This window comes from Callorhinchus milii, unplaced genomic scaffold (genome assembly GCF_018977255.1).
Source record: "Callorhinchus milii isolate IMCB2004 unplaced genomic scaffold, IMCB_Cmil_1.0 Scaffold14, whole genome shotgun sequence".
Lineage (NCBI taxonomy): Eukaryota > Metazoa > Chordata > Chondrichthyes > Chimaeriformes > Callorhinchidae > Callorhinchus > Callorhinchus milii.
In genome coordinates this window covers 6,067,595-6,211,773 of record NW_024704755.1, presented here as the reverse complement: position 1 = coordinate 6,211,773, position 144,179 = coordinate 6,067,595, and the positions used below count along the sequence as shown (strand labels likewise).

At 39.4% G+C, this 144,179-nt stretch overlaps 1 protein-coding gene across 7 annotated transcripts; it reads left to right on the top strand.

Annotated features, from left to right (window-relative positions):
* The first annotated feature begins 49,042 nt into the window (after positions 1-49,042).
* On the top strand, positions 49,043-136,046 carry zfpm1 (zinc finger protein, FOG family member 1). 7 transcript variants are annotated; one of them, XM_007889351.2, is made up of 11 exons: positions 49,319-49,370; positions 57,836-57,879; positions 74,486-74,614; positions 82,373-82,468; positions 108,021-108,157; positions 116,761-116,866; positions 121,520-121,765; positions 122,715-122,939; positions 127,394-127,489; positions 130,558-130,701; positions 131,080-136,046. In XM_007889351.2, the coding sequence occupies exons 3-11, from the start codon at positions 74,500-74,502 to the stop codon at positions 133,608-133,610; spliced, it is 3,696 nt and encodes a 1,231-aa protein (XP_007887542.2). In that variant the 5' UTR covers positions 49,319-49,370; positions 57,836-57,879; positions 74,486-74,499; the 3' UTR covers positions 133,611-136,046. The 7 variants fall into 7 exon arrangements, with proteins under 7 accessions (XP_007887543.2, XP_007887541.2, XP_007887544.2 ...); XM_007889352.2 differs by lacking the exons at positions 49,319-49,370; positions 57,836-57,879 and adding an exon at positions 49,043-49,096; XM_007889350.2 differs by lacking the exon at positions 57,836-57,879 and having other exon boundaries at positions 49,134-49,370.
* Positions 136,047-144,179: the final 8,133 nt, after the last annotated feature.

Sequence of the window (144,179 nt, the reverse complement as noted above, 5' to 3'; positions counted from 1 at the left end):
GATAGCTCATGAAATATTAATGACTAGAATCCTGCTGCACCAAATATTACTTCAAAAAATGTCGAAAGGCTTCTGAGATACCTTTCTGATTCAGAAATCTGTCAGAACAATTGCTAAGATTTGACTTGGATTAAATCGAACAGCCCAAACCTTTCACATTAGAGCTCCATACTTGTTAAACCATGGCTCTCAAAGCCCGGTTCTGTAAGAATCTGCAGATAAACATTTTAAGATAAATTGCGAAGTATTTGATTTTAGTTCACAAGATGCCTTAAATAACAATTTATTTCCAAATGTGCACTAAACTGAACTGGTCAAAGCCACGCTTGTACAACCTTCCTCTGAGCTTTCTTGCCCTTCCAAGTACTGCTGTTGAGTCAGGCTGTCTCATCTGTCATCAGCAGTGCTCTGAAGTCCTGCAGACCCGCCTGGCTAGGGAACTGGACTGCTAATACCGCCACAGAGGGTTGACTCGATTCTGACATTCCGTTGCCAAGCAAGTCACCTTGGAGCCAGCTCTACTCTGAGGAGACTGTTTATCTCCCTTCCTCCCCTGGAGGATATACTTGTTTGCATCAAGCAGTGAGATACAAAGGAAACCTACCTCTGATCTGCCCCAAGAACATGAGAGGAACATCCAAATGCTGCAATTTTCCCCTTTATATTAAGTAAGGTTCAGGATTTTACTTTCCGTTGTCCTTTGAAGCCAAGAGCCAAAGACGAAAAATAGAACCAGCAATAAAAAGTGTCTCATTGTTAAGGACATTTTTCATACTCCATATAACTGTTGAAAACTAAAGGGAAATGTGGTATGCTACCTTTAATGGTGTTATAAATGCCAGACTGCTTGTTTTATTGCACTTTTGAGCTGGATTCCTTGAAGGAAGGAGCTTAAATCAACACAATATATCACTTCACTTTGTCCCCAGCATTTATAGTTAGGAACCAATAATAACAGTTAGGAAAATGAAAATAACTGATCAACTCTCTAGGAAAAAATGGCTTTGCTTGGTAATAGGAAATAAGGAAAACACCTCATTTGTAACTCAAAAACACCTTAAGTTTGTAACTCAAAAACTTCTATGATTTCTGCAAAAGTGAGCTTTATCAACATCTAACAGATAGTTGTATTTGATATTGTACCATAAACATCTTAAATCAAAGCGGTTCATTCAGTAAATACCAGTGTCTATAAATAAATCTACTGATTTTCTGGTTTCATTCAACAATGTGTAGTATGAGTACAGTTATGGTACAGTTAGTACTATAATTGCGTACGTCTCCAGCAGGTGGAGCTGCTGTTGAGGGTAAAGGATGTGGAACCAGATCACAAGACCAGAGTAAAATAGGCTGCAGTAAAGCTGAACAATAAACTCAAGAGCAATTTATCCTGCAACAAGCTGGTTTAGTTTTATTCAGAATCCAATTCAAAGCATACAGCAAATGCCTGTCTTTATTTAGATGATAAGATCTCCTCCGAGTTGGGACTACCACAATGGTCACCTCTGACACTATGAACACAAACTCTGAAAACTTAGTGAAAGGAACCCAACACCTTTACCGGGCTACTTGAGTAAAGCAGTACAGCAGCAAGTTCGAAACAGTTCGCTAAAACTAGTGAATGTTTCATAGAATGGAATAAACAGCTTGGTAACATTAGCAACAGCATGTTGTATTTGAGTTGGCTTGTCTGACTGACTCATAGTATGAAAAAAAATGCACTGGGAACATTCAGTGAGGTCTCAATTTTGTTTATATTCACCAGTCTAATTGGGCCTGTGTTTGTGAAGAATTGATGCAATGTGTGTTTAGAGTGAATTAACATCTTGCTATTTATTCTATTTTGATTTTTTCTGTGAAATGTATCAGAGTCAGATGGATGATTCAGTTCTTTGCTGTGTATTGTTTCGACAAATGTTGTCTTTCACTCTTCAACTTGCCAAAAGTGTCTTTTGTGGAGTCCTGTAGCTCAGTGGTTAGAGCACTCGCTTTGCAAGTGAGAGACCTGAGTTCAATTCCAGGCAGAGGGCGAAACCTTGGGCAAGTTTCCTTACTCCACACAGAGCCTAATAATAATCCCTCCAAAACCAAAAACAATAATAAATTGGTCATTTTCAATCTACGACTGTTTGTGGGACATTGCTGTGCGCAATTGGCTGCCGCGTTCGCCCACAAATATACAGTCAATTCACTTTACAGTGTGTTCTGTGAAGCGCTTTTGGACGTCCTCCCGACGTGAAAAGCGCTATATCAAATGCAAGGATTATTATTATTATTATTTAGCCCATTTTTATTTTTATACTGAAAAAAATTACCTTTTTTTAACAAAAAACATAAAATGTTTCTCTATCCAAGAGATTGTAAACTATTTGCAGCCTTGCTTTAGCCAGTTCCACTCTCCATCAACACCCCCTTGGCAGCAGGAAGCTTTAACACAAACAGGCATCCGCTGCAAATGTCTGAACCGCACAGAAGTGGCCCAGAAAGGAAGGGAGGGAGAACAATGACATAAGCAAGACACAAGAGAGGAAAACAAATGTAGAACTGTGAGATTAGTACTGCAAAAACATGAATAATAAAATAAAAATGTACAACACTGATAACAACACTGAGCACTCGCTTTGCAAGCGAGAGACCTGAGTTCAATTCCAGGCAGGGGGCGAAACCTTGGGCAAGTTTCCTCACTCCACACAGAGCCTAATAATAATCCCTCCGAATCAAAAACAATAATAAACTGGTCATTTTCAATCCATGACTGTTTGTGGGACATTGCTGTGCGCAATTGGCTGACGCGTTCGCCCACAAATATACAGTCAATTCACTTTACAGTGTGTTCTGTGAAGCGCTTTGGGACGTCCTCCAGACGTGAAAAGCGCTACATCAAATGCAAGGATTATTATTATAACATTGGACATGTAAGAAAATAACGAGACCAAATGGAATGCTTGCTTAAATTGGAATGTGTGCCATATCTACAATGTCCTGCAGATGGCAACATTTGTACTTCGAATCCCCCCACCCCATCCACCCCTTCATTCTGTATTGTTTTATATTGTGACCATCCTGTGAAGGTGGCATAGTTTGTCCAAGACATCAGCGTTCATTGACTCCCGTCAAAGTGACTGTGTGCTTCATAAATCTCACCCTTTATCTCTCAGTCGGGTTCATCTGTCCTGGGGGGAAATCATCGTTCTTAGCTTCTATGGTTTACCTTGAACCTTTGCTTTGTTAATGTGAAAGCCTCGCAGCACTTATTTTGCTTAAAGGGGCATTGTGCTCCTGTCTAAACATTTAGAAAAGATCCTTATGCACACAGGAAAGATGCTAATGTTGACGTGTATCAATTTTATACAATGGTATATTCACAATTTAACAAAATGTTCCTTGTATCAAATGAAAAAAGTTCAAACACCTTCCCTGTGAAGACAGTCGTCCCTTTTAGGCCAAGCAAAAGGATTTTCTACATTCCTATTAAAATGTGTTTGCTATCTTTTCTATCAGCACAATTCACTGTTGCAATATTTCCTACTTAATTCACTGTGGTTCAGGCAAAGATTTCAATAAAAATAACTAGATTGTGCAATTAGATGAATCCCCAGTTAAACATCCCCCAGGAATCAGGTGCTGTACTGATCTCCAAATCCTTTCAAGCGAAAGGGAAATCGGTATTACATTGATGAGCAATATTGGCTTTAAAAGATTAACTGCAATCAAATTGACAAAGTTTTGTCATGCACTAGGACACCATTCAAACGTTCTTCTTTATGGTTAGTTTGAAGGGTGCTCTGCATCAGATTGCACAATATATACCTATTCAACTACGTAAGGAATATAACATAGGAAATGGAAATAAATCATAACTTTGGTCTTTTTTGTAAACAATTGGATAATTAAGTTGACTAATTATGTTGGGTAATTAAGGATCATGCAAATAGATGGTAGATCATGTGTGCAATTTAAAAATAAAGGTAAATTATTTTGGTGTTGGTGGAAATGATAAGTACATCATTTGAGATTGTTTGTAACTGAGAAATTGGACATTACTGTTCAGGAGATAAAAGATTAATAGCTTTAGATTAAGCTCAAGAGTCTTATCAACATCCATGAGCACAATCAGACCGTTAAAGTTAGGATGTGCTAGACTAACAGAACCTTAACCATGCTTAATTTCCTATATCTATATACCAAAATGATTCCTTTCTTTTCTTCTCTTTCAGATTTATGTGGCAGTAATGATGGAAGAACTGCAGACTCTCTCTAAAAGACATACATCTTCTTTTGTGATGAGCTTGAAAGTGATTCCTTCTTACTTGGCTCACAGAATCTCATTATAGCTCAGCAAGAATGACTGACCATGACTGTAAAAGAAGCCAGAGTAATTTAGTGCCAAGGTACTAAGGCAAGAGCAAACTCCTGTTTTTGGTTTGGTATCATGACGGGAGATACACAGCATGTTTATGCGATTAAAGATTCTGACACTGATCCCAAACAGCAACAAAAGGAGGGCGTTTTTGAACACTTCAGTGAGAAAGACCCTGGAGAGATAAACAACAATAACGACAGCGTGTCGGAGAGCTGTGAGACTGTGTTGGATAACAGTTCCTTGACTGATTCGCATCTTCATAGCAAAAACAAGGAAACCTATAACCAGCGAGAGGCTGTCATTAGGCCACAACAGGCTGGAAGGATTGACTTTAAGTCTCTTCAGAACAGACCAAAGTATTCCTGTGACAGACCATGGACTTCATCCAGCAATTCCACCAGTGGTAAGAGTAGCCCCCAGTCACCTACTGGGAAAAACCGAGGGAAAGACAAAAACAAAAGGTATGGGAAAGGGCCTCATCACCTGTACAAACTCAGTATTGTCAATTCACGATCCAACCCCACTATCGGAATAGCATACCCGCAACAGAAGGTCACGCCGACCAAGAAACTAGAAGGAACCAGAGAACCCGTGACAGGAAGTTATCGCTTTAATGTGCCGAGCATACCTGAAAGAGAGGCCGAGCTCCAGCAGGAGGATCTCAGCTATAACAGACACTTTCAGGAGGTCTCCACAAACTTTACCTCAACAAGTTATACCTCACATGCCACAGTGGCCGCATGCCAGCACCTGACATTGAAAGCACCGCCCCAGGCGAACGTTAATGTTTCCAGAGATGACTCCAACTCCAATGGCCAATTACAATATCCAGAATTCCACGGCAATGGCAATAGCTCTGCCATCTCGCCTTTTCCCATGGATTGGCATTCTCCGGAAAAGACGTTTGCTGGTACCAGCTACGGAATACCCTCTCACAAACACAGCACTTTTCACGGAGCAGCGGAAAGCAGTAAGCCCAGTGCGCAAGGTTTCAGGCCAATTCCTTTCCAGTATCCACTCCCACAGCTGCACGAGGCAGCTCCCGATCCATTCAACGGTGATCACAGCAATCCATGCCACTTCCGACAAGACTATGTAGATGTGGCACTGGCTAGCAGCCAGGTAGCACACAGTAATTTTGTCTTCCAGCTTTCAGGAGATGGACAGGAAGAAACTGCAAGCAATGACCGATACAGTGCTTCAGCAGACGGGAGGAGCTATCCACAACCTTCTCAGCAAACCCAGTTTGTGCGTCCCTCATCTCAAGGTACTCAACATCAGCCAGCTTTATCTTGTTATAAAGGAAGAACGGATCATCCAAATGATACAAACGGTGCTATATCTTCGTCCGGTGCAATATCGTCGCCTGGTGCTATACCTTCCCCTGGTGCTATTGAGCAGAATCGTAACACTTTCCAAGAAAACCAAACTGTTTATTCAGCAGACACGTTCAATTTGCACAGCAATAGCGCTGGATTTGTATCTGTGAATAAAAGGTGCTCGACCTTAAAAGACAACCAAGGTACTCAAAGAGTTCTACCTCAGGGAAAAGCCCTGAGAAGGAACCTAACACACAGCTCTTTACCACAAATGCACTATCAGGACAAAATCTACAGTGGTTCCAATAGCAGTCTTCCTGATGACTTAGTGCCTTTTGTTAAAAACATTTCAAACAACACCCATAGTCCTTCCAGGGTACCACAGCTATGGGAAGGAGGCAACAAGATGTTTTCTTCAAAGGATCAAAATTCTGCACCTTATTCGCCGTCGGTGGGAAACCAATTTTCATATCAGTGTCAGTCTGTTAATAATTTATCGCATGCTGACCACAGACAGCATGTGCAACGAAATGGTGCTTCCAGGTTTCCATGGCAGCAAATCCACCTAACTTCTGCCATGCCGAATCAAAACAGGATAGAATTATCTCGACAGCTCAGTAGTCAGCAGCTTGCCTTTCCACTTGGTGCTTCGGAATGGCAAGAATGTAAGAAATCACAGAAGTCCATACCTCTTTGTAATCCCAAACCTTTTCACAACAAAAACCACGTACCAAACGAAGGATTTCAGAACTCAAGGAACGATGGGACCAGACAAAACTGCAACACGGCCACTGCCTTTCCGTTTCAGAACGCGGAAGATAACACCAGTCCTCCGTTGTGTGAACCGAGGAGTGAGAACTCGTTTTGTGGCATAAATGAGCCGGTTGTGTCAGCACCTTCGAGAGGTGGTGGTCACACATTATCATTGCCAAAGATGGGTTTAATGTCAGCTTCTCCATACCAATCTCCACCACCTTCACCAGCTCCCAATCTGGGATCTAGCAGCACCTGCTCTTCTCTTTCCCCAGTGTCGACTGTGCACAGCACTAATAGCCCTCTTAACTCCAATTCAGAAGACAACCAAGTCCCCATTGTGGTAACGTCACCAAATTTCTACCATCTGCACAGCCTTGCCAAGGAAGGGAAAAGCTTCAGTGCATCAGATCAGATGGGAGCTGGTCTTTTGCAGCATCACCATGACGGTGGCAGGACATTCACATTTTCTTCAGGTGAAGCTATCAGGGAAACCAAAGAGAGCCATTTATTATATGTCCAAGAACACCCATACCCACAGCAGGCTGCCGATAGCAATGGCTACATACACAGTTTTAGTAGTGAGCCACCGGCTTTCTCAGAAGAACAGTTATTTGCAAATTCTCTCAGCAGTGCAAATCTTGATCAACTCGATGTTCTTCTTACCTGCAAACAGTGCGACCAAAATTTCAGTAATGTGGCTTCGTTTCTCGATCACCGTCAGTATTGTGGGCTGCATTCAGGATGTCACACAGAATCGCACGAGACGTCTAGGATGGTGGAAAATAGAAGGTTTCAAGTAGAATCAACAAAAGCCACTCAGTCCACCGGATCCAAAAGTGGGTCTGATCTACATCAGTCTTTGCTTTGTTTGAGTAAACCTTGCGATTTGTTATTAGACAGTGAAACTGCAGGCGATCCAAAAGATGACCCGTTTAAAATTAATATTTTTAGTGGAACAGGATCCAGTTCTATCTCACTCACTGCTTCTGATCTAGAGATTGATGATGCAAAGCTCGACAGTTTAATCAATGAGACTCTCAACGGTCTGGACTATCAGTCTGACAATGCTGAAATTGACAGCAGCTTTATAGAAGCTTTTGCAGACGATGAACTCTCCACAACAAAGAATGCTGGAAACGGGCCAGCTTATAAAACCAAAGACTGTACACCTTTAGAAAACAAGACCAAGCTTACAGAGACGGAAGCAAAGCAGGCCACACAAAGAAAGATTCTACATGGCAAGGGAAACGATAATAAAAACGTACACAGAAAGGGGAGAAATAAACACTCCACCAAGAAACACTCAGCAAAACACTCAGCGGCCACTGTTTTGCCTGGAACTAATTCTGAAAAGGTGGATAAATTCAGTGTTAAAGGAGTTTCTTATGAGAATTCGTTTGATATCTTAAAATACAGTGAACCCGGTGCAAAAATTGGGAAGTTAAGAGGGGGAAGAAAGCTCAGTAGTGTTGTAAAAATCAAACTAAGCGAGGTTTTATCTCAATCAGTCCACAGCACAAAAAAGAACTCTGCAAGAGGGAAGCACAAAGGCTTCTCTGAGGTTCAGGCTACTGTTTGTCCAGGGCTTCTCAGTCCAGCTGCTGTCAATGGCAGTTCCACATTGCGTAGACCTGTCATAAAAGATATCAAGAAGCGAAAATCAGGCAGTGGGACTTGGAGCAAGGAACTGATTCATAAGATTGTACAGCAGAAAAACAAACTGCACAAGCTACATGTGAAAGCCAACAAGAATTTGCAATTCTCTCTCGTCACTGAGAGGCTGTTGCCAACCTCGCAGAACAATAAGTTGGGGGAATATGACTATATTTCAGATTCAGACCAGGAAACAGAACCTCCCAGTAGCAAGTGTCTAGCCCCGTGTTTAAGTCGTCTGTCCAAATACCGCTTCACAAAGGACCACAAGAGCAAGCCTGGGAGAGTTAAGGAAGACGAATCCTGGAAATGCATCAAAATCAGAAAAACTCCGGAGCAAAATGTAGAATTACAGAGTCAAGATGTAACCAAGGGGCACTATGGCAGCAGGTTCAGAAGGAGAAGTAGTCATTCTTCCACCAGCAGTGATCACAGCAATACTACCAGCAGCTCAAGTGAAAACATCAGCAGTCCCAACAGCACTGAACGAACAGATTCCGATAACGAGAGAGGAAAACATATGACTAGAAGTAAATATTCTGCTGTTCTGCCTGTCGCTGATCATGCCTTTCATTCAACATTAAATATCGCCAGTTCAGGTGTTCCCATAGGAATTGCAAAAGAGAATTCCATTAACCATTCAAAAGGTGCCAAAAAATATGCATTACTTTCAGGAAGAAGGCACCATAGAGCCAATCATAACTCGATGCACACGGGTTATCTCGATGAGCCACAGACAGCACCGACAACGGAGGTAGAAGACAAATGTACGGCTGACTCGAACCCAAGTCAAATCCAACGTGTTCATAAAGAAAATACAGCGTTGGAGGCCAGAATATTTTCTGAAAAGAATGTACTAATAACAAGTGTTGTCACAACAAGACCAGTGGACTCAATTAATACTAAATTAATATTTGATCGAAGGCCTGAGATTAGATTCTCTTCTTGTGACAACAGCTCCGTCGAATACCCTACCATCAACATAAACCAGTGCAGCTCAACGCAGCTCAATGATCTGACTACAGATGTGACGGATGATTTAACAGCCGTCAGCAAAAAGCTGAAAGACAGTCTGGTTGGGACCACAGTTTTCTATGAGCCAAATGTTGGATGTTTTCAGGATAATTCATCTGTGTTTAATATTCATGGTCATGATGACTCTACTGAGAACAGCACAACTAAAAATTACTGTGGGCACAGAGAGTTGGAAAATCAACACCAGTCAGATATCTTCCCAGATTCGTTTTCCAGTGTTTCTTCACATCTGGAAGGTATTTTCTTCTGCCAAAATGAAAGTAACGTTAACTCTTTGGAAAAGAATCACATCAAACAAAGCATCGGTGTGTATTCAAACGAAAAAGGCCCAAGTAAAATCAAGTCACCAGTTTCTTTTAATACTGCAGGGTTATTTGGAGAACTCCCAATATCAAGCTTTAACAGCCAGCTCTACACAGACACTCCTGTCAATAAAGAAAACTACTTCCCTTTTAATTGTGGTTCCGAGCCAGAAGATAACAGAACGGCATATCATTTGCAGTATTCGTCATTCTTAGAACACAAAGACTGGAACTTGTTACAAGATGTGAGCACAATTTTACCGGACGAGCTTTCGAATTTTGAAGACCTTTCCATGGAACCAGCAGAGAATAAGAAATATTCCCACATCAGAGTCACATCTCCAAATGAGACCTCACCACTTTTGCCTGACAAGATTGGCGAGCATGCTGGTTCCTTCCCAACTCCTTTGTCAGAAGACGACCTGGAAATCAAAAGACTGGTGTCAGAGTTGGAGAATCAGCTTCAGACATCCAGGATGGATAACGATGCCATTGTTGCCCAAGAAAGCAGCAAGCAATACATGAATGCAGACATGAGACATCAAACTAGTCCACTCACACCTCTGCATCTGGATGAGGCCAGCGGCAATACAACAGATATGTATATTCCAAATCACTTTATCAGCGACGGAACTGATATGCATCCAAAAGAATCTTGCATGGATGAAGTCTCCATTTCCCCTAAAGCTGCAGATCAGAGTCCAGCTGGGAAGATGGAAGATGATGAAGACATTTGGGGATGTTCTTTCCAGCTCGTGTCACTGGCTGATGAGCCAGGTTTCCATACACCAACCAAAGATTGTGAAAGTCCACTCTCTCCTGAGGGAACGTGCTCTGAAGACAATACAAAGATAAAAGCAAATGAGCATCAGCAAAGCAGCCAAGAATTAAGCAGTTTGTCTCCTGGGAGTTATTACTCAGATAAGCCAGATGAAAAATTGGAAAATGAGCAATACACAGAAAATCTGATTGCAAGTCTTGCAATAATGTCAGATACTGCACTGGGCAAAAACATGTTACAAAATGACACTGAAAGAAAAGAAACAAGTCAAATAAACCATCATGAAAATTCCTCTACTTCTAGTGGAGAATCAGACAAGCCATTTACCCAGTCCTCTGAGTACGGGCCTTTTGAATGTGATGTGTCAAAGAAACAGTCAAACAATAGTACAGATTTGTTCACACTTGAGAAGAGTGTGCCACCCCCTGGCCTGAAGGCTGATGAAGCTATCTGTGATGGAGAAAATAACCTTAGTTTTGTTAATCCTGCTGCTGAACAAGACTCATTTGTGAACAATACGCAGCAAAATATAACCAGTCATCAGTCAAATGAGAAAACCGAAGCATCTTCCATTCTGTCAGAATCTGAGGAACCATCACCGATAGTTACTGGTCAGAATATTTCCTCCAAATGTTCCCCAGTGACAAAATATAAAGAAAGGAGCAGCGATAATACCAGTCTATCGTTTGCTGCAGGAAGCTCGACTGAAGAACTTGACAGTGAAAAGCACATGATACACATTTCACAAGATCCAATTGTAAATCCCTTGCAGCAACTTCAGCTCTTTGTTGCTCGAACTGCACGAAACAACGAAGAGCTAATGATGATGCCTTGCTACCCAGTACAGTTTCCTATAACAAACCAGTCCTCAAATGATAACAGCAACTCTGAGCAAAGTGAAGACATCCACAGCAGCATTCACACCACAGAAAGTGCCACGCCTGTCAAAGACAAAAATGTAGGCAAAAGTGATTACCATATCTTGGATACTCTTGGAGATACACTGAGCGGAGAAGGTTTGGTGAGAGCGCTGTGTGTATCTGAAACCATTGCTGAGCCAGTCAAAGAAAATGGTAATAACAAAACACTCATTGAGCCAATTGCTCCTCAGCCTTTGACACCTCAACATTTAAAAGAAGATTCAAATTCAGAATCTAAACATGCTGTTGTTGGCACAGCTGATAGTATAGAAGAGTGTGGCTTAGTGTCACTGGATCTGATGAATGAAAACGCATCAACAGTGCAGGGGGAACAATTTGGCAAAAGTACAGACAATGCCCTCAAGGCTGATCACAGCTCTGTGTCACTCACCTTTATAGGAGAAGAAAACGCAGAGGGAGTAACGAGAGCTGTTGTGGATAATGAAATTGCAGATAAATCAGTTGAAAAAGAAAAACAATCTTTAGATGTTTTGGAGTTGAATCTTCAGCCCGATGAGCCACATTGCCCTCTGCTCCAGACATACACAGCTCCCAAACAATCTGAGGAGAAAGTAGCAAAAGAACATTTGGACAAAGACAAAATTTGCGAGTGTGAACCTACATTAGGAATTGTCAACACAGGGGNAAAAACAGAATACCAGCTTTGTCCAAATGAATCACGAGAATCCATTGATGGGAATACAACAAGCACCGACAATAGTGATCATTTACCTGTGATGCAAAAGTTGACAGAACCTTCTGAAAAAGACACAGTTTGTTCTGTGGCGAATAGCAATTCAGAACAACCGCCCCTCAAATTGCCAGAGGTTTTTGCTGACATTTCACCTGTAGAGAATGATGCTTGTGAGCCACAAAACCGCTCAAAAAGTTCCAGTGGAAATGTGCTGAACATTCAGGGGTGTAACAAATTGTCTTTTATGCATTTGCAATACACTTCTCCAAACATGAAGAAAACATCTCTCTGTTGTATAACTGGACCTCAGGATAAAGTAATGGAAGGCGACATTGAAAGCAAACTGCCAACAAAGCAAGCTATGAATAATGATTGTGATTTAGATCTGGTACCAATTGCAGAAAGTGTTTCTTTTGATACAGATTTATCCCAAAAAGTTATAGAATCAACTACAAATGTGACAGCCAATGATAACAATTCTACCGCTAGCAATGGTTCATTTCTTAGCAAAGATAACATGGATGACAAAAAAATATGTGACCCAATTACATCAGTACCTGTCAGTCCACCTGCTTACAAGCAAACAAATTCTAATGACCATAATTTGCCTGAAGGGTCAGCTACAACATCACACCTATTCTGCGGTGTTCCTTTAGAAAACGATGATCTTTGCACATCATCAAAAGGTTCAAGTGTTTCGGTAGAACATGATGAGCAGTGCAACTGTGCCTGCATTGAGATTTTATGTCCACATAACAAAAAAATTATTCTTCCTTCATTGTCTGACCAATTGGTCAAAATGCCATCACCTTCCCGAAATGATTCTGACTTAAACATACAGCACGCATGCCCTGCTAATTCCAACTCAATGGAACCTTTAATAGATCAATATTCAGATTGTGTGCCTGGTAAGGAATCATCTGCTGGCAAAGGTAGATCAGTTGCTGATTCAAGTGCCCCAATAGGGGAGAGAAAACCCTTTAAACCTGAAGAAACCTTACATTACCATTTACCAGTTGAAACATTTCCTAGTGGAATTAAGGAGATGGAAGGTAATTTATTCACTGATAAAGATAACTTGTTCATCAATTCGGAGTCTTTAACTGAAGATGATAAACTTTGTGGTATGGACCAACAGAAGAGCGAAGCAGTTTTTGGCATCACAGATGATGCTAAACAATTAAAACTGTGTCCAGATGGCCTTAGCGATAACCAGTTTATGGAGATTTCAGAAACGTTTAGAGATGAAACTGTTAAAGAAAGTGGTGTCTGTGAAGATCCAGGCTTATTTCTTAGCGAAGAAAGAACACAGACAGTAATGAATGTACTGGGAAAGGTTGAGGATGATTGTGAGGGTGCGAGCAGAGGAGATGTATTGCATAGTTTGGAGTTCTCTAGAACACTGAACACTTTAAGTTCCAGCATAGCAGTAGATAATGTGGCAAATAATTCATTTACAGAAAACACTTCAAAGACCAACGCACAAAAGTTAATTGAATTCTCTGCTTCTTCAATGCAGCATAATTCACAGCCAGTCATAATGTGCGAAGTATGTTCAGCATCATTCAGATCCAAACAAGGTTTAATGAGACACAAAGCCATCAAGCATCGTCTGAAAAATGCGTCAAATCAAAGTAAACTAACCAGAATTAAAGCAAATTCTACACAAACCAAGAAAGAAAATATAATTTGGAAAGAGGAATCAAAAATATTCAAAAGCAGTACATCAGAAAATACCTGCACAATTGACCAAGAGACATGTTCTTTGGTTAATTCAGTACAAGAGGAAAATAATCATTTTGACCAGCAGAATTTCTTAAAAGGAGATAAACATGTCAAAGAAAATAATTCTGTGTTCACTTCAAATGAAGCAGTTGTATACCATGAACCAAATGAGGAATGTGTTAACAATGCTGAAGCTAACACAGAGGAAACAAACTATAGTAGCAGAGCGGATTTAGCTGAACCTTGTATAGTACAGTCTGGCCTGGATTCTACTGCATTGATTTACAAAGAAACTTTGGATGCCAAAAAATCTAATGAGGGGAAAGTTGCAAAGTCTAAAAAACACAGACAGTTTAAACATGAGAATCCAAAGCAGAATTCTAATTCTGTGAATACAAACAACGAGAGGCAAAGAAAGAGGCAAACCCAAGCCAACACTAATGCCATCGAAGGAAACCAGAAGGTTGAAAAAATTGAATTGGCGACAAGTTTGGATGCAATTGGCAGACCTGATGATCTTGTCAAATTATCTCCCCAATCAGAGCAGCAGATGGATGTTAGTTGTGGACCAAAGGAAAGTGAGGCATGTCCACTGTTACAGCTTCAGGTAATGACAGAATCATATAGCAGCACTCCAGGTGAAGGGCAGAGAGAAAATACAATAATAGCAACAAACACAACAGTCAAAGCACACACTACATCAGAAGAATGGGTCTCACAGGAAGGGATTTCAAATAGTGGAAACCTTTCTCTGCAGGGAAAAAATTGCAGTCTAATTCGAGCTTTACTAGATGACAGTCAATGTGAGAAAGAAAGGAATAATGATTCCGCAACCCAGATGGGGGTCGGAGACGTGTGCTCCTTCAGTGCAAACATTCAGGATGAAAGTCATATAAAGATAGAAGAAGAAACAAGTGAAAAAGAAGAAGTTAATTTATTACAAAAAGATACCGATTGCCAACATTCAGATAAGACAAGCTCTTCAGTGTTTAACAGCTCAGTGCCCGGCCAGGTTAATGGATCTCCACTGAAACCCATAGATGCAGACCCTCCAGCTTTAACAACTGATTGTAATGATGAAACATGCTTTGGCAACACTCAGGATATGACAGCATCAAAACACTGGAGAGAACATTATTCTAATGATCTTGAGCTCCCAGTTTTAGAAGCCATGCATTCCAATTCCGAATCTCGAGATCTTTCAAATCTGGAGAGCGCAATGTCGCAAATATTTCCTGAAGAAAATGCAGTTGTCAGGAAAAAATGTCCAAGAGTCTATGGAAAAAGAAGCAAAAAACATAAGGTGGATACAGAGCTGAATACAATGGGAAGCCTTTGTGCAGACAGTGTGATGTCAGACAATGAGCATATTCCCACTTCCTTCACAAAACGACCAGAGCAATGTGAATATGCAACCATTTCAATTGATGATACCATCATGCTGCATATAAGTCACAACAGCAAAACGATAGCCAGTAAAAAGAGTTCTGCCTGTGATGAACCTAAAGTATTTGAAGAAAGTGCACATGAACATAGAAGCGAAGATGCTTTTGAAGGCCCAGAACTATCTGAAAAAGACAGTGGAAATGCCATGGAACTGTTGTATCATCAAAATTGCAAAATGGAAACAATGTCTGAAGAAGCTGTAAACTCTACAGTGTGGAACAGTCCTCAAGAAGCAATGTCAAGCACCTCAACTCATGGTAGCATAACCTCGTTTGAGGCGCCTTCAGAAAAAGTAACCGATGTAGAAAATAGGGTACCAATAATTCAGAATGAACTGGAACTACCAAAAACATTAGCCGCCCAATTATTAGAGCCTTATGATAGTCTGGCCTCTGATCAGGGTAATTCAGCAGATTTGGGGATAAATGGGATCCAAGTATTAAACCATGACTATGAACTTTCAGACAGGCATCTAATTCCTGGCTCCTCTGTGAATAAATCTTCTGGCTTCAGCATATCAAACACTACCAGCGAGGAGGCCAATAACAGTATTAAAGTCTCAAAAGTTCGGTCAGAGGATGGGAAAATGGTAAAGAGTCGTACAGAGATGAGCATCAAATCCAAAGATAAGCAGTACAAATGCAAGGTTTGCTTTCAGTGGTTTCTCACCATTGGAGAACTCGACTTTCACAAGCTCTCGCACAATCCTTCCCCTCCACCTACTTGCTACATGTGTGTTCAGAGAAAGTTTAGCTCCAGGGAGCAGCTGAGGGATCACTTGAAAGAGAAGCATGCTAAAAACAAAGCGGGTATCTGGACTTGTGGCATGTGCCTGAAAGAAATCTCAGACGTGTGGATGTACAATGAGCATTTGCGTGAACATGCCACTCAGTTTGCTCGAAAAGGACAAGCTCAGAAATCAGTGATCGGAATGCCTGGCTGCTTTAGTGAGGACAGTGCTATGAAGACCTTCTTTAACAGAATCCTGAATAAAAAACCGGCAAAGTCCACGAAAGCTATAGAATCGGGAACAAAGTCTGTGACTAAAGAGAATAAGGTGCTAAAAGAACATCAAGAGCCAACTTTGAAAATTAAAGAGCAAAGTGAGGCCAGTGTTAAAAATAAGGTGACTTTTACAAGTGCACTTAAACTGTCCACTTCCTGGAATCCAGAGCCTGTGAAGAAGGCTGAATCGATACAGAAGAATTTCTCCATCCATCCTGACTGCAAGGACCCTTCCAGGGATTGCCACCATTGTGGGAAACAATTTCCCAAGCCATTTAAACTTCAACGTCACCTGGTCGTTCACAGTTTGCATAAGATTTATCTCTGCTATAAGTGTCCCATTTTCTATTTGGAAATGCAGGAGCTGAAAGCCCACCTTAAAGCAGAGCACAGAGTGTTGGAAGAACCTGAAATCAAACACACAACACTGTACACGTGCGAGCTCTGTGCTGACGTTATGCACGTTATCAAAAAGTCTTTCATCTGTAGCACTTGTAATTATACGTTTTCTAAGAAGGAACAGTACGACAGGCACATGGAAAAGCACCTGGCAGGTGGAAGTAAGGCACAAAAATTCAGAGGAGTGATGAGACCACATGTGCCTTTGCAAGATGGAAAATTTGATCCACAATCGAGCTTGGCTCAAAGTTGCTCAAGTATTTCGTCGCCACCTCGTAAAAAGCAAAAGATCAGTCACAATCGTGTGATTGAACCTAGTTCGGAGAACAATATTCCAACTGTTTCTTCTATTAATTTTGCGCATACACATCTTTATGACAATTCCTTACCTGGACCTTCGGATTTTTTACCAGAGATAGTGAATACCACAACAGTAAAGCTCCATGATTTGGCAGCCAAACGTACAGATAGAGTGGGTGATTTTTCGGAGCTCCTCGCAGAAATGGAACAATCCCAATTAAATATTGTTCCTCCTCGTCCTTGTGTCTCCCCAGCTGTCTGCCATTCATTATCCAGTGACCTGCATTTGGTTGATTTAGATGGTCTACCCTTGGCAAACGTGGATGGTCAACTGTATAATATGGCATCGTCAGGAAGTTCAGCTCACACGTGCGCAGTGAAACCGAATGGCAGCGTTGCTCAGGGTCAGCATCCAGCAAAGGACAAGCTATTACAAACAGAGTCCAGTAGGAGCATTAAACAAACACATGACCTCCAGAAAACATCGTTCAGCAGCCAGGTCAAAATTGAAATAGCAGCTATTGAGAATACCAGTTCAAAGCCAAATGCTCATGAATGTAAGCCGACAGACAAACACGGCATAGATTCAGAGACAAAAAGCAATCACAAAAAGCGAAAGGAACACAAAACCTGGTCATCCAGTGCCAAATCCAATGGCAACTACAGAATCAGTATAGTTGAGGGGAACAAAAAGAGAAAGCCGGTCAGGAATGACTGCATTGGAACCATGAGGAAAGCTGACATTCCCCACAGTATTCAAAGTATTTCTACTGCCAGAGAAGAGCCAGCGGGAGGCCATTTGACCTCCAGACCAAAACCTTGGACAAACAATCCTCAACCTAAAAAAAATGGAATTGATTTATGTCCACCCAAGCGACTGGAAATTAGGTCTTCCAATGGAGAACATAGGCGTAAGAAAGAGTTAATCTCAAAACCGTTGCTTCATTCTAAGGGAGGATCTCAGTCTGTGAACAGTTCAATTAAAAAACATAGATTGATACAAGGTGTAAAACTTGTTGAATCACGTAATTACCGGACAGCAGAATCACAGAGTAATCTTCTCAGCCAACTATTTGGACAAAAAATAACCAGCTTCAAGATTCCTTTAAGAAAAGATATCTCTGAGTGAATTTATGCATCATAACGTATATGGATATTCAAAACTGAATCTGCTTCCAGTAAAATTGTGGAAAATCATCAAAGCATTAGATTTCTGCAGGATTATTTCTGCATATAGCTGAAATAGTCTTGCACAGCTGCCTCTGTGAAATACTTAACTTTTTTTTATGTCTTGTAATCTCGTGCTATAATTCACCTGTTTTATCATGCAAATATTATGACTTTGATGTTGCTGATGAGAAAATGTTATTCACTTTGGGCAGACCAAGTTATGATGGGTAATAGCCTTAAACTCCAGAGTAACATAGAAGTACTGATGCAATGTGCTACATCAAAACAGCAGTCATTCAGACTGTGCTATTTTATCTGCCGAAATATACAGAGATGAGCAACATTCCATTTGCATTTCTTTGTTTCTGTGGGCTTCATTGTGTGGCTGTCATAAAGCAACAGTGTCTTGTTTCTCGTTTTTCTGTATAGACTTTGACACTCAATTCAAGTCTAGTACATTTTTAAAAAAAATCTATTGGGGCATATTTCCACCTGTTAAAATAATCCTGTCGGTGTGTTTATTTCTCAAATCCTTATGTCAGTCTCCAGGCCAGAAAAGATGTCAGGCAAAATTTCACAGCATTGTAACATTTCTAATCCCCTTCAACGCACACGTTCTTTTGAAATCATGACTTTGTTGAAGCTAAAGTAAGAAGTAGAAGAAACTGTTTATAAAATTGCCGAGTGCCATCGCTGGCAATCTCTTTCATGCACAGATCATGATCAGACTAGTCACAGATCGCTCATTTGCACTCTTCCACTTGCTGACTTCTACAGCTGTCTGCCCATTCATTCTTTGCCCGTTCAACTCTTGCCAGACTCAGCCCCACTATTTTCAGCTTTGATCTTCCACACAATACTCTCTCAGCTGGCACAAATACCATCAAATTCTGAGGATATTTATCGTGCCGGCAATCACAATCTTTTTGCTGTATCATCTTCTTTAAGTGCACACAAGCTCCTCCATATCACTTTGGTATTGGTTTGTCTATCTTATCAGTTTATACCCAACATCGTCACGAAACATGTCATAAAAACACCTCGCCTCTGTAGTTGAGCCTTTCTCAGAATCTAGCTTTCAATTGAGTTAACTAGATACGATCCCATGTACTCTTTGTCACAATGCTATATGTCTCTCCACCTCTATTGTAGTTTCCATAACCCATTAAAACACTTAATCAGTGTAGTGTGCATCTCTTCTTGCCTTCGTTGTCAGGATTACAATGCCCCATGTATGTAAATGGCACCAATTTCACGTCCATTGATGATGTATACTTTATTCACTCTGCACTCAACCCTCTTTGGATACCCTGATTCCAGGACAATATTCTTGGTCTTCGGGAAATTAACTCTAAATGTTCCATTCTTTTTCATTATCGCCCAGCTTCAAACTCACCAGGAAGTAAAGATCCATCGAGAAAGCAACATTATAATTCACGATCTGATTGAACTAGGTGTTAAAGCCTTCACATGGAAATATTCTGACATGATTCTTTCAATAATGTAACCTCATACATCTCCTGTGAGCAATTTTTCAATTGCTTTAGAAACCATTTTCCCACACTGCTTTCGTAAATCTGTCCACTCCTAAAACATTCATAAACTTGCTTTACTTCAATCCACAATTTTTGTGTGCAAATGTGTGCAAAATCAAAATTTTTGATGTTCAGTGTGAATGAGCTTGTGGTAGCTACAGATATATTACACTACCATCGATGAACCAAAAGTTAAATAGGTAACTGCTAAATTTGTTGCACATATAGAAATGTAAACTTCTTCCCCACAGTATAGTATGTACATGTGAAAAAAAAGTTGCTAAGCCTATTGAAATTGCTTATAAAACTACTGGGGTGCGTTAAGTATTTACGATTGTGTTAGATACAAATGAATGAAGCTATTCCAGTTCAGTTCATTATCATCCCAATTTCCAAATTATGTTACAGAACTACACCTACCGATCAAAGCCACACAGATACTGCTCTGGCGAATATGCCCCAAACTGCCTTTGTTTCTCCTTAATAAGGGTATATTTTACAGCAACTCTGAACAGTACAATAACTGGTGCTATTTTTCTAATGTGAATGTTGTCTTCCTTAGAGCAAAGGAACAACCGGAAAGTATCTTTACCTGTTGAAAACACAAAGCTGTTGTTATGTTGAATTGAAATCCTGTAGATTGATTTTCTTTTGTGTAAAAAATGTATGCTTATTTCATTTGGAATACAAACTCAGGTGCAAGAAAAGACATTTGATGTTATTGATGAATTCCCTATTTGAGGAGATATCATCTATGCACTGAAGTTATGATGCAGACATTTGGAGTGTGTTATGGCTGTCTGTCCTGCAAATTTTAGATCAAAGGTGCTTTATTCTGTTTGATGTGTATCTTTTTATCATATTGTAAAATATTTAGGTAATTTACTTTTGGGTGCAATGCATATTTCAGAAATTTATTTTAGTATTTTTTTAAAAGAGCATATTTGCAGTCTTAAATTGTAAGTATGTTATAAAAGTGCCTTTTAGACCTATTATAAATGTTGGTTATTACAACCCAAAGAAGCATCAATATTGTATACATGTATTGACTGAGTTTTTACAAACTTTATATGAAATTTTAAGCCGTTCACATTACCCTTAAAGTAATTCACTGTGTATATATTGCAATAGTAGTTTGCTAACTTTGCAGTTAACAGCAAGCAGAAATGCTTAAAAACAACTTATATATTGGACTTTTTGACCAATTTGCCTATTGCAGCTTTGTGTAAATCCGCAGATGATATTTGCACGTGCACTTAAATAAATATTTTCAAGCATGTTTAATTATAGAGCAAACTTGTGTGAATTCATGTAGATTGGTATTGTATACAATGAATTGGAAAATGTGAAATGATTAACGTTTGCGGGTTTGGGTTACAGTGCAGTCGTGGCAAAATACTCTGTTTGGCATACATGTGCACATCATTAAATGTTGATCAACTGCACTTTGGAAGATCAGGAATAGCCTTTTCAGTAATGTCATTTGAAAGAACTATTAGTAGATCTCAGTATGGACTGAAGATAGACTGGCCGATAACATTTGTACCAATCCATTCTCAAACCCAAAGCGTTTATTGTGAATGTTACAAAATTATATATTATATATTAAAAACTGCTTCTCTTTCTGACCTTCTCACCCCTCAATTCTTGTTTTTTTCCCTTGGCATCATGTCTTCTTTTACGCTAGGACTCCCTGATGCAAACAGGGAGCACACATTGACAGTGATACATTAGGCGCAGGTTGGCAAGAACCAAGACCTGGGGACCCCAGAGTGTGTGTTGGGGTACTGTTTGAGTCTAACCAGCTAGAACCGCATTGCTTGCCATAAATTGGCAAGCTTTCCCACTGCTTATCCAGCTAGGACCACCCTAGCCATTAGGGCATTGGCTTGCAGGGTTAACAGGAGCTAAATGGGATGACTCCCTGCCCCTAGTGGGTGGTCTGCCCTTCCAGATCCTGCCAATGAACTGATGCCATCAGCACAGCCAAGGAGGATAAATACAACATAACACTGGTAGAAAAACACTACTGAATACTCACAGAGGCAGCCACCCCACTGCCGGGGTCAAAGGATTATTTTAAGGTAAGTGGGGGTTTATTAATTGCTCAAAACAAAAATTTGAATTAAGTTTACAGGCTCGTTAGGCGACCAGTGATGTGCAAATACAATTGCGACACTTCAATGCTGAAACTACAACTCATCACAGCTCTCTTACCACTCTCGATCTTGGCTGCATTGCTAGAAGAAGGTAGATAATCTGGAATTTCCATGTGTAGGTGGGCTGTGTGGAATTCCCAGTTTTGTTTGGATACTCTTAAGCATGTGATGAATTTCCGCATGTGTCAGACACCTGGCTGACCAAAAAAAATGATGATGGTCCTTGCATTTGATACAGTGCCTTTCACATCGGGAGGACGTCTCAAAGCGAGTTACTGGATTCACTGTAAAATGTATTCTCGTGGGCAAATGTAGTGAGTTGAGGCCAAGAGGTTCCCCACAGCGAGGGAGGGAGGGAACGACAGCACCTAAAACCATCAGCACACTGCTTGAATTCTTCAAACAGGTTCTCCAGCTGATGTGGATGGCTAGCATGTTGCAATGAAAAGAAAATGGTTTGCCCTCACATTTTTTTTAGAAAAGCACAGTACTGCTCCTTTCTTCTCACCATGTTGGTATATCGTCTGGATTCAGTAAGCAGCACAGGCATATTCAAATGTTTTTCTTTCCTGTCAAAAGCAGGGGTATAATCCTTAGATATGCAATTCTCAAGCTTTTATTTCCTTGCCAAGTGTCTGTTGTGGAAGACTTTCCTCAATGCTTTTAGTTAAATTGTAGAAATAACAAAGAAAACAATTTCTAAAGGCCAAGAGGAAGTTCTGTATTACTTTCTGCCATCTCTTCCCCTATGAGTTTGTGGAGGTTTTTTTCCGCTTTTACTGATGTGCCACTCTGAAATGTGGAGGTGTAAGCAGCCACACAACAGGCTTGTCTCTTTGCCAAAGCCCCTTAACATAAATTCCTGGATTAAGCACTGGTGCCAAATACCAACAAGTTTGGTACGTAGCATTTGTGGGAATGCCAGGATGTCTCTTTGATGTTCTTTTCAACAAAACATTTCCAAATTATGCTTGCAAAACACATACTTGGCTAATACTCAAAGAAGTTGCTACATTTCATTAATCTTAATGCAGTTAATAGGCATGAATCTTTGTAACACTCACATTGTGCCCAATAAATATTAAAAAATAAAAACCTTAACTTTAAAATTGGTCATGTAGTTTATTTTCAGTCTTTATAACTCATACATCTGTCCTCACTGATTCATTGCAAGTTATTTGCCCTCTGTAACAGCTTCCTCTCTCCCTGCCTGCAAAATCCTTTTTAAGAAACAAAACTCCTTGACCGGGCCTTTGGTCAACAGAACAGCCTAATTCTCTCTTCCCATTCAAAAAATGGGGCTTGCTATCATGTCTGTTAAGTGCTTCGAGTCGTTCATTCTGTGTGCGTGCATGTTGTTTCTATGTTTATCATTTCTAATATTGAGACAAGCGCTTTGAGACGCTGCCCGGCTTGAAGGGCGCAATATAAATTCAAGTTGTTGTTGGTGTTGTTATTGCAACCATACCCCATTCAGCCATACAAACCTTTGCCCAAGGATCATTGCTTAGTGATTGTGTTGGTGGGTTATCTCGGAACTCGTCAATCTCAACAGCAAAATCCACAGATATTGCCAAACCCTGATCAGAGCTCCACCACATACTGTATGAATATCCTTGGGTGTTGATTTTGTAGATGTACTTCTGCTATGTCTACGGTTAATGGTGATGTCTCATTTTAGTGTGAGGCATTATGACTTGCAATATGCACAAAAACAGGATATTTTCTTGCCATTTGCAATAAAAATGATTTGCAATCTGATAGCAACTGGAAATTATATTTCCCTTACGTATGACATGATTTAAATTGTTTCAGATTATCAGATGATCCCTCTCGGAAACTAGAATACCTATTTATACATTTGAGTTTTTATTTCAAAAAATGATCAGTATTTCCTGATTATCAGTGAGGTTTTTCCATTTGGTGCAAACCTTTAAATGTATGATTACTCAGATTCTCACCAACGGCTGATGTGCAGCATTTCCTTCAGGCAATTTCTGAAGCTTGCTAAATTCTTTGCCTCTCTCCAAAGTAAAGTTGTTAAAACTTTCTAATAAATATATTCTACGTGAAATTCAAATCTTTTGCAATTTACACTATAATAGTGTGGCTGTAATCTGCACAATCAATCTATTTTTCCCAATTAGAAATTCTACAGCAGGTACATCAATGAAGACACTTCCAATCATACTATTGTGTATCTTCATTATTAATCCTTCTCATACGATGTTATGAATATTAAACAAACGAAAATAGCAACCCACTCTAATTTGTGCGTGAAAATGTTTTGTCATTCAGAACATTGATATACAAAAAAAATCAAGATTAAACAGCATTGGCTCGCAATAATTTGCAAAATAGCCTTAGGAGTTGCTTAGGGGGAGCAGTTTTTTTTTGTTGCAGCATTTACTTTAGGTCTTGGACACAGACCAAGACAAATTAACCTGTTTTATCTGAATTGTGTTCTTAATATTAAAATCAACTCATCTAGTAATTGAATTTCACCAATTTCTAAAATGATTCAGGCAGCTTCTCAATAACTCAATATAAATGAGTTTTGCCATATTGTGCAAATAAATGTTCCCTCTTGACCAGGCTGCCACGATATATATTGTGCGTCAGGTATTTTAATAAGACTAGAAGCGTTATCGTATTGCCTATGTGAAGTTTTCAACAGCATAAACCTGTCATAATTTACCATAATGATATGTGGAGCTTAAATTAGGCCTTTTTTAGGATTCTCGTAGCTGGCAATGTATGTAGATTGATTTGTCGACATCAAATAAACCATTGTTGTCAAAATCTCTTTTTGGTGACTAATCTCTGCAGCTGTAGCTTATTCAATTTCTTACCTTTGGATTTGCTTACGGTTATTTTAAAACCACATATTGAACCGTTAGTAGATACGAAACTAATGGGAACGTTTCTTGATAGAAAACATCTGCTTTGGCACAAGTTCATCTCCCACACGCTCCAGTGTTTATTCAATAGGAACAAGTGGACAAAGGAAATGTTTTGTTAGCAACAGTGATTTTCGATTATAAAACATTTTGCTGCAGTGGTGGAGTACAGGATATTGTGATTTAGGGTTTTCGGTATTCGAGAACCAAGGAACGACGAGATTTCTTCTGACAACTTGGCTAAAGTTCAACACCTATGATTTTAATAACATTGTACACCTGTAAGTTACATCTGTCCTTGGTGTAGTTGATAATAGTGTTAGGTTCCACTTAAAATGACTATGCAAAGCACTGTCCAGTGAGGCCTAGCATCAATCAGGTGAAAAGTAAAGTTGACTTTATAGAGCTCTTAGGTTTCAATCTGTGAAGCACTTTGAGACGTGATAAGGCACTATATCAAATACGAGGATTATTATTGTCTAAGAAGCAAAGTAATAATAATGAGTGCAAAATGAGGCCTAAGCCCGACAGTGTAAACATGTTTGGCATCAATTAGTTCAACTGTCTTCAAAAAGGACATTTGAAAGCTCTCAGAGATTTTAATGCTACATTCAGACCAATGTTCCAGATTGTCAGGTCAATGCTCTGATCCTCTGGGCAAGAACAGTTTTCTTGATCTTTTCCAAGTTTATGAAATGTTACCCAGACACGTGGCTGCCAGACTGTTTTGTGATGATGAGATCAAAGGAATCATTAACACAAAAAATGGTCAATAAGGAAATTTTAAATCAATCAGTTCAAGGATTTGTAGCGCATTCTGACATTTTCTACCATTAAAATCATGGAACTATGCACAAGGCAATAAACATTGCACTGCTTGGTCAAGTGTATCATTTGTTTCGTTGGCAGCTTTCCTGCTGTTTGAATAATGGCAAGAATTACAGTGCTCGCTGGAGTCTCTGATAAAGGTTCTGTTCTAAAACCTTTCGATACGTTGTGTGCTGCTGCATGTTTTCCTGTTTTGCACCAGATAGCTTTTGTATATTGTCCTGAAGTCCTGTAGCTCAGAGGTTAGAGCACTTGCCTCTCAAATGAGAGACCTGGGTTTGATTCCCAGCAGAGGAAATGTTGGGCAGGTTTCCTAACTCCACATGCTTCTGTTTACCTAGCATTTTGCCCACAAATATACAGTCAATTCACTTTACATCTATTCTGTGAAGCGCTTTGAGACGTTGAGAAGACGTGAAAAGCGCTATATCAAATGCAAGGATTATTGTTATTATTTAGTAGGAACCTGGTTGTTAGTCAATTGGTGGATCTCTTTTCCAGGGGTATTAATTCCTTAAAAAAATAAAAATAATAAATTGGTCACTTCAATCCACAATTGTTTGTGGGACACTGCTGTGTGCAATTGGCTGCCACGCTTTACCCACAAAATATGGTCAATTCACTTTACAGTATATTCTGTGCAGTGCTTTGGGACATCTCGAAGACACGATAAGGCACTTTTACAAATGCTTTTTTTAAAAAAATAGTTTAAACATTAGCTGCTTCAAGGCTGAATAAATGTCCTCCCGACGTGAAAGGAGACTATACCAAATCTAAGCATTATTTATGACTATTATTATTTATTTTGCTCCATCAGCACAAATACAAGTTGGTCATTCCAACATTTCTTCCATTGATTATATTTATTTGTCTCTGAGGCTGGGAAACTTTTGAATTTCTTTACTGAGCTGAGCCAAGAGAGTTGAATGATGAAAACCATGTCAAAAGGTCAAATTTAATTAGGTTCTGCCTCATACAATGCATGATCCACACATATTGGACTGCAGCCCGGATTGTTGTGAGCCTTAGCATTTTAGTTGGGACTTGGTTAGATTTCCAACACAGTATAACACATTTATAGGCTGCAAATCATACTATGAGAAGATTGGCCGTAGTGGGATGGCTGGCAGACAGCCCAGACCAAAAAGCTTGGGTTCTGTTGGAATGTTGTATCTGCAATTCATTATAACTTTGAATGTTGGGTCAAATTTATTGTATCCTTATATATTCCCAAATATTTCTACTACTAATTTAGTAGTACATATATTTTGTCCGTACTAATTTATCCCAAACCTGTAACACTTTCCTCTTTCTGAGAAGCTTTATCGATAATTTATGGTGGGGGGTCAATTATGTGCCTTTCATTCTGTTACAAATGATAACTAAGCCAACAGTCCTCAACATTGCCTTCCAGATTTTGCTGTCCGTGTCATCTTCCAAATCTTCCGGTTGGGGGGAGTTGGGTGGGGTGGAAGAGAAGGCATGGATAATATAATTGGAGCAGATAGCTGTCTTGAATACTGGCACCTTAAGGTTACTAAGATCTTGAATACTGAATTGTTTATAACAATATATTTACAACACCAACTTGCACTTATATTGCGCCATTCACGTGGGGTAATGTCTCAGAGCCCATATTAATACCTCTTACCAAACGTGTGGATGTTACTATTAATTGATAACTCAATACCTGGTCTGCTCTCACTCATATGGTGAATACACTGTCAATTCAAGCTGTAAAATGAGTTTTCAAAATAAAAGCTTATTTTGTAAAGCAATTAATGATCAAAAATGTAAGTTACTGCAAATTACATATAATTAGCAATAGCGTAAAGGACCACAACTAATAATTTTGCATGTTATGATGTTTAGACCTCGGAGAATGGAACTTCTGGCTTACATTACACTGTAGGAATCCAGCATTAATTGTTCACGCATTGATATGGGTAACGCTGTTTAATTTTTCAGAAACTGATAACATTAGGCAAGGCTCCTAGGGGGCATTCTTGGTGTGCGCTGAAACTGCAGGCACCGTTTGTAAATAACAATAAGTGTTTAATTTGATTAATTGATAGCATCATTTGGCCCGCAAACCCCTTTTGTTTTTTTTTCGAGCCTTATATTATTCGCATGTTTTTGCCATCAGCAGTGAACTGCAGAGAGAAGATAAAGCACAACATTCTATGACAATGAATACATATGGTAAATTGTGGCTTGAATCTATGTGTTCGGCTCCACCTCACTTTTAATATGCTATGGTTATGCTGCTTTGTTGTTGAGCAATCTATTGCTGTTTTCGTTAATATGCAAGTATCTCTTCTGCATCTCTGGTGTACCAGTATATTCATGAATATTGATTGGACCAATGCTCTCATAAACAGTATTTTCTTGCTCGACATGTAGCCTCTCTGGCTATCAGATTCTCTGATCACAACTTGCCTATCAACAGCATGGAAATTATTCAACAAGAAATACCTGAACTATCCTTTGTCTGAAATAACACACACAGAATCTTTTTTTTTAATTCAGTTCCTTTTGGCCATCTTCAGAAATTAGCAGTTTATCTCTCAGTGTCTCTAGGTTCCTGCAATCATCTTGGATTTACAACATCTGTGTTTCAGAGGGGAAAAAAGTTATTTTGAATGCGTATTTTGTTATCGGAGTTTATGTGCAATACAGTATTTATTCCACGTATGACAACATTCTGAGTGGGGTCACATGCTCATGTGCCAGGTTTAATCTTACGCTTCAAACTCATAGGCAGCTGTGTGTTCTCTCCCTTTCTCAAGGTTGCTCCCAGGACACAGCTTGCTTTGATAATTAAAATTGTTGCTGCTATTTTAGCACCGCAGTCATCATGAGCACTATGTGCATTTCTGCTTCTGAATACATTTGCAGAACTGCTGCTCTTATTTATTTGTAAGAACCCTACGCATCATCTCTACTTTAAATAGTGTTTCGATGGTTTCTTCTTCCACCCCTTTAACTCGCTCAGTCCATTTCCCCTTCCCCAGTAAGCAAACTCATTTGCAAAAAGCCAGATAACTTGTGCGAGAGATTTATAAACCTCTTGCATCTACAACAATAATAAAATAATAATTGCAACATTCAGGGAAAAGCAGTTAACAGTAATTGTCACTTGTAGTGACTACATTTAGAGAAAAATGAGGCTTTTAGTTTGCATTCCCCAAGGTCCCACAAGCAGCCAAAATTTGGTTAACTCTCCTGGAAGATTGTTGGCCAGGACACTGATAGAAATGCCAATTACTTTTAATCAGTGGGATCAGAAAAAAAGTCATTGACTAACTGCAGATGGGATAATCTCCTGCAGTATTTTAATGTTGATAAATTAAGTAATGGACATTGGAGAAAAAATGCAAATAAAATTCATTGGCAAATGAATGAGGATTGTTGACTGCATTGATAATAGACTTCTTGTAACTTAAAGTGGATTCTTTTATAATTAATTTAGCAGAGCCATATTGTGCAGTTGTAGACACATTGCCCACAAAAGGACATTAATGCCCTATACATGTTCAAGACATGAACAATAAGGATAACACCAGGTACATAATGCAAGCATTAAAGAAAGAATAAGATCTCCCGAACCAAACTCTTTTTTTTTGGTCAGCCAGCTTCTTCTAAAGCTTATACTCCTGCAGTAAGAATGCCCACTTGAGAAGAGGTTGTGGAAGAATCACCTAACATCTAGCATTCAGGAGACCTTACTGGCAAGTATTGCACACAATAATAATAACATTAATAATAATCCTTGCATTTGATATAGCCCCTTATGTCATTGGGACATCTCAGAGCACTTCACAAGATATACTGTAAAATGGATTAGCTGTGTGTTGTGTGGGCAAAACACCCTAAAAAACTGTGTCTTTTACAATACTGATTTCATGTCCTTGCAACGTGATGTGGAAAACTGCGGTTACCTCTCTGGTACCAGGAACTTTCCTTCCAATTGCCATTCTGCTGCTCATCCACTTGTCATCCTGTTAAATTGCAACATCCTCCTTGCTCTTGTGCAAGGAATAAAAAAAGGCCACTCCAAAAAAAAACTAAAATACTGTTAAGGTGAGACAGTAGAAAGAGGTAAAGCAATAAGCTGTTGTGAAGAGACGAAAATGAACTGATAGCAACCGAGATAGATCTATAGGAAAAAAGACTAACACAAAGAGACTCTAAGATAAAGATCAAAAGGCTCAGGGAGAGGTTGAAAAGTTGATGAATTGATGAACAGATCCAAGGATAGCTCTGCACCATTTCCCCACAGAATGCCTCACCACACACCATCAGGTCAGCTTTGCTCTCTCAGGGCAAGGCCATAGCTTTATCCTTCCTGAACTTTAGTGATATCAACAGTTACAGTGAAACCACTAAATTATGGCAAATACGTCCAAGGACCAAAGGGCACTGCAAAACAGCCAGAGAATCGCAAAAGACAATCACCGTCCAAATGGAATGAATCATCCAGTGATACAGGCTGAAAGTAAATACAAAATGTTCAACATGAAGTGTCCAGTATTCAAATACTGCAACTGTTTTCAAAATGTGTGGCTTTTAATAATAAATAAGAATAATCCTTGCACTGGATATAGAGCATTATCACGTTGTCAAAACTAGTCAAAATGCAGTCTTTTATGTGAACTGTAGTGACCGTGTTTGTTTGATCATCACTTCATTTGAGTTTGTTTAAACTCCATTTAACCATTATACATGGGTGTGAATACGTTTTGTTCTGTAGGCACTGAGTTTTGTCTTTTGTAACAAACCCCATTGAAGGTACAATGGGCACATTGTTGATTTGGGTAGAAATCTGCTCTTTCTAACTGACTTTCTCACAAAGAGAATCTGAAGTGAACAAGTTGATGTGATCGTATAATTAACATGGGGGTTTCTGAGGGTGGCAGCATCTTTTGGTATCTTTAATGCAAGCCCACCTTGGTGCAAATAGCAGTAAACAATTTAATAAGATGCTCTTTTTATTACTTAATACGCTGTAGATATATAAAACTCAGGAAGAAAGTCCTCGTGTTCAGAAAATATATATATATATATATGCTCGTTTGAATTGTATTTTCATTTGGCAAATGTCAAAAGTGTTTTGTGCTATTTTGGATTCGGGCAGATTTCTGTCTCTAGCTTGAGTTCTGACAGTACATTAGGACTGAGCGGCAACTGAACTCAGAAACTGCAGCGCCCAGGATTAGGCACTGCTCTTAGGTACCTGCTTTCCATTGCTTGGAATGTATTTAATTATGTATTTAATAAATTAGCTGATGAAAGCTGAACTCCCCCCACCACTCTGTTTATCATACGGGGGGGTGGGGTGGTGGGGGGGACTGTGAGGTGAACGCATGTCAAAAGATCACATGCTAATTCCGCTCAATCTGATAGTCATCTGTTTGGAATGCTGAACATTGTGAAGTCTGCCAGGTCTCTCCGTTGGCCTTGGGTTCACCTCAGACCTTGATCTGAGACCTGACTGACTTGCCGTTCTGGTCACTAAACAAATATTCCCACACACATAGAAACATGAAATCTGGGGCTTGAACAAAAACATGCATTGCAAGAGAAGTTTATTCCTGAAGAGTTCTGGCTGATGCTCGTGTCTATGATTGCCAACTGCAAAATATAATTGCACTGCCTGATGGCAGATTAGAAAAGATGTGTTCCTTCTTGTCATTGCCAGATCCCTGCAGGGGTCTCATTGTCATATAATATATACATATATATATAAACAGCTAATCCTCAGAATCGTTCCTTTGTGATTTTCTAAAGGCATTTTCTTAACAAATTCAAAGTAACCACGTTAAGACAAAGAAGAAACCCAACAGATTCAACATTATCAAACAGTTTTTAGGATTACTGTTAAGTAATTGTGAACACTTTAATAAAAAGTAGAATGAAACTTGCAGAAACTTACAAACTATCCCTGATCTCAAAAGTGCGGCAAAGGTATCAATAAGGCAACAGTGTTCTCAGCAAGCGAAAGCTCAAAGTTTGAAAGGAGGCTGAAAAAAATCCCAATGTGCTATTTGAGAATATCACTCTAGTGCACCAGAGAGTACTCTTAAGGTGAGTAATGGTAAACTCTAATATTAAATACAAGGCCCAGGAATAGCCTACCTGATATTAACTGTGGATAGCATTTAGCACACGTCTACAGTATTTCTTGGTGATGCACAAAAATTTAAGAAAATAACCTACTGACTCCAAGCGTAGAATTGATCTTTATAGAACTAATCAATGGGACAGTCAGTTAATATGCTTTGTACATAAGAGATTCAGTTTCCAGTTTCAATGTGTTAATTAAGCTATACAATGCCTCAATGTTTAAATAGTAATTGGTCATTAATTTCATCGCAGTTTGTGGGACATTTCTGTGCGCAATTGCTGCCATGTTTGCCTACAAATACACAGTCACTCCATTTCACATTAAATCCTGTGAAGCGCTTTGAGACGTCCTTCCAACGTGAAAGGCGCAATATCAAAAACAAAGATTATATAAATGTTTAGATGTATTGCGATTTCTTCTTTGCTTGACCAGAGCAATCCTACACTTACTTGGGACAAAATTCCAGCTCCTTTCCTGATGGTGGGAAGGTTGTTTGCTAATATCTCAGACTCTGGGATTTAACCTGAGGGCAGAAGTTTCCTGCAACTAGAAAAAAAGAACAGCACTGGGCTCATCTGTGCTGGAATAGAATGTCAACACTCACTGATCACTTGGGCAAAGTACTGGAGGCATCCTCTGGAACATTATCCCAGTAGAAGGAAAAGAGAAGTCAAATACCTTCATCCAAGTGAATCTTACCATGTTTTTGTGGCGTGTCATAGACAGCTTGGGAAGGAACCTGTAACTATTATGCACAGTTGACCAAAATCATTCATTTCGCTGATGCCAAGTTATAGCCAACATTTTGCAGAGGAGATCAGGCGCGAGTATCTGATATTGTATTGTGTGCAGTATTTATCTTTGACCACAATGTGGTGCTGTTTGCAATCTACACCATTCCTTATTTGTTTGGCGGAATTAGTTAGGTGTTTGCCCTTGACAGGGAATTGAAAATTAAATAGCAGTTCAATCATAGTTGTATCCTTGTAATAGTTAATGCAGATTGATAAAAAGATTGATAACACACTGCAGGAATGGGATATAATCTTTTGGAGGACAAAAAAGGCTTAATTTTTTTTAAAATTCCCAATCTGCTATTTCACCGCAGATTGAAAATCTCATATTGTACAAATTTTTTGTCCTTCAAAAAAACTTACAAAATTGTTGACTGGGTGTTTTGGGCAAACGAAAAAAAGAGACTTAGAATAAAGACTGGAGAGGAGGGAAATGAGAAAGCATGGAACGATGAAAACGCACTTTGACCTGCTCCTTCCAAACTCAATGCCAACCCTACAATAACAAATTATCTTTAGATAGCGCCTTTCGCATCCCAAGATGCTGGTTACCTACCCTATTACCTATGTGTTTGGGGAGAAAACTTGACACTCTCTTATCAACAAATCTTCCTCCATAAATCTACCAAAGACAACATTTTCTCAAGGCACTGAGACTAATTGTCATGTCCCTAGTACTACTCTGGGTGAGACCAACTAACTCAGCACAACCTGGGAATGTACCTGGGGACCTTCCAGGTCTGCAGTGCTCAGTGGTTCTTGGTGTAAACTTGCTGGATTATCGGGGGAGTTTTAATCTTAGTTTTAAAGACTGGAATGCAATGTCATAAACATGTAGCATCAGATGATGTGCTCCCTGCATAAACACATTGAGGTATCTTAACAAAATCCTATTCCTTTGAGTAAATAGATTGAAGTTTATTTGTTTATAGCATATCTGTTGGACTAAAGTGCAAATTAATTGACAATTTTTAAAAATATTTTCTGTTTTATTTATTACAATTGGTTTTTGTTTTCTTCTGCAATTTGACCCATTGTCTGAAGGGCAGAGGCTGCGTTAAGTTATCTCATGGGAGCGCTATCTCGAAGTCACACAAGAGAAAGCAGTCACGCTTCACTCATTTTATAGCCTATTAATTAGAGAATTAATTTAATTACTTGAAATTTAAATGAAACAAATGACAATATCTGTCTCTTTATTAACTGGTTAAAGTTGAACCTCTTCTGAGGAATGATGGTATTACTTGCTTTCAAAACTCCTGAAATTTAGATATTTACCCTTTGATCCCCTCCTGGACAGAGTATCTCAGTACCATTTGAGTGCGAATTTGTGAGCATCATCATTGTTAGTAATAGTTGGATGCTGTCATTAGACAAATGGGTGAAGAGTCTTTTTCTCCCTATTTGTTGTCATGTGTAATAGTTATAATAATCCTTATATTTGATATAACACCGTACAAGTCAGGAGGATGTCTCAAAGGGGCTTCACAGGATCCACTGTAAAGCACAGGGACTGTGCATTTTGTAGGTTATTCTGCAGCTTGCATTGGATAAGATTGGTTTTGAGCTCTGAATGAAACTCTCAGTGCCACAGAAAATATTCCAATACAATCGTAGGACTCGGAGAATGATCGTTTCACTCTGCATAATATATGTGCCACTCTGTACATTGCAAATCTCCTAATCTTACAGCAGTTTTGGAGCTGTAGTCCTATACGCAGCTCACTGAACATTCCTTCAAGAACCTTCATATAAGTAACGGTGCCTCTGAGTAATGCAATTGATGGGATTATGCAGAACACCAATCTTGCTGCCATTATAGATCAACTCGTCGCTCTCAGAAGAACGAAAAAATGAAATAATTATTACAAAGCATTTTGTCGAAAATATTTACTGCTGCGAATGTGAGAGATGTGTGAGGTTTCACTCTTGATATATTTCAGACAATTTTAAGACCTGAAACTGTCGTAACTCATATTGTTCTGTCTCTGTTCTGTCCCATGCAGGAAGAAGAGTAGCGACATCAGATTGACATGGAAATGCCTTCAAATGTTTCACATTGGTGCAGGGCTATGTTCAATATGGAAGCTTAATTATTTGATTGCTGCAGGTTCTTAGCATGGTGTCACCTGTCACCTCTGAGACCTGGGTTTGAATCCTGCTCTGGTTGATGGAGTGACAATCTCTCTTTTTATCAGCCACAGGTAAAATTAAATTAAGCCATTGGCCAAGATTACATTAGATCAGGCATTTTCTATCCAGTTTTTAAGGAGTGCAGAACAGACCAGCACCATAAGCCTACTCACTATTTGGCACCAATTGCCCAATTGATGACTTTACTCAGGTCAGCACAGCTGGCGTGTTAACAGGAAGATTTTACATTAGTGCAAACAGTGATGCATTTCTGATGTTGGGATTCAGACATATTTTTCGGACAAAGTAGAGGAAGTTATACTCTGTTGCTCTGCATAGTATGCTTGACCTAGAGGGTATCACATTGATAATATAGGAAAGACTCCATTTCCCAGCAGTGCATATGGCCAAGAATCCAGGAGTGGTCCAGAAACCAACTGTTCCTCAAATAACTGCAGGTTCCTGCTGCTGTTACACTTCAACCTACTGCAGATTTGCCAGGGTGTATGAGAAGCTGAGGGACCAGTGTTCACTTTAGTGATTATATATTATAGAGTTAATAATACAAATTGTATTCTTCATATTGGAATCAGCTCTCTCCAAAAAACTAAATTGAAAGTCAAGCAGCAGCTGAAAGATAAAAGGGAGGGGGAAGTTGAGAAAAGGAAAATAAACAACTGAAATATGGATATGTTTTAAAGTAATACTAATTGCAGAAACCTGCATTCATTGGCAACTGCATCAAATGAGCTGCCAGGCAATGGGAGCTACTCTGTGTAGAAATCTGAAACTGATTGGTAGATTTATTGAGCGTGTTGGATTTCTGGACCAGTTTGAGGAGACGACACTCCACTGGTTGTTTTTATAATAATAACAAAAGATAGAAAAATGGGTTCATATTCCCTTAAGAGAGTAAGATTCAGTACACGAGGAAAAAGTAATATCTGAATAAAATACAAAAACCCAAAGAGAAATGTTTCATGTGGATAATGATAAAAATAATCCTTGCATTTGATATAGCGTCTTATCATGTTGGTGAGAAATCTAAAGCGAATATACAGAATATACTGTAAAGTGCAGTGACTGTATATTTTGTGGGAGAAACGCGGCAGCCAATTGCGCACAGCTGTGTCCCACAAACTGTCATGGATGGTGAATGGTAAGAGAGAGAGAGAGAGAGAGAGAACATTGGAAAAGAGAGAGGAAGGCTGTGGGGTGGGAGAGAGCTGCATTTTGCTGCTTTTGTTGAGCGTTCTGCAATTTGCCTACTGGAACAGAAGTTGAATTTGTGGTAATGGGATGCAAAATCTTCCTTTTGCCCAAGAAGCTTCAGTTTTTCAACCTTCTTTCTCTTTCTCCCTCACCTCGAGCTCAGTAGAAACTCTGTGGATTTCACGGTGACATGCCTTAATTTCTCTCTTGGCTTGTTGCACAGATTTCGATGCATATTTGGGCACATTGGCACCAGCCCAAAGTTCCTATTTTAATGTCAGTTGTGGAGGCGGCTCAAACTGTGTTAAAGCTCCATGAAATTATATGCAAATTGGACTCCAACACTCTACATAGCTTCCACAGTCATCTTCTTCACAATGGTTTAGGGAGCAGTTTCACAGTGATGTGCATATCCGTCCAGGAGCCATCCCACCCTGGAACTGCTGAGATCCTGTTCTAACGAGGACATTGACCTCAAAATCTCCAAAACACAATATAAATATGGAAGCTCATGTGTTTTGTCTCAAGGACAAAACCTAAACATTAAATAAAAAGTGGTACAGCACCGTAGACAGCTAACTCGTATTTCAGTTTGCAGTGAACATTTCTGGTCATGGTGGAACTCTCTGTAATCCGCTGTTGCACACATTTCTAATGACATTAGTCTCCCGCAGACGGTGTTGATAGTTGTCCACCAACAATCTCACAAATATTGTTAATTGACTAAAACTGCATGTGCAATGGATACAAATGAAATTCTAAATGGCCAGAGTTCCTTTTGCACCATCAGAACATGAGTATTTTGCCCTGAAAACTATCTTTATTCATAACATAAGCAATCAAACATTCACACAATGACACAACTCCAATTTTCTGATATTTAGTACTGTATAGGCACGCTGTCTAACACTTCCATAACTAACAAATCTTCTAATCTCCATTTTAGCTCCTGATCCTGATCTCATGCCCTCTTGTCTTAGATTCACCAACCAACAGGAAAAATATTTTATTATTACCTTCTCTAAAACCTTTCAGAACTTTGAAAACTTTCATTACATCCCCTCTTGACCCTGTGGGACATTGCTGCATGGAAATTGGCTGCTATGTTTGCCCACAAAATATCCACAGTCAAAACACTTTGTGGTATATGAAGCACTCTGAGATATCTTGATGATGTGATAACGTGTTATATCACATGCACGGATTATTATAACAAACATCATTTGCAAGGGGTACTCTTGGGTTACATTTCAAAATGAGTCAGTTCAACGATATATGGAAAGGTGCATTTCAGAGCATGCAACATAAGACAACCATGTTACAGTTCTCAACATCACAAATGCACACTGAGCATTCTTGAATCACTGAGATGAATGTAAATTGAAGGCAGAATTTGGGGGAAGAGTATACATATTTATTTGAGACCGTTATGCTGATTTCAGGAATGACCCTCACACTCCTGCATGTCAGCTCAGAGTTACTGCAGAACATAACCGGTCAAACTTTGGGACAGTTACAGATAAGAGGTGGAGTTGAGGTTAGTGACCTATTGATAATTCAAGTTCCTGCACAGACCTCTAATGATGTCCTACTCTTGGCAGTTTACTTTCCTTGGTAAATGATTAAGGCCCAACCCTCTGTGATATTGTGTGCAGTTCTGGGCACCCCATTATAGAAGGGACATCATCAGTTCACACAAATGATATAGTAACCAGCGATGAGTTCACCAGAACTGAAATGCTTAAGAGGCGATTTAACAAAAGTATTCAAACTTATGGACATTCATGCTGATTGGATCCAACCCTAACATTGAGCTTAATTGGTGTTTTTACAGTACTGGCGTTTAAATGTTACAAACCCTTATTTGTGTAAACATAACAATAATAGAATCATAGAAATGTACAAAGTACAAAGTGTTTATTTAATCCCACTGCTCTGCCCATCCTTCGTATACCTGACTACTTCCTCTTGAAACCCACAATGGACACTGACTCTTATCACTTTATTTGGCAAGGTATTCCATGTACCAACAACTCTTCATGTGAAAAAAAGTTGACTAAGTTCTCTTTTTGCTCTCCTTGTGACTATCTTATAACTATGGCCCCTGAACACTTGCTTTAATATTGCAGGTTATTTGAAGCATTCTCTGGATCTTATATAAATCTTGTGTTTAAATCTTTACATACACCATCTATCTGTTTTATTTCAGGTTACATTAATCAGTTTTTTTTTCACATATCATTGCTTCAGTATGCTTTGACAGTCTCTTTCTTCTAACCCAGTGCATAGAGCCTATGGGCTTTGAATTGATGAAACAATCAGTAAACTCTTGGGTAAGACATATTATGTCTGTACTGAAGCAGTTTTCCTAGAATCTCAACTATTTCTAGTAACAGAGGATAAAGTTGAGCTCTGCAAGATGGATTTTGGATAAATTGGCATCAGGTGCTGAGTGAAATCAACTTTTGTTTTTAGAGTAAAATAAACCACTTTTTTTTCAAGTAAATCACTTTCTGAAAATGTTTTGACAAGAGGAAGTATTGTTTGCCCTGTCTTATGATGAGTGCACATCCTGTCAGCTGAATGATGAGTCACCAACATTATTGTCTGAGATCCTTTGCCCTTTTAACAATAAGACAATGCGTGGAGGTGAGTGATTATCACTGATGTTGGGAAACCTTTTTTTATATGAAGGAAACTTTGCATCATTTAACACTTCCGCCCACCACTTCCATTCTCAGACATTCTCAGACAGCCTCTGGATAGCGTCTTCACAGGCAAACATTACTGTACATTGTGTTTCTCTCTATTACTGTTAAAAATGCATGCCAATTAATAATGGTTCATTCCACGAAAACAATATAATTCTACAGCAACCTAAAATTAAAAACAGTACATACAGCATTTAAATTATCATTTGACTGTTGATTAGCTGACTACATAAAAGTGTGTTGCTATCTTAAGGGTTAACAAAGACTTTTTTTGCAATTAAGGAATCAGTTTTCCTTTGATAATACAACGTGGCTACAAATGGGACTTTAACGATGTTGGATTCTGAGGACAGCCTCAGATATAATGATGTCCGTCTCTTTTTCTTAACACTAACTCGTTTGTTCCTGAATGTGCTATTGTCTGTGTTTTGTTCTATAAGCATTGTAACAGGTGGTGCTTTGGTTGTATTGTGGTGAGTTCTATTGGTAAAGAGCTGGTAGAAATTCCCCTGAGTTGCTACTTGGGTCGGGTTGCAACAAATCAAATATGTTTTTTGTTGCCATCCCACACTTCCTGCAATCCTCCTCCACCCCCCATGCAATGTGAACAATTTGGTTGGTTGGGTTCCACTCTGTGAGGATCAGATTTCAGTTGTGACAAGAGGAGAGGATCAACTAGAGAAAAATTGGCAAGTGGGAGGCAATAGGGATGTAGGAAAACAGGAACAGGAAGAGGCCATTCAACCCACTGAACCTGAGCTACCAGTTTATTAGATCTTCACAGATTTTTAATTACAATGCCAAGTAATTTTAGCTTAGGCTCTGATTGCTCTCATCCTCACTGACACTCTGTGATCAGGGGATAAAAGGGGCTTTTAGATTACGACTAAAAGGTTTTACAGGCAAATATGGTGGATAACAAACCCTGAGAAATAGGGCAGCAACTTCTGGATGAATCAATGGTGCAGCGTGTCTGGATGTAATTAATGCTTTAATCTTGACTGGAAAAATATGTGACCATTCACAACATTTTGGGTGTGTGTCTGATCTCAGATAGGCTCCTGTGAGCTCTGCCAGAAAATTGGTTAATCAACCAAACTCATTTCAATGCACTTCCCACTGCAGATACAATGTAATATGACAGAGGCTTCCGGAAAGGTGTTTTGTCTGGCTTCTTGAGTAAAGAATGATGCACAGCACAGAGATGCATGACATGTGTAGATGTTACCAACAGGACATTTGTGCTGATTTAAAAATGTAGTTTGACTTTACAGCCCCAATAATAATAATAATAATCCTTGCATTTGATATAGCGCCTTATCATAGCTCCGAGATGTCTCAAAGTGCTTCACAGGATATACTGTAAAGTAAATTGACTGTGTTGTGGGCGAATTACGGCAGCCAATTGCACACAGTGACGTCCCACAAGCAGTCGTGGATTGAGTGACCAAATTATTATTATTTTACCACTACCACTGAATACAAATGACAGCTGGTTCTATTCTGTGCTCTCACTTACAGAGAACTACAGAGACTTTAAAATCAATAGTACTACATGCCAAAATTTGTAAGCTTATAAAAGGAAGAGATACATTTTTTAAAAAACTTTGTGCAGGTTTGGATTCCATTCGTGCTGAGTACTGCATTTGAAGTTCTGAAATTACTTCACTTTGCCAATTTCACTTTGTCAATTAATTGTCAGTAATAAACTTACATGTACCTATAGCCTGGAGGCAAGAAGATTGGGTTTTCCTATTACGAGTGCATGAAAATTATAGGCATTACAGGAGTTGGAGATGTTTAGGCACATTTTGGAACTTTTGTAGTTTTCTGTTTATATAGATAGTGGATTCTATTCATTTGTATTTTATTCCTACTGTTTCCTAAATATACATCCTAATTATATTCTGTTAACGTTTTTTTTAAAAAATCTCCTGGAAGAGGTGATTAATTTCAGTGCAGAGAAATGCACTGATAATTCATTACAGATAGCATTTAACATCTGTGCGAAAGCTGATATTCCTTACTATTTTATCAAATTTGACCTTCGAAGTAGTAAATGATTCAGTGAATTACCTAAGTTGCATCAGGCAATAAGCAAACAGTAACATTACAGCTGCAGTCACCCTGTAATGACTGCCAGAAACTCATTACTAATCACAGATCATTTTCACGTACAGTCCAGCCAACATGACAGATGGTAGAAGGAGTGTACAAGTGCGTTAATAGGAGATAATCTTCCTTTTTTTTTCCCTTGTAAATGTTTTAACCTATTTCACATTAGCAATCTGTACGCACATAATACCATAATTAACAACACTGAGAATATACATTTGTGAAAATGCTGTGGCTTCGAATTTAGAATAAAACTTACTGGATTGCAAATGCCTCAGTGAGGCAGAACAGGACATGGGCGAGAGGTTGGAGAGAAAGGCTGAAAATAGAAGATTCAAAAACTGAATTAAATCATACAAGATGGGAATAAGAAAACATGGGATTACATATATTCTTATAATTAGAGGAATTTAGGCCCACAATACATCATTTGTCCAGTCAGAAACATAAGCAGAGCAGGACAGAATAAGTTATCCTGGAAGGAAAACATAGCTTCTCACCATCAAATCAGAGTTCTCTACATATATTTTGTGTGTGGTTCATAGAATTATACAGCACAGAAGGAGGCCATTCAGCCCATCGTGTTTTTGTTGGCCAAACAGGAAATTGTTGGCTCTGCAGTAATTTTTTTGTATAAGTACTTTGTGAACAGTTTACTGGATAAACAGAGCAGCCTACTGTATAAAGCTTGAGGTGCTGGTGATAAGGTGATGATATATTTCCAACCAATGGAACTGGATCTTTATAGGGCTTGATAAAGTAACGGGAGCTGTCTAAACAAGGGTGGCATTTGTGAAACGCTCATCACTCCAGTTTTGCTTGGCACATTTCCAATGTCATTGTTTATCTAACCAGCATTAGAATCATCATTGATGCTGCCTTGAAGGTTAGCAGTTAAATCTTACAAGCATATTGATAAGTTCAAAAAGTGCTTTGAAATTTAAACGGGATGAAACATTGCGAAAAATGGCACCTAATTTACCTGCACCCTGGGTGGCATTGAACACTGAAATTGATAGTGTCAGCTCAACAGCACAATGTACATTTAAAGTTAAAATGTCAGAACATTTCAAAAACGTAATGTGCCACATAAATAACTCTAGGAGAGGTTACAAAATTGGGCTTGATAGTTTACTCCTTTCTTCCTTTATTTTGTTTTTGTTTGCTGTTTTGCAGCTTTTCAGGGTTCAAACAATCTGGAGCCACTCTTAGAAGACGGATAATAATCCTTGCATTTGATATAAAGCCGTATCACATCGTCGAGAGGCCTCAAAGCGCTTCCCAGGATATTCTGTAAAGTGGACTGACTGAGCATTTTATGGGCAAAATGCGGCAGCCAGTTACAAACAGCAGTATCCCACAAACAGCCATGGAGTGAGTGACCAATTTGATTAGGGATTTTTTGGCGAGGACACAGGGAGAAATTCCCTTCTTTTTTCGAACAGAGCCGTGGGAACTTTAACATCCATCTGAACAGGCAGACAAGACCTCAGTTTAACGTCTCAGCATAACTGCCTGGAAATATCATATGCAACCATCAGATGAGAGAACAATTTGAACTTGTGATGCAGTGCAGTGCACAGTTGCTGGTATATTGCTCCATCATGTCACCTACATTACTCACATAAGAAAACAAATCTATATCTTAATGACATTTCTTTATTGGAACAAGCAATAAAATACAGATTTATAATGCCACATGGCCATTACTCTTAATTCTTCATCGAGCACTCCACTTGTTCCATTGGCACAAAGTAAGTGTGAAACCAATCATAGCAAAAGTAAATGTGGCACTAAGCAATTTAAAATTCCATCTTATTTTTATGGCATTATTACATATTAAAATCCCTGCCACACAACTTTTGGGTTCTGAAAAAGATGTGGCTCCTGCAAGAACCATGCAAACATTATAAGAAGCAGCTGAATGGAAAGTTGGAGCCAATGTTTTATTGAATTGCACTGGTGATAGTAATTCCACAATTCGTGACAGTAACAAATTACACCTGTAATGAAGTTTTACAGTGCGAAGCATTAAAGACATCTGTCAGTGATTAACTTTTTGATTGCCAATTAAATATTTTACAATGCATGCAGAAAACTATCTAAAAAAAATCATTGGGTTAAAATTATGACAATGGCTTCAATGACTTTTCATATTTTCTATGGTTATCAGGTAAATATTTTTCTTCATAGTTGTTTTAATTACGTGTAATATTTCTCTCAGGAAGCACTGAGGTAACTTTCACAGCTCCCTTGTAATCCATTTACAATGATCAAACCTTTGAACAAGAGGAATTTGTGTTACTAGTCAATGCTGCTAACGAGTAGTATCAAATGATGGCATCTTCCAAAATGACTCCTGCTAATCTTGCGTACATACTTATTACAATAATATTGCAGCTGTAGACTTGGAGTAATATTTGCAGACTCCTGAGAACAAGTTGCCTCTTTGTTGTTTATGACCTGGGGAAATCAAGGGAACTGGGAAGGAAAATTGAAGGTGCTTATACTTTTGCCAAAAATCTGAAAATCCGATATATGCTGAATATAGTGGGTGCAGTTTCCCATAAGTAAGTAAGTTCTGACATTCAGTCTGAGTACCTGACCAGTCAATCCAGCCATCTTAACAACTAACCCTCATCTGAGTGACTGGCACTTAATCAATGCAGAGATACTGCCAAATCAATCAAACACTGACACTATGGCTGTATTCATCATGCTCAATAGGGATTGGGCCCTATTTCAATTATGTCTGGTAGTAGGTCTATCATTGCTGAAATGCCCATGCCCCCAAATAATCTTCAAAGGATAATTTGCTTCTGAAGAAGTGGTGGATTACCAGGAAGGGAAGGCATATTAGAGTAAATTGATACAGTAAGTAGATAGATAGATAGCTACAATAGGAACGACAAAGAAATAACCATTGGTACTACGTCAGTTTCAATTGGCAGAGATGAAGCCACAATGGAAAGCATGGATTATATCCCTGTGCAGGTATGCTCCTCTTCCCTAGAGTTCAAAGGATACAGTAAAGGCTAATCTAACCTGCACTCCAGCCTGCTATAAATTCATGGAGTTGTCACTTCTGGACTAAGGGAGCTCACTCAGAAAGTTGGCTCTCTTTTGCATTGCTGGGCAAGTTACATTGATGCATGGCACCAAGTCCCATAAGTTATTAAAGACTAGGCCCATCACTCTTCTCCATTGGACTTGTTTATCCTGTATGGAAGTTGGCACTTTACTAGCCTCTATGAAACCTGTGAGCACCCACAGCAATTTTGGCGTCTTCTTTTGTTGAACCTGTCCCTGATACTTCTCTGAAGGGAAAAAGAATCGCTGGACAACATGAATTATATTGTGCCATTCATGCACCACTGTTTATTAACAACTTTGCTTGTTATTTATTTACTGTAATCCTGAAAGAAGGGATGGGACAATATCTAAAGTTTATTGAGCGTTAGAGAGGGCAAGAGCCTCAGTCACACTGCATCTCAGAATAATATATGTGATGTTGATTATTATTAATAATAATAATGGTAATCCTTGCATTTCATATAGGGCCTTTCACTTCAGTATGGCATTTCGAAGCACTTCACAGGATTTTGCTGTGAAATGCAGTAACTGTATATTTCTGTTGGTGAGCTACATTGGTTTACCATGCTTTTGATAAAAAATAATAGAATAGAAAAGTCTCCTGTGCTTCATAGCTCAGAGATTTCTAATGGCTGTGCTGTCATTTTCTGCAAAGGCCAAGTTGTGTCTGCTCTGTGACCAGGAAGGAAATGGAATGTGTAACTGTCCTTTTCTATGGAAAGCTATTTCCTCCCTGGGGGCCAGAGTAATGTGAAGGTCCACTGTGATCACATGATAAATTGTGTGGTGCACGGTGGTACCTAGTAGCAGTGAATCAAATGCTGACTTCCTGGCTTTGATGGATAAAGTTGGCCAATTGACTTTGGAGTTCTACATAACAACACGTTGCCCTAACTGCACCTCCCACTGATTGCTTCATGCAGAGATTAAAGGGTGATTCTCCTCTGGTTTGGTAAATATTCCAAGGGAGTTGTGACCTTGTCTCTTCTGAGTCAATGACAGCACAGAATAAGATACACTCACCCACCAAAGTGCCCAAAGGGGAGAAACGTTTCTCAGTCCATGACTGACATTCCTCACCTTGATGAGAACAAAAGTTTCCTTAAGGAAATCTTGGAACTGCGTAGTAAAAGCTGGCACTCCAGTGCAGTGCTGGGGGGTGTTTCACTGTTGGAGGTGCGTCCTTTGGATGGGATGTTAAACCAAGTCCTGTGTGCCTCTTCAAGTCGATGTTAAAGATCCAATGGCCCTATTCAAAAAGAGAAGGGAGTTTGTCCTGGTATCCTGGTCAACAAATCCCCCAAATTAAATTGGTCCCTCCCACCATGGCTCTTTTGTGGGACATTGCTGTGCACAAATTGGCTACCACAATCACCCACAAAATACAAAGTCTTTGCAATGTATCCTGTGGAGCTCTGTTAAATGTCTCAGCGACATTATAAGGGGCTATATCAAATGCAAGGATTATTATCATTATCTTTTCCCCGACAGTACAGTCAACATCAAGAACTCCTACATTTAGCCAGGAATCACAAACACAAAGGAGAGTGAAATGTGGCATTTGATATTATCAGCAGTGTTAATGAGGTCAGAAGCAGTCAATAGTACAGAGGCCAAGTAGAGCGAGCAGTGCAGTGTGAAGGTGTGAGCCAGTCATTAGATACACAGAACAGGTGGAGACAGTGGCAGCTGAGCTTTCTCCTATCTACCAGGTTTGAAAATTGCACATACAGCATTATAAACAGATGGTATTCACCTGGCATGTACAAGAGCGTTGGATTCAATAGGAAATTCAATGTCCCTTTCAATAATAAATAGGGCATTCAGTAAGAAGAAAGGAAAATACAGCTTGTGTCCATGCACCTGTAAGGGATTGAAATAAAAGGTCAATCTTATCCAAAAGAATATTTTAAAATGGTAAGTTGCTGTAATATGGGAAAGCCTGACCATGCGTATTGCTATTGCTTCCAGCCCAGTAGATTTGATTGATCTTCAGGGTGGTAAGAAACTGAGGTTGTAGAGTGGTAACCTGTTTTTATTTTGCCGCAAACTGTTTTTGTATTCGTTCAGCTGTGCCATGGCTCCGTTAAAACCAGTTCACAAAAAAAAGGAAAGATGGTTAGATTCTACTGAAGGCTGGAGAGACAAGGTGGCGGCAAGCAAACCCCTATTTGCTCCAGCACTGTAACACTTACCTTGATCAACGTGAAAAATAAAAACAAATCTAACTGCCAAACTTCTCAATGCCACTAAAAGGAGGGGAAAAAATGGGACTGGAAGCAATTCCCCAAAACATTAAACCTACTTCAAAAAGTGAGCCAAGGATAAACCGGCCAAAATAAAATGGGTCTCTAAGACCACCAATGTGGGCCTTATAGCCTGTGAGATCAGCTGGCAGTAGATGAAGGAGCCACCAGTGCCTCCACTTCCATGAGGTGTAACATTCAGTTTGCATGAAGAGGGCAGCTCCCAAAATATCTGAAGGTATTGAAAGTACATGGGTAAAGTGAATGGCGGAATGCACAAGCCAGTGCTAACGGATACAAGTGTACAGTGTGTGCACTGGCTGACATGTTGTTTTTAAAAAGTCCACAGATATGAAGCTGTCTGATTTTACTCATTCAAAGCTGTCTATCTGACTCCATGCCTGAACTATATTACACAACTGTTTGTGAGACACTGCTATTTGCAATTGCCTGCCACGTTTCGCCCACAAAATACACAGTCACTACATGTTATAGTGTATTCTGTGAAGCGCTTTGAGACATCTCGAAGGCGTGATGAAGCGCTATATCAAATCCAAAGATTATTATTATTATTATGCTCACTTTTTGCAGAGGGTAACATAATAGCCAATCATTTTTGCGATGGAATCCGAGTTAAGTAGGCGCTCAAACATTATCAGATGCACATTGTAAATATAATGAACTATAAAATATGCAACCCGTGATATTTATTTCAAACATTGCAAAATTCTTTCGAAATGTGGCGCGCAACGTCAAAAACAAATTTATGACGGAGAATTTACTGACGTCAATGATAAAGTCAATTTAAATTTTGAAAAATGCTTGTCTCAGAGTTTTCAATTAACATGCATATATGCTAGCTTCACCTCAAAGCATTATTGTTTGGTCAGGGAAGAACGAGTTGAATCAGTGATACAATCTGCTCAGCAAATTGACCCCGGATGGGTTACATGCTGGTGTGCATATGGTTCAGGGTGTCATACAGCCATTACCTCTTTATACTCTACTAGATTTTTGTGTGTGTTTTTTTTTGGTGGGGGCGGTGGGTGGTAATAGAATTGCTTCTATTACCTCACTACTACCTTTTGAGAGCACTGATATGGAAACCTCTAACCTTTATGATTTAAGGTCTGGTTCAACAGGACACAGTGTTAAGAATGTTTTTGTTTGTGTCTTTGACCTTGTCGAGGGTGCTCAGACTGCTTCCTCTCACTCCTCCCCCCACTCCCTTTGGCTCTTCAAACACTGCAGTGTTCTAGCCCTCAGGTGCTGCTGCCTATATTAGTGTGTCTTCCTTCTCCTCTTCAGGCATGACAATGAGTGCTTTGTGTAATTTTCCTGTTGCGGGTATTCCAGATGTCCTACGATCATCTATATGGAATACGAGTCTGAACTGTGCAAATGCTTCCTGCGTTGTGGATATAAACACATAGGAACAATTTATACATTTTTGGGGAGAATTGTTAAGAAATATAATATTAATAATTACACATACATGAGTGAATAACTTTACTTAGAGCAATATTTTAAATCCAACAATTAGCACTTATATAACTCCTTAATCTTAGAGGTTTGCAGAGATGGTGTGGAAACCTGAGAGATGGAGATGGGGGTGAAATGGAATGACACAGGGATGGAGCAATGGCATGGAGAGATTGAACGTCAGAAGGAAATCTTAAAAGTCTATCTTCTGGGGGCCAGGAAGATAACAGAGCGCGTAACTCCCTCCCAAATATCTGTTGTTATCTTGTAATACATTGGACAGTGCCATCTGCCACGTGTGAAAGTGAAAAAGAATTTGTCAAAAGGGAGATTTAGGTCATAACTTTATGCTGCTATACTCCCAATGGTCAAGTATCTTAAGCATCTGAAGTAAGGTGACCTGCTCTCAGCCTCCTGTGTGTCTAATGCTGACTGAGAAAAGCCTGGAGCAGTGTAAGTGAAACCTGCATCCCACCAGCATTGGTGCTTCAACACACTGCACCCAACATGGTGTCTTTCACTGTCGGCTCATTCATTCCTTGTTTATGGATGCTGGACTTCAAGCAACTGTTTGTACAATGATTTCTTGGATCATGTTCCAAGTCATTTGCCAAGCCTTACGCTTGACAATCTACGTAGTATCGTGGGCAATTCTATAGCTGTCAACTTCGGGCCAGTATTAGGAGTGAGATTTCCGATCAGAAAGAGTAAGATGTGTTGCAAACCCATTTGGAATCCTGTAGCTCAGTGGTTAGAGCACTCGCTTTGCAAGTGAGAGACCTGAGTTCAATTCCAGACAGAGGGCGAAACCTTGGGCAAGTTTCCTTACTCCACACAGAGCCTAATAATAATCCTCCAAAACCAAAAACAATAATAAATTGGTCATTTTCAATCTACGACTGTTTGTGGGACATTGCTGTGCGCAATTGGCTGCCGCGTTCGCCCACAAATATACAGTCAATTCACTTTACAGTGTGTTCTGTGAAGCGCTTTGGGACGTCCTCCCGACGTGAAAAGCGCTACATCAAATGCAAGGATTATTATTATTATTATTATTATTATTTGAACATAGAGTGAGATGCAACTTAAGAGAGAGCTGTCAAGAGGGGAGGAAATGGGCTGGAGATTTACGACAACAGGCGGTGGGGGCAGATTACAGACCCGTTCAGGCCGTGGAAGCATGCCCACGCTTGAGAGCGGCGCACAGCTGCGAGGAGGCGCAGTTGCGAACCAGGACAAAAGTCAGCGCCGAGAGAGGTGCCGGGAGAGCACGAGTTGACAAGAAGGAGGGAGAGAGAAAAAAAAACACAAGCTCCATCCTTGATGAGTGAGAGCTGACAGCTCTGCACTTGACTTGCAAGGATTATTATTATTATTATTATTATTATTATTATTGACTCTTTCCTTGCGCCGCGCGCACACACACACACACAATCTCCCTCTCTCCTCCGATACAGTCAAACTCGCACACGTCTGACCGCCCCTCTCCCCTCCCCCTCCCCGCCCGCCCGCCCGCCCGCCGCGGTCCGTATGAACGGTACGATGGCCGAACCGATCTGTGCCCGGGGGTGGGGGGTGGGTGGGGTGGGGCGGGCGGAGTGGGCGGGGACGCCGCCCGGGAGCGCACATCCTCCGCCCCGTTTGACCGTCGCTCGGCACTTCGCGTAAGTCGGATTCCAAGTCACGTGCGCTCGTCGGCTGATCCGACTTGAGGCGCAGTGTGCAGTGTGCAGTGCAGTGCAGAGCGCGTGCGGCGGCGGCGGTGGAGTCCTGACGTCTCTTTGTTTACAGGGTGGGGGGGGGGAGGGGCTGCGCGCTGACGCAGCGCGGCGGGTCGGCATGGCGACGGGCTGACGGGGTGACGTCAGACGCAGGATTGGATACAGTGTGTCGGTGAGTGCTGGTTGGATACAGTGCGCGCCGCTTTGTGAATGGAAACGCTTCCCCGCCGGCGCCCTGCGCTCCGCTCCGAGTACGTGTGTCGCCGCCGCTCTCGCCGCCGCCGCTCCCTCTCCTCCTCCTCCTCCTCCTCCTCGCGGGCTGAGTCTCCTCCCTGTTGACGGTACCATGCTGCGGGTGCACGCGGCTCCTGTCCACCCGTAACCCGCGGCAACCCCGGCAGCCACAATGTCCAGGAGAAAGCAGAGTAACCCCCGGCAGATCAAACGTGAGTTAGTCCGCTGCGCCTTTTGCTCCTCTTTGCTCAGCTCAGCACAACTCAGCACAGCCCTGCACAGCACAGCCCAGCACTGCACAGCACAGCTCAGCCCTGCACAGCACAGCACAGCTCAGCCCTGCACAGCACAGCACAGCTCAGCCCAGCACTGCACAGCCCTGCACAGCTCAGCCCTGCACAGCTCAGCACAGCTCAGCGCAGCACTGCACAGCACAGCTCAGCACAGCTCAGCACAGCTCAGCGCAGCGCCCTGAGCTCAGTTCACAAACTCCTATGCCCTGTGTCTGTCCCTAACTACTTCTCGTCTGAGCTCCAGGAATGGTTTGGGTCTGGGGGGGGGGAACGGGTGGTGTTGGTGTTGGTGGTGGGTGGGTGGGGGGGGGGGGGGTGTGCAGGTGTCTTGTCTGCATTGGTGATCCGAGGGAAGAGGGGCACAGGATGCCTTCTGCAAGCGAGCCAGTGCCTGTCTGTCTGTCTGTCTGCTCAGTGTTCAGCTCAAAATACCCCGGGATCATTGTACTACTTCTGTAGGTTTCTTGTATCGCAGTAACCATCGTCTTGTGGTGGTACTGTGAGGTTGAATCTATATATATATATATATATATATACCCCTAGTGTGAGTGTGAGTGTGTGTGTGTGTGTGCATAAATATGTGTACAGCACAACAAAAGATTTGTTTTATTAAAAACACTTTCTGATGACTTTTTTTTCGGTAGAGGAAATCTAGAACAAAAGTGGAGCTTGTTTGACTGTAGACTGGGTGATGAGAAAACATGATAAGCCGGAGGCTTGATCTAGGTCCTGATATAGATTGCCAAACGCGATAACAGTTCTTATCAGTTCGAACCAGACTGGAGAGGTACCGAGTCAGGACGGTTATACAAATACAAAGAAAGAAATGGCAAAACACAAGAGAAAAAAAAACCCCGAGAGGCTGCTGATGTAATTGATTCCATCGTTAGCTATTAATGTGGTTGAGTCCTTCACATGTAACTCAGAGAGTTCATTAGATGAGGAGCGAGGAAGGCTCACGCAGATAACTTTTCTGTGCCTTTATTCATTAAGCCACCTGGAAGCAGGTAAAAGCTTCATTTTCTTTGTAAGATCAATATCTCGGGTTGGGTATAGTTTTTTTTAAGCTCACAAATAACCTGTACACCAGCCCTCTCGTTAAGTCTCTTAAATTGCATTGATGTAGTGATAATCATATTTGGATGTCGGATGTTTTTGCAGTTCAGTTAGGAAGCTTGTTTTATTCATGTGAAAGAATACATTGGACGAAGCTTGAATGCACTGGAACATATTGCACTCTTGCTAAAAACTTTGTTGCAGTTGACCAAATACAGTTGACAGTTCTTTAAAAATCGAAGGCCTTTCGGGTGAGGGTGAGCAATTTCATATTGTGTGAATCTGTTCACTATTTTAATTTTACGTGTTGTAAAGGAGGGTAGGTATTTTGCTCAGTTTTTTAAACAAACAAAGTCTCATGGTGGCTCTACATAAATGTGTCTTTCTTTCCATTAATCACATGGAATACTACAGCAGTAACAAATCCTTAGCACCTTAAGCATCCTCAGCGGTAACAAATCCTTAGCATGAGGGCATTGTGCTTATACCAGTTAGTTTCCAAAACTGTTACATCAGTTTTTTTTATTCAAGATACTGAATCGTGATCCAGTAATTGTGGGTGGAATACTGTGAATCAGTAGATTTCAAAGAAAAATAAAGCCTTATTATGAATGAGACCTAATAGCTGTTTGTCAGTTTCCATTCCTAAATGGTTGTTTTCTGTTTAAAATAATAATATTGCTTTACTTAGAAAAGTTGTGTATTTCAGCAAATTTGATACTTGACAAGTTAAAGTTTATCAAAGTTTCAGAAATGTTGAAAATTTGACCCAACCATATTATTAAACAACATCCTGTGACAATTCAACAGACTGACAGCTGTTTTATGAATGTGTACCATGAAGCTGTTTTGAAACACATTCCATATATGGATAAAGTTGATCGTAAAGTAGATTTCATTTTAAACGCCCTCACACTTTTTTTTGTAGCAAATATGAAGAAACAATGAAAATAAGAGAAAGAAACAAAGCGGAACCTTCCTCCCACTAAATGGTGCTAGCACATGCAGAAAATATTGTTACAGATAACCAACTGGTAAAGATGTCTCATAACTTGTCTTGTGTCTCACTGATGGTTCAATCAGATCATCGTATTAAACGTGAGCTAGTGCCATGAGGATCCAATGACACTACACCTAGAAGTTGTAGAAACCAGCAGGACACATTCCTCTACACCCCCCACCCCCCACTCCGTATTTTCAAAACAAATTTTAATCTGTTTTAGACATTCATGATTTTGCTACTTATAATACCCACATGAAATCTATGGGATCAACCCTTCAAAATCGGTCGCTTTCCCCAGGGAAAAAAATTTGATCCCCAACAGGGCAACATTTTAGGGGTTTATCTTGTACGGCTTTACTGTGCATCATTATGTGTAACCAATGTTCATTTTCGTGCAGTGTGAAAATAAACTAAAGGTTAACTGTCACAGATTTAGTTATGCAGGCGTTCTGCCACTTTACCCCCTTCTATACCTACACATTGTATTTCGAACACTGGAGCTTTTTATCATGGAGACAATCGGAAAAACTTTAAGAAAGTAATTAGAAAATGATAACCCACAATTTCACTCTCGATGGGGAAGTATATTGCATTCAGTTCTCAATCATGAAGGCTGAATTCAGATTTTCCCTCATGGTTAAACTTCAGTGTATCTTTAATACCGCTCCACACTTTGTATCGACTGGATTTTTGTGTCCCAATTTGTTCTTGTACAAGTTTTCAAGGCACAATTTTGTAATATTTTACTATTCTAAACTTGTATCTAGGCAGTCGTTTTCATTTAGCTGTCTCTGTGGAATTGTTTTTAAAAATTGTTGCTGTTTTTAATCAGTTCAAAATGGGGTTTTAATAACAAATCATTATTTTTATGTGGCAAACAGCCATTATTTTGAGAATGTCTTGTATCAACTGCTTTGTGAAAGCAAGGGATGTAATGTACCTGGGATCGTGTGTTCTCTGTTAATGTTTACAATGTCGCTCTACATTTTAACATGTTTTTTTCTCTCTGTTTTGCTTCACGTTTATGTAATCAGTTTTATTCCTATTTTTGCCTTCTGTGTACATTTTAATGTTCCTTGTTTGTTTTCTTAATCTCTTCGGTTCTTTTGCTACTTTTTAAATTCATTATTTTTTTTTGCTTTCTTGAGTGCCTATTTTAATTCTGATTTCTCTCGTTCTCTTTCTGCTTCGTCGCTTTTGCTCGGTTTCATTGTCCTGCCTCTGTGGTTTTTGCCATTTTCATTTTGTCATCGCTTTTATTAACCTTCTTTTCTAGCCTCTCATTAGCCGCATTCCTTCCAACGTGTGTCCTTTTTCTTTAATATACCCTCTGTCTCCGCGTCCCTCTTCAGTTCCATTCATGATTGTCGAACATCATGACTTTTCACTTTCTCCTCTCCATCTCAACATCTTTTATTCCACCCCCTTCCCTTTCCTCTCTTTCGTTTTCTGAGCTGGATAACACTCTCCTGGTGTAGGCCTCTTGGGCAGGTTTGCCATATGATAATGCAGAAAGTTGAACTGGCCCATTACTATGAAGAGATGGTTGCATTGATAAACTTTGATAATGGTGCAGATAGCGAGTACTAAGCGACCAATGGCCGAGCCCTGTCTCCCATTAGCATTCCGCTCCAGTAATCTGTACAGCTCTGACAATCACTTCTCCATTTCCACTCCTCCACGAGATAAGAATGGAAATACTGACTTCATGGGAGCTGATTAGGGTGTCTGGATTTCTTGATAATACCTTGATCAATTATGTTTCTTTTTCTAAGGTGGGGGGGGGCGGGGGGGTTGCGGGGGTGGGGAGGGTGGTGTAGGTTTAAAACTTCAGATTTAAAACGTCATTTTTTTTTCCACCCTTCCTTGTGGTGTTTTATTAAAGGACCTTCCAGTGTAAAAAAGGAACTGTGATAAAGAGCAGAGATAAGGGTTGGACTGTTTTGTGTAGGAGTGCATATCAATGTTATCTATCTTTTTTTTCACTTTACTGAGCAGCCTGTTTTAGTCTTATCACACACAGTCCCACCAAAGTGCCAGAAAAAAAAACCTGCTTGGTGATGACATTTTTTCCCCCAATTGTTTTTACATAAAATTAATTTGTTTAAATTAAGTCTGCAGAAATGAGGTGTATTTCCTTGCAGTAAGATACGGTATGATTGACTGCCTGCTTGCCTGCAGGGGAGTGAACATACCATCTTCTAACACTTTAGATTTTTTTAAAAACAAAAATGTTGAGGTTAGCAATGCTGAATGGGTTGGCTCCAGTAAATAAAGGTGTGTCAGACTTCAGAATCACCTTGGTCCAGGCACCTAGGTGTCAGCCCAGACTTTCTGCCCAGGTAGATTAATGACCTTATCGTATTGCTTCACGGTCTGCCTTGTACAAAGAGCACAAATTCTGACTGTGTCTGGCCCTGGACACTGCTGTGTGAAGGTGGTTGTCTGGCTTCTTTGAATAGTGTTTGTATTTTGGGTTTCGACTGGTTCCTTGTTACTTTCACAAGCTCTGCTGCTCAATTCAGTGATTGATATGAAGCAGTCTCCTGCTCGCCTGCTGACAGAATTAGAATTTTATCCCTTCCTGATGGCTACCATGTGTCTGTCTGCTCTGAAGTTTGCATGAGGTCATCCCTGGTTCAATAAAGGGTCCATTCTCCTTTTGTGATTTTAGGGGTTCTCTCCCCTTACCCTGATCCTTTGGATTCAAAAATCAGAGGATCATGCAAGGTGAAACTCATCAGATCATCTTTGTTCGGTTCTGTTCACCAGATTGGACGGATAGGCCAAGATATAAGTTTTAGCACTTGTGCTAAAGAAACACTATAATTTGCAATCAAATAATCCATGGGTCTGAGGAAAGAGCAAGGTATTTCCCAGTCTCACTTGAAAGGGTGATTTTAATAACAACTGTATTGCATTTCATTTTTAGTTGTTTACCAAGACTTCAATGAAAACATGGCACTTTTATTTTGGGTGGAAAGTGTATGTATGATGTAAATGGAGAGCACAACCAGAGAGAGCTACCAGTTGTTATTTCATACATTGAGTGGAACTGATGATTAAAGATACAAGTGTGCGATGTGTGGCACAAGTCAATGAGGCGTATAGTCAATGTTTTAGTATATCGGTGGCCATGAGTCTTTTATGCAGTAAAAGCATTCAGACAGCTCGGCTTTGTCATTTTGCTCTCCTTCAGTCCTACTTTTCAAAATGTAACAGTTTGCGATTAGTGTTGAATCGTGTGCAACAGGACCCAACACGATTTAGTAATGATTCCCTTACATCATGTTGCTGTGCAGTATTGCCTCGTTCTTTTAAGAGATTGTCCGCTCCAAGTCAACTAACGGGGCAGAGAGTGGTGTATAGAACCATGTTTAGGTTCAAGGGCAAACCTGCAAAGTGCCAGTTTCAGTGAGATTTTGGACAGGGTTGTTGCGGTAACCAATGGAAGAGGGTTTGCCACGTATATTATTGGCGTGGGAATTATGGCTTGTAATGAGAGAATACTTTCATCATCTGCGGAATGGATTTGTTTGATCCTAGGTCCCAGAGGTGAAAACACAGAGTTCTAACATGTTGTACTCCATATTCCCCTCTGGACCGAAATACATTTAAGTTATTTGTGTTCATATTGTGATTAAATTGGTAATGTATTCGATTGGGTTTTACAGCAATTGCCGCATATATGTTCAATATTGTGACTGCTTGAAAAACCGCAGTTTGATTTCACAGGGCAGCTAGAATGAGGAATTATTTATTCATGCAGGAAACCAATAAATATCCAGAAAAGCTCACTTTGTTTTGTTGATGAACAGCATAATGGATTTCTGCATCTGTTGCCTGTCTTCTCAAACTGATTCACTGGCTGCTCTTTGTAATGTAGACTAAGCTGCTCAATGAGAGTTGCGATATCTCTGGCAGACAAAGTAATATTTGAGAAAAATATTACTCGACTGTTGCAACTGGTGTACTTTACATTTTGTAAACAGGTGAATTAAAAATATTTCAAACAAAATATTCCCAAAAAATTTGGTGCTTGTATGCACGTTGAAGGTTTATATTTGCCTAAATTAACTTGGCCTAAAATAAGGCACTAATCTTCTAAATATTACCCTCTTTTTAAATTGGTGGAAACGATCTAAAATTTTCGTATGTGGTTACAGGAAGAAACTGATCAGAGTGAAAATATAAATAAAAATCCTTGCATTTGATATAGTGCCTTTCTTATCGGGAGGACATTTCAAAGCGCTTCTCAGATTTAGTGTAAAAGCGTGATATACATGATGGGCAATTTACACACAGCAATATCCCATCAACAGCCATAAAGTGACCAAACATCCAAACAACTGAACAGGCACTGAACATCGTGGTTTCTTTTGTAGCTATTTTATGAGTTGATATTTTCTGTCAATAATCTATTTCAGTAAATCTGTCTTCTCGAACCTGCTTTACGGCAGTCTTTCAATGCTTCTCTCCAGCTAATGTTTTGATTGAGGAGTATTCTTCCCTGGTCCACCTCTCCCCTAACCTGGCCTAATTCACGTTCAAGTCTTTTACTTAATACCTGTCTTGTTTCCTTGTTACAGTTTTCATATTTTTTTCCTTCCATGTGATAGAACGAATGTTTTTATCTGTTATTTTATTAATTCTCTCTCTCTCAGCCTGTCTCAGTTCCCCTGCTTAACTTAGTTACTCTGCCTTTCAGTTTGCCCTTAAATATTTTGTTGTTCTTGTTCCTTTTTATTCCTTTTTTTCTTTCTTTCTCTTCACCCAACTGATGGGAACTATTGTAAGTGTTGTGGGAGCCACATATTCTCAAGTGAAACAATCTATTGTAATCTATCACACTTTTATCTGTACTATCTGAGAACTGAAAATGGCCTGGCCTTGCAATGGCGCCATGCTTGTAAGCTGATAAAGTTACAGAGTTCACTGGTGATGAATGTTAAGTAACTACACCCCCATTAGATAGGATATGGACTTGGCAGAAGGACTAGGCATTTGAAACTAAGCTACGCTACATCACAGTCACTGGCTTTTCTCAGGCTTCCTCTCAACAATGGCTCTCAAACACTCTATTACCTCAGACAGTCTTCAGAGCAAGCCTTTATTCCAATCAAAATGTGTTAATTAATCACCCCTATCTAATTGAGAATCTCTCTCGATTTGCTATTTAATCATCTTAAAAAAATAAACTAAATGGCTGGGTTGCTATAGATACATGATGGAAAGGTCAAACCGAGTTTACCTTATCATGATACAGACAGTTACTAATTAGAGATAGGTACTGAATTGGCCAAGTCTAACAGCACTTCTACCCACTATCAATGAGGCACACCAGTGAGATATTAAAATTATCTGCAGCTTCTGAAGATACAAGTAAACTGAACACATCTACTGTTAGCTGCTGGATGAGTCATTTAGTGTTTGTGTTAATACTGTATATCTTTAATGAGGGTTCAGGAAAAGATGCGGGAAACATGTTACTTTTAACAATTCTGATTGCTCCGTAATGCACATCTAATTATTGATGGGCCTCGTCAAATCGTACAGTATTGGCAAAATAGTAGTCTTAAAATGTCACTTTACAGTAAGTATAGTGGTGAATGTGTTTTTTTTAACAAATCTTATCTACATGGCACCACTTTCACACCTCCTAGCAGCCTTGCAAACTACTATTTGTAGAAAATGGAAAGGCAGTTAACTAACCAATAAACTGCACTGCTAAGAGAAACTACAAGCGCAAACCATTTTTGACGATGATTCATTAGAAGGTTTCTATTTTGGATACCAGGCACAGTGTGCTGCGTAACACTCAGAATTTCATGTTTTATCATTACCTCTTTAACAAAACTGAGGGAGTGAATCTGGAAACGTCTCGTCTTTCTTCTGTGTTGATTCAGTGACCGAGAGGCATCTCCCATCGCTGTCGTGCAAGTGAATCTAAACATTCTAAAGGGCAACCATTGAATTTTACCTGTAAACGTCTTAAGAAAGAGAGTTTGAGTTACATAGAGTGATACCGCACGGAAATAGGCCACTGTACACAACTAGTCCGTGCTGGCAGAGAGCACTTTTTGTTTTAGGAAGAAGGTCTATTCTTAGTCAAATAATGCAGTCTTCGTTCATTTCCACCATTTTTAAGGCTGGAGGTTTTCAACGTAGCTGTGAATCAAGCCTCCTCCAGTAGGTATGTGACCATTTTCTAGTTTTAATTTAAGTCACCCAGACTACTTTTTTTTGAAAAAAACACAGATTAGTACCCTTAGCGTTGCATGGCAACCTACAGATGAGTTGATTAAATTGTTCTCTCTCTTTTTAGATTCGCCACAATCCTTCCCCAGCCCCAGCCGAGAAAGCAGACAGGTAATATATACTCAGACCTCTTGACTTGACTGCCAGGAGGTACGTGCGAGTAGCCTGGAATAATACCTCCTCTTTTTCCCCCGTCCCCCACCCTCTTCCTCCTCCGCACCCTCATTTGGAGCAAGCTGAGTGGCTGAAAGTATATATCTAATGCTTTAGTTACAGTACAGGGGATTGCAGAATTGCTTCTGATAGATGCAACTCAGCAGCATCCTGACAGAGCCAGAGATGTGAATTTTCCTGCGATTTACCACGTGGGATGGAATTCACACCATCGGGCTTGAACTCGCTCGTGTGAGGTCTTTTCCAAAACCTGTAAGATGTAACTCTTCTGCCACCTTCCCTTCTGTGCCTGCCTGTAAACCAGGGCTAAGCTCTCAGCCTACCCACAGCCAGAATATCATGACGGGCCACCCAGTGTCAGGAGTCATTTAGCTCTCTGTCTTAGCTTATTTACTGGCCAAGGCCGCTCAACTCGTTTAAACATACAGTTTGATGATGGGAAGACTGGAAGGCGAATAACCTGGAAGGATAAGATCAGAAGGGCTTTCTTCATCCAAACTGATCTTATGATAATACTTTGTTTCAAGATTTACTCTTATCAGCACAGTAACCTATATACCCTGTCTGCTTATCCCATTGTGGGGAGAATGGGGCGCAGGAATTAAAGCAGTTCTGCATGAATATTGGTGAGATGGATTGAAAAATCGATGATTTGAGAAAGCGAGTGGGAGATAAAAAAGGAGATATTTGCGAATATAATCTTCGTTCAGTTCAAGTGTTGCTGATGGATTAATAAGAAAGAAAATTTCGTGGTTTTTTTTGCTCATCAGTTTTTAAAGACAAAAAGTCCAACTTCAAACCGTTTTGGCTGCAGAGTCACGGTTTTCGCTATGGGTGTGCACAACAACAAAGTTACATTTGTATAGCGCCTTTCACGTTGGGAGGAAGTCCCTAGGCATTCAGTGTTTCGGATCCGAGCCGGGGGGCGGGATTGGGGCAGAGTGGAGGGCAGTGGGGTGGGGGGGCGGGGGAGAAGGGTGATCGCAAGCACGGTCGAAGATGAGAGTCTTGAGATAAGTCTTAAAGGAGGCAAGGGAGGGGGCGAGGCAGAGGGCCTGCGGGATGGAGTTTCCATATTGAGTTTATTCTTCTTAAAGTAAATTTAGTAACAGTAGTAGAGCAATGTGGACCGGAATTATTCTACCTGCCTTTGCATCTTATCGCAGTTGTTAGAAAATAATGCCTCAGCTAAGGTGTTAAGACTAAATTTATCGTTGTCAGCACACAATCAGCTCTTTCATTAGAAAAGAACGTGTGTGCATTGGGCGCCTTATCGCTTCGAAACATCTGAACTAAGTGCTTCACAGAGAATTATTTTGGCAAGAGTAGTAACTGTTTTGCAGGCAAATGCAGTAGCCATTTGCGCCAGTAAGTGCCATGGCAACCATGAAGTGAACAACCAGTTAATCTTGAGCATTATAAGCCAGGAGAAATTTTCTTCTCTTTTTAGACAGAATCATGGGATCTTTAACATTCAGCTCAACTGCCAGACTAGACCTTGCTTTCAATGTCTCATCTGTAAGACAGCACCTCTGTCAGTGCAGTGCTCCCTCAATACTATTTTGGAGTGTTATCTTACACGATGAGCTCAAGGCCTGACTTGAGCTCACAACCTTTCAACTCGAAGGCAAGAAATGCTGGCAGCTAAGCCGAACTGACTTCACTTGCCATCTACAGGACAACAACAGAGAATCTGCTGCAATACTGGGTTATTGGAATAGAGTTGAGACCAACTGTGTTTAATGGATAAACCCTTAACAACAATTGCATTTATATAGGGCCCTTCAAGCGGGGTAGCGTCCTGGAGCACTTGACAGTGGTGGAGTCTGACCCCAAGCCGGAGGTAGGGGGGAGGTGACCATAAGCACGATCAAAATACAAGCTTTGTTAAAGTATCTTGTAGATGACTAAGTAAGGCATACCGCATCCCCTGATGGCTCAGTTGGTAAACGGATTCATTGTCTCCTGTGGTACTGAACCATAAAAGCTTGGATTCCTGTGTGGAATTATCTGTTCTTCACCAGGGTGGTGTTTGAAGGGCCAAGATTTGGCCCCCTGGGCTAGGGAGGGAGAAAAATTAGCCTGTGTTTCTGTTACTTATCACGATAGTGATCCTTTATGAAAAGTCTGTATGGAAAAATGAAGACATCAAACGTTCTTGTGATGCCCTCACTGTTGCATAGCCAATCTGCTGTGGGCAGCCACATGGACAACACTCGTACAACCAGAGTCAGGGCAATTGTACCACAGAATGAGATGCAGTTTCAGGGGAAAAAAATGATCAAAAAATTGTTTTAAGGCTGAAAGGATTTGCCACTGCTGTTTCATTATTCCATTGTTGTTTGTGTGTGTGTGTGTGTATGCATATATGTTATTTATACGGAAAATAAAGACTGAACTCTGAACCGAATAGCACTGTGGACAAAGTTGCAGCTGTGTTGATGGCGCAGGCCTGAGAATGGTGCAGTTAATGTATGTGGATTTGATATGGTAATCTGATTATACAGGAGCAGGGTTGTAGCGTGAGATCCCAAATTGGAGTGTCACATGTGCAAGGAAATGAGTTTGGCACTTTGATGGTACAACTTTGGGGAGGAGACCGAGTGGGTCAGTAAATCTGTTTTGAAGCGGACTTCTGTATGGTCAACTGTCCCCTTCCTTCTACTTAAGCAGGAGAAGGTGAATGAAGCACTTATATGGTCCATGTACATAAAATTTATCACTGCTTCATTTCTTCAAAAATATAAAGGGTTTTTTTTCAAAAAAAGTGAAGCTCTTTGATAATCTGTTTTACAATTGACTGAAGATGTTTTCAAGTTGTGGGTTGGTTGAAGCACATTGAAGGATCCCTGTTGGTAAGTAGTTTGCTAGTTTGGGTAGCTGTTGTCTTGGCTCTTCTGTACAGCAGTTTGTGTGGCAGTTGTTTGCGTGTCTGATTTTTCATGCGAGTTTGGTACATCACATCTCCATGCCTGGCGTTTGCTGAGCATTGGGAGTTGGCCACAAATTTTGTAAAGTAGTTTGGATGATCCAGGACTTACTCGGCCAAATGCCTCCATTCCTGATTTCAAATATCAACAGGGGCATGTGGGTAATTTTTTGCCTGTCCGTGATGTAATGTTAAATAGCTCACAGACCAAGTTGAAACTCCAGTGCAGTCGTGGCGAGTGTTGTATTGTCAAGTAGTGTGGTCCTTCAGATGAGATGTCAAGCACTGGTTGAGGTAGACATTAAAGATTCCGTGATGCTGTGCCCCAAACACAATTTTCCAGATTAATTGGTCCCATTCTTTACATGCCTGTTTGTGGGACACTGCCAACAGAAAAAGCTGCGAGCTGCTGCGTTTGCTCACAAGTACACAGTCATTACACTTGACAGCATTTTTTTTGTGAAGCCATTCGAGACCTTCTGAGATCTTCTGTTCTCGATGTTATATCAAATGCGAGGATTATTATTCAATATGCACAAGTCTTCAGATGTTGTCACTAGACTATGAATGACTTAGTCTTATGCGGCATTTAACAATAAATGTGTCTGGAGTTATCAGAAAGGAACGGAAACCTTCAAGGTAAACTTTATGTTGCAGTGATTGGATTTTTGAGCTCTCCTATATGAAGGATTTGTAGGCGGATTTTTGTCTCTACTAACTGAACCATCCACAGAGGGGAAATTTCCATTTTGCCAATTAAGACTCCTAATTGGACTTGGAAATTTACCAGATGTTTCTACACCCTCCATGTTCAAGAGATGGATTCAAAGTAAGGTATTCAAGAGTCTTGCTTCTTTTTAAAAAGTAAAGTATAAATAAGGTTGCATTCCCCTTTAACACACTAGCAGTTTTATCTTCAAAGTTGCTTTTCCTCTATTGAATTGCATTGAGCTGATCCAAACATTGATATAGCTTTGGTCTTCAGTGGAAGTGTCTGAGCTATATCTTTGTATATCTGTCGTCTGACTTTTGAATTTCAATATCATACTTAATTCTTATGAACCTTTTTGAGCGTGCAATAATTGCACAACAAATTGCTCGTTGTGTAAATAGCAAAGCACTTTTAAATCCTGATGCCGTTGTCAAAATCTGAGGTGCAATAACATTAATACATGACTTGTGTTTTAAATAATCACTTCTCCGTAACTAAATACTGCTCTGCCATTTTAAATGGTGAATCTTACTAAAACTTTACTTTTTGCAACAAAAAAAAGTTGATTTCTTTGTTGAAGCTGTTGATTATTGATCTATCTGCAACAGCCCAGCCACCCTTTTGTAAATGGGTCTGATATTCTGCCATTAGAGATTGTGGTTTCAGAAGCTTTCCAAGTAATAAAATGCATCTGTAGTGTGTTATTTTTTTCTGTTCACTTTTGAAGATGGATTCAGGGTCACAGACTAGATAACAGTCTGAAGGACAAAGAGATTATCTGTTTTATATCAAGTTCAGTGAATTGCGGGGGACCTGTTTTGTGGCAAGTTCATTCCATCATGATCACTCCCCCTGTTCTTTCATGGTCAAGTTCAGGAAGGGAGCTGCTGAACGGCTGGGAGCTCTCAGAAGGGTTAGTGGGACTGATAGGCCACTTGCCTCGTTTCAAGATTTCTGGATTGTGGGAAAGTTCGAACATGCTGCTATTTTCTATCTGTTATCGGGACCCTTATCGTAGAGCTCTTGTCTGCATGCTTGGCTAGATAGTCTATGGTCTGAGTTCTGGCAGTGTTTTTCCCCCAACCCCCCCTCTCCACCCTTAGCATAAGTGATTAACCAGAATAGCTAAGAGTTGAATATTAAAAGGCAAAAGCTAGAAGACTTTATGGAAATTTGGTCTTAACATTTTGATTAAAAGCGAATGCTGGAAATTAGAGGTGAGAAACCACTCTTGCTGGTGAAATGCCGTGGCTTTGATGTGCATTTATAATGAAAATTTCTAATCATAGGTGCATATGCTGAATGGGGAGAAGAAAGTCACCCTCGGGTGGTTTACAAACACTAAACTAATGCTGGAGTTATGGTTGTGCAGTTCATGTTGAATATCTTATATTGGAGAAAGTCAATTGATGTTTGTCATACAATATTGTGGCTTATCTACATTCTTCGTGGGATTGAAAATATAGAGCACAGCCACCATCTAATGAAATAATAATGATCCTTTGATATAGCACCTTATTACATCTTTGAGACATCTCAAAGCGCATCACAGGATATACTGTAAAATGAATTGACTGTGGGAGAGAAGCCTTGATGGACTGAATGAGCTACTTCTGTTCCAGTCCGCAGGTTGCTCTTGTTTTTTTATACATTTTTTTCTCTCGTTCTTAATCAGTGCAAGTTCTGTTTGCACCTCGCAACCGTGATTTATTTTGTTATATTGCAATTCCGGTAGCTGTTGGTCAACCTAGAGAATTTCACCTTTCCAGCTCTGATACACGTACATATTTTGATTTGACCTATCACTTCAGTTAATTGTTCCAGCTATATATTCTATATTATCCCTTTGAACAGTTTTGAGTAGGTCCCTGACACGGTACACTGTGCCATCACCGATTAAATTAGCTTTAGTAATATTACTCATGAGTAGGGAGGCATTTGTTCGACAGGAAAGAATTTGTTGTACAGTACTTGCTCCATTTTGTCATGTGCAATTCATTCATTTAACTAACCAGTCCAGAGTTCATTGACAAGCCAAATCTAAAACTGGTTCAGACATTACCGAAGAGTGTAGAGATATGTGTAACATCTTGGCCAAAGTCAGTCCCATTCAGAACTCTTTTAGTCAGATTGGGATTAGGGTAAACGTTGAATTATTGGAAGAACGACAGGATTTTACGTTAAGGTGAACTTCTCTTTCTTTCTTTTCATTTAATATCATTCCCTCCTCTCCTGAAGGTGCTGTCTTTTGCTGGCGTGTAATCCACAGGTGCTAGCCACTCCACAATATCTCACTTGTTCTTCATGTGTGAGCCCAGGTGTGATTGCCAGATGGGTATATGACCATGAAGAGAACCAAAGCCCTGTCCTCATTCAATATCCTTAGGTGCATTTTCCAGCAGGAGGTCACTGGATAGAGAACAGGAGCAAGAAACCTCATTAATCTGAGTTAGGAAGGGTAAATACTGAATTACTAGCAGAATACAAAGTAATTCAGCATTCATTGACATCAAATTGGCAGTTTGGCTAAAAGGCGTTAAGGATGGGTGATGTTTAAGCGTGTGAAGGACGCTATATAAATGCAAATTGTTTATGCAATTGCATAAAAAAGGAAGCATTTAAAGCAGGGCTAGAAGGTTGGTCTTGTGAGCCTGGGGTTTTATTGCATTGTTAAAGCAGAGCAGATTGAACTTGACTGTGCAGTTGGCCTGCAATAGGGTTGCTTGATGCTGACAGTGAGTGGGAAGAGCATTATTTTGTGATTAACAATATTAGTCTGAGAAACTGTCTTCAACTTCTTAAACTGCTTACTCTAGTAAAAAGAGAGTATGTGTAATGAGGGCTTAATTGATGCACGAGTTAAGAATAAGTTATCTTGCAAATTGATTAAAAGTTGCTAGCAATATAGGATGAATGTATGTTCAAACAACATTTTTTGGGTGGAGGGAGGGAGAGTTATTGAAATTCTGAGTTGGTGAAGTTTTTAGCCCAGAGTATTTACTTCAAAGAAGTAAATACTCTGGAGCAGTTATCTGAATAGCCCAACTATGCTTATCTCTGCCGTTGTCTTTCTTTGACCCATACACATGAATCTTCTTAATTAGCCTATTGTCATGTATAGTGCCCTATTTGAAATGACTCTTTGCAGACTTGTCCATTTATTAGAAGACTAGTAATATGAAGGATAACTGGTGTAGACCATTCCAGGAAAAATAATGCAATATCCAGCTTCATAAATTCATGCCCACCACTTTGAGCTGCATGTAATAATAATAACATTAATAATCCTTGCATTTGATATAGAGCTTTTCACATCTTCTCGACGTCTCAAAGCACTTCACAGAATAGACTGTATAGTGAATTGACCATATATTTGTATAAGGTTAGTATATTTGTGTACTAATCTTGAACCAGTCGTTTATTGGGGTGGAGGGTTTGCTGGTTGCTTGATCAATGCCTTGACTTTGAATTGAGAGATCAAATCCAAAGGAAATATGCTTCGGGCTTTTGCGAAAAAATGGTGCAAATCTTCTGAAGCAGAGCGCAAGCTTGAGGATGCCTTTGATTGTTCTGAAACCATCCAGCAGGAGGGTGAGACTCTCCATGCATGCAAACCTGGCGTTGTTTGGTACGGTGGGTCATTCTGAGATCAGGAACTGTGTGTGGGAGCACAAGTGCCTATAGCTGTGGCCCGCACACTGGTGGTTCGTTCTGCTATGAAAACAAGATAAGTCAAATGTTTTGTGAAGTTTACCACTGATTTCTCGTGTCTATCTCATCTTTGGCATCTCCTAATACCACAGTTCCCCTTTCAGTATCATTGGTGCAGATTTGGTAAACATTGAGTGTTTAGAAAACTTTAGTGAATGGTTTGGGGATTGACCTGGAGAGCCAATTACCACTCAAAAACCATGTGATGGTAACTAACCCTTGCTTTGCTAGTACTGGTCTATAAATTGATCGTAAAATGATCATCTCTAATGAGCTGCAAGACTAAATTAGATTTTTATTTCAAAAAATGAGCCAAGCAAAATTAGAACTTTTTCTGAATTTGCTGAAATGAGAGTTTTTGGATGAATATTTCTTAACTTTTTAATGTTTTGAGTCTCGGAGGAAGAGTAATTTATGCACTGACCTACTTCCCAAGAAGAGTCGAAATATCCTTTTTCTTTATTAAAAAAAACATTTTTAGTTTTGAATTCCACTTGGAATTGTTCAGATTTGCTCATCTTAAAATTCTTAAAATATAATTTTTTTTCTCTAAGAACCCAAAACGACTCGCTTTAACTTAAAATATCCCTTTGATAACACCACCCAAGTTTATCATTGAGTTGTCCGTTTTGCAAAAAAAACTCCATCTTGTGCTGTAAAGAAATCTGCCGACTTCTCAGCTGAGTGATGCAATTTTTGTTTAAAAGCATGAAACGAGTTGATGAAATTCCACTATCAGCCCCGAACCAATATGCAAAATATCTTGATGGAAATCAAATAGCTATTATGTTTTCATTTCCATTCCTGCGTATTTGCTTAATGAAGAATAGAAAGATCAGACTGACTGGCCGTGCCTGCATGGCGTGATAACCAGCCGAGGCTCGCAGCAATCCAGAGAAATAACGCCGCTAGTCAAATCAGTCTTAAGTGCCGGCTTAATTTTATCTGGGAAGCACGGAGCTGTGAAGCTGTGCAAGGAGAGATGAGCCCATTGCTGTTTCATTTACATGGGATGGCTCTTTATCAGCAGCCAATTGTTTCAGAGTATTATCTGGCACTCTTTTAATTGCAGTCGAGCTGAAATTAGAAGAATTAGAAAAATTACCTTCTCTTGCTTGGAGCCTCTTTATTCATGGATATTGTTGTGTGCTATGTACAGATTACCAGCTGTTTTGTTCTTTGGCTGTAAATATATATGCCTAGAGTCAGTGTTGGGCTAAAGACTCAGCATATTGAACAAAACATTGGGAAGTTCGTTGCTGAAATAAAATTTCTCTGAATCTTTTGAAGGTCGAGTTTCAAATTCCTGGAAAAGTGTATCCCTAGCACACATTTAAACTATTAAACTGGATGAATTTATTTTAGAACAAATTTGACACCAGTGATAATTGAAGGCTAACTGTTGTTCCATCAAAAGAATATTGTCCTCCATCTAAGGGTCTTGAGGTTATTTCTGAACCAATTGGCCAATAAGTTGCATCAGTTCTTGTCAAGGCCACCAGGTGTAGTACTTTGCGATGGCAGAAAAGCTGCATTTTGGGCACCAGAGCAGGAACAGGATTCATCCCTCGTAGACGGGCCTTTTCAGTTGGCTGATGAGTGACTGTGTAGCATTCCAGCCATCTCAAAAGAAAACACGGTGTATATTTTGTTTTGACTGTCTCCCAATCGATTTATTAAATGATTTTTGGCTTCATTAGAGCGCTACTCTTTGCCATTACACCATTTTGGCAGAAACTTTGCATAAATTTCAAGCAATGGTATTAGGATGAGTGATTTTGAAAGGAAGTCTGGATTATTGTTTTAATGCTTTTGTTTCATTTGACCAGAAACAAGAGTTAATTTTGTGTCTCGATCAGTGTCTCGATTTGTGTGCGTGTGTGTAGTAAGAAAAGAAATGGGAGGGAAAAAAGGGCATAATTGCTCAACACTTTCCATTGTAGGATTTGTCCTTGAAAATGCACCTGCAGACTGAAGGCGTAACTTTCTGTTATGTGTACGTAACTCCATGTAAATTTGACTTAACTTTCTGTTCTGTGTTTTCAGGGTTAGTGTCACCTTGTGATCTGCATTGTAACCTAACTGTGATGCCAATGTACCATTCCGATTTACTCTCATTTCTATAGAAGTTAATTTATCGGAGAATCAGTGGGATTATTGGTCGTCAATGGACAACATTATCGTAGTATAATATTTAACCACCTGCTTTTTTTATCTTTTAGAAACAGAACAGCTGTAATATCTGATGTAAATGGTTGAAGTCTGAAGTTGTACAGTTCCGAGTTCAGGAACAGTCAGATAGCTTTCAATGGTGACCAGGGTGTGGTAATATCCAACGCAATCGAATTTTAACAAGCTGTCATAAATTGTCTGATGAAAGAGTATGAGCTGTTATAACCTTGGAGCCAAGGAATGGCATGCATTCTTGCCTATACATGAGGATAGCACAATTACTCCAAAACATTTATTAAAATGCAAAAGAATAGTGAACGAGAGAGAAAGACTGGTTTCATTATAAAGAAGGTGCTAGAAATACAAAAGCTGAGAGTGGAACAGCTTGCCTTTTGTATGTTTCACAAGTAACAGCGAAATCTGTGCAGTGACATTGCCTGAGATCAAATCATATGACATTTAATATTGGGTTGAATGCAGATAAGTACCAAAGGGTTGACCTTGCACTGTTGCCCTGAAAACGCATTGTGCCATTTTGTAGCTTGGATGTTTTGCTCATTATTGGACTGTTCAATGTGTATTTTCAATGCATGCAAAGCTGAAACTTTGAAACCACGATCTTGAGACTTGAGGGGACTGGGTAAAAGTGGCCTTTATATAAGGATGGCCTCTGAATAAGGAAGGGTTTGTTGGTGCTCGAACCAGGCTGTTCTAAGGTGTTTAACCTGGTTGCTGAATGGAAGTGGTTGCTTGAACAGGTTTGACTATAAGTGATACTAGCTTAATTGGTCCATAGTCATTTACCTCATATTCATTGGATTAGCCATCATTTTCTCGTTTCGCAAAGCATACAGTCAAGTCAATTCACTTTATAGTATATTTTGTGAAGCACTTTGAGACATCTCGATAATGTGATAAGGTACTATATCAAATGCAAGTGATATTATTATCATCAATAAGAATGCTAATTACTACTGTTTATCCCTTTCCTGTATTTTGACGGGAATTACATTGTGGTCATCTGCAATGAGCACTATTCTTGTTCTGTACTTATTTGACTTGTATGTGGGGGAAAAAAAAACTAATTGTGCTATTTTAGAGAAGATGATTTGTGATGAATTGTCTTTTTTACACAACAGGTTGTTGACTTATTTGATTCATTCTAAATGCGCTTAAGTTACTTGCCAACACAATAAATTTCTAATTCAGCAAATGTAAGTTAGTGATGAGCTGGCAGATGAGTTTGCATGTATTTTGATTGATTGCACAACTTGTCATTTCCAAAATGTGGTTTTATATTTTTTTTGTTGCTGATAACTGTTCTATCTAACTGCCTTCTAAATGCACACCCTATTCACAGAACTTGTATGAATAAACTTCCCCCACACAAATCTTGCTTTATCTGTTTGACGTTTTAGATCTTTCCGCTATAAACTATGTAACAATTGTTGGAGCTACACTTCTTGTCATCTAGTTTGCAGTGCTCGCTGAGAAATTGTTAACGGGATATCAGAGGCTTTAAAAAAATACATTGGTATGTACTTGATTAAAACATTTAACAGTATTGAGTGAGGAGTTACTTTTTTTTCCACCAAGGATAACAACAGAACACAGGCAAAACCATTGTTGATGACCATTCAGTTATGATTTAAGGTCATTCCTGTTGTTTCATATGTGTCTGAATTTTGCCTCTGTGTATCAGGCGTTCAATTGCATCTGGAGCTAGGGGAGCTTAACGAGGCTGTTATTTGAGCAATCTAATGGTAAGTCATCTGATTAAATTAAACCATATAAGACTGGCTACTGATGTGAATTAAGTTTTGATACACAATCAGGTATTAATGGACAGTGCCAGTGGAACTCTGGACATTAGACGGTATCTGCTTCAAGCTGGGACCATTAATTTAACCCACTCAATGAAAAGCATTGCATTTATTGACTTGCTCATAAGAAGCACGCCCCAATGTCTGTTCCACGGTGCCCCTTCTTGGCTGTTCAGTGATTGATCCGGCAAAACTAAATTGGAATACCAGGATTCGGCATGTTTCATATTATTGGAAAGCATTTATTGTATGCTTTTGGTAAATTCGTATGAAAAAAATATTATGCATGAGCCTAGGTCTCATCATTCCTGGGGTTTTTAAAGTGCCAAATCATTTTCAGGTCCAAGCATAACATTTCCATTAGCAAGTTTCTCAGTGCCTTCTTATCAAGTGAACGTTTCCAGTTTTAAGGGTGTGGGCACATGGATTCAGAGAGCGGCAATTGGCCCAGTTTCAGGCAGGTATTTACTGAATTAAAATCAGAAAGGAGAGAAGAGAATCCCACCGCAAACAGTAAGGAAAAGATTAATCTACTTGTGACAGACCCTAAAATGTCAGTATTAACGTGAGTGGGGTCAGTTAGGGTTTTGCTATTTTCTGCTGCCCATGTCTGGTTTTATCTGACTGCCTTTTAAATACACACCCTATTCACAGAAGTTTTATGAACAAATTTCCCCCACGCAAATCTATGGTTATGTTTTATTTGACTTATCGATTGAAATTAGAAAGAAGAGGGGGGGGGGGAATCCCGTTGCAAACAGTAATGAAGAGATCTTTTGGCAACCCAATGTGATAGATCCTAAAATCTCAGTATTAACATGAGTGGAGTCATGTAGAGATTGACTATTTTCTACTCACCATGTCTGGCCTTTTGCAACTCTTAACAAAACCTATACCAAGCCAGATTGGTAAAATCAGTTCCTATTTTATAACTGTTTTTGTTACCTGTGTTAATGCCAAAGCCACTACATCCATACCTATGTGTTATGGAGATGACATTCTGAATCCTTCAACTTATTTAAAAAACTAAGCTGCCTTTAGAGTCAGCCTTCTCAAACTTCATCAAAGGATACATTAATTAGACCTGTACTGCCTCCAGCAATCAGCAACATTAGTTCCCACAAACCCCACAAGTTCAGTGAATACAGAGAATCTGCAGCAGTCACTTTTTTCTCAATATAATTTATGATTAGAAATTGCACACGAGAGCCAGGATGTCTCCTGTAAGTGGGGGTGAACAGTCATTCAATCAAGGCTTGTGACAGTTCAGTTATGACTTAAGGTCTTTTCCCTGTTGTTTGATGTCTGCTTTCGTCTCTGTGAGTCAGGCAGTTATCTTGTCAGCCTGCTTTTGACATAAATCTTATTGTCTCCTTAATGTAATATGCATGCATGAAGAAACAAACAACAACAAAAACTGTATTGCTTGAATTGTAGCTGTGAAGCCAGTTTGCCGTAACTCTGGAGGCATTCATAGTAGGTGCACACCAGAGTTGAAATGTAATGAGTAAATATAACTTCAAATGTACCTAAGCATGAAATCTTGAAGACACAAGTCATTTCCAACATGATGAATTGAATAGTCCACAATTTTGTTATGCTGGATGTGTGATGCCACCAAAAAATGGGATTTCTGTGCTAGGGAGCCAAGTCGAGGCAATAAATTCCCCTTGAAGTACAATTACATATTCCACGAGGCATTGTGGAATCCATCCAGCAATCCAGTTAGCGCTGAATTTCAATAAATCTAAAGAACAAATGGATTCCGACAGCAGAGGCAATAATCCAGATTCTTGCTTACGTTTCAAAAAAAACAGCATGGTATCTTTAATGGATAATAATCTTTCTCTTCCCACCCACTTCAAACTCTTTTCCCCCCCACGCCATCCACCACACACAAAAAAAGAGTCTTGGTATGTTAATGTCTAACTAAACTAAAGCTTGCAATTTGACCATGAGAGAAAACAATTGTTGATTAATTGTATTGGATATTTTAAGTACGTATTGTTTTCTATTTTGGTGCCATTATTACGATTTTTATTTGATCTTGAACTTGAAAGCTGAAGACTGCCATTTTTATGAAAATAATAATGAACATAATGGTAATTTCCAAAGTAATATGCTCCGGTAAAGAAATTTAATTTTTATTCAATTTGTTTATTTGAAATATTGCAATCGCATGATTTTAATTTCATTGAAGTTGCTTTTTATTTCTGTGCTGCATACATTACACCATGTCAGTCAAAATAGTTATCTCGGATAGAGAGATTTTTCTTTCTTTCATTTCAGTGAGTAAACTAAGCGGTTAGGAGGAAATGTCTTTAAAATACAATATAACTTTAATGGACTTTTCAGCAAAATTTAGGGTTAAATTGTTTTCAAATGAATTTACGTGCAGTATATATATCTGGATAAGAATCTAGGGGAAGTTCTTATTCTAAAGAAACTTGGTATTGCAAAAGGCCAACAATGTAATTTCTTGTGCGTAATCTCAATTTGGTTTCTGTGAGCAGTTGATTGGTGTGAGGGTTAGGTAATAACTTCTTTGGTGCTGTTTCTCATGGCATTGAGTCTAGTTCGCTGTTCCTAAATTCCCTGTTACATGGAGTCACTTTGGATTAATGTTAGCAGTTGTCAAACTGATGTTGTGGGTTTTACAAATCTGGTTCTGTTGTACTTTATTTTATATTATTTGACTTCTCTTCCCATGTTCATGTGGTGGAAGAAGAAGGTCTTGAGATGGGCCTTGAAGTAAGGAAGCGAGAGGGCAAGGGGAAGGCACTGTTGAATGGTTGATGAGTCACAAATGCATTATTAAATCCTATGCGATGAGGTAGGGAATACGACCCTGGCAGGCGGGATAGGCTGGCAGTAAGTGGATAGGGTCAGCCTTATATAAGGTATATGCCATTAGGGTTACGTTTCACTTGTTAGACCAGGCCCAATTTATCCTCCATGATAAATAATAATCCTTGCATTTGATATAGCACTTTATCACGTCGTTGAGAAGTCTCAAAAGCGCTTCACAGAATTTACACTGTGTATTTTGTGGGAGGCAGTCAATTGCACACCACAGTGTTGTGGATTGAGGCCAGCAAACTCATCACAGACCATTATTTGAACCAATATGCTACCTTGCCTGTCTGTAAGCTGCAGGTCTATCCATTGCACTGTATCATCAGATCTCCAATATCTTTATTTTTCGAGTGGGCGATGAACTGAGTATATCATTTTTTCTGGTATACTAAGAGACATTTTGATTTCATGCAATGGTAGTAATACTGTCAAAGGTTGCATGGAGGAGAGGGGATGTTACCTAGATTTCGTAGATGCATATCAGTTTTATCAGCTGTTGTCATCTACGTTGGAATAACGGCATTATATACTGTAGATGGAACTGGAGAAAGATGATTGTTCAAGATGTGTAAAAAGGATACTGTCATAGTATCTCAAAGGTCTAATCAAACTCTGTGTAGAAGTGAATGTGAGAGATTGCCCTTTAGTATGAAAGTAGCTGAGGGTGAATTTGAGATAGAATCGGTTGATAATTTTCAAGCAACAAAGTCCAAGGAATCTGTCTCGTTGGCAGTTGGTGAACTGCCTTTCTTGCTGCTAAGCTTTCCTTTGTAGGTGGTAACAGGAAGGGGTTTGAATTGACACCTTCATGGAAATTGTTTGCGCTGGTTAGAATCGTTTTTCTGAAACTTAAAAATTGCTGAGTGCGATTTAATTCCACATAAATCTAAAATCTGGTGCTGATTCCATTATGTGATGCATATAGGTTATATAGATGGGATGAAACCATCAAGGGGAATCTGGCCATATTCCCATTGTTGAATGAATATAAAGCCTTGACCAAATAAGGCTCCATATTTATCATTTTCATTTTCAAACAGGGCCAAGAGTCTTCCCCTCCTTACAGGCTTGTTACACACTAAGTGTTGCTGGTTCCAGTCTTCAGCTGACACTGCACAGGGTTAAATGAAAGCCAATGGATAAGATAATCCAAGTGTTGAAGGGAGAAAGTTTTGTGGTTGAAAGGGCCTTTTTTCTTTTTTTCTCTCCTGTTGGTACAACAACTGCAATTCCTAATAAGTATCTCCCAATGGTACCACGTCTCTCTAAGGATAACTGATTTGTTTTCTTCTCCCAACTCTCCTAAAGGTTCCTGCTTTAAACACTAGTCGTTTTGTGAAGAAATACCTGGTCCCATTTGGCACTGACACCCTCCACCTTTAAGAACAGGAACTTGGCTGGAAGGGTGGAATATTGAACATGTAGTTCCTCAATCCAAAAGAAGTGCAGTGCCACTGCTATTGTGTAACTCTCTCCTTTGCTCCTAAAGGGTTTGCTTTGCCCTCCGTAAAGCTATCTTGTAGTTGGCTTCTGCTTAAACTTGGATTCAATGATGATCCAGGGAGAATCTGATACAGAATGAAACAATTAATGTTGCACCAGTTCTGGGCAAGATATACAAGCCGTGTATAAATGTTTTATTGTGTTTGAGCTGAATGTGGTAATCTTGAATCACCTTGATTTTCAGGATGACAAAATGCCAGTTAAACCAGTTACTTTATCAGAAAATGACATAGGACAGACAAATTAAACATTACGTTTCCCAGCACCCTCTGAGCAGTTCCACAATCGTTTTTCACTTCTGCTTCTACACTTTACTGAGGTGATGTACGGTTTAAAGGCATCAATCATGCAGATTTGCTAATGAAATATTTTCAGGTATAAATTTGCTGTGGGCAAGTTGGCTGCCATGTTTGCCTACAAAGTACGCAGTCACTACATGTTGGAGTGAAGTCCTGTCAAGTGCTTTGAGATGCCCTCCTGACATGAAAGACTTCAGATCAAATATAAGGATTATTGTGAATGATCAAATTCAGGTGATCAATTTTGTGAAGTTGAGACTCAAAGGGCAGGCCTACAAGTTTGTAACTCTACCTCCTCTATTGAGATTTTGAGTTTAAACACAAAAACTCAGTTCTATCCATTTTAACTCTTTATTATGAAAGTGTTTCTCTGGCAGAATTATGGATAGGGTTGTAAGTAGGTTTGTTTTGTTTTTTCCACGGATGAAATCTGGTCTCCAGATTTCATTGATAAAACAGGTTGGAAGGAAGCGCTATATTTGATCATTTAGAAGAGCAAAGTTTGGTGATTTATTGATGTGTTGTCCTTTGCTTAAAGGTTCCATTGACGAAATGGAGGAAGGCGAGGAGAATGTAACTGATAGCAGCATGTCCGAAAAAGAAGCAGGTGTTTCAAACCATGATGAATCAACAGATTGTAATACTTCCAACTCACTTCACAGTGAAGGTAATTTGACACTCATCTTTGTCATTGCACTTGATTTTAACATAACATAACATGTAGGAGCAGGAGTAGGCCATTCGGCCCTTCGAGCTTGCCCCGCCATTCAATCATGGCTGATCTTCTAATCTAACTCCAGCTAATACCATAACCCTGCCTTATCCCCATATCCCTTAATCCCTTTTGCAATAAGAAATCTATCTATCTCAGTCTTGAATATGTTCAAGGACTGAGCGTCAACAGCCCTTTGGGGTAGCGAGTTCTATACATTCACCACCCTTTGAGTGAAGAAGTTCTTTCTCAACTCAGTGCGAAAGGGCTGGCCTCTGATTTTAAGGTTGTGACCCCTGGTTTTAGTTTCTCCAACCAGGGGAAACAATCTACCACTATCTACTCTATCATGCCCTTTGATGATCTTATAGGTTTCTATAAGATCCCCTCTAATTCTTCTATATTCTAGAGATAATAGGCCCAAATTGGTCAGCCTATCCTCGTAACTCATCCCCTTCATCCCTGGTACTAACCTAGTAAATCTACGCTGCACCCCCCCAAGGCAAGTACATCCTTCCTTAAATAAGGAGACCAAAACTGCACACAGTATTCCAGGTGTGGTCTCACCAGAGCCCTATACAGTTGCAGCAAGACTTCCCTACTCTTATACTCTAATCCTTTCATAATGAATGCTAACATACCGTTCGCCTTCCTAATTGCTTGCTGCACCTGCAGACTAACTTTCTGTGATTGGTGTACAAGGACACCCAAGTCCCTCTGGACGCTAATACATTCCAACATTGTCCAACAAGTATAAGTTTGTATCAGTAAAAAAAATAGAATTCCAAGCCCCGCAAATTGTGTTGCATCCACTTATTCCACTTGTCTTGGTAGAAGAACCTGTAGAAGAGTAAGTCACATTTCTTAAACATTGTATTATAAGTTATCTGCCTTAATACAAAGTCATTCTGTTGCGAAGACAACATCCTGAAGCGTCCCTCACACTTGTTAAGTTATGATGCATAGTGTAAATATATTACTCAACAGATACTCATTTAGAAATAATGGAAGCATCTAACAAAATTCCTCCAAATCATTTTCCGAAATAGGTAAGCAGGCGGCATCCCTCTGGGAGAGAGTGCACACTCAATTTCAGGCACGCAGAAATGTCCACACTTTGGTGTCTTGTATTTGTGGAACGAGTCTGGTTCAATTCCTTTCACTATTCAAAAAGAGAAGGGAGTTTTTCCTGGTATCCTGGAAGGGAAATCCCCAAAAGCAAATTGGTCATTCACTCACTCCATGGCTATTTTGTGGGACACTGCTGTGCGCAAACTGGTTGCCAAGTTTCACCCATGAAATACCCAGTCACTACACTTTACAGTATATCCTATGAAGCGCTTTGAGATAACGACGTGATAAGGGTTCATATCAAATGCGAGGAATACTATTATTACTATTGAATGGAAACCTGTTTGGATACTGGTGTTGGGTTTCCACATCTATCAGACATACAGATAACCCAAACAAAATCTTTTTGGACCATACGCATCATGGTGCACACACTGTGTGACTCTAGTCCTGAAGATATTACACCCTGATCTTAAATCTACACCTCTTATTTTAAAAAATCAAGTTAAGCACAACAGGTGAAAGGCACTATACAAATATAATCTTGTTGTTGCAAGTGATGAGAATTGTGATGTGCATTGATGGGTAGAGTCGAATGATTTGGATTCATGATGATGGAGGAGTGACATTGTCATGGGGTTGGAAAAATTATTTAACGCAACTCCAATGTCTATAAACTTGATAAATAAGGAAAATGAGGAATTTGCAACTGTAAATCATTCAGTTTCGCGGCTGGCAATGAATCTAGTCTCTGCAGGGTTGAAAAAATTGTTTTTTTAAATTTTTTTGGTTCACTTGTAAAGGATAACTTATTGTGTTTGCACTTCATAGACTACAGCACAACTCTTTTTCAGCCAATCCATTTTCAAGTTGATGGCCCATGTCCTGATTTAGTAATTTATGAATTTGATAGCCGCACTCAATAACACTTTTTTGTTGCCTTATCGTTGGAGCACTTGATGTATTGAACATAAGCGCTTGCTGATCAGTAAAACCGTCAGATGTGTCATATTTAAAGTCATGTTGCAATCATTTCAAACTGAATTTGGTGCCTGTAGTATTTTCTTTTGTACATGAGCAAGCTATCATGAAAAAATCAATTGACACATGGAAGTGTGAAGAGCAAGGATTCGATCAGCTGCTTTTATGTAATGTTGTAGTTTTTTTTATTTCTAAAACAGTTTTAAATCATTAAACACTTTGAGTGATTTTTAACTCTTCAAATATTCTTATTAAAATTTGTATCATCTGCAAAATGCACATGACTAGATTTTAAAAATTCTTCTGTGACGGGGCTCGATAGGTTTCCTCTGGCAGGTGGGTCGGTGACCAGAGGACATAGATTTAAGATAATTGGCAAAAGAACCAGAGGAGAGATGAGGAGAAATTTATTTACCCAGAGAGTTGTTACGATCTGGAATGCACTGCCCGGAAGCAAATTGGATAGCAGCATTCAAAAGGGAATTGGATAGGAACTTGAAAAGGAAAAAAATTACTCTATGGAATAAGAGTGGGGAAATAATAATAATAATAATCCTTGCATTTGATATAGCGCTTTTCACGTCGGGAGGACGTCCCAAAGCGCTTCACAGAACATACTGCAAAGTGAATTGACTGTATATTTGTGGGCGAACGCGGCAGCCAATTGCGCACAGCAATGTCCCACAAACAGTCGTAGATTGAAAATGACCAATTTTTAATTATTTTTTTTTTTTTTTTTTTTGGAGGGATTATTATTAGGCTCTGTGTGGAGTAAGGAAACTTGCCCAAGGTTTCGCCCTGACCTGCCTGGAATTGAACTCAGGTCTCTCACTTGCAAAGCGAGTGCTCTAACCACTGAGCTACAGGACTCCACAGATGTGACTGTAGCTCTTTCAAAGAGCTGGCATAGGCATGATGTGCCAAATGGCCTCCTTCTGTGCTGTAAGATTCTATGACGGGTCTTGACACACATGGTACTGTTTATGGCAGTAGATATTGTTCAATAATGATAAGCATTTTGACATTGGACCATTTAGCTCAGTGCTTGTTTGTGTGAATTCTGCCAAATTGTTTTTCATTTTTGAAATGCTTTGGAAAAATGTCAGGTGTTAATCTCATGGCAAGAGTAGATATAGCCATAAGTAATGGAACTTTTTTATAGATTTTTTTTGAGGGGGGTGTTCAAGGTTAATTGATGTGATTCCTATCAGCTCATCAATAGTACTTAATCTTCCCTCCCCTTCCCTCTCTGTTAACTCCCATCCTCTCCCCAAGATATTGATATCGGTCTTATCAAAATTCCTTTCACAATAAACTGAAAATCTTTAGACTAACATCTGCAAACTGAAAAACTATGAATCACTTGATCATCTAAATGATAAGCAACTGTCTGGTATGAAAAAAAGTTATTGGTTCACTTCCTTATGACGTCGTTTCCTGAATTGATGTGTGAAAAACGACTTTGCACAGTGTTCAAAGTACAGCCAGTAGTGGGGCAGAAATCTCTGATTTGTCCATTTCATCTGTTTTTGAGCGATGCAAAGAATAGGTGCTGTTTCTTTTTAAAAAAATCATGTAAAATTGCAAGGACGGTTATTAAATCTTGGGTTTTCTGATGATGGGTGAAAAGCAAACATAACTTTGGACTCCTGAAATTCAGTTACTGATGTTTAGGAGTCAGGTCTTGCGGTCTGTATATTTAATGTATCGAGTCTTGGTTACTGCTGAAGTTGTCTTGAATTGTTTCCTCTTTTTCAAATCAGCCCCTAAAATTAGGTTTGCAAATGATGCAGGAAATAAACCCAATGTACATGTTGGACTTGAACTCACCATGCAGTTGATTGTTTTTTGGCATCGTATGAATTCATTTCAAACTAAAATTTTTTATTGTACATTCCTGTGAATCCTTCATCATTTGTTTTGAGATAAATCACAAAATGGCACTTATCCGCCTTGTAATAATTTTCTGATTCACATTGTACGTAAATTCTTTCCATGTATTGATCTTTTGAATTTTTTACGCTCTTTCCTTCTGGCTTCCACAGGTGTGCAAGCTGTTGCTCTCTCATTGAGAATGTTATCTTTGAAACAAATCTCTTCTGCAACAAACTGATTCCAGTTGTGAAGCTTTAGTCATGTCATTGACTGAGTGGAACAAATGTATTGGTGTTTCTTTGCTGGACTTCTTTTTCTGTTAACATTTTAAAACTATTCTATGTACTGTAATAGGTTAAAAATTTATTCTGCAATTCAATACATGCATTATATTGTGGTATAGCGGTAAGCAGTTTTAGTGACCACTTTCGTATTGATGAAGACAAGAGGTTGGGAAAAAGAATAGATTCAGCACCACAATTGTGTTGTTGCCAGATTAGATTGGACTAAAGTGAATGTTCGTTGTTCCCAATAATGAAAGAAGTCACGAGTGTGGAAATTCTGCTATCGATTTTAAAGTATCTGGCATCTTTTTCAGCAGATAGTACAGCGTAATAGTAGTTCCTTCTCTGTAGAGATTCTCTCACATTGTAACATGAAAATCTGTATTCCTGCATATGGTAGTAAAGCGACTCCTAAAGAGTTTCTGTCAGATATTGGAGAGTAGCGGGTACAAAATGAAATGGACATCAAAGCATCATTAGTGGAATTTTCTTCGTATTTTCCTGACCCACAAATGCTCCATTTTCCTTTCCAATTATCCACCAAAGTTTAGCAAAAAAAAATTGGAAATGCTCCAGAAAAGGCAGCTTGCTTTCACCAGACTTTGCCCTCTGTATAAAAGGGAAGTGCACATTTATCAGATGTGAGCTCAGATAGGGTTGGGGTTAGGGAGTTCGGAAGCTGATAACACGCTACACCTGGTACAGGTTTGTTTCACAAAGCAGATAAGTAGATAACAATATTAGGGTGGGAGAGCTTCAATTTGTAATACTTCAATGTTTCCTAAAATTAGAAAGGCACATACGTCATTCATTTCTATTATTGCTGTTATAACCTATTGATAAAGGTTAAAAGCATTTCAATTTGTGTGATACTAATCATTTTGTTATCCTTCCATATTGATAATCCAAAAGTTAATGACGCAACAGAATGTGTATTTATGACCCGTATTGATTTGAAAATGTTAGTTATCACAGCGTTAATGTAAAGACAAATATGCCCTTTGGGCGATAATCTATAGAACTGTCATATGCAGGTAACCAGGTAATCTTATCAAAGATATCTGACGGTCATAAATGGAGAAAATTATCCTTTATCAAGTTGCTATGAATATATACACATTGTGACTGTTGTTAAGGCACACTACTAGTCAACATACTCAACATATTAAACACATAATTATAATACAGTATCTCAATTAGATGGCTTGTTACTTCTCTATTACATATAATTCCATCCCAGAAATCTGCCTGAATACTTTTTAAAAGCCATGTTTGTAAAGGACTCTAATTGAGGTAATCTTGAATTCCTGATTTTTTGGTGAGCTTTGTAATCAAGGTGAGGTGATGTTGGTGCTGGGTACTGGAATTGCTGTTAGTGGGATCTGTTATCTGCAGAGGAACTCCTGTTAGTTTTCCTTGATGCCTTTCCAATCCGAGATCAGAAAGCCACCATGTGTAGGTACAACTATTGGCACTTGTAACACAAGGCTTCAGTTCATTGCTTTGATAGACCATCTTTTCATTTCCGCCAATCTTTTTATTCCTACGGAAAATGCCAAATATTTAACATGAACTACTTAATATCTAAACAACTTGGCTTCACACTATTTTTGCAAAGTGCCTTTTTGTTTCTCCAAAGAGTGTTTATGCTTATCAGAGATTGTTGTTGGGTGGGTTGCCTGTTGGCCCATGATGACCGAACAAATATATTTTCCGTAATTTTATTTCTTTATTGTGTTAATCACTGATGTAATTGATTATCGTACTATTGAATTAGCCATGGAGAGATTGTGCACTCCTCGACAAGCAGGCAGAAACTTATCCACTGGATATGGAGGCACTAATCACCACATGGGGTTTCCAAAGACATTGGGTGTCTTTCTCAACTAAGTAAAGAATATATTTAACAGCATAATTGTTTCTGAGAGAGAGAGAGAGAGGAAGTGCAATGTTTCAAGACTTATTACTTTGCAAATTGATGCACAACACTTATCAAAGTCTATTCCTGTGCATTTTGTGATTGAAGCATCTGAGTTTAACAAGGTTTTTGAGGAGCCACTGGAGTCAAAGGCTGATGTGTGTATTTCTTTAAGAGTTAATTTGATAAATATATATACTTTTTTCTGTGTTAATCAAAATGATGGATGTTCCTGTTGAGAAATGAAAAACGTACTGCTTTGGGTGCCCTATGTCCACATTGAACATTAAGGTCAGGATAACTTGACCCAATTGAAGAGCAGAAATTCAGTCGAAGCTGTCCAGCAATGTTCTTTAACCCCAACCTCACAAGAGCACCTGCTGCTGCTGCATCAGCGCAACATTTGTGATTCCCGCAATCCATCATTTTTATGGCCTTTGAGCGAGATTGCTAATTTAGTGCCAATTATGTGCGGTTTTGTATTATGGATTCATGCCCATTCACCCATTAACAATAGGACCATGTTGCAATACATTGGGGCATCCAGTTTCAATATGTTTAATAATGTGCAGAACATTCTAAATACATATCGGCGTTTACCCTGTTTCAGCAATGAAGATGAACATGTTACTGATATCATGAGGTAGTTAATTAGTGTGTTAACAGCATTATCCACTTCATTGAGAGAGAGAGTGCCCTATTGAAGTAAATGTATTCATGCTAAAGTTTAGATTGTTTTATAATTGATAACTTAGGAATACCATTTATTATCCTGTAAACTTAGACAGAGGCCGCAGCAGTCACTCATATGAGCTTTTAAACAGACATTATTTGAGACTAGTACAAATGACCCAGTATCAAGACCCAGTGGCTTACAGTTATTGTTCCAATACAACAATTAGTTAATAACTTGCACATGTTCATGCATTCCACATCACATTTTGCTACAGAAATGAGTTCTGCTTCAAATTGCAGTGCTGTTGATGCAAGATCATCTTTAATCAGACAAATGAGAAACTAACCTATTTTGATCTAAAATCGGTGCTGTACAGATATTCCTCGTGCCATTAATATGCCACATATATTCGCTTACGTGCATTTGTGTCCAACAGCTGAGTCGTGATCTAGGGAACTGATGATTAAAATATCATTTTAGATGTTTTTTTATTCTTCATTCCAATGGCTTTCCTTGCCCTGTAGGTGCGAGTAGGGATCTTCCCCCTCTCCCCACCCCCCCTATAGGCACAGAGTGCGTTATAATGCTCTATTCTGGTTTCTGTTATGGCTGCTATTTCCCATTGATGAAGTGCTGACTGCTCTTTCTATCAGCAGAAAGTAGACCATTAGCCAAAAGCCTTTATATCACAAAAGGATTTGGTGTTTTTTGCCTGAAAAACTCTGAAAGTGACATGAATTCTAAACATTATTTAGAAATATTCTAGAGTACATATATATTATATATAACCAGTATTGTACTGCATTTAAACATATAAAATCTGATGCATGGTATTTATGATGTTGACCATTTATAACAAAATTGTTTCAAACCTGTTTTGAGTAACCAGCAATCTATTAATATTTTAGAGGCAACGGTACACGGATCGCCAGATCCTCCTGAAGGACCTGAAGTAAAGCAGTCAAAAGAGAACGAAGAGGAGCCAGCCCTGTGGATGATGCCAGGTAAAACCGTGGGATTGTGAGAACTTCAGCTTCAGTGAGAATGAGTCTTCTCACTAAGTATTTGAACGTTACAGAAAGTTTTTACTGCAAATAAAACTGAAACTACATCTGAAACTGGGTCAATAATGGACCTACATTGGGTTTTAAAACTCAGCTGTTCATAATAAAGGATTGGATTAGCCACATAGTCCTTGCTTTTTTAAAAAAAAATACAGGTGGCCTTTATGCCCTGTTCTATTTATGGTCAGATTATAACCAAAAAGGAATTAACCTCATCACTTGAGGCTTTGAACTGAAGAACTATAGTACCAAGTTTGCATTTGACAGTGGTTAATACATTTTTTTTTCAATTATACAAAAACTGTTTGGCAAAAAGCTTCCTCGTTGAGAGGGTTAATGTGCTAGATGGGTAGATGTAGTCAAAGATAATGAGTGGCACCAACACCGATGTGCTAAGCTCTCTGTGGCAGATACAGTATATAAGATCTGTCATACTGGTCTGAACATTGAAAACATGTTATTAAAAAGCCATTGGTTGAAGTACTATACTGAGAGCTCAAAGATTGGAAGTATTTTCAAGCAAGGGTTTGATTGGGAAAGACAGAATGGAGGTATAGCCATCAGTTTCGTCCATCATATCTAGTCATAACCTGTCATAACCGACCGTCCTTCGGATGAGACATTAAACCGAGGTCCTGACTGCCTGTTCAGGTTGATGTTAAAGATTCCATGACACGATTTGAAAAGAGAAGGGAGTTTCTCCCAGTGTCCTGGCCAAATTGGTCACTCACTCCATGGTCGTTGTGGGAGATTGTTGTGAGAAAACTGGCTGCCATGTTTCACCCACAATATACCCAGTCACTACCAGTATTTCCTGTGAAGTGCTTTGACATGTCTCAATGACGAGATAAAGCACTATATCAAACGCAAAGATTATTATTCTTTATTATAATTATTATAAGTTGTAATACAATCCAAGTGTGCTGTATCTTTATGCATTGACCAGGAAATGTCTTCACTTAAAAAAAAGTAAATTACAGTGTATTGAAAGCCTGGTCGTTGAAGCTGCACAGTGTTACATCTTATGTCGAGAGACCTTGGGTTTGAAATCCAAACCATGGCTGACATTTGAACTCAAATGATAGTCTCTGTAATGCTTTGAAGTGCTTTGTGGTGCTTCTGCATTCCATTATTTGGGTTTTATAAGGATCTGTGTGGATACTGCGATAAGAATGTCTCCTCTTTACTGGCCGAGTGATTTGGGAACTTGACGGTGGCTTTCGAGAGATGCACTTCTGACCATCCCAGTTACTTTGCTGGAAGGAATATACGTCTGTAAACAGCATAATCTTAGCTCCTAGAGGTCACTCTGCTCTGTTTCACTCACTGTAGCATGGGTTGTTAATGTGTACTCTGGACTATTCTACTCCATTTGCTAAGCCTGGTGAATTTGCTGCTATGTTGACTTAGAAATAGAGTACTTGCAAAACAAGTTAATTTAAAATATAACTTCATAATTTTAGAATTGCATTACAGTTATCTACAACCATACAGTGTGACATTGGTATATGGATCTGGATAACAGGTTATCAAAGGGTGTACTTTCTATATCGTTGTTGGAAGTCTTAAAAGAAATTATATTCACCTACAAATTTACATTCACTACATTTTACAGAAAATCTGAAGTGCTTTGAGACTTTGCAATACAAGGCACTATATCAAATGCAAGATTATTATTAATTATTAACAATAAAAGTTGTTAAGATTCTTTCTACCCCTCCACCCACACTACACCTCTGGTCAGAGCAGAAATTTTAAGATAGCCACAAGAACCCACCCTGCTAGTTCTCACTGATGTTTCAAGACAATCCAAAGCTGGTAATGTGTCTCTGACTGCTATTGCTACTCAGTGACAGGCTGTCACCAGATGTGATTCTGTACATTGTAAACGTGCCCATAGAGTGCAACTGAGAACTTGCAAAACCCACAAGGCTAGTTAACATTAAAGGGATGCTTGGGATAAGATCCTACTGTAAATTTATCCTTGAGTGGAAAAATACAGGCCTGTGCTCCATTTTAAAAGCAAATCATTTAAAAAGCTTGTATTTTTCAAACAAATATTTAAGGATAAGGTTTCAGTCGGGCCTTATCCTCGAATATTCCTTTAATGTCAATTGAACCTGTGATTTCCATTTGAGTCTCTTGTGTCCAAGTGCTATATACCCTTATTATATTCCTTCCCTTCCCTTCCCAACCCCCCACCCCAACAGGTATTTGAATTGATTATCTCGATGACTTTCTATTGTAAATGAAAAAACTTTGCCATTCTATCATGTAAAGCATTTGTTCATCACGAGTTACGTTCAAGGCATAGAGAAGGTATCTTGTTTTCTGAAAGCGTGATTAGTTACACAACAATTTTTCTCTCCCTCCCCCCAAAAGGAGCAGATGCTTATTAGCAAATATGATTCCAGCCTTCAGTTTATTTACTGAGGCTTATATCTTTTGAAGATTATGTTGTTGATAATCATTTCATTTTATCATGTTAATATAGCTGGGAAATAACACATGCCGAAGTTGGCAAGGAGTGTTTTAAATAATGTTTTGCACCAAGTAACTAAATTACTTTCTAGATCGCGTCCATCATAATCAGGCATAGGATGGTTTTTAATTCCTTTATTCTCTTCTTTGAATTAATTTGGATCAAAATAGTTGAAAAGTTGTTTAGTATGCTATTGTTTATACCAGATGAAAATAACTGTAGCGTTTTACAAAAATAATCCACACACATTTAAATAAAATTTGGTGCCTGAGATTATTGGTGAAACACGGTGTGTTACAGAGCAAGGGACTGATCATTTGTCTGATCGTTTTTTTTTATCGTTGCCCGAAGCATGTGAAAATGATGGCTGAATTGGCATTTAAAGTGTTGTCAAGCAATAGACAGTGTGTAACTCTCCACACCGTCTTTAACAAGTTAGTAACATTAATTATTGTAAAGTGGTAGAGTAAAATACTTGTTGAGCCAATTATTCTACAGTGGATCCAGTGACCTCTGGCTCCCAGCAATCACTGTACGGTTGATGCAACGGGATATTTCAGTCATAGGCTCAGAATCAATTCTGCTGTGGTTAATAAACTTGGAGGAAGCACTGAAGCAAGGCTTCATCACTGATTGCAACAGCTATCATCCTGGGGAAGACTAACTGGTTGGAAAGGGGGTGGGGCACATATTAACAGGATCAGATTATACCCTCAGGGAGAGTCAACAAGCCCTGTTCTGAACACAAACTTGACAGTTATTCATAAGCTTTGTCACACAGTCTGATGTGCGTGATTAGAATTGCTCCTCTTTCTGATTCTGTCAGCCCTGCCCAGAGACTTTTCCCGCGATTGATATACACACGTTTGGGGCAGTCCTGAATTGTCCATTATATCTGTACTCAAAATACGGTTAGCGGTTATAGTGGATCCATCATGTCAACAGGCCTTTCAGCCACAGTAGATTGCATCATATTCCCCACAGCTGGGCCAAGAGTGGTGGAATTCGCCAAGGGAATTTCTCCCGGTTTCCTGGCCAACAATCCCCGGAGAGAAAATTGTTCATTCCCATTGCGACTGTTTGTGGGACATTCATATGGTTGATGCATATTATTGTCATGTTGTTGTAAAGCATTAAAAAAATTCATAAAATTGCAATGTCATTTATTTTTGTGAAATTGGTTATGTTACATAATATTTAATTTTAGAATGAGCTGCTGACAATATGGGTGCAATTTCTCTTACTGTGACTTGCACAATACTTACTGTATGTAGTTGGAATGGAAAAAATTCTATTATTCCATTTTGGCCCCACAATTAGTGACTGAGGAGTATTTCACACTTTGAGGATTGCTCGGCCTTTGCTTAATTGCATTGTTGCCTTAAATGTGTTCAGGTTTTTAAAAATGCATATTTCTGAATATGTTTTAAATGCAATGTCTACCCTTTTTGATATAAATTGTATCAAATTGCTGCTGTTGTATCTATACCACTCCGAAATCCAAAGAATTGGAGGTTTTGTTTCTCTTATAAGTGTTGTGAATAAAACGGGTTTATTAATTAATTAACGGGCCACCTTCATTTTCGGCAATCATTTTACACTCTCGATTGAAACTACAACAAAATTCAAACTATTTCTCAACAGCCAGAATGCAATAAGAAGCACGACCGTAAAGCAATGTGCCAATGAAAGAATTCGAGTGTTTATTATTAAGATACTGTGTTGCAGAATCATATCACTATCTCGCAGCCTGCCATCGCAGCGGCAATTGTTGTGAATATTAATTGTTCTGTGGTCTGGAGCTGATGGGAGGATGATGATACATTGGATGATAGTGGGTATTTCAAACCTCTCCGCTGTGATAGACTGGCTATCAGCCATATTCCAGCCATTTCACTTATCAGCTAAAGGGATTTGGGAAGGAGTTGGTGTTTTTTGAGGTAACTGTCTCAGTGCCTGGAGTTGTGACTTGTGTTACCAGGAGATGGGAACGATAGGGACTGGACATTTCACTGACTAAATGTGCTGCCACCTGAAGTTCTTCAGGTCTGAACACTCATTATAATTTCAAATGATTTCAGAGCTCAGGTTTGCTTTCTGCATCTCTTTACAAATTAATTTGATCAGAAAATAATTTAAAAACTACTACTTTTGCATGATAATACGCCTATCACATTGAAATATCTTAAGCATTTTTGTACAGTGAGTTGCTTTGAACTGCAGCGATTGTTGTGAGGCAATCGCAACACCAACAATATTTCGCAAACAGCAAAAAAAAAAAAGCTAAATGAAAAAGTAATGTGTTTTTCAGTGAATTTGCACGAGGGGAATGTTCTTCTTCTTCTCTGTAAAGAACCTCCCTATCTGGCCCATTGTGTTTAGTCTCTAATAGCCACTACATGGGATACCGTTTTTTTAACAGCTTTCAAGTCTTTGCCCAAATTGATTTTGAATATTTAATTTCCGAACCGAGGTCTTGGCTTTTATCAACACCCCACTGTAAGTACCTCAAGACCACGATTAACAGGTGTGAAGTGGCAGGCATGGTTGTGATCCATTCCTGCTAAATAGTTCCTGGTTTCTCTGCTGTTTACGTACCCATCGGTTATATTTCACTTGCATTACATGACCAGACACCGAAGAATTTCATTGTGCCTGCTCTGTTGCTGCTCCTTGTTACAATTGAGCAGTTATTTCCCAGTGGAACACATACTGCGATGTGCTTGTCTTTTCATCTGTAACATTACTGAATCCTTTGAGCCTTTTGCAATAAGGATTTCAACTCCAAAACACTTCATCAAACCTTTCCAATTTCCATGGTACCAGTGTCTGTTCTTGACACCTCACTTGCAGCCATAAAACTTTGTAAAAAAAAAAAAAACTCCCAAGACATTATTCTGCATGAAAGGTACTGTACAAATTCAAGTGGGTGTTATTTCTAAATGCCTTCACATGCAGTGGCATTTTTGTGTGTGTGGCCTAGAACACACAAAATGTGCATTTTAATTTACACTTGATGCTGGCTTTGAGGCCTAGAAGTCTCTTACATTGCAGAGCATATGGTAGTAAACAACTCGGTTATTATAATGCCTAAAAGTGGTTAATCCTACTTCCTTTTAATTTTTTTCCTTTTTAGTTGCTGCATCCAAAATCTAGCTTTCTTTGCTTTGTTCTATGATTTTTTTTTAGTAATATGCTAGAGACAATCCAAAACCAAAGTGACCTTTAATCTTCGACTTGTGAAAGTCGGTATTTCCTTTGGTGAAGTCATTTAAAGTTAACGTATGATTGAGACTGGGTGAATAATGAAGCCTCTGTATACATCCATGAAAATGTGAGCTTAGTTATGCAAACTGAATTTAAGTATTCCTTTTAATCTTCAAAATAACCTTGTATGCCAGAGGGTTCAATATTTTTCAGAACTTTCTGATATGCAAAGAGCTGATAAGTATAATCAGCACCGTGAGAGAACTGAAGGGCCTTCAGGACTGTCTAAAACTATGGACAGTTGAGGCTGATCCCTTGGTCTGTGCAGGGATGCTGTTTCAGAACTAAGCAATTCTTATCTGGGAAGAAGTCGAGATACTTGTAGTATGTGATTATCTTGTAAGTAAATGTTTCTCTTTTTCGTTGATACGCACAAAAAAATTACATACACACATTGCTGAAATTGCTCTGCCACCAGAATAGAACAATTTATTTACAAACACATCCATTGTGCTGAAGTTTACTTTTTTGTGGTGGGTTTTTTGTGTGGAGGAGTTTATTGATTTTTTTTCTTCTCCTCCTCTGTTGTAGCAGACGTACAGCAGATCGATTTAATACATGTCCCAGACATCTTGCATGCACGAATGAGCAACAAATGTAATCGGGAAGCATAATCTGAGAAGCAATTCAAACCTAATTCGACCAAATGAGCGGGGTTAGACCTTCACCTCGAGGTTAAATGAAGAGTTAATGAGAATGAACAGAATCTCGTTCAAGAAGGGAGGGCTACACTTATCTCCTACTTATTCTTTCTCTGGACACACATTTTGTCCTTTCGAGGGCTGGTGGCCCTAGGATATCCCCTTCTTAAATGTGTGATATTTCAAATGTTTATTCCTCTCCCCAGTTTATTAGTACTAGTCCTTCCAGCTAGAAGACAATTGAGAAACTCAGATCAGGAAACGATTGGGGTTAACAGGGGAGAGGGTGAACCAGACTGAGTATGTGTCCTCCAAAATAACAGCTAGAGACCTACAAATCTTTTATTTTCAATATTTCATAGGAAAACATGCAACAATAAAGGCTGTTCAGCTAATTAAACACAACTTCCAAAGACAACACAAAGCTGCAGGAAGCTCCAATTATTTACAGTTGCAAGCTGTGCCGTTTTAGTTGGTTGAGCCCCAGCAGCAGCACTTCTGAGCACATTCTGGGGGAAACCCAGGTTTCTGCACCTAATACTCACCAGAATGAAGTGAGCAGGACACGATCCTTCAAGGAGAGAATTTACGTTCCATTCCAGACAAAGGGAAATCTCTGTGCAGAGATAACATGCATCTGAGGAAGTCTGCCTGGATCCTCTTAAAAATACTCTTTAAGCATGGTAGTGGGTCTCCACGTGTATCAGATAATTATCTGACCAAAAAATGTGTTTCATTTGCGCTGATCTCATCCCACGTGCTGTTTGGGCATTTGAAAACCAGTGTGTGATTTATTTGACAACACAGAGAGAGAATATAACTACAGGGACAAGTATCCTGGCTTTGATTGTGAACTCTCAATCTGTTCTTATCTGACATTGGGAAGAGGGTCTCTGTTTTCAGTATTTGTGCATCCAGCATCCAGTATTTGTACTTGGAAATCATGGTTTAGGATTTTGTTAATGTTTACCTTACTCACTTTAAAACATGTTTTTAAAAGCAGTTCCCCCCCCCACCATTTTCTCGGTGAAAAAAGCATTATTTAAAAAAAAGGGGAATATTTAATTGATAGAATGTAAATCCTTCATTCCCTTATGTTGTCTTGACCACTTGTTTCAATGACTCCATCATTGGAATCTGTTGAGCTCCATTCCCCTAAAACTGCGGAAATGTGGAAAAAAAGTGAATTTTGTTTTTTTAAAAAAACACAAGTGCCAAAACAAAGCAGTCCCGATTTTTAACTGTACAAAATAATCAAATTTACGTAATTTAAAAAGTCTTTGATCTGCACGGTTACCCTGACTGTTAGCAGTTGTTGGATACTCCTCTGTTTTTTTTATGATTCACTAAAAACAGGTTGTGACATTACGGAGATGTGGATGATATGAATGTTGACTAATGTTTGAATTGTTCTATTTTGAAAAAAAATCCCCAGGATGGGTGACTCACTAATGAGTAAGGTAGCGGTTGAACAAGTTCCTTTATCAAAACTGAGAAAGAGATTGCTCCTGAGAGGGACTCGATCCGCTGTACAGCAAGTGTTCTGTGAAAGAAAGTGAATGAATAAATAGAAATAAGTTTTGGCCTGCTTTTAGAAAAAAATAATGATTTTGTTGAAAAACATTTTAGGTATATTCATACCCCTGTCAGTTTCCTATCTGTCGTAAATTTTTTGTTTAGCCCTAAACTCCAGGACAGGCCTTTCTTTGGTATACAGTCCGCAAACTAATGATCTTACCTGTCATCGTTTTATCTGTTGCTCCCATTGATTTCTCTTTAGTGGACTCCTTGGCATTGCATTCCAAAGCTTAACGATTATTGTGGTCATTTACAGATTGTTCATTTATTTCCCCCACAATGGCAGGTATGGGAATTTGTATTGTTTAATGGAATGCATTACAGATTCCATTTCATTTTCCTTAACAGATCAGTTAACTGTTTACTTTCTTCTGCTCGTTTCACAAGAATATGAATTTTTTTAAGGATATTCACGCAGTCCTGACTGAAGCAATCTATTGCTACATTCCTATTAAGCTGTTAAGCATCTATTAAATATCAGCATAATTTTTCTCTCTTTCTTCTTCCTCCCTCCCTTTCCTGTCTTAAAAATTAAAGACAAAGAGTTAAAATTTTGGTTTAGAACTTCTATTTTTGCGCCTCATTTATTCCATTAAGTTTCAGTAATTTATGCAGTACATGTTTTAACAGTAATGATTTCACACAGAAATGATTAAGTCAATCGTGTCATACACTCGAAAGATAACAGACACCAAAAGGAGATGGATTAAGAATGGTTGGGTTCAGGATAGAGGTATATTTGCAGATCGAGTCCAGCCTAATGGATAGCAGAAGCAAATGGGATGGACATCAAAGGTACAAGGGCACACTGAAGATACACTTAAAGCAATGCAACATGATCATTGACTCTTGACCACCTGCAGACAGCAATGGGGTGTTGAAGTGAGTGAAGGGGTCAAGGGCTTTGAGGAACAACGCTGTGTCAATGTGGAAGTGAGACAGAAGGATCGGCAGCGCCGCAGGGATCAACGGGAGAGTTTCCCAGAAACATGGTTAAGTGAGGCTTGTGGTTGACACATGTCAGTCACGGATTTGCCTGTACAGTCATCCACTCGTGCATCTATGATAAACTTATGCTCCCTTTCATTATTGGCAATGTCATTCTTGAGTACAAGGGACACACGGCTACTATATTTGAGATGGTGGCAGAGAATGGGGAGGAGCATTGGGCTAGCAGATTGTACAGTGTAGCAGAAGCCTTTGTTCTCTTCTTTTTCGCTCTCTTCCTACTCTCCCACCCCTCACCCCAACTTACTGAGTTAATTTCAGCATTGTTACTACAGAGGATTATTGTTCATGGGCGTACAGACCACCTGATAAACGTCATACTTTATTGTGGCGGCTAAGAGACTGCATTGCAGCCTTTTTTACTGCCTTGTGTTGATTGCAACACTGTGCAGCTTAGTGTGTCGTGTAACTGCTTATCTGTATGTGTGTGTGTCTATGTACAATATCTGCTGATGAGCACAGCCTTTTGGAATTAAACTAACCTAGGTGAGTTCAAGCCTTAACTTAGTCACTTGCAGTCGAATGTTTAACCATTTAGTTTGGCATCACTGCAATCCTGCAAACCCAACTCCCTGAGCGATGTGAGTTTTGTTTAATCTCTGCAGCAGAGTTTTGTCTTATTCGCAGTTAGACACGAGTTATGTAGACACAAGTGAAGTTTGAGTTCAAATTGTGTCTAATGCCTGAGATTTGCCAGATCTTATTTTCCTTGAACCTTATGACCATTTTGAAAATGAATCCTCTTTTAAAAATGGGTGTGCTGGAAACCGTCAATGGATTCAACTTACACCTAGAATCACTGATTTTAAAGCTCAATCTGTCTTAATATCAATTCAGGGTAGCACAGAATTTAACATTTACTTCATCCAGGAAGATTTTTTTCATATATACTTTGATAATTTGGTAATGAAATCTTCACATCTTAATGTTGGTGTAATGACTGAAAGATGCTTTACATCGATATTAAACATGATTATCTCAGTATTTTGAGGTGTTGCCAAGCATTGTTCTTCTGAATCCAATTGATCTTGCCAAGGTTAAATGTAGGAGTGGCTTCCAGAGGAAGGAGGATAGTTGTGTGTTTATTAAAGATTTGATCAGAGTATTAACACATTTTTTGTTAAGGTGCATTTTAGAACCAATATACAGAACTCAAGCTGCCAAAGATGAGAGATCAGCCCAGCTCTGATGTTGGAACTGAGAAAGCAGCAAGGATGGTCAGTCTGGTAATGAGAATCATTTTTCAATGCCCTTAAAGTTTAGGTCATTAAGAATATGGAGCCCAGTAACTCAAGTGGAACAATCAATGACTTTCAGCCAGAGGACTGAAGTTCCGATTTGATTCTTGATGTAATGAAATACCTCAATGTGTCAGTTTGCTAGTGGCTGGCAGGTTTCTAGGTAAAGAGCATTACACTAGGCTTGTGCTGCATCTAGAAGGAAAAGTTGGAAGGGCAAATTCAAACCAATGAAGCCTTCTCTGGATTTTGCGAATAATGAAAAGTGCAGATACTCCTACCATGTTAGCTAGGAGAGGAAATGTTTAAGGGTAAGAATCTTGGGGGGGAGGGAGGAGGAAGGTTTCAAAAAGATATGGTTTGCTCAAGTTTTGATATGAAGAAGGCAAAATCATGGAACAGCCACCTCTACTAACAAAGGAGACTTGAGATATCTACAACTTATGTTTGAAATGCTAAAGGAACGTAAAAAGGTATTTTTATTCTCCCAATGAACTCTGGATTCACTCTCAAACATAATCTGAATATTGGGAAAGGTGCTGTTTGCGACCACTCTGCACTCGGGAATTATATTAAAAGATGAAAACTCTTTTGTTTCTTCATTTATCTTTTTCACTCCCTTTCCCCCCCCCACCCCCCACCACCCTGAGATCTGTTTTCCAAAAAAAGCCCAAGGTCTGGTATCACAGAGAACACTACAGTCTGTGGCGGTACGAATTGTTCTGATGCAGCAAGAGGGATAAATTATTTAGATTATTCAGATGCTTTCATTTGTACACTGCCAAATGCATGCTATGTGTGGGACGAGAATCAATGAAGTAGTTTCTTTTCATTTCACGGTTTTCATCGAGTGTGTGTGGGTGGGGGGCAGTAATATAAAAAAAATCCATCTGGAGGAATTAAAAGCTTTTCTTTTGTAGTTTTATCTTTGAGTTTTCACTATCATGGAACTATAATTAAGAGCTATATAAATAAGTCGATCGGCCGTAATTTCTAAATGTTACCACCCCACCGTTTCAAAGTGAGTGGTTGAAAACGTGCAGATTTTTTTTTAAAACACAGACCTAGACAATGTAATTTCTGTGTGATCATTGATATGCTACAAAAGACTCTTTAAATTGTTAATTTAAAACGTTTTCATTTACATTGCTTTTGGATTTGATTCAGAAGAGAAGTAGACATCTTAACCTGTGCATTGTACGGTTGGAGTGCGTTACGATAAAGCATAATTTATAGCTGTAGGCACAATTGTCTGCTCTTAGCCAATTTGGGAATTTTTTTCTCACTTTGTAGGGTGGGGGGGGGGGGCGGGGGCTGGGGGGATTGTTAGCCCACGTGTCTTCTCTCTTACAAATCGCACCTGTAGGCTTTGACAAGGAACAGTACGAAGTGTTGGAAACGTTCAACTATAAATGTACTGCGTTTTATTACCCCCACCCCTTTCTCACTTTGAAAACAGTGACTTGTGCTAGGGTAGAGTTCCAAAAGACATTGAAACTGAACCATTGCGGACCAAGAAGGTTATAGGTTTGACCTCAGCCACAGCAGGAGATGGGGAACTCAATTAGATTCAGCTAAATTCAGAGGAGGAAAGGATGGAAAGAAATCAGCTAAAATCCTAAACACAAATTCAGGCTGATCAGTAGTTTGCTGGTCAGTTTAGGTGCTATTGTGTTTTTTTTAAAAAAAGATTGAAATTAACTTTTTTTTTCATTGATGCCCATCAGCATCTGATGTTATTTCTGGTAAATCCGATCACATCTGCCATTGTTTGCTTTTAATATTATGCAGCTCGAAACTGAAGAAGAAAGGGGACTTTATTCATAGGTTCTCATCTGATCCCTTGGCATAAAACACGTGACTAGAGTGGTATGGAGTGAGTATTAATGACAGAGACATTTAAAAAGACAGCGATTTGTCAGAAGACACTGCAGCTACTAAAAGATCCTATCTTTAACGGAGTCTTGTTTTCTTTCCTTGCTTAAATCTGGAATAATACAGTTTAGCACTTTTTCCCGCTACTAACATTACGAAGAGGGAACAGAAAGAGAGAGAAAGAAAAGATGTAGGAATGCTACTGAATATGCTATATGCAGTAGAAATAATTGGGTTGTTTTAAAATATTTTTTTTTCAGGATCCACCCTCCCCAATCCCAACCCCCAGCTCGGGTCCAAAACACTGATTGTCCAGCACCTTATGACATCCTCCCGACATGAAAGACGCTATGCAAATGTAATGTTGTTGTTGTATTATATATTCACGGAATGCATGGTTCAAATGCAGCATAAAAACTATATTTAAACTACACATTCAAATGACTGCAGTGGTTTTAACTACCTAAAACTTTCCCACATTAACTAGGTTCAGTAACTAGGTATTATCCTGTCATCTTTTTCCTGCTTTTTTAAAAGAGATCAAATTGAAGTAACTGTCTAGATTTAGTCATTGGACGAGCAGAAGAGCTTTACTGCTGCTTTTTCAATGAAAGCTGTTTCAACAAAAAAAATAAGTTTGATCAAAGGACAGAGCTGATATGCAGGGTGCCATTTTATCTTTCTTACAAATTGTGCAGCCCTTGCTAGCTCAAGATGCCCAGCTATGATAGGGAATTTCATTATGACTGGACTGTAGATAGACATAGTATCTTTGGTCTTTAATTATCTCCACCTCACTGGTTATCCAATCAAGAAACACCCAACAGAACTACACCGTGGACAGACGGAGCTTGTTCAAAATGTTTATTACAATGTACCAGCGAATGTTGCTGCACAAAAACTAAATGAATTTTCGTTTACCAGGTGAAAAAAAAGGAAATTGAATTAATCTAGAAAGGATTAGTACCTACCGTTTTTAGAAAAAAAAAGTTTATAGAATTTGTCAGTGAGTGTAATTCCAATTGGACACCTGTTCATACTATTTGTTATCCAAATGTTAGTCAAACGAGTATTGAGACGTGCAGGGAAGCAGGATTCTCGACGGAGTGCTGATCCCTGACCCGCATCACTTTACGCTGTCAATGTGCCAGATGAAGGGCAAATGGCATTTCATATTGTGAAATATAAGGTAATACTTATCCAGGCATTAATTTTAGTTGTATGGTGAAGGGATATGGATCAGGTACAGGAGAAAATTCTGATGTGCGCGTTGAGTAAACCCCGAAAGCGTGCAGGTTTGTATGGTACAGTCCAGTACAGTATGAAGGCAAGTAGATTGTTTGGGCCTACAGTACAAGACAAAGAAGATTCTTCAATCTCTCGAGAAGAATTGGTAAGACCAAAGTCTGTTCTCTTTTGTTTGTCATCATGTAGTCATAAAAATATTCAGATGTTTGTGATAGGGAGGAAAGAGATGAATAAGGATCAGTGCTTTTATAACTGAGACTAAGATAATTCTATTCATTGAAGGGGTGGGGAAAGAATATGAAGAAAGGGAAACCAAAATAACTCCGAAAGTGAATGTAATTATTTCAGATGACTAAAAGAGGAAGTTGCTAAGGCAAGATTTCTTTGAAGCATTTGAGAAAACCAATGCCCATTTGCAGGTGCAGTGAGCAGGGAATAGATGGAGATTTGCTACCAGGGCAGGACAGAGATGAAAGTGGTGTCACCAGATCCTGAGCAGGAACCTAATGTGTCAAGTGAATGGCTTCCTTTCTTTGCTGCTTTAACTCGTTATGTGGCTGCACTATCCAAAACCGAGGACCTGGTTTTAAAATTAAAGTGGGGAATATATAAAAGTTCATTAGAAAGTTAAGAACTGGTTACCAAAAAATGTAGTGTTTTTTGGAGACAATAATACTAATCCTTGCATTTGATATAGCTGTGAATATTGAATTAGTTATAGCAAAGTGCATGGTAACTTCCCATTTACATTTGTTGTACGCTTCATGTGAAATGCATATTATTTCGATTGTCGTGAATCTGTTTTCCCTTTCCCAGAAATTACTTTGAACCCTGTCTTCCTGTTTTCCATCACTGTTAGTCCTGGTCGTAGATTGGAGGAAAGAGGGGGGAGTCTATTGTATCCATAGCCACGTTGCATTCAGTGACGTCACTAACATTTCCTTCCAGCAAAGGATATTGCAGTGGGCTTAGTCATGATATCTTTGACATGCTAATCGTGGATCCCAGTTCCTCTCACACTTCCTTCTGACATCCCTCAGCAGTTAGAATATTTCCTCTGGAAATCCAATTGTTGGACAAAACTTGAAGACCTGGGCTTCCTAAGGGGTTAGCTGAACAGTTTAGTGATGTGCATTTTTGATCACATTTTGCTTTTGTTTAATTGCGCAGGGACAAATGGCGCACGTATAACTAGTTGCCGACAGAGATAACTTATCAAGACCACTTTGTAAGTAGGCCAGTGTAATCGTGACTTATGTATAACTATATACAACAAGGGCACTGTAACTGTGACATGTATAACTAGGGACAATGAATCCTTGCCTCAGATTTGATCTTGTGTTTGCTTGGAGCACCCAAAGATTTGGGAAAATACAAACATCTGATGTTTGCAGTATTTGTAATACATTAGGAGTCTTCTGTTTTGTGCCTGTTTATATTTTATAAGCCAAATTTCTGCAGCATTGTAGAATTGTATTTTTTTATGCATTTCTTCAAGATATGAAATATGACCTGCAACTTGCAGTTCAACTCATCATTCCTCAGATCAATGAGACAATCCACAATGGGACTGTAATGTAAATGATAAATTCAAACAATCTCCTGAATCACGGGAATGGTGTTTTAAGTAGTTTGAGTTTCAATATTCACTGATAGATATTTTATTTGCTTGCGTATTGATATCTCTCTATATATATTATATATTGTATTACATTGTATTATAGTCTTGGAACCTTAATAACGGCATCTAAATGTAACATAAAATCATAATTAGGCTGGGGCTATTGTGTTGCAATTATTACCTTTGGAATAATCTGATTGTGTGATTCACAAGAGGGTAAAATTAAATCATTTTCAAGCACATTATAGGGCGACTGAGGATATCTAACCAGGTTACACAGATGTGCTTCCGAGAATAGAATTGTTTGTTGGTTGCAGAGGAGTCCAGTTAGATGAACATCATGGAAGTGTCTCTGTCTAAATGTGCAATCTGATGGATCAGTGGAAAAGGACTTTTAGGATATGTATACAGGATATCCCTCGTACTCTTGAAAGCTTGTTTACTTTAGATACCACCCACCTCCCCAAGCTTGATTGACATGTGCGATTTGTGCCTGTACCAAAAATCTGGAGTTTCGCAATCAGTTTGTGAGATTGTTTGTTTGAAAAAAAATCCCCATAGCTTGATCTCAATGTAAAGTATTTGAGAGTAAAGGTAAACTGATTCATTTATTTTCTATATTTACAGATGTTCCTATTGTTTCCCCCCCCCCCCCCCCCCGTAAGCATTATAGATCAGAAACTTTGCCCCATCATTAGCCACAGGACAAGAAAGGCAACACTGAAGGGCAAAGTTGGCACAGCCGTGCTTCCTTTGTAGTGTCTCAGTCAAGAACCGATCAGCCTCCCAGAGCTGCGGTTTAGTCCCAGGCAGTGTTGTCAGTCTGATCTGTGACTTTGCTTTGGATAAATGTGTTCCACCCCCTGCAACACGCTCTGTGCGTTGCTCAATTTTAGTTTGGAAGAACATGCAGAAAAGAAACTGATTTAATGCCGCCATGTGGGGCAAATGCTTTTTGTTCTCCAAACACAAGATGTGTCGATCTGATAGAAGTTTAGATGTCTGAATGTAGCTTCCTCTCTAATGTAGAACATTATTTGAGAAAGAATTTGTGTTGAATGAAGGGTATTTAAAGTAGTGAACACCTAAATCTGTATGCTTCAGTGGTCAGTCTTTGAATTTATTTTAAGCACCATTTTTTAAAATTCAATTAGACTAATTTATATTTCTTCCACAATATTTTGCACATGTGAGAACATTGGTTCACACCGAGCTATTGGGTTATGCCACTGAAGGGGTTACATTTCTGAGATGTTCTTGATCTGAAAATTAATCATGTCTACAGATCAGAAACAGGCAGGTGGGGGGTTGGTGGGAATAAAGATACTGTTGTTTAGAATTGCTGCTCCCATTTTCTGGGCTATAAATTGTATTTTCCCTACATTGTTAAGGGACAGGAGACCGGATTGTGTAATAGACAAGGACTAAGGTACAAAGAAACTATTTTGTGCTTGATAGAAATCAAAACACATGCACCCCTGTATCGCACACGTTTACTGGGGAGCTACTGGCTTCAGAAATGTTTAACTACTTCAATCCTGAATTAATAAAAGTTTTTTTTACATTTTTGGACACATGCCACAACTGTTAATTAAACTATTTTATGACTACCAATAGTCAGAAAATATGTTTTCAGACAGAAATGACTTGAGGGTTATTAGTACGCTCTAGAATAAGCATACCAACCTGTCTTTACAGTGGGAAGTGCTAAAGGTTGTATACATTCTTGTGCGGCAGATCAGCTTCACCATTTGCTTGCTAATTCTCTTCTTTACCGCCTCTCCCCCCGCCCCCCACCCCCATTCCCCAAATATATACTCTTTAGAAATATAAAGGTGAAACTGCTGAAGAGCAACATTTTGGATGGATTAAGTTGACGTTAAAGTGCTAATTGTCAATACATTATTAATAAAGGGAAATTTTCTTCTATAACTTTAAAATGGAACATTACATCATTTGAATGCATTTTGTTTTCAATTTTCTGTGCATATATAATTTTGATGGGTTGCCACAATTTGTTTCGTCTGAAACTAAATGTGCAGTTGTTCTATGATGCAATATTAATTTGAGGACATATACATTATAACGGAATAATAATAATCCTTGCATATGATATAGCACCATATCACATCATCAAGGCATCTCAAAACACTTCACAAGATATACTGAAAAATGGATTGACTGTATTTTTTGGGCTATGGTCATTGTGTGTTGCATGTTTAATGCTGCTTTATCCAGATTTTATGGGGGGACGGGACTTGCGAGCACATAATTTTAAAATAAAAGCCATATCAGTCAAATTAATGTCAAATGATTTTGGAGAAAAAATTCAATGAAATGGAAATAATGCTTCAAAACTATTGTTTTATTTTTTTTAAATGTAGCATCTAAACGGGTTATTTATAAATGTTGTCTGTTCATCTCCATCTGTTTTATTATTTTCCTTCCCTTTCCTTTATTCCCTTTGACTTTCTATCTCTTCCTTCCTTGACGTGCATCATTTATCTTCCATTTCCTGTTTTTCTGTGATCTCAGGCATAGACAGTCCATTCCTCTTCAGTATATTGTAACTATTACAAGGCTACCTCGTGTAGGAAAGTTCTTCTGGTGTACTGCAAGGCAAATGCTGACCCAGGTGTCAACATGGTTCAGTTAGTAGAATTCTTGCCTCTTCGGCAGAAAGTTGTGGGTTCAAGTCCTAGGTCAGCACTTTGAACTCCGTTTTGACTGACGTTCCAATGCCATGCTGAAGGTATACTCCATTGATTGAGGTGCTGTCGTTTGGTGTCATGTTAAACCAAGGTACCGTCTGCCTGTTCAGGTGGATGTCAAATTCCCCAACTAAACTGGTCACTCACATCCTTTGTGGGATATTCTTGTGGGCCAATTTGCTACTGCATTCACCTACAAATATGTATCAATGCACCACACAGTAAAATCCTGTGAAGCACTTTGAGATGTCTTGACAACGTGATAAGGTGTTATACCAAAGCAAGTATTATTATTAATTCCCTTTATTGTCTTAAACGATGAATATACTCCCTTTTTTTCTGTAATAACTGCAATTACCAGTTACCTGGATTGACTATTAACTGGTTAATATTAAAACCAATGCATTTAGGGAAATTCAAATGTAAGTTAGCAGCAACTCAATTCTTTACAATAGTATTAATAATCCTTGCATTTGATATAGGACCTTATCACGTCTTCAAGGCGTCTCAAAGCCTTTAACAGAATATATTGTAAAGTTAATTGACTGTATATTTTTGGGTGAAATGCGGCGGCATTTATCCCACAAACAGTCGTGGAACAAATTTTTTTTTTTTTTGAAGGGATCATTACCCCTAGAAAAGTGATCCGTCAATCGACTAACAACCGGGAACCTACTTACTGCTAGATAAACGGAGGCTTGTGGAGGAAAACTTAAGGAAACTTGCCTAAGGTTTTACCCTGCCAGGAATCAAACCTACATCTCTCGCTTGTGAGGCGAGTACTTTAACCACTGAGCTATAGGACTCCACTGCCTGACATTATCACCAAGAAAATAAAAGGCAGATTTTAATGCTGATCGTATTACTGTTATCTGGTGACTTAAGGGAAGTAGAAGGGACAAAGGAAAAGCTCCAATTACAAAGAAGTCAAGAAGCCAAGTGGAGCACAATGATCTTGTTCAGGTGGTGTGGTTTAAACGTCACGGATGTTTTCGTTCCTGGGAGTCTCATCGGGATTATTGGCAGAGACATTTGACGGCATGTTTTCCTTTTTAGAACTTGAGCGACACTGTTAGAAGAGACCATTCATTGATTGAAGTTACTATTGTGAGAGCAATGTTGATGATGGTGGGGGGTAATCGAGGATTGGCTGTCTGACTTAGACTCGGGGGCAGGTCCTACATTTTGTTTTACTTGCCTTGAAGATTTGTGTTTCCACAGAGGTGTGTGTGCATGTGCTTCAATTTCCTAAAGGACTTTGACTGTGAAGGAAAAGGGTATTTTGTTTGAAAATCTGGAGGATTTGATCATATTTGAACACTTTCCTGAATTTGTGAAAGAAAAGTTCGCTTAATTTAAGAGCAATCTTAAGCGTCCTATCTGCTTCACACTTCTGTCCCGAGACGTGCCTTTTATGTGCCTCACTGCATGTTTTCATTTTAATATTCAAACACGCTCCCTTTGTGTCGAGTCATTCTAGATAAGTTCTCAAAAGTTCTTAAAGCCGTGTAATCACGAGGACTAGACGACATAAACCAGAGCATTTTAACTTATCTTAGAACTGTGGGTTCATGGCCGTGTGGCTTTGAGTTCTCTTTCTCCCCCTGACTTTGAAAAGATTAGTTTCTTTCAAGAGGCATGTTCTTGGCTTTCAGCAGCCATGTTTGAAGGGGTTACTACAGGTTTGGCACTTCTGCAGTCTTGGACCATAACCGCTGGATCTCTTATCATATGCAGTGGAGCCAGGTTATGTCACGGTGGTTGAGGTGCCATAAAATCCTAAGCAGTGCTATAATGGGACCTAATGATGGTCAGCCCGCCAATATTCCCTGCACACTTCAAAATGTCACCTAGCTTTTTGCGTGCTTTTTTTAAAAAAAGAATGACTGACTTTCAGGTCGTCAGGTTGCCACCAATGTCAGCAGACGACCTGGAAGTTGAGCCATTTTTTTAGTGGGAGAAAAGCCGTCCGTCTGTCTGTGTGTTCTCTGGATTTTTTGGTAAGAACATGTCGTCATGCAAACCACAATAGTGGTATAAGCGAACCAACGTCATGCTGGGGTTCTCCTGTATAGCCACACAAAGAGAAATTGGCGAATACACTATCTCTCTCTCTCACCCTTTCTCTCATTGGAAGAAATTGCTGCAGAGGCTGGTAGGGAATTGCTCAATAAGCAGTAGAGGGAGCTGTGAACTGTGAACCTGCTCTGACCTGGATGAGCATGATGCGAATGCTTGCCGACAATAAGTGGGCAAGCAAAAAACATCATAACTGCAAACAAACACATGGATTACGTAGACCAAGTGTGGAGGGAGGAAGGGGAGGCTCAAACACTTGGCACAGTTTTAAAAAAAATTTAAAATATCAGTTAAAGTTGCTGAACATTTGCCCTTCAGTTTATAACATCTGTATATCAACTTGCACTTTATTACACAGAGTGCTTTTTTGAGTGGTTGCCCCATCGACCTTTTAGCAATGTTATTGCATATGTGTTTTTTTTCTTTCTCTGCCCCCCCCCCCCCCCCCGCATCCCTACCACTTCTGAACTCAGTGCCTTTTGCTGGGCTCATACTCTTGCTGAGCCAAGAAATCTCTGGGACTTAGTCCACGCTTCCATTTTCCTGCTTGAGCCCACGTGACGGGTGTTTACAGTTTTGCTCAAGCGCAAGCAACGGCACAGTTGAGCCAGGTTCCGTTCTCGTCTGAAATCCATACATGCTGGGTAGGGTCACTGAATAGTAGACAAAAGACAAAGTACTGCAGATGCTGGAAATCTGGTATAACCACAGAAGTCGCTGGGAACACGCAGCAGGTCAGGCAGCATCCATGGAGATGAAAATTAGTTAACGTTTCAGGTCTATGACCTTTTGTCAGAACCTATGAACTTTCGTCAGTCCTGACAAAAGGTCATAGACCTGAAATGTTCACTCATTTTCCTCCCTCCATGGATGCTGCCTGACCTGCTGTGTGTTCCCAGTGACTTCTGTGTTTATCACTGAATAGTAGGTTAGTTGGTCAGGAGTTTAAAGCCCAGATTTCTCCCCCCGCCCATTTTCCCCCTCTCTCAAAGATACAGAGGCCAATTGTGGCATCTACTGTAGAGCTGGCTTCTATCATTGTTAATGGATAATTACTGTTTGTGATTTTTATCTACTCATGCTATGATCACTCCTTAAGTAAAAAGGTGGGAGGGGTGTGGGTGGAGGGGGGTGGGGGGAGAGGGAATAACAAGCCCATTATTCACTATAACTGGAAGTGACAGCATTAAAGATACACATCCTACATTGTGCTGAAATACTAAACCTCACTTTGACTTATTTCCCTTGTAAAGAAAAAGCATGACCCATTTTGCAAGGTTGATGTGCCCCATTTAATCTTGTCCCTTGATCTTTTTAAATGTGGTACTTTAAAAATGATTCAGAAATAAACTTATCAGAAATATTTCTGTTGTACAGAACCGAACATGCGTAAGAACAAAAGAAATCTATTTCTTAGATAAATGGTGCTGACAGTCACTGCTATTTTCTGCAACTATCAAAAGCAAACAGCCTAGATACCTAACAGTATTTGGTTAATGATCCCAGTGATAGGAATTATTCTGATAATTTTAGGGTCAGATGATGGAACGGGGTCCAATTGGATAGAGAGACTCGGGGCTGATGGGGAGATAAGATAACCAAATTGCATTAATGCAGGTAGTGAAGCAAACAAAACAGCGAATGGTATAGACACTGAGATAGGCAGCAAAATGGACTTTGTTACAGCTGATAATGAAAGATCATTTCAGCTATTAGTGGAGTGTCCAATTTTCTTGCAGATAATGGATCATTGCGTTTCACATCTAGAAACCCACAAAGACGGGGAACTAACGTGAAAGGTATAAAATTCCTCTTCCCATGTGTCTTTCTGCAACAAGAACCAGGAAAAACATGACTACTGTTTTCTCTCCTTAACCCTTAAAGTACTCGTCGGTGAATGCTAAGCTGAAGACAATTCCTTCGAAAAGTAAAGGCTAATTTTTATTTGTTTCCGCGCCTGCCAGAGTGAACTTTGCTCACTAGACCTCACTTGGTTTACTCATTGTAGCCACGTTAGTGATTCACCTTTACCTTTGTAATGGTGAGTCTTTTTCCCCCACACCCCCATCTTCATTCTTTAAAATCTCTCATTCAGGCTAGAACACCTTCTGCCAATCACCCAACTAATCCTGACATCACTAACTGTTGCTGGCTGGCCAGAGTGTCTGATTGCCGCCATTGGAAAAGAAAGTTACTGGGACCCATTTTTCCAGATGGCCACCTTCTGGGCTGATATATTAATCTAGTGCTGAGTGTGTAAATTTGATACAGTCCAGGAAAATTGTTGAGCAGGTAATTTCTCTTCTGATGGATGAGAGGATGTGCTTTGATACAGGAACAACTGACCATAGACTCCAGCCATAGGCCAGGACTCGGATTACACCACTTAATATACGGATTAGACTTTCCATGGTAAGTATTTAACACTAGAAACAAAACTGAGGCATTTTCCCAATTTCGTATTGAGAGGTTGACAGTCGCATATTTGGATTGCTTTTTATTTCACAGTTGAGAGACACTTATTCATGACCTGAGGATTAATTTCATGCCTCAGTAATTTTACGTTTTATCGTATTTTTACTAAATTTCATAAGGGGCTTTGTTTCATTAATTGTTCCTCCTGTTCTAAGGAGCATGCTTGGAATTCTACATGGTTTGTATTGTTTTACGCATACACTGATTTGGCAAGGCTAACTCCAAATAGTTCTCTTGGGTAGCGTCCTACAATAGTCTTATCCTTATGTATTTTGAAGTGCTTCGAAAGCCTGTATTTTAAAAACAACTTATTCCTGAGGTTCCCTTTCCAATAGGGCTGCCATCCTTTCAGCATTTCCTTGGCAACCTGTGGTCACATGGCATTTTATTAGCCAGATTCTGCCCTCAACCTCCCCACTGTTCATTCAACTGCTCCAAGCCTCAGAAATGTTTGAAAGATAGTGACCTTGATTGGAAGGCCAGTCACAGCACTCCAGAGTTTTTTGATGATGATGATGATAAAATCTTTGCATTTGGGATCACACTGTTCACGACAAGAGAACATGTCCAAGCAGAATGGAGCTTCACAGAGTGGGGGTAGAGCACGGCTGAAGCTTGCCCACCGTTGGGGAAGGGGGTCGACCGAGGAATGTAAAGCAGGCTGGTGTACAACATCAACTTGCACTTACATAGCATCCTCCACTCAGGGTAGCGTTTAACAGGAGCGAGCCTGACTGTGAGCCGGGGGGGGGGAGGGAGAAGATGGCCGTAAGCACTGTCGAAGAGGAAAGTATTCAGGTGGGACTTTAAAGAGGGGATAGAGGGGCCGAGGCGGAGGGATTGACGGAGAGTGTTCCAGAGTGACTGAAAGCCCAACCTCCGATGGTGGGGTGGAGGGTGCGAGTGATGAATAGGAGGCCAGTGCCAGTCGAGTGGAGGCGCCAGGTGGTGGATTGGGGAGTGAGGAGGTCGGAGAGGTAGAAAGGTGTCAGGGAGTGAGTGTACACTGAGCAGTGAGAGTGGTTGGGTCTGTAGGATTCAGGGGATTGAAGAGGTCAGGTGGGGCAAGGCCGTGGAGCAATTTGAACACAACTTCCTATTTCTAATCCCTTTTACTGCTAGTGATGCATTGAGCTGAAAGAAACATGAAGAGGGCATTTGTCATGAAGTTTGGATCCTAACGTCTGTGATCAACCTCTTAGTTTCCTTTAGGAAACAGCAAGATATATTTCGTGTTATCTACCATTGGTTAGTGGCATGTAACTCGGGACCACCAAAAATATCTCAACATGTGGAAAGATTTGTAATACATAAATTTGGTTATTTGGAGAGAGTGGAGCTGTTCCTCATGTTTGGAAGATTGGAAAGTATAAAAACTGGTGGTTAGAGATTATCTAAAATCACAAATAAACAGGTAGTAAATATGGGCAATGATGTTGACAGAACAAACCTTTTTCTGTGGGATTGTTTTTTGAAATTATTTTGATATTGGCATTCGGGACCTTTTAAAATAAGAAAAGGTGGGGGTGGGGAGGTGTTGTGGTGAGAAATGAAAACCGAATGATTCAACAACAACATAAAATATCTTTTATACAGAGTTTTTCACGTCAGGAATTGTTTCCAAGACGCTGGCTGGGACAGTCGAGGGTTTACACCTGATTTAAAGCAGTATCTTTGCCTATATTGGAACTGAGATGTGGGGAATTGATAAAACCTTTTGTTTCTCGAGCACTTTTATTTAAAAAAATCCCTTTAAGAATCCAGGTTAATACAAACTGGCAGTGATATTTAAGATGTACTGATGTCACTTCTGTATTCATTCCAATAAAAATATTGTAAGCTCTCAATGCAGAGAGGTTAATTTGTCATTCTCTGGTATCCTGTTTACATTTTTTTGGAACAAAAGCCCATCAAGGGCCGTAAAACCATTTGTCAACTCAGCTTAGCAAGTAGTAAGGATAAAGTGTCATAGCAGTAGCTGTGGAAGAGTTTACTAGTTTCTCTGTTGGCTGGGAAGGTTCATTTATCTTTCACAGAGCGTTTTGCTCTGGTGGGGTTTGATATATAGAAGATAGATGAGTGTTTTGACATGGAGCATGTCGAACAAACATTCTTATCTCTGCACCATGGTATCCTGACCTGGAATGAGTGATGAACTGAGGACAAGACTGGGTGCAGCACAAGGGAGGTGATGGTGCTGCTATTGGCAGATGGAGGGTACGTTATTTTGTGCAGCGAGTCAGGGATGGCTAACCAAACAGTATTTAACCTCTGTCTTGTCCTTTCTGTAACAAAGTGCAAGTCAGCAATATCTTACAAATCCTTTCTTGTGCACAGCTGCACAGATCAGTGCTGGTGCAGTCTTCCAGTATTTGAGCATTGAAAAGGCAAGGCAAGCTGATAATTGAGCTACTAAACTTTTTTTTTAAAAAAATCAAAATGAAGACAGCAACAAGAATTCAGAATAACAGCTGGAAAATATACAGCTGCATTCTGAAATGTTTATTTTTATCGGATGTTTTTGTTATTAGGATTGAATAAACTGAGACCCAAACGCATCATTCAAACCATTGTGGATTTGTTGCCTGTGCTTAAGGGGACAAATGACCCATTCTAGAAAGCGCATTGCCTAAAAATGAATAATGTGCATTCCTTTATCCAGTTCCCTGGGTTGTCTGCTGAAAGATGCATGTTGACCCGTTTCAAGATGTTGCTCTTGTTTTAAACTCCCCCTGTGGGCTAATCGGCAAAAGCAGCACTAAATCATATAGATTGGAAGGTAGCAGCTTTGAATCCCAGTCAGTGAGGAGTTAGCTGATCTCAGCCAGGTAACAGGTAGGCACTGTAACTGTCATATCAACATCCCAGGTCAGGGAGGCAGAAAGCAGCCAAGGTGCCTGATCCTGATCACTATCCAGTACTACTATGTAAACATGAGTAAAAGCCAGTTGGGGAAAGGATTGGGCTCAGCAGTCAGTTAACCTGCTCTCATTCCACGCTTGCTGTCTACATGAAAAGCATAACCCACAATTGGATCAGACTTGTCTTTGTAATTTAAAGGCGGTGGTTAAATTGCACCTGTACACTGAGGTGAACGAAGATTGAAAGATATCATCGATTTTCCCGGTAGTTAAACTGTTATTGATGAAAATTACATCATCGCTTCGTATTTTTTTCATTAGCTGTGTCGTGTTGTGTCTCACATCATTGGCATCTCAGCAAATTCTGTGTCTTTTAAATGTTTTGTTTCTATTTTCCGTCATTTACAGAGTCACTGGAGCTAAACCACTTGGAAAGTCAAATGCAAGTGAGAGCATGTCAGACGTTATCAGAAGGCTTCTCCTGGGGCCCATATGAAGGATCAATTAATAGCAGTAACAAAAGTACTACAGAACTTGAAAAGCCGGTAAGGAAACTATTCTGTACATCAGAATGGTTTGTTAAATGCTTTTTTTAAAAATAAGTATTGATTAATTTATGTGCGTGACCGGAGAAATTGATTCCGAAGCTGTGGGGTAAATATATACAAGTTTCTGCATTTCATTAGCATTTTCCATGTTTTCAGAGTGACTCATTCGGTGAGAGGGTGATGTGTATGTTTTTTTTCCCAGCAACTGACCATTGAACATGCGTTATGGTCAATAAACTTTAAACAAAACAACTTGATATCATTCCAGTCCTTGTTGACTGCCTTGCTCCCATAAGGGAAGTATTTGAGGGGTTATCTCATCTATTTTATTTTATGTTTTGTTTTAGTGATAATTAAATGACTTTCAGCGGTCTCAGCCCAATCCCTCCTCACTGTGACTGAACAGGCACAAAATTGGCCCAAATTTGGCATATATTTTAACAGTTACATTCACAGAGGTTAGAAACAACAATCCTCGCATTCAATACAGCACCTTATCATGTCTTTGAGATGTCTCAAAGTCTTTCACAGGATTTGTTGTCGAGTGTAGTGACCATATAAAGTCAAACCTGTCTTCACCAACCACTCAGGGGACTGGGCCAAAGTAACCTTTATATAAGAGTGGCCTCTGAGTAAGGGTTAATCGGTGTGCGAACTGTATTGTCCGGACCATTCCAGGGTGGCTGTTAACAGGTGGTTGCTGTATGGAGGTGGTTACTTGAACAAGTTTGACTGTATTTGGCAGGTGTATAATTGGGATTCATGAATTTCCAAAATAAATGTGTTCAGATTGTTTGATGGCATCCAGAAATTCTGATCCACCCACTTGTGCTGCTACTAAATATTTACTGACCCCCGCAAGACTTGTATAAAATGCATTAGCTCATTCACTGCCCCGATGAGTTGCAGTCGCAGGAAGCTGGCTTTCTTTCTCCAACCTTAAGCCCAATTTTAACAAGTGCAGCTTCCTCAACCTTCAATGTAAGTGAAGCAGCTTAAGGAAAGGCAGTTGTGTGAATGGAGAGGTAGAACTGATGTTGATTGCAATGTATTGCTCTGTTTAAGGAAATTATAAAATTGCAATCTGTTACCAAAAGCAATGGGAGTTGTGGTTAATATGCAGCCTGCAAAGCTGCTGAACGACTCCATTAAATGGCCTTTTGCCTCAATCACGAAAAAGTGTGTGTTTCTGAGTATGGGATCAGTGTGTTGCTGGCATCGCAGTGCACATGTTCAGCAAAGGTGAACAAACCAGGTATTGAGAATTATTTTAAGTGTAAGATAGAAAGATGAACAGTATTTTTAGGAAAATGGTCAAAAACTGCCTCTCGACTGTCCTTCAATACTGTGACTTAAATTAACACAGTATGCTTCAAGATATGGGTTGATTTCATAAAATGTGTTTTGGTAGATAAGACACTGTCTAAGTTTCAAAGAGCCACTTCAGAAAGAACAAGTTGACTGGAATCGAGATGTCTTGATATAATGGCTATTTGTTTCAATGCAGAATAGTTTACCATCCAGTGGTATTTCTAGTAATCTAATGGTCCAGTGCTTTTGAGAGAAAAAAAGAAAAGAATGATCATAGTAATTTTTTCTCCCTTGCCTCCTAAATTCTCTCCTAGTCTCCAACTTGGAGGGTGTCCTTTTTTTCCCCACCACTATTTTGTAAAAAAAAATAAAGCTAGGATCCCAATTGATCGCTGCAAAGGAATTGTATGACCGGGTTGTGTTTGGAGACTACAGTTAATCTCTTTTCCATCTCCCTTTCCACATGGGCAATTTCCAAAATGGCATCCTTCCAACATGGCAGTCAAAGGCTTTGGCTAGAAGCAACTGCCAGCTGTAAAGTGTTCTGAGCATCCACGAGGCTCGTGTGGCTATATTCCCTGTTAGAATAACGCGCTTTGGTATCACACTTACATAAACCAACCGATTCATACGGAGCTGGTTGCATTTACCTGCTCTGATGTAGAATTAACTCGTGACATAAATGTATTGTGTACCACACTTGTTCCACAGTTTACTCTTGAGTATCTTTAATTTACAAAATGCCCGTTATTGAACGGAATTCATATTTTACATTCCAGATGATATAAATGACAAACTTGCTTTATTCCGTGCAATCTAATTTAACTTTCACCTGTTAATTGCCTTTTAAACTGTTGGAAAAATTGGCCCCCCAAAAATGAAACTGAATGAATTGAACAATTAGCAGTTGGCTTCTATGGCAAGTATGACAAACCAAGTGTAATTTTTTTGTCTCGTATGCTGTGGCAGCAGTTTCATGTAAATGTCTCATCAAGCAAACTTTGATGATAAGTGTAAATTGTTGAGCTAGTAATTAACACAACTGTACGGTTGTCTGGTCTGTGTAAGAACAAAACACAATTGTACAACAAAAAAATTCTATATTTCTGAGTTCATTAAATGTCCTGTTCATCATCTCCTTGAATTAAATACAGATTAACCCTTATCTCTCTAGTCTGGATTTATCTCTCTCAGGCGCCATGCTTCTGGGAGGCTGTTGGTACACCAAGTCCAAAATGATTGATTTCTGGCTGATATACACTCATTTCCAAGATTTTAACTTCTATCTACATTTTTGTTGAGTTCCGGCATTGTGCTTATCGGCCTCTCTTTTTTTTCCCCGCTCTCTCTGAGGAGCAGCAGCACTTTTTAGTCTAGTGAGGACGTAACCATTTCTCAGTTAATAGCTCATTCATCAGCTGATTAACAAAAGATACGGAAATAGCTTTCCTCTTACTATAATGGTTATTGTTTTACAAAAACCCTTCCAGTCCAGTGATTGTACTTCAAGGCATTTATTATCTAACTTTTGACATTCAGATTCTACAGCCTTAGCGTCTGGAACTGCCTCCCTCTATCACTCTGTCTCGTTCTCTCCCCCTTTCTATTTGTCTAGTTCTGCCTCAAGATCTATCCCTTTGACCGTACCTATGGTACGTCCCCTCCCATCTCTCTCCCCCTCTCTTGCACGGTGTCTGACACCAACACTGAAAGTGAAAGCACTCCAAGATATTATTCCAATTGAAGAGCAATTGAAGAGCATTGTATAAATCCAAGTTTAAAAATAGCAATTGACTGCCACGTTTTGTCCACAAAATAAGCAGTCACTCCACTTTACAGTATATTCTGTGAAGCGCTTTGAGACATCTCAACGACATGATAAAGCACTTGTTCAAATGCAAGTATTATTATTACTGTTACATGTAGATTCTCCGTAAATGTTGAATGCCCCCATACCTCACCATGGCAGCAAATACCCAGGTTCCCTAACATTGGGAGAACACATGTGGGCTGCTGCTCCTATCTCCCTCAGAGCTGGAACCTATCTTGTTAGGTGCTTGGTGTTTTTGACAAATTCTCTCTGTCGGTGGCTTGAGAGCTCTGCGATCTTTGCACCTTGACCAAGAAAGTGGGAAGGAAGATTGACATTAAAATTGTACAGTCCTTGTTCATTCATAATATTCATGTGACTGCAGAAATCTAAATTGCGCATACGCCATTCTTTGATAACTGTAAACGGGACATTTGATTCAACTGCAAAAAAATTTGAACTGGCCTACCTCAGATGAGTAGTACTGAGCCTTAATAGATCCTGGTTTTCTGTACAAATCCTTATCAGCTACTTGAAAGTTTCCACACCATCAATGCAAAATCATACGGTCAAGGGCAAGAGTCAACAGGTCTGAGTCATCAAGGAAAAAACCTCAACAACAAAGGAAGAGGCTTTGATGCATTGGTTTGTTGGATTTTAAGAGGACTTGAAAGCCTCTTGAATATATTTTAAAAAAAACCTTTCAGGTTATCATCAAATGACTAAATGTGTCCGCTCAAATGAAAATTGAGAATGATGGTTAAATAGATTTTCCTTCAAGTAAGTTAGTAAATAATAATAATAATAATCTTTGCAAATCCTGGATTGGTGTAGTTTCCTGAAGCAGGTTATGAAAGGCTTTTATGTTGCAATCCCCACAGCATCTCGTGAAAATGATTGATGTCATTTTCTATTTTTATTTTCCAAACCATTTTAAAAAAAAATTTAAATTGTTTTGAGGCGTTTCAGGTCAATTAAGGCAAAAAATGCATTTTGATGGATTCATGAAACTATCTTTGCTGCCTGCTGTGACATTTAAGTCTTTTATATATTTTTAAAGTTAAACCTGCTTTCTTGACGTCATTAATTTGGTGCAAAATATTCAAAGGATTAATAGGGAGGCAGCGTAATTATAATTGGGACATTTGTGATGTGAGTTTTAATGGTGCTGATACTTAGAAGACATGAACCTTAAAGGAGCTCTGCTTGAAACCCCATTTGTACAAACTCAGCATTAAAGTAATATTACGAAACCAATGGACGAGCCTGCTTTAAAAGTCCAATGTTTAGGCCTTGTTGGAATCATGTCTCTAATCATCGCTTAGTACCTTTGGCAACCCGCTTTCCTGTTATTGAGTTGCTGGATATCACAAATGAGACGTCTTGCTTTGTATCTAAACTTTTTGATATTATTGAGCCGCTAAATGTTCTGTTATCCTGTTATCTATGAAGTTTCCTTTTTAAGAAAAAAACTCTTTAAAATTTATTTTCCTTCTAAAGGGACTGAACCATTTGATGGATGCTTTCCAGAACTACAAAGTGTGATAAATTAAACAGCTCAGCAAGTCTTAAGTATCTTAGCCTCTTGTGGATTGAGGAGAAGCCTGATAAATTAGTGATAAGTAGATGATAAAGATGTGGTGTGGATCATGTTCTTGCATGATATATATTTGAGATGGTCTGGTTAATATTAGCAGCACTAAGCTCATGTCATATTTTTCCTCCAACTCCAAAAAAAAAACCCTGCCCTTTCTTGGCCGGTACACCACAAGCACATTTAAGGTCTGAAGAATTTTTTTGACTGTAAGCAGCTGAGGAATATACCTGAAATTCTAAAAAAATTTCCCAAACTTGTAGTTATGCTTCACATTTGGTGTGCACCCATCAATTATATTTGGGTTGCTACAATTTATATAGAAACTAGATTACTATAGTAGTAAGAATAACACTAATAATCCAACTTGTGCATAGCAGTGTCCCACACAAGACCCTGAAGTGAATGACCAATTTTATCTGGGGAATAATTCTCCAGGACACATTGAGAAAGTCCATTCTCTTTTTGAATAGTGCCAAGGGATCTTTAATGTCCACTTGAATAGGCAGACAGGACCTTTGTTTAATGTCTCATCCGAAGGACAGCACCTCCAACAATACAGCAAATCCCCACTGGAGTGTCAGCTCAAAGTTCAAGAGGATTGGACGTGGGGCTTGAAACCACAGCACTCACTGTGATGTGTAGTGACTGTGTATCTGTAGGCAAGTGAAGCAGCCAATTTGCCAATTCACGTCCTCCTGACGTAAAAGACCCTCTATCAAGTGCAAGGTTTCTTATTACTATTGTATTAATAATAATCCATGCATTTGATATAGCGCTTTTCACGTCTTCTAGACGTCTCAAAGCGCTTCACAGAATATACTGTAAAGTGAATTGACTTGTGACTCTCATAGACTCAATCCCTTCCTCTGCCAGAATAAACATAAGGAAGCAACAATTTATTTATACACCTTCCTATCCAAAGATCCTTTTTCTGGTCCAGACTGCTATTTTTTGAATTTAATCAAGTTCAGTTCACTGGACTAAATCAAGACCTGCTGTACCTTGCACTATGCATGAACTAATCAGACTGCCTTCTTTTTATTAAAACTTTCAGTTCTTCAGTAAATGTTGGATGCTGCATCTGGCTTTGAACTCCTGGCTATGGCACTGATGAGTTCTCAGTAGCTCTTGGTTTGAGGCCGAATAATTAGATTTCATATCAATGTAGCAACAGCTCAGGGATCATCCCAGATTAAAATTTTCACCATCATTAACATTCATAGCAAAAGGATGTGAAAGATTTCAGGATTGCAGACATCGGCATCGTTGTTAAGCACTGAATAATTTCCAAATGGAAGGTCAAGGCTGGCCTAGCCGAGGTCTTGCCTTTCCAAAAAGTCACCAATTTTGCTGGGATTTGAGGCAAAATTGATTCTTGATTTACATATTAGCCTTTTGAAAACCTATTAACCGATCATTATTGAATTTAATAAGATTATTCAGTAAATACACAGGTCAGTCCTCTGAGCTCTTGGATAATGAGATCGACTCAGAAATCAGGCTTTCTTGCATTCAACATAATAGAAAACCTAGCTGTTGTTTCTTTAATCTTTCTTTAACCTCATTTACCAGAGAGGGTAACTTGTACTGACACAGAATTACAAGAATATCTTGTTGCTGATGCTTTGCATGCGTCCCAAGCAGCGCAAGATTCACCTTACACAAGATACGATGGTCTCAACAACGACAACAATTTACACGTATGTGGTGCTTTTTACGTTGGAAGATCATCTCAGAGACTTAGCAGGAGCCTGAGCTGGTAAAGGAGCATTCAATGCCACCATGAAATAGCAGCAGCCCCTATCTTACTCCAACTGGACGATCTCGGCGATATTGTCTCTGTCGAACCCTCTTCCAAGTAGCATGGTATCTGATGAGACAGATATCCAACACCATCCAAGTGATGAGTCCAAGTTGATTCGTGGAAAGTACTTTTAGTTAGTTTTCAGGCCCAAATCTCATCTTGCCAGATAGCACTCAGAGGGAGGGGTTATCATACAAGTCATTTACAGGCAGAGAATAAAACATATCCTCAATAAGTTCTGTTCAGTATAAAATGGACATTGCTTTATTAAGTATAAGTGCTTCCGCGTGAGAAAGAAAACTTCACCCAGCTTTACCTTGGGACGTCCTCCCGACGTAAAAGGTGTTATACAAATGTAATTTTGTTGTTGTTGTTGTTGCTCCATCATAACCCATATAAAGGAGTGTGTTTAATTTCTCTGGAAGAAATTAACCAAACAAGCAGGGATACTTTTAAAACAATAAGTCTTTCCGCAAGAATGAACAGACTGTTCAAAATACCCAAAGACCAGTGCTGCAGTAGTTATTTACAAACTGAATTGGTAGGTTGCAAATGTTGTATGCATTGTATAACGTATTAGGCAAGAACCCACAGTGATGATCACAGAGTTCTGTCTCCCTGATCATTTATCAAATTTAGATTAAACATTTTAAGACTTGGGAACTTATTTTGATGTGGACAGTCCAGCTGTGCTTGCACACGCTTTCCTCTGCAGAACTTCACATCGGCCTCTTATAAGTTAATATTACATGCCTTTGCTATGGCAATACTCTGCAGGTAGGTAAGCACACTTCCTTCCTTGTTCAGTCAGAATGTCCCGTGTGGAGGATACTGAGTCTAAAAGAGTAAGTGTATTGGAGAATATATGGAGGTTGTGTGAAATCTGTGGTTTGCCTGTGTCTCTTGGCATTCGATCTAGTACACATAGTCATAGAAATCATTAACTCCACATCCGTGTGTAAATTTCAGTTACTTTTGAAACTCAATTTCTTTTTCCAGTTTATCTATTTCCTCAAAGAGTCCCGCTCTCCCAAATATTTCCGATAAGCATAATTGAAGGAAGGCAAGTACCATGAAACTGTTACAGACAGCTGCAAAAGCAAATTTGGTCCTTTTATGTAATTGCACCAATGTGTGTAATTTAAACATAATTGAGTTTTATACGAACTATAAAAAGGAATAAGGTGTGAAACCCAGGATTGTTTTTCCAGCTGTGCCTGGAACCAGATGTGAGCCTATTGCAATCCAGCTAAAAACCTGAGCTTTTGACTTGTAAACGTCAGCTGAGCAAAACAAAACCTACAAATAAAGACCTGAGATCTGCACGTCAATGGTGCCATCTTGTGGCTGAAAGCTTTATTCTGTAACAAGGTTTTCATGTAAGGCAAGACATGCAACTAAAACTCTGGTTTAGATACTCTCTGTGCCTTGGGACATCCTCCCGATGTGAAAGGCGCTATATAAATGCCATTTGTCTCCTGTTTCGTTTCTAATCTGGTTTGCCGAGGAGCTGCCGGTTTTGTTCTAATAATCCCTCCAAAACCAAAAACAATAATAAATTGGTCATTTTCAATCTACGACTGTTTGTGGGACATTGCTGTGCGCAATGGGCTGCCGCGTTCGCCCACAAATATACAGTCAATTCACTTTGCAGTGTGATCTGTGAAGCGCTTTGGGACGTCCTCCCGACGTGAAAAGCGCTATATCAAATGCAAGGATTATTATTATTATTATTATTATTTGTTGTTGTTGTTGTAGTCTCTGTATATGTCAAAAACCACGCTGACCAAAAAACAACCCAGCAAGGTGCAAGACAACAACAACTTACATTTATATAGCTCCTCTCACACAGGGTAGCATCCCAGACTTGGTCAGTCACTTCATGGCAGTTTGTGGGAAATTGCTGCAGATAAATTGGTTGCCATGTTCACCTACAAAGTATAATCCCTACTCTTTACAGTCAATCTTAATGAAGCACTTTGAGATATCCTCCTGATGTGAACGTGACTGTATCAAATTCAAAGTTTGCCAATGTTATTACTATTTCCTAAACGGATTATTTTTCTTTTCACTAACAGAGTGCTACAGTACTACTTCTGGAGCTCAAAGATGAACGGTGCTGGTTAAGGAAGTTCCCCATAACTATGAATGAAGAGTTGGCCAATTGCACCATTTACTGCGAAGGTGGGCTCTTGATATTAACATTTCTAAGGAGACAATGTTCAACTTCTAAAGATTTGTTTTGAAAATCCTTCCATTTGTAATCTTCAAATATTAATTATTGCCACTCAAACTGTTTAAAGTACGGTTGAGGTGATTGAAAAGCTAATTATGCTTTGTGGATCCCACTAGTAACTTCTCTTGTGATTCAAAAGTTAACACAGACCCTTTGCTGGTTTTGTATTTAAACAACTACCTACTACAATATCTTTCTGAGGGTTGAATGTTGTTTTATTGTATTGATGTTTTACACCACACTGTGTCAGTGAGTACATAGGGAGGGACGATTTGTTTTTCTTATATTTTGACCATCTGCCAACACTCACTGGACTTTGAGCTGGGTGCGTTAATCAAACTTATAAAAGTGACTTCTGCTCTTCACATACTGAATTCCTTTCCTGTTCTCTATAAATGTATATAGAAACCAGAATACCACAGTATTTTTTTGGACAGCCGGATGTCTGACGCATAGGAAAACCATGAGGGTGTGCTTAAGAGTATGCAAGCCATGAGTAAGAGTTCAACATAAGCATGCCATCTGGACATGGGGATTCACTATGTCTGGAATGGAAGACTCACTCTCTCTGGAGGGATACAACAACTACCATTTGTAGTTTTATTTATATATATGTGTGCCCTCTCCACCGGGGGTAGCATATTAGGCTCAGATTGGCAAGAAACAAGGCTCACCTCAAGAGTGTGTGTTGAGCTACAGGTGGACTTTGACTTTTAACCAGCTAAAAAATGCCTTTTGAGTATTGTCTAGTGAACTTCCTGCTGTTTCCTTCCACTCTGCACATAGCTGTAGTCTTTCACGTGTTTGTCTCCAGGCATCTCTTCCTACGTCCCATGTTTTGTGAGAGGGGGTTAGGAAGGAGAATTGAAAGAAAAAAGTAACAATAATAATAAAAATAATCCTTGCATTTGATATAGCACTTTTCACGTCTTCTAGACTTCTCAAAGCGCTTCACAGAATATACTGTAAAGTGAATTGACTGTATATTTGTGGACGAAAAGCGGCAGCCAATTGTGCACAGCAATGTCCCACAAACAGTCGTGGATTGAAGTGCCCAATTTATTATTGTTTTTTTTCTTGAGGGATTATTATCAGCCATGTAATAAGTAAGTAGATAAATAAATGCAAATGTAAGGGAAAAAGATCAAATTCTGCTGGAGGAAATGTTGATTTGGTTGCCGCTGCGATCTTTCACTGAATTGCAGAGCTAACAAATCAGGGCACTGCTCAGTGCAAACATTAGCAGCAGGTGTAGAAAGAAATAAGGTGATACCAAAAATATAATGATAAACGCTTGCTGCCGTGATCCACCAATCCAATGTGGGAAGCGCGCATTTGAATTGGCTCTTTAACAATTTCGGTAAAATTTGCCCAAGAGTTTTAAATGAGGAAGTAGATGCACTGGTAGGGGAAATTAAATAATGCTTTCCACTTAGCTGGGCCAGGGCTCTCAGTAACTTGCAGAGAGAGAGTATGAGTCATGAGAAAGCTTATCCCCCTTGATAAAACTGGTCATTCACCTCATGGCTGTTTGTGAAATACTGCTATGTGAACATAGGTTGCAGCGTTTGCCTACAGATACACAGCCACTAGACTTCACAGCAAATTGGCTGCCCACAAAATGACGTGAAAATGCTATATCAAATGTAAGGATTATTATTATAAGTGCTTTGAGACACTCGATGTCATAGGTGCTTTATCAAGTGCAAGGGATTTAAGTTGGCCTTTTTCAAAGCACAACACAAAATGAGTGAACGGTGTTTCAAGGAAGATATTAATTTTTTTTAAAAACTTTGCTCGCGTCGTATTGCTTCGTATTTTTCACGTGTAAAAGTCAGGATACAGGTGAACTTTCCTAAGGGTTGTTTGTCATAATCAATTAAGACTTCTGTCCCTCCTGTTTAGTGTTCTTTCAATCCAAAGATGCAACCACCAAGCCTTGAGTTATGATAGTAATGAGCTAGCTGCTTGGTAGATTGGTCTGATAATGATTTGTCAATGTAAATCCTTTGTGGTTAGTAACTGATGTGGTTATGTCAATTTATGATAGCGATTGCGTTAGAAGCCTTAGAAGTACCACAATAACATTTATTTGCATGAGGGGGAAATTGTGGGACATTAACTCTTTAGGGTTTTTATTTTTCTCATGTTAACCTTGTGAGATGAATGTTCTCTCCTAGATGAGTAGTATAAATGAGAAAATAGTCTCCTCTCAGCCATGCTGACTCTGCTAACGGAAATTCTTCCCTCGCTCCCCCGCCCCTAATACATTTACACTTACTTCTATGACCATGGCTTCAGTTACCTTTCCCTTTCTCGGCATCAGTCCCCACCACTGTAAAGCGATCAGAGACATTATTCTATGTGGAGGACACTATGTAAATGCAAGTTCTTATTGAATCCATCCTCATCGTTCACTGACCAGGGACAATAAATAAGGTTATAAGATTTAATTATTGGGCCGTGAAGGGTGTTGCAGAAGATCCAGTGCACTTTATTAATGAGGAGAGCAGCTTATCAAGCCCAACTGAGTTAATTTCATACATCAAGTGGCACCTCCACTTGCTGATGAAATTCTGCAGATTGCAGTGATATTGCAAACCATTCACTGCTGATTCCTTTGAAGCGTGCTCATGGTTTAAAGGCCAGCAGTTGGCTCTGCAGGCACAGCTGTCTGATAATTAAGCACTTCCTATTGACTAGATGAATTTTCTACAAATCCTCTTTACAAGGAGACCGCTTTTGGGAACACCCTCTATATTTTTAATGCTACGTTTTATACTGTCAGGAGCAAAGGAGTCGCCCATCGTCCGAATAACTCCTTACTGACCAAGATAGCCTGGTTCCTCCCCCCCCCCCCCCCACCTCCTGGAGTTTTATGTGATGATCAGCCACATTTGTGTACACACAGCACAACATCTGTTACTGCAGATGGAGACACAGAGAGAGGAAAGCCTGTCAGAGCTTGTGCTTCGTGTGTCAACTTGAGAGGGACACCTAGTGCCCAAATGTTTAATCTCGAAAAGAACTGGATGCCCTAATAATATACAGAAAAGAGCTCTGCTCTTTATATGGAAAAGGTTTATTATCGGGACCCTGAATGATTCTTTCAGCCACTGTGATATTACGATTGTTCATTTCCAATCTTTGAACTCCAAACACACATCACTTATCTTGATAATAGATATGCATCAGCTTTTCAGATAATTACCCATTTTGGAGGAAAACTGGAAAGATATCATGTTAACCAGGTTTGCGAGAGATACCTAGTTGCTTAAACCTCCGTTCATCCAATAATGCTGAAGTGGAAGCCTGAATGATCTTCACAAGGTCATCTGTAATCTATTTACTCTGTGATGCTATCTATCTAACTTCATATTCCTCACTTTGAAAACTTATTAGTTTTATCTTATTACTTGTTCAGTAAGTGATCGTCGCACTCCAGTGACTGATCCGCCTTACTGCATTTCACATTCAGAGAGAGGGAGGGCAGTGTTAAAGCTCATTGCTGAGCTTAGTTGTACTAACTCACCTTTTCTTGCACGTCAGTTGGTTATGAGCTGACGGTCATAGTAATGGTTCAGTTTTGCTTGTGCTCGAGCCTCGACCAACATGTGGGTTTCTCTGAACTATCTGCAAAGTAGCTACTTGGGAACACAGAAGAAGCTGTGTGTTTTTACCAAATATTACTGTCTTTTTTTCTGGTGCTGTAGAAAATGATCACTATGGTATCTTCGTTCTGGTATTGTACTATTTTTGTAGAATTACTTTGTGTATGGATGTTGATCAATAATAAAGGATCAGTGTTTGCTACTTTGTTTTGGAGTTGTCCTCAGTGTTAGACATAGTTTGTCCCAGCAATCCTTCCGTTTTTCTGGTTTTGTTCTTTTAAATTCTGAATGTTGTATCGCCTTAGTCACCTCTGCTGCCGAGTCTACCAAAAGAGGAGGATACAAAGAGCAAACTGTGTTGACAGTTCAGAGCTGGGGACAATTTTTGCTGACAATTCGTCAGCAAAAAATATGAAAGAGCGAGCATTCTGTGATTTTTGCTGATTCAGTGATAGCTTTTCAGTTGCACTGGGGGCTGAGATCCGTTCAGAGTACAAGGAAAGGAATAACATTGTTCATTGAGTATAATTTTAAAAACTTAACATCAGTACTATGATGGCCTTAAATCAACATTAATTGCTTGTTAACGAAAGCGGAGATGTTTGCTATATAGCCTCTCACTTGTTCAGTGAGTGAATGACTCATTGCAGTGATTGACCACCTCGTTACATTTCACATTTGGACAAGAGATTCTGAAGGTCCTTGAAATATATTTGTTGTGTTTTTGTATAATTTGTATAATATATTTGCATAATTATTTCGAACGTCACAATGTAGCCTGGAGTTTGGAAACACTTTTTGCGCAGTTATCTGAGTTTAAAAATAAACTATGGTTTAAAAATAAACGTGCAGAATAAATGTTACTAGCCCAGTGTGAATGGCCACAGTCTACTATAATCTAAGAATAGTTTGACTTTATTGCATCCCTTGGTGTAACATTACTCAGAACAATTGATGATTTACTCGTGTCTGTATTATTCCTTTGTGCAGGTGACCAGATCTGGTGTAAAACAACAAAGCCTATCGCAGAGGGGGAAAACTTAACTGCAATTGTTGTCACTCCGGATCAGACCAGCAAGTCCCCGAAGTCAAACCACAGTGTTAAAATGGAGCTGGTGGAACCCGCAGAGATCTCTGACCCCTCAGCCATGTACCCAGCCACTTTACATTCAGATATCCAGCTTCTCCCTCAGCAGGCTGGGATGGCTGCCATTTTAGCTACTGCTGTTGTCAACAGTAAGTTTCCAGCGCTTCAAGAAAAACTAGGTCACATTAAGTATTGTGATGTGGGAAACATCTTCTTAACTGCACTGTTTTTTTTTGAGGTTTAATCATTGTTGTAGTTTAGTGGTAAAGGGTAAGATAACCAGACTGTTAAAGACTGTTGCGCTCTTGCATAGTGTGAAAGTAGTCTGTGGCTTTAACATTTAGAATGTTTTTTATTGGTGGCTCCGTGCGAGTTGATTCCCAGGCAGTAGGTAACTCGAGTGACCTAGAAATGGGGTAGATGTGTCCACATTCTACAGAAAGGAGGATTCCTATGACAAGTAAACTGCAGTTGTATAAATGTTTGCGAGTCTCTAGACTTCCCTCCCTTTTTAAGGCCCCTTTTTTGTGGCAAGAGTTATAGTAACAAACTGTGTCCTGACTGAGTAGATTGAACAAGCCAATAAGTTGGCATCTCTTTTATTTCTTCTTTGCCAGAAACCTGTCTTCTAGAAGTCTTGTGAGTTATTCAACACACTGAGAGAATCTTGTCCACAATGTTAGTCCTTTTAGAATTTTGATTGAAAACCTTTGAAGGAGGAAAAAAGGCTGGACTGAGGCGGACACCTTTCAGTGCAAAACACTCTCCGCCTCTACTTTATTTTAAGAAACGATTGCCATGGTATCTCCTAGCATTAGTTGTGTTGACATCTTCTCAGTCTTGTGGAGCTGTTGTGTTTCTCTGGGATTCATTCAAAGCACGGTCTATTAAACTTAAAGGAGTCAAAAGCATGAGACTTCACCCAGCCCTTCCTTCACATTTAAGTTGTAGCATAAATTCTACCTAGAGAGAAAGTCTCAAGGTCTAAGCCACCTCGCTGCTCTCATCTATCTTTTTGTGATATGTTGTGCATATTGTGTTTTTTCACGCTATTACAGAATATGTTTCTGAAAAAAATTGTTTGATTTGTTTTTTCAGAGGACATTTTTCCTTGTAAATCCTGTGGGATCTGGTACAGGAGCGAACGTAACCTGCAAGCTCACCTGATGTATTACTGTGCGAGCCGGCAAAAACCCTCATCTGTTCCCACAGAGGAGAAACCCAAGGAACCATCACCACATGAACGCATCTGCCCTTTCCCCCAGTGCAACAAAAGTTGCCCCAGCGCCAGCTCTCTGGAAATTCACATGCGTAGCCATAGCGGTAAGATGTCCCTCACATCTATACCTTTAACAGCTTCGGGGACTAGAGATTTTTTTTAAAAAAAAGCCAGGTTTCAAATTAAAATGACTATTTGGAGTGAGGGGTCAAACCAATTTCATCATCGTCTGAGACAAAAGCATGTTGAGTAAGAACACCACCGACACTTGAGGTACATTATAATCACACCCAGCTAAGAAACAATGATGAGATTTTAAACTCTATCTCATGAAAGACATGATGGTAATCCACTGGTCCATTGTGATGTACTTTCTGAGTATTTTATCGGACTGATTCTATTTTTCCTCTCACTTCTGCTACATTATAGCAACGCTACATTATATAGGAATCGGTATATTGTGCACCACTGTTTCACATCTGGTAACCGAAAGTAAAAGAGTTGGATAATGCCGATTGACTTCACAATATTAATAGAATGTGGAAGGATAACTCTCATTGAAGATATTGATAAATTACAAGTCTGTTCTCCACACACAACGATAACATTAGATGCAGTAAGCAAAACGGCCTGATTCTCAGCAGCATAAAAACGACTTGTTCTAAACTATTGACGTCCGAGCATGAGATCTTTAGCACGTTTTTATAATAGGACATTATATGCACAGCTAAAGATGCCTTTAAGTTAGTTGTGTTCTGGTATGATACAAAATATGTTGAGTTGTAGAACCTCAGTTTGTCTTGAAATGTATTATATTGGGGTGGCATTTGGTCCACTGTTGCCATTCTATGTAGAGCATGAACAAATATAAATTGAGGTTGCCTGAGATGGCTTCCTGGTGCGGATTTATATTGGTGCCTGTTCTCCTCCCGGCTCCGTTCAATTTAAAGTTACAAGTCTTGCTCTGTTTCTGTGCTGCTGTTTGGTTGGGTTTCTTTAGGTGCCTGTAGATGCTTTAGGTGCCTGTAGATTTGTTGATCTTCTCTTGATCTCTTACTGGTAACAACAGCAGCAACTTGCATGTACATAGCGCTTTTCACAATGGTGTAGTTTGACCCCGATTCGGGGAGTGAGGGGAGGTGAGGAAAGTCTGAAGATCACATCTGAAGAGACCAAAATCCATTAAACTGTCCAGAAAGAATATCCGTGGTATTATATGCCCGTCATGTGCTCCTTAAAGGCACTAAGACGTCTTGTGTTATAAATTCCCTGGGCCGTTAATCCCACCTGAACCATGATGGATATCTAGAGGCCAAGTGATGGTCCTCAAGAAAACTCGGCCAAAGCTGCCATCACTTTCAATGTTCCACAAAGCAAGTAGGTGGGCAGTGAATACAGTAGTGTGTAAAATGCCTAAAAGCATTGTGAGATACTATCAATGTGAGTCTAAAGAGTGCAGAGACCACGGGAACAAGACAGAATAGTTTTACAAGCAATACGTTGTGCTCTACTAATCTACTGGAATTCTTTGAGGAGGTAACCAAATCAGTAAGGGAGGGAGGTAGGGAGGGGCTCCCCAGTGGATATAATTTAATAGGATTTCAAAAGGCATTCGATAACGATTCCTGAGTGGGGCTTTGAGCCTTTGAGCCTTGTCGGCAAGGTGACAATTTGCTACACTGCCCAGTTCCCTATCCTCCTGCTCGGGTATCTTGTTGGCAGTCTGGGCTGAAGTGTTGCTCTGTTTCTGTGCAGCTGTTTGGTTGGGTTGCAGGAGTGTTCATTCTCCTGATCGGTTTAATGAAGGAATCAAGGAAATAGAAATTTGGTAAAATGAAGTTTAATAAATGGCACGAAAACAAAGGTTTTTTTTAGAAAAGGGACAAGACTTAAAATTGCGAAGAAAAGTTACATGAAGCTAGGATATTTTACAAGTCTTTCAAAACACTGATGCTGGTCCACCAGTCCCTTAAGGCAGGCAGTGCTTCAAAAGGTCACAAGATTGGTTTGGATGAAGAAGGCCCTTTGGCCATCTGATCACATTCTTCCACAAAACCCACCCTCTGCCCTTCTCTTTTCCCCCCACCCCCCAATCATAGGAATAAGCTGCTTTTTTTCGTCTAGTGTTTTGGCCTCAACCGCTCTTCCTGGCAACATTTTCCCCTCATTAATTACCCTCTGGCTAAAGCAAAACTTACTGGTATCTATCCTGAAATCACCTTTGCATCTCTAAACTCTTCTGAAATTAAATACACTCTAGGAAATGTTTCCATTAATTAGCAAATTCAGCTTTGAAATAATACAAAAAGTACAAAAATAATCATTAACTGACATCTTGTAGCGAATTTTGCTAAGTCGAATTGGTTAACAATAAGAGTAAATGCAAAATTTTTACTAAACAATGCACTAAATTCACCCAGTATATGGATATTTTAATATTTTGTAGTTTAGTCCAGGTTGGACTCTTCCATTTGAACATGTGTGACATTTTCTGCAAATGGGACATCATAAACCTGTAGTTTATCGGTTTGTGGCTAATTTGTACTGAAGTGTCACGACCACTGAAAGAAGGATTCAGTATCTTAAAACAACTGTTGTGGTGGTCGATGGGGGTGAGTGGTGGAGTTTTCTGATTCCATGCATGGTATGTATCTGTCTGAGAGAGCCTATTGATCTGCTCGTAACAATCAATTGCTGTATTTAAATTTATTTTCAATGTCTTTGAAATTGACTTATTTGATTTTTTTTAAAACCTTTTAAATTGAGTTTTGGATTCCATGAGGCTGAATATAAAAGCCTGGATTAATCCAAATGCTTGTCCTTTGAATCGATCCAGAGCAAATAAATTGCGCAGTTAATAGGGAGCAAAAGTTCCTACCTGGGCAGCCTAGAGCAATTTGATCTGATCTCATCCAGAGTGCAAATGGTCTCAACATGCATGAATAATCAATCATGTCAAATCAAATTTCGCAGAATTTGTGTGTGGTTGTGTGTGTGTGTGTGTGTTTACACATTCTGCAGTTCTGAACTTTCACTGTNAAAAAAAATGCAACACTTTATGAATGATGGTGAAGAGTGTAGTGATTTAATCAGCTTTCGTCAAAGTGTAAAAAAAATCTTAAATTACTGCTATCCAGTACATCCTTCCGTACAAAAAGTCACATCATGTATTGTTGAACTTTTTTTTGTTGTGAATTAAATCTCTTCTGCCTCTATGCAAAAGCCATGTATATATATAGTCAAATGTTTGAAAGTTCAGGTGGAGACAGGTTTAAAGGGATGCTTGTAATGAATTATTATGTGTACACTTTCTTTACTGGGGAAAGAGCATTGAGGGAAACATGTTTTTCATTTTTATGCAATGCCCCCGTTATAAATGTCCAATATCTTTATCTTACAAAAGTATGTACGATACCCAGATCATAAATGTAATGTGGTGTAGATGTAGATTCCAGATACTAAAACCTGTACTTACTAAAAGCTTTGTGTGTGTGTGATTCTAAAAGTTAATAGAAAACAATTTTACAATCTACTCCTATGATTTATGCGCCAACACAATGTACCTGTGATTCAGTCGGAATTTAATCTTATTATCTGTGACATTTGCTGCTGTGATAGCAATTCTAAGTTCAAACTATTTACCATTGCAGCAAGATTGAAACTTTTACACACCGTTTGATTTATTTGTTTTCAAGTCGTTTTCTGTTCCTTTGCCTTAAATCAGTGTATTTTGTGCTTTGCAATTCAAGATAAGTTCTTTTTGAAAGACTGCTTTTTTTTCCACAAAGTGCCGTTTTGCATTTACTTAATTGTTAACAGCCTCATGGGTAGAGGCACTGTCCCGTCAGTGCAATATGAAGCCAGCAAACTAGAAAGTTGTAGGTCTGAATCTGCTGAGATTAGATGATCGCAATCAATGTATTAAATGGTGCAACAGTCGTCTTCAGTGCTAGGCAGGAGAAAATCCCTCAGAATTCCTGGTGTGCAGAGAACATTTGAGAAAGGCCAAACGTTTCACTGTTTATAAGGCACTCTTTCTAGATAGACCACAAGCCTTTTTTTTTAGTTTGCCATTATGACGTGGTGTCTAATTTTATGGGCCCAGAGGCCTGTGATTGGGGTTGGTTGTTCCATTCTCCCAATTGCAGAAAGAGCATTCTTCCCTTGCCAAAGATCTGGAGCTGTTCCCACAATGGCTCTTGAGAGTTCATCTTTCAAATAAGGAAGTTCATGTTAATTGACAGTTTCACAAAGTACTGTCACAGAGAGGTAGGAGAAATCAGATGCTTGTAATTTTAAAGCAACATCCATTATTCTACTACAAAGTGACTAATTTGTGCACCATAACCAGGATGTCGAGGTACCTATTGGCTCATTCACCTGCTCATTCATTACTGGTGTAACCGCAGTATTTTCATTTAAATAGAAAGTAGGTAGGCAGTGGTGGTGGGTATGGAGTCATCTGCATTGTCACTTTTTCCCCCCACAGAATAATGATTTTCAGTTTTATCATCGACCCTGATTTTCAGACTGATGTATGTTATCTTATTGTGCTCAGGTGAAAGGCCTTTTGTGTGTCTAATCTGTCTGTCAGCGTTTACAACAAAGGCAAACTGTGAACGACACCTGAAAGTACACACGGACTCGCTGAATGGTAATTTACTTTTTAACCCAAAGATTTCAGCTGTAAGGCACTCTTAGTTTGCAATCTATCCCATGTCTAATATACTGCTTACTCGTGTAGTGACTTGTTCAGAATATAGGGCACTATTCAGCTCATCGGTTCTCGTAAATGTGCCATCTTCAGTCCCAAAGCAAACAGCCTGGATCCCAGTGTTACTCAGTATTTACCAGTCTCTGATACACCCAGTCGAGATTAAGTACTGAAAAAGACTATGAAGAAAATCACACAAATCTATAATATTGTATTCAATTACTATCTTTAGTTTTCTCCGAATTAAATCCTATGAAAATAGTGTTTTTTTTAAAAAAGGAGGACCTAGTTTCTAGCAAGTTAAAATGACAGGCTTTTTTGTGGGAAAATTCTGCATCATTTGCACATATGTAATTGGACTTTTTATGTCTAAAAGCCTTGGAAGCTTTTGCCCTGGGTGGCATGGAACTTCGTGACCAAAACAACGGCTCTGTCTTTGATCAAAAAGCTTTTTAGAACAGCACTTTCTATAAACGTTTAGCTCTTTGAGATGCTTTAGTCTGATGCAGCATCACTGTTTCTACTGCATAAAGAAGGGAGAGATGGCCTGGAGTAATCTGTACACATGTTGAGATGAAGTAATTACGTGTGCACAAATGATGAGTTTATTTACTGAGAATTGTTGGTTTACCTTGTAGAGCTTCTGTATATCACGTGTCTGGAAGCTGGAGGTTGTAGTGTTCATCATTAATATTTTGCTGTCTGATTCATACATGGGAAGGTATAATATTCCATCATGTTTTTCCTATCCCCTCTTTTGCCCCAACAAACACTCAGTGAGCTCACGTCCTAAATAGTTTTTCCACAACCTACTGCCCCACTTTTGACAGTTGTCCTGAATTCTCTCACACAGCGTTGTTGCTATTGCCACACTGTGGATACAGAAATCAGCAAAGTTGCTATCGATTGATTATGTACCATCAGCCACAGCAGTTAGTTTCATGCACTTTGGTATCTTGTTTGCCAAGTCTTCCTTTCTTAAAATGAACTGTCTGGGAAAAGTAGTACTTTTTTTTAAATATGTACTTGCTTCTGTCTTTCATGTGCACTATATGGCACAGCAGTCTGATGCTGCAGTTATATTGCAGAGTTGAGAACAGTGAGGGTTTACTGGGCCAGTGTTATCTCCTGTGCTCAGAGAAGCAGAGTTGTGCACCTGCATGTTTAAAGCCACGTGCAGCCTCTGTTCACCACGATTCAAACGGCAGTGGATTTAGTCAGTTTTACCCGAGGATAAAATGATGGCTTTGCTCCAGTTGCATTTATCCGCTGGCCAGTGTGAGGGATGAGCCTGACCTAGTTTCCTGCTATGTATAAAGCACTGGGATTACTCTCACATCTTGGACCTGTGCCTAGTTACCTAATGCAGTCTATCAGTGTGATGGGAAGATGCATTTTCTCAGCACAGAAACCACATTTTAACTGTCCTGTGTATTGTGCCTCATCACTTCAAAATGACTCCCAAGTTTCTGTAAAGTGTAGTGACTGTAATCTGTAGGCAGTGTGCACTTAGTTATGGGATTTTGCAATGCAATCAAAATTGCTGGATATGATGGTAAGAGGATATTTATACTTGTGTCCAGTAATTCTTGCCAGTGACCAAAGGTTACACTGACCTGGTCTCAATGTGATCTACTCCCGAGTGCATCACAGAAGAGTTTCCTCAAGGTGGTCAATGTAACACATGTTACAATGGGATGCGCATATCCAGTTGCTTGCAAAAGAGTCTTTTTGCAGCTTTAAGAACATTGTGTTTTCTACACCACAATTTGTACGTGAGCCAGGGTCTTGGTTGAAGCCAGGGTGAGAATATTAGGAATTTAAGAGTGGGAAGCTATTTAGTTTTAATATAAATAGTACGTTGCTAATACTAGTTATCATGGACAGAGGGAACTTTAATGCAAAACGTAAGTAGTTTCATTGAGTGGAGTTCTACATTTGCATCCGTTGAACTCTTCCTAGTTTGGATATTCTTAACCATGGTGATGGATTTTCATGTGTCTAAAAAAAAATTGTCGTTCATTTCCTTTGTTAGACTATGAGGGGGTGATTTTAGACCCAGACAGAATTTTTTAGTGTTATTGCCATGTCACTAAGATGGATGGGCCAGAATAGTAAGTTCAGTCATCACTGGAGCTTGAGGAGAGGTAAGGATAGTCTACATCCCAATGTGCTCCTTCAGATAAAAGTCCCAAGGACAAAAAAAAATCATTTGGCAATGTTAAAAGATTGAATCAATAAAAAGTTCTCAGTGTGGTTCTTAGAATTTCTAAACAGTAAGTCGGCTGCTGTAACTCTTACCTCAAACTATCCATGGGCTCTGAAATAGGAGGCTTGACGACAAAGATGAAAGCCAAGAATGCCAATCTAATAAGTGCAGTGCAGTATAAATAACTTTAGAGACGGATGTTTCTTTTAGTACTGTGTAGACTTTGCTACGGTACATGCATCGAGGAGGGTTGGAATGTGGAATTCCATTCCACAAACCATTGACGAGGCAGAATCCAGAGATTCTTTTACATGGATACTTGAAAAGAGGAGCATTAAAAGATACGTGGAACAAGCGGGAGATTGGAATTAGATTAGATGACTCACATGGAGAAAAATACCAGAGCAGATGCAATGGGCCAAATGGCCTGTTTCTTTGCTGTAGTATTGAATGATTCTGTTATTGAGCCCATTCTGCTATCTACTGTAATTACCCAGTAATAGTATTTTAGGATTATTAATCCAGATTGCTAACACAGTAGATCTTTTTAGGAATCAGTAAGGAATTCTAGGTGATTTGATGAGCCTTTAAGACCTAATAAGTCATCCCAGCATTTCTGCCAATAAGCTCATGATTTGTTGGTTTATTAGGTGAATAGCCTTATTTCAGTGCAGGAGGCAATAATTCTGAGATGGGTGGGAGATGTGCCCTTTGCTCCCCAAAGATCTAGATGTGAGAGAGTGGATGTGGATGAGAAAAGGACATAGCACTAAGATTGTTGTGGTGTGGTTTGACACAGGTGTTTGTCAGGGCTGTGGATTTGTCGCAACCACAAGAGACATCCTGTATACTCATCTGGTTACCAATCACATGGCCTGCCAGCCAGGTTCAAAGAGTGACTTGTACTCCCCTGCAACAGGTCTATCTGTCCCTCCTTTATCAGGTAAGCAAGAGAAGCACACAACCTCTGCACTCATTTTAGGATTATTTTGTACTGTGGCATGTTTCGGGTATACTTACTGCATTTCCTGTGCAAACATGTTTTTGTCAAACTTTAGATTTTTTTTGTTGCAAATGTTAGAAAAACTTCCGCAAAACATCAAGACTTACCCTGTATCAATAAAACGCATGGCACCAAATAAAACTTGAAGCTGTGGGAAAGCTCTTGAGCTTGCAAGCATATTGCCAGTTCTGTTCATAGAGTGAATGTAACTAACGGGAAATGAGAGACAGATGTGTGCTTCATGTTCATTGCAAAATACAGATGAATCATTTTAGTATCAATATTTAGTTTGTTTCCTTTTATCTCTGTTCATCCCAGGTTTGAAGGTCGCGGATCCTTCCGCAAGCCTGAAGTGTAGCCAGTGCGAGTTTGTTGGTGATTCCGAATCAAGCTTGCAGCAGCACAGCTCACTGCATCTCCTACAAGGGGCATTTCAGTGCAGTCAATGCCATAAGCAATTGAGAAGCGAAACCGAGCTAGCCAAGCACATAGAGGGTCACCAAGCTCTTGAGTCTCAGCACGGTACTGAGGAAGCAAAGGGCACGGATGAGCGGGGCACTCCAGCTTCCAGAAAAGAGGTTCCCGAGGAAGCCAATCGAGCTGTGAAGATCAAAGAGGAGCCTCAGAGAGGTGTAAATTCACAATCTGAGAGCGAGAGTGAGAAGACCTTGGAAGGTCAGGCAAATCCGACCAATGATCATTCCTCCAGCGCCTCGTCGCCGAGGAGCACACCTGTGGTCAAAGTGAAGTCTGAGCGTTCAAGCCCAACACCAGCCTCCAGTCCAGTCCATTATGGGGCAGCGTCGGTGATGCCAGAAGGGACCGTGTTAATACCGTACATGTTCAATCACGAAACTTCCACGTTTCCACAAGCTTCAGAAATCCTCGCCAAAATGTCGGAGTTGGTTCACAGCAGACTGAAGCAAGGGGTGAATAATTACCCTCTGCTTTATGCGGGCGCTCCTATTCAGAAAGGAGCAACCTGCTACGAGTGTGACATTACGTTCAATAACGTCAACAACTATTTGGTACACAAACGGCTGTATTGTTCCAGCCGACACCAGCAGCCGGACAATGCCGCCGCTGAGCCTCCCAAACAGCCTGCACCTCCCAGCGTAACTGACCAGGAGTCTCCCAGTCCTGCGCCTGCCGTCGAAAATCAGGTGGCGTCATCCTCTCAGACTGATCCAGAAGCAGACCCGCAAACAGCAAATGTGGACGTTAAACCACCAGAAATCAAAACGGAGGAGAATGTCACAAAGGACACCTCGTCCGAAGGAGACAGCCTTAGTAGAGTCAGTGAAGGGAGCCAGAGTCCAAGCAATTCCCTCGATGACTTGGAAGATGACCCCAACCGGACTGTGTGTGAGGCTTGCAATATAAGGTTCACCCGACATGAAACCTACGTGGTGCACAAGCGCTTCTACTGCGCTTCCAGACACGACCCTCCTCTTCGAAGGCCAAACAGTGGGAAAGTGCCATTCCTCCAGCAAAATGTACGCACTCGCAAGCGTAGGAAGCTGTACGAGATCCACAGCGCCGGACATCAGCCTCTGCCCCCACCTCCTGCAAATGAAGTGTCCGTCCATAGCCCTTCAGCAGCAGTGCTTCAATGCAGTGGGCTGCCCAACAATGCAGAAGCTTTAAAAATAAAGCAAGAATCGCTGCCGCTCTCTTCAAAGTCTACTGATGCTCTTTCTGTGTCAACAGGTTACATGTTAACTCGATCCAGTGCAACTTCATCACCGGGCTCCAGTTCGGATGTAGATGGACCCATTGATCTCAGCAAAAAATCCCGCATTCAGGAAGAACCTTCGGTCCACGCTCCACCTTTAGTTCAAGCCCCCAATATTTTGACAGACTATCACGAATGTACCTCCTGCAAAATTAGTTTCAACAATGTCGAAAACTATCTTGCCCATAAGAAGTACTACTGCCCGGCTACAGCTCTTCAGCACAGTAACGTGGAACATCTTGTCAAAGCAAAGATACAATCCACTATTTCAGTGAAACCCAGAAAGAGCAACAGAATGGATGTTGCAGACCCTCCTATGCAATCTGAGGAATTGAACNAAAAAAACGTAAATGCTAAATGTGTTCCAGAAAGTCCACACTTGGCCCACCCGTACATTACTCCAAATAATTCTCCAGGAGTATATCACTACAGTGCAGATGTTTTGCAAGACAGACCTCAGTTGTCCCCTCACATTAAGTCCTCCCCAGCACCCCAACGTACTCCAGTAGTTTGCCCTTACTGTCCACTTAATGGACCTATTGAAGGAGATCTTATTGAACATTTTAAACACGTTCATGGCTTGCTGTTGACCAAACAGACTGTAACTGGGCACACAGCCGAGAGCAATACGATGGACACTTCATCACAAGGCAAACACCAGACAAACAATATTTCTGAAAGCAGCCCTCACAATTCTAGAATTCCTGCCTCATCTCTTCAGCCAGGCACTCAGATTCAGAAGAACATCTTGAATGCTAAAGATCAAAGAGAATCTGTCTCATCCCAGTCGTCAAGTGAAAGCCCTGTGGAGAACATCTCTCCTAAACCTATACTGACTGCCTCCCCTAAAGTTGTGAAAATCTCCCCTGTGCCTGATGTTCCCACGGATCCAGGCTCCAAATCACCCATCCCACCCATTAATGTGGACAAATCGCCCATCTCACCCATTAATGTGGACAAATCTGTTCAGACAGCAATGTCTCTCCCAAGCCCTGTGCAGAATGGAAACCACAGATTCTGTCGCTTGTGCAACATCAAATTCAGCAGTTTGTCAACCTTTATAGCTCACAAGAAGTATTACTGTTCTTCTCACACTTCAGAACATGTTAAATGAGTTTTGGCATGGTGACACTGTATTCTGAACTTGTGATCAGAAGTTTGGCACAAACTACCCAACACCTCAGCATCTTTTGGACATTCTGTTGTACAGCTTAGAAACAATCATGAAAACACAATATTGGTTTCTGGTGGTCAAATTTTCAATTTACTAAATTGTTTGAAAAGCCCCTTGATGGAGGGACTTTCAAATCTCAGTCTTTCTGAGGCTAGACCTTTTAAAACAGATTCACCTACAATTTCATATGCAGTGCATTATAGGAATGTACTTTCTCATTTGCAGAAAATAGACAGTACATGTTAGTAGATTCCCTTAGTAAGTTGATTGCAAAACTCAATTTGTAATTATTTTGAAAATATTACTACCGACAATTGATCGAACCTGGTTTAGATTTGTTTTAATTTGACGTGGCCTCCGTAAATGTACTCAGTGCAGATACTTATGTTAAATCAATCAGAATCTCACGTGTCCTTTTATANTTTTTCCATTTCTCAAGAAACCATTAATCAGGCCACATCCTCTTTTTGCCCTGTTTGTAATCAGCAGGGTTTCATGGCCAACAAACTGATCATGAATTTCAAAGCTTGTTTTGGCAGACTGGAAACGTTTTAATTATGCGGCAGACACTGCTGTGATTGACAAACATGGGTTATGTTGAGCCGAATCATTCAATATTTGTATGTAGTTGTAGTCATAGATGCTAGAAACCACTCCAAAGTAAATATTGAAACAGTAACTTTTTTCCCCACACAAATACTAATGGTTGAGTACTACTGAAATGTTGAACAGTGGCCCAATGGGTCAGAGTAGTTTTTAAATTAACTTCTACAAGTTTACTCGTATTCCTGATAATTGTTTAGTTCACACTGTCTTATTTCTCAGTGCTTTCTACTTACCAGTAGGAACGTCCCTCNTTTTTTATTTATTCATGTATTTATTATCAGGTCTTTGGTCTAAAGCCAGTGCTAAAGCTAAATGTACTTCCTGCACGTCAGTGATTTTGATTATTGTAGCTTTGCTAAGTTAAAACTGGATCTGAAATTGGCAAATAAAGGATTTTAAGGAAATATAATTTGCTTTGAACAGTTGAATTTTACTTCACAAGATCTGTAGATCCCAGTGTATTGTGGGTTTGATGGCTTTCCTTTGGTATTGCGATATTTTTGTAGGGAAAGCTCATTTCTGTAATGCACTTGACTATACCATTAAACATGCCAGACAACGAATGCTCTCATCTGTACTTAAAAATGTAAATGATTCCTAATCTTCACCGATCTGGCAACTTCCTTCGTTTTTTTTTAAAAAATGTCTTGGCTGGTCAAGATCTTTAAACCTTGGAGGGAGGAAAAACGGTGGAGAGTGAAGAGGTGATTGTAAATGGTTCGTCGTCGAGAGATGTGCTATTGGACGATAAGATGAATCACCTCTGTCCTCTCCTCTTTCTTCTTTTCCCACTTCCTTCCTACCCTTTTCCTAAGTGGCTCATCCAACTGAGAACTAATCAACTCATTGCATGCGTATTGCTGGGAAACGAAAGACACACTGTCACAAATCAAGCCTCTTAAATACAGTGCTGCCAGGCAGATGTATCTCCTCATGTGGGTCAAAACTTGTTACTGACCAAATATTACGATTGTGGACTGTTACCTACAATGCCTTTGTAGCCATTTTGCAAGTGTGTTGTGGTATATTTTTAACATCACTCGACCTTCTTTCATCCGGAAGATATGTGCTACATCACTCAGTTCAATAAAAACACATATTATTGTATCTACACAGTTTGTAGACTGCAAGTATTTTCTAAAGATTTCCGAAAAGAGTTACATTTTAAATGAAGTTTAGTACCCATGTGGGTCTCCGTCTGTATAGATTAAACATAATGTATCAGTCTCTGAAACGCCTTGTTGTTTGCATGATTGTTCCTATAGTGGAAAACCTCTGCTTTGGTTGCACGTGTGTCTTTCCTACAACTTTATGATATACAAGATTTTTTACTTTTTCAGAAGGTGCTGTTAATTTATTTATATTGTAGAGCAGTGTTTATTATGATGATCTGTGGAACAAACAATGACATAAGTAACTCTCTGCAAAGTAGTGCTAAATGGATGTTCATTTTTTTCAAAAAAAAACAATTTTTACACTCTTTTTGCACTGCATTGTATAGATTCTGCAAAATGAAGTAGAGGCTATTTCAGCATATTTATGTTTTGAATTCAGCACTTTTATACATCTGACTTTGGCTACTGTAGTGACCAATACCTTTCAACTCTTTCAGTTGAAGGCTGCCTTCAGTGATTAATCATGTTTGAGACTGATCATGCTGTTGAAGTGAATGTCATTCTTAATTTCCAATTGGGAATTGGCCCACTACACACTAGTTTGAGCTATGCATGCTAATAAATTGTCCTATTGGACATCTGAAGCACTAACGTGGCTCCTTTGTCTGTGTAAATCCTTTTGTTTGTAATGTGTAATTGCATGTCTGGAACTGAATATCTTTTATACTTTACAAGTTTTTGTTAGGTGATGTTGTATTCACACATTGCACCCAGTAGATGGCACAATAAGAGCTTATCCACAAAACACACACACATACATTCTTATTGCACTTCAGTCAAAGTTTGCATTGACTATTTCACTCAGTATAAATCCAAGAAGATGGGACATGACTAGAAATATTTTCTGAAATATTCAACAATTTTTATTTGGATGCTAGTTGACTTAATAAAGAAAAGTATGAAATGAGCAAGGGACATCCAGCCTATAAGCCTGCCTCCTCCACAGACCATACACAACCCAACCTTTTGAAGGTAGGATGCAAATTACTAACAATATTGAAAATGTGATCTATAAACGTTTTAAAATAAGTCTTTGACTTTTTGTCAAATAACCTCAATATTGTTGACAATAGCTTCAGGTTGGCCACAAAACCTCAGGATGAATGACTGATAATTGCATCTAAATCCTTTCCCTTCATTATCTCTGTTAATGGATTTTATACCTTTTTACTGTTTCTTGTTCCAACCTGTATTCATTTGAAGATCATCACATTCCAGTCTTTCTAGAACAAGCTATTTACCTGGCTTTCAAATTATAGAGCTGGTCTATAAAATCATAATCCTCACATTTGATATAGTGCCTTTCATGTCAGGAGGATGTCACAAAGTAGATTTACTGTAAAGTGTCATGACTTTACATGACTAGGTGAATACAGCAGCCAATGTGTGCACAACATTATCTCGCAAAGAGCCATGAAGTGAATGTCCAATTTTATCTAGAAGATTGTTGGCCAGGATGTGGGGAGAAAATCCCTTCTCTTTTTGAACAGTGGAGTACAATCTTTTAATTTCCACCTGACTTTATAAAAGGCAGACACGACATCGGTTTATCATCTCATCCAATAGACAGCACCTCTGACGAACAGCTCTTCCCCCAGCACAGCACTGGAGGGTCACCCTGGACTATGAATTCCTGTAAATCTTCTAATTAGTAAGGAAATAACAGAATATGAAATGGCAGGTGTCTCTGAAGCCTTCAATCTGCTGATAAAAGGGCTGTTATGTCAGCGCTAACTAATTGCTTAATTAAATAAAAACAACAGAAACGAGTTAAACTCTTCAGCTTTACGTAACTGACATTAGGTTGATGCTGAAGTAAAACCAATTCTTGGGAAGGAGGCAGGACATGGAGGGCATTCGGTGAAGACATTTTCTGATGAAGCTATTAGATTTATAATTTTTTAAAATTGCATTTCTTGAAGATTTCAGTCACGCTAAAATCCTGTATGACCCTTTCAAACCAGTGACAATTGTTTAATCAGCGCCCTGTGACACTTATACGTTATATAGCGTCTCTGTCTATGTGATCTGGAAAACTGTCACAGCCTGCAGAGTGATTCTCAACTTATATTTATCAGCCTTGGCGGTGGGTACATCAGCCTCACCTGATAAGATATTCTCATCCTCTGCTGGTCAGTACATTTTTTTACTGACAGTCAGGAATCACGTTTACAGCTCGGCTTCTCTGTAAGTGTCTTTCTTGACCTTTCACCCACCGCCAGCTCTGTAACTGCTTACCTCCAAACATCTGGTTTTCATCTTTTTTCACCTGGGTTCAAAACCTAATCTGTTAGTGAAAGGTGAAGGCAATCCTGCGTTCAATCTGGCTTTAAAATGTGAGTTTGATCTCGACAGGACGTCCCCACAAGGTGTTACATTACCCAACATCTAGATGTGCTCAGTCTCCAGCTAGGCAATTTAACTTTAATACACGTTAAGATAATTGCTTGCTTTAAAAAATATTCTGTACTAAGTAAAGGTCTCCTCATTTATAATAATAATAATCCTTGCATTTGATATAGTGCTTTTTCACATCTTCTAGACTTCTCAAGGCGCTTCACAGAATAGATTGTAAAGTGAATTGACTGTACATTTGTGGGTGAAATGCGGCAGCCAATTGTGCACAACAGTGTCCTACAAACAGTCGTGGATTGAAGTGACCAATTTATTTATTTATTTTCTTGAGGGATTATTATTAGGCGTGTGGAGTAAGGAAACTTGCCCAAGGTTTCGCCCTGCCGGGAATCCAACCCAGATCTCTCGCTTGTGAGGCGTGTGCTCTAACCACTGAGCTACAGGACTCCCAATATAAACCATATACTATTGTTCTCCATTACAAACACTGTGTCAAAATACAGCAAATAAATAATCCTTACATTTAACACAGCATCTTTCACACTGGGAGGACATTTTAAAGTGCCTCAGAATATACTGTAAAGTGTAATAAATGTATTTTGGGGATGAATCGAGCAAAGGGTGAATAAATGCGAAGCAAGGCTCTCTTGCAATTTTCCAAACAACAAAACTGTTTCTCCTGCAGAAGCAATATCCCTTAAACTACCCAGTGTTATTAAATTTACTGAAGTCCGAAGCGCTTTAAGGGTTAGATTAACCCTTGAAAAATAAGGTCAGCAAACAGATTCCACAACATATGAAAGAAATGAAGTTAAAAGTCACGCTCCGTCATGAGAAAGGAATTAAACCTGAATAGCCTGATGTCACTTAGTTTAATTAATTTTTTTTAATTATCATGGATCTAGTCGTACAAATAATGTTGCTTCTTCATTTGCATCTTTCTCACACCATTGGGACACAGCCACATCAACCACTTGGTACAATAAAGGTCTTCCAACTAATATACGTAGCTGAAGACATTATTATTCCTGTATTACATTCTCTTTGTGTTTTAAAGATTGAATTTCCTTTGCTGCAATTACAGCCTTAAAACCTGCTCCAACGCCTCAAATGTAAGACTAATTATGGCCTCCGTGGGCTGTTACTTGGCTGCAGATTTCATTGGCTCTTCACTGGAGAATGATTCATTCTGCACGGTTTGACCGAGCTGCACCACATTGAGAATATCAGAATGCCAGCTTGTCTATCCAACCTTTCAAATCATTAAAAGCTATTTTCTTTCAACCTCCCCCGCCTCCCCCCCTTTATTAATTAGACACTCAGTACCCACTTTACTGTTAGGAATTAATTTTTCATAAGTTGCATTTTTTTTCATATCTCTCGCTTGCTCGAATTTTTCTTTCCGTGAGATTGAATTACAGCAGTTCATATTTACAAAGCCATATAAAAGTATTCGGGGTTTGTCTACAAATTCACGGTCACTCCACTTCAGAGTATATTCTGTGAACTGCTTGGAGGTGTCCTCCCCACATGAAAGGTACCGTATCAAATGCAAGGATTATTATTTATTAAAGCATTGCTCTGTGTTTCACTTCATCCATATTGGCCAATCGTGGACACCAAAGTAATGTACTATTAATTAAAGAGAGGAATAAAAGGAAGAGTAAAATGGGTGGTTATGGTAGAGGGCATAACTAGCACGCTGCCCTACTGAGCAAATGGACGTATGTTTGTGTGTGTTATCATCCTTTAAACTGATTTTAATTAAACCCACTGAGGATAATCCTCTATAGGAATTCCGCAGCAAGGAACATCAGATAGTGAGTCAGGAAGGAAAATGGACAATTTAAGTTGGGTTTGTTTTCATACAAGATGACAACGAAGACTGTGGCACAAACACTAAAGTCTATAGTCCATGCAGTGCTATGGATACTTGCTGCTGGCACAGAGCAGCTGTCTGTCCACTATGAATGCAACCAGTCAAGGCTGACTGTTAATCATAGTAACGTTGATCTGTTTGTCTAAAATGTATTTCTTTAAAAGATGCGAGAAAATCAGGAAAGGAACCCTCCTGCTTCAACCTTCTGTCACCATGTAATGATGGGAAAGTACAGCATCCAAGAAAGTCACAATCCAAAGTTTTGGGTCAAGTTATTGCAAAATAGATTTTAAAATAAAAATGAAAACAAATTTAATTTAGAAAAAACAATACAGTTAAGTGTGATTTCCTTTTAGCCTTTTTTATAGACTGTAGAGCATTTTTTATGTAATTTCATTCCCTTTACTCCACTAATAAAAGAGAGTCTTGCTCTCTTTTATACCTTTTCTAATGAAGGAAAAAGAGTCAGGCAGATGAGGCTAATGCATTGGGTTTCTCGAATTTATAAGCAACAGAGTAGGAGAGATGTTCTTTGGCTTCATGAACTGTTGTTTGTTTTTGTGAAGTACAGTACTATCCTTTAAAATAATTACATTTCCTGGTCCTGCACTTGAGATCATAAGCACTTGCTTATTACCTGTGCATTATTCTTGTTGAAATGCACTATATGGGCTGTTTTCACTCTACCTTTGAAGGATTTCATCCCCTTTTCATCTTGCTCAGCTAAGTTCTAACGTATTTAAAAGGGCTGAAACTTCAATAGATGAATGAATCTTTTGAGATCCACTTCATTGCAAATCTTTAATGACTACTAAAGCTAATGGATCCTATTTAAAAATAGCACTTTGTTATGAAACTGCAGAAACATGTTATAAAGCTTTTAATATATCTTTAGTATTTTCTACCTGTTTCTTCCAAATAACCTTTTTTTTCCCAAAAAACTTTTCTAACTTTAAAATTTGCTTCTTAAAACTCACATCCCAGCTCCTTCTGGGTGTTTTTGGAAAGTGGGAGCAACTATTTTGTTTCAGTTTCATTTAATTGGTTATAAACTGGCTTTAAATCATTTTTTAATCATTTTTATCATTTTTTAATCTTGTATTTAGTCTACGGATTTGAATAGGTTTGCAATTAATGGTGGAATGGTTGATCAAGTTGTTCCTGACTGTGTATCATGAAGACAGTGGGATATTTATCTGAATAATCATTTGGAATTTTTTTCATTGAAATTTTCAATTTTGCCTACAAAATACACAGTCAATCCACTTTGCTGAATATTCTGCGAAGTGCTTTGAAACGTCTCAACAACGTGTTAAGGCATTATATCAAATGCAAGGATTATTATTTTCTGACAGAGAATTGGGTTGACAAACTAAGTAGCTGTAGGGGAAGTAAGAAGAATATCACACTACTCGGAAGAATTCAGGATCCGGTTCTGTAAAGTGTTCTTCTACCTCCTCCAAATATTGGGGATAGAGTTAACACAACCAGCAGCACATAATGAAAGTCCCTCTTTATGATATCAAAGAGCCACTGCCCCTTGGCATCGCTGAATTTAGTGTTGGTCAAGAACAAACCGAGATTACAGTTGCTTAAGCACTTGATCCAAATTCATACTGAAACAATGCCTCGGAATAACCTATATGTTCCATCAGCTAACTCTGTAACGTGTCAAAACACCTGCACTGTGTAATGATGCATTTGCCCCTTTTTGCAGGAACCAAACTTTAGGATTTGGAGTAGGTCATGGATGAAATTGCAGTAGATTCATTGCAATTAGCTGCTCCTTGTCTTCTGTTTTGTCAACCAGGCTTCAGCCAAAGTCTCTTGCACTCAAATTCATGCTCTGCTTGCAATCATCTGATCAGCAATATCGACAAGTAATAACAGGAATTAAAATATTTCTGGCATCTCAAATTTGTGCAGATGAACGAGGTGTTTTTTCCCCCCAAAGTTGGTTATTGAAAAGGTCATTTCTCTTGTAATGAAATATTGGAAATTTGCAGCATCAGTGAGATACAATAATAATAACTTTAGATGAATATCCTTTAAATGGTGGACCTCTAGACCAGTCACTGGGGCCAACCTGCCCTAATACTTGCCGGAATTAGGTAAGCAGGATGTGTCTCTCCAGGGAGAGAGTGCACATTCCAACAATCTATCTCTGGGATTTCCAGGTGTAGGTGTGATGCATAGAAATGTCAGCTTGATTTGCTTGGATACTGTTCAGCTTACGCATGTGTCAGACACCCGGCTGACTGAAAAAAAACTTTAAACGAATAACTCAAACTGTAAATGTTAAATATAAAATGTAAATGCAAATTGTTGACCACTGTTGTAATAACTGCATCACAGAATACACTGGCTTGTTAAAGCTTTATATATGTGTGCAAGCATTCACTGTAGCACACAGCTCACAATGCCCAGCTGACAAAGATATTAGATTACAGAGTCGCGCTGCAATTTTACTTGTCAGACACAGTAAATACAGATCAGTGATGTAGATCAGCACTGCTGTGACAATTCAAAAGACTTTCAGGAACTTTTCTTGGATTAAGGCGTGAACATAATTCATATAAACAGACCTTGGCTTTTATGAGCAAAGCCCTCTCTTTGCTTGCGTGGTTAGCTGGTTCGACTCCAGCAGTTACCCCAATGCACACTCCCCTGCCCCCAAGCCTTGGTTCTTGCCAACCTATGTCTAATGCTCGATGGAATTAGGTAAGCAGGATGTGGCTCTCTGAGGAGAGAGTGCACAATCCATACCAGAAACAAGGATTTCTATGTGTGGGTGGTAAGCAATTGAACTCTCAATCTAGTTTGAATACTCTTGACCATGTTGATAGGTCGCCATATGACTCAGACACCCAGCTGATCTAAAACAGATAAACACATTCATTTTTGTTACCCTTGCTTTTTTAAGTTGCGTGCCGTTCAAATGACATCTCAAAGTGTATAAACTTTGGACGTTTTAAATATTGATCGTATTTTATTAAACAGCACCTTTGTGTGATAAAATTATACCTAGTGTGAGCTCGTTGCTACTTAACAACCACTATCCATACAGAGATCTCTGAGCCACAACCTCTTTGGGTAATGCAGTAGATTGGAAATTTACAAGGGAGATTAGTATCAGGTGCAATTGCCATTTGATTGAACAGTAATAGAAAAGCTTTCAAAAGTAATATTTACTCTTGGTAAGAATGTGTTTCCTTTTGGAGCAACGGTTCCTTAATGTAACCGCAGGTAAAATAAGTCACATTTATAAATGAACATTGTCTACGACTTAAAAACAAAAGCACTGAGACAGGTGGACAGATAGACTCAGCTGACGTGGGGCTGGCACTGACATGAGCAGCCAAAATAAGGATGAAAGTCAGACAATAGGTCAGTCTGGGAGGAATGTACAATCTTTGCTTAATTGAAAATAAGATCTTTACCCAAGATGGACCAAAACCTCTTTAAGTTCTCCATATGAAAGATCTCATGCTTCCATAATCCAAATGCATCCACTGATATCCTCTTCCGCCTGGAGTCCTGTTATTTAAAAGGAACCTCATCCCCTCCACACAATGCCTTTGTCCAGTGTAAAGCTGCACCATACTGACCTCCAATGAACCCTACTGGAAAATGAGTGTGTAAAGTATGTGTGTAAGGGTCGGGACCAGTGTAGGTAGTAAAACAGTCCCATTATCTTCATCTTTGGTTATTCAAGTGCTCTCCCTGCATATAACCTTCTTACAACCTCTTGCTGAATATTCACTTTATGTGTAAATATATAGGGGTGAGCAATGATTGTAGATAGATGTTCTCTTACTTAATGGCAGCACTGCTCATAAACTGAGTTTGTTTCAAATTCATTTAAAAAAAGTAAAAACGACAAATGTTATCAATTAAATCTTCTTTAGGAAAACATCAGGTAAACCATTCCTCTCTCCAGTGTCAGCCCTGCATGAAATTGACACACTCTTCTCTCTGAATCGATCGTCAAATCATGAACGATTCTTTTTCTTGATCCGCTGTGGATTGAATTCCATCTTTCTCTGTTCGTAACAGAATGATCAAAGTGAATGGTGTCTGTTCTGCCTGGAAATGATAGTCTCTAAACCCGAGGCTTTGCGGTAACTTTGTCTTTAATAGTGTCCTCATTTTCGTGTGATAAGAATCATCCACAATCAGAGCACAGATGTCGGAACAGTGTATTGAACTTCACTAATGGGCAGAGGGAACAATTTTATTATTTAAATGTTCAATTTCTAAACAAAAATCACCAAAAATAATTTCCCAGTTTGCCCCTCGGTTAGTGGTAAACAATTGCAATCAAGGGAACAGCTCTGACATCATAAATGTCTGAGTTACTGGTGGCCGCCTGTAATTAATAAATGGCTCAACTGAGTGGAAAGTCATTTCGTTGCTCACTTAATTTCATTTTCTGCTGGAAGAATGTCACTCACTCAGTTAGTGGCGAGCTCCCTGATGGAGAAACCCACCAAG